At 42.3% G+C, this 144,179-nt stretch overlaps 1 protein-coding gene, 1 long non-coding RNA gene and 1 pseudogene across 3 annotated transcripts; 1 reads left to right on the plus strand and 2 right to left on the minus strand.

Moving 5' to 3' along the window:
• Positions 1-5,047: 5,047 nt before the first annotated feature.
• LOC141271477 (uncharacterized) lies at positions 5,048-7,395 on the minus strand (annotated as a pseudogene).
• A 13,967-nt stretch (positions 7,396-21,362) lies between these two features.
• On the minus strand, positions 21,363-31,002 carry ZNF217 (zinc finger protein 217). 2 transcript variants are annotated; one of them, XM_073682743.1, is made up of 6 exons: positions 30,863-31,002; positions 27,124-28,725; positions 26,346-26,474; positions 24,155-25,564; positions 23,405-23,483; positions 21,363-22,945 (listed from the first exon to the last, which is right to left on the minus strand). In XM_073682743.1, the coding sequence occupies exons 2-5, from the start codon at positions 28,487-28,489 to the stop codon at positions 23,419-23,421; spliced, it is 2,970 nt and encodes a 989-aa protein (XP_073538844.1). In that variant the 5' UTR covers positions 28,490-28,725; positions 30,863-31,002; the 3' UTR covers positions 21,363-22,945; positions 23,405-23,418. The 2 variants fall into 2 exon arrangements, with proteins under 2 accessions (XP_073538844.1, XP_073538845.1); XM_073682744.1 differs by lacking the exon at positions 30,863-31,002 and adding an exon at positions 30,328-30,675.
• An 8,804-nt stretch (positions 31,003-39,806) lies between these two features.
• Positions 39,807-107,088, plus strand: LOC141270910 (uncharacterized). Its single transcript, XR_012321758.1, has 4 exons — positions 39,807-39,877; positions 44,049-44,153; positions 45,836-45,906; positions 106,474-107,088. It is a non-coding gene; the product is annotated as an uncharacterized lncRNA (long non-coding RNA).
• The last annotated feature ends 37,091 nt before the right edge of the window (positions 107,089-144,179 follow it).

The following is a 144,179-nucleotide window of genomic DNA, read 5'->3' on the forward strand; positions in this document are numbered from 1 at the left end:
TGCATAGGCTCAGGAGAGTGTACCTGGGGAGAGACGGATTTCTGAAAAGTAGGAGCTAGACGTGGAAACCTCCTCTCACGGGTGACCTCTTTGGCACGCTCCTGGAACCGTAGGTCAATCCGGGTGGCAAGAGTTATTAGGTCATCGAGAGTGGTAGGAATGTCCCGACCGGCAAGTTCATCTTTAATACGGCCGGACAGACCCTCCCAGAAGACGGATACCAGAGCGTCGTTATCCCAGGCCAGCTCCGAGGCAAGGGTACGGAACCGTATGGCATATTGGCCCACGGTGAGACTTCCCTGACGGAGGCGTAGCAGAGATGATGCGGATGAGGTCTTCCGTCCGGGTTCGTCGAAGACTTTCCGGAAAGCCATGAGAAAGGCAGGCAAGTCGGACACCAGGGGGTCTCCTCTCTCCCATAGAGGATTTAGCCAGGCCAGGGCCTCCCCGGTGAGATGGGACATGATGAAGGCAATTTTGGCCCGGTCGGAGTTAAACTGGTGGGACAGGAGTTCAAAGTGCAGGGTGCACTGATTTATGAAGCCCCGAGCCTGGGCAGAGTCGCCTCCGAAGCGAGGAGGTGCAGAAAGCCGGGGTCCGGGGTAGGATACCATGGTATTGGTGGGCAGCGGAGCTGCCGGGTTGCGAGTCATGGCACTGGCGGTGGTTGCTGGTGGAGCAGCCAGAGTGTCCAGGCGAGAATTGACATTCCGCAGGTGACCCAGGATGGACTCCTGTTGGGACCTCTGACGGGACAGTTCATGACAGAGGTCCGAGAGCGAGGGAGCTTGGGTACCACCGGGTTCCATGGCCCGAGCAAACTGTAACGGGTCTGGGAGGCGGAACCTCTGAGCTACTATACAAGGGGGCGGTCCTTGTAAGGGAGCGGGTGGCGACCAGGGTAGACGGGCAGGCAGTCACAGCAGGTGACTGGGACAGTCTCTGAATGAACGGACAGGAGGTCACAGCAAGTGACCGGGGCAGTCTCTGGATGAACGGGCAGGAGGTCACGGCAAGTGACCGAGGCAGTCTCTGGATGAACGGGCAGGAGGTCACGGCAAGTGACCGGGGCAGTCTCTGGATGAACGGGCAGGAGGTCACGGCAAGTGACCGGGGCAGTCTCTGGATGAACGGGCAGGAGGTCACGGCAAGTGACCGGGGCAGTCTCTGGGTAAAGGATTGGTACGACCTGTGGCGGCAGATGATAGACGTGAGCTCCCAGGTGAGCAGGCGAGAGTCTCTGGATAATCGGGTGGTCACAGCATGTGACGGCGGAGCCTCCAGGAAGACCAACAGACAGGTAGCAGATGAGCGCTCCCAGGTGAGCGGGCAAGAGTCTCTGGAATAGCAGGTGGTCACAGCACGTGACGGCGGAGCCTCCAGGTAGGCAAGCAGGCAGGTAGCGGAGGAGCGCTCCCAGGTGAGCGGGCAGGAGTCTCTGGAATAGCAGGTGGTCACAGCACGTGACGGCGGAGTCTCCAGGAAGGCTAGCAGGCAGGTAGCAGATGTGCGCTCCCAGGTGAGCGGGCAGGAGTCTCTGGAATAGCAGGTGGTCACAGCACGTGACGGCAGAGCCTCCAGGAAGGCTAGCAGGTAGGTAGCAGATGTGCGCTCCCAGGTGAGCGGCCAAGCTGGTCCATAGACAGACTGACAGGAGTAGGAAGGCAGACCGTCGGACCTCAGGCTAGCAAGCAGGTAGCAGGAATATCAGTCAGGAAACAGACAGCAAACTGGCAGGACTCTGGCAGGAATCAGGCAGGTAACTGGCAACGGGACCTGAGGGCTGAAGCAGAGTAGTGAACAGTGCAACAACATTGCTCGGGCACCTCCATTTTGGAGGAGGTGCCTTATATATGGTGAAGTCCTCCGGCCATTGGCCGGGGACTCCTTAGGACGGCGCGCGCGGCCCCTTTAAGAGGGCGGGAGCGCGCGCGCGCGCGCCCTAAGCACAGTGGCCGGGAAGGAGCGCGCGCTGCCAGCAGAGCGGGAGGAGGACGCCGGGCTCGGAGCAGAGAGGTGAGGGGAACAGCGTCCCTGCCTAGCAGAGGGCAGGGACGCCGACGCTACAATGGTCTCCTCATCCCCCAATTCTGGTATGCATGGCACCCTTCACCCCCCCAATCCTGGTATGTATGGCCCCCCTCATACACCCAATCCTGGTATGTATGGCCCCCCTCATCCTCCAATCATGGTATGTATGGCCCCCTCACCCCCCCCAATCCTGGTATGTATGGCCCCCCTCATCCCCCCAATCCTGGTATGTATGGCCTCCTCATCCCCCAATCGTGGTATGTATGGCCTCCTCATCCCCCAATCCTGGTATGTATGGCCTCCTCATCCCCCAATCCTGGTATGTATGGCCTCCTCATCCCCCAATCCTGGTATGTATGGGCCCCCTCATCCCCCAATCCTGGTATGCATGGCCCCCTCATCCCCCAATCCTGGTATGCGTGGCCCCCTCATCCCCCAATCCTTCTGTGTGTGGCCCCCTCATCCCCCAATCGTGGTATGTATGGCCTCCTCATCCCCCAATCCTGATATGAATGGCCTCCTCATCCCCCAATCCAGGTACGTATGGCCTCCTCATCCCCCAATCCTTGTATGTGTGGGCCCCCTCATCCCCCAATCCTAGTATGTATGGCTCCCTCATCCCCCAATCTGGGTATTTATGGCCTCCTCATCCCCCAATCCTGGTATGTATGGCCTCCTCATCCCCCAATCCTGGTATGTATGGGCCCCCTCATCCCCCAATCCTGGTTTGCGTGGCCCCCTCATCCCCCAATCCTTCTGTGTGTGGCCCCCTCATCCCCCAATCCTGGTATGTATAGCCTCCTCATCCCCCAATCCTGGTATGTGTGGGCCCCCTCATCCCCCAATCCTGGTATGTGTGGGCCCCCTCATCCCCCAATCCTGGTATGCGTGGCCCCCTCATCCCCCAATCCTGGTATGTGTGGCCCCCTCATTCCCCAATCCTGGTATTTGTGACCCAATCACTTTACACATAAAAAAAAATAAAAACTTATACTCGCCTTCCTTCCTCACCTCTGCTCCAGCTCTGCTGTGTCCTGTCTGCCAGCAGCTCATGTCGGCATCTGAGCAGCACACGCTCTCAGAGGCTGAGGTGAGCTGCCAGCACATTCACTCTTCTCCACGCTGAGACTATGTGCGTGAAGAAGAGTGAATATACTTTCTCTTTAGTAGCGAGAAGAGAGAATATTCATGTCCGTTTAGCAGCGGACACATGTAGTAGCTGCAGCAGCAGTTACTGCCTGTGCCAGCTCCTCCAACGCCGCAACCTCCCTCCCCACCGATATTCACCTATCCTCCTCCTTCCCCCGCTGATATGGGGCCCCACTGGAAGCCACTGAACCGGATCGCTGCTCCGGATCTCCCCGGTTCAGGGAACCTGCTGATTTTCTAACAAGTGGTTCCATCGAACCGGGGAGAAACGGCCGAATCCCACCCCTGAATAGAAGGGACTGTACATAAGGATATCCTGCCCTACTCTCTCCTTCCCCATTATCCTGTAGATTGTAAGGCCACAAGGGCAGGGCCTTCTCCCCTCTGTACCAGTCTGTCATTGTTAGTTTGTTCGCCGTGTTTTATATTTGTATCCTGTATGTAACCTCTTCTCATTTACAGCACCATGGAATCAATGGTGCTCTAAAAATAAATGATTATAATATTATATATTTTTTTCATTTATTATTATTATGTAATTTTTTTTACTTAATTACATTTTTTTCAGGACTGCAATACCCATTTATTCCCAGAAGGGGGAGCTACTTGCAGGTTCTTCCACAAGACTGCTCCAAACCTAACATAGCTTCACCTATAGTCTGGTCTTTGCTTATAAATTATTGGAAAACCTAAATTGTCTTCTAATTTTCTGTTCAAACATTTCTCAATTTGGTCTCCCCAGCAAGTAACAGATGCTGGGAGACAACAATCACTATGTGCAGTGAATACAAGGCTAGAACCCAACCTAAAAAGCCTTGAATGAAATCTGAATTCTATCCTCTTTGCTTGTGTCAGTCTTCACTGCAGTTCTTGCATGCTATTCAAAACTGTGTTATGCGCCCACTTCCAGCCTTGAGGGCACAATTTATTTTCAGTGCAGGGTTTCTTTAAATCCAACCGTGATAATAATAATAATAATTAATAAAATAGAGTCACAAACTTCTAGCACTGCTGACAAAGCTCTTAAATGGACAGTCCACCTTAATTTTTGTGCATTTTCATTTTTCTGGGGTGAGATGGCACATGATTTCATGATAAATATGACTATAATTGATACGTATTAGGTTTAGCAAAATAAATCCTCTAGGGTTCTGTATATGGGAATCACTTACCTTCCATTGTCACAAACAAAGGGAAATAAAGAAAACCACCAATGAACAGATAATACTGGTAACATATCTGTCAGCCATAGTGCGAATTGCTGATAATGTAGTCCAAGGGCTCCCCTCAGTGGAAGGTTTTGTTAATGCAATTAATTCAAATGCTTTTTCAAATGCTTCTCCATTTTCATCCACTCGACTCATGTATTTGGTCTCTATTATAAACATTCAGAAGTACATAAAGGAGACTATTCATGATGGCAGCGGATCATTCAGGATACTCTCAAAGTGTGTTGACAACAGAACAAAGCTTTAATTAGCTATAAACAGGAACAGATATGATCGGCTTTGTGGAATCAGGAATATACATATCTTAAGTGTCTCTGTGCAGCATCAGCAGGCTGCTTCTCCTCTCATGCACAGACACAGGAAACTGAACACAGTCACATGGTCTTTTCTGTGTGTGAGCCTCTGGGAGTTTTTTTTTCTAACTTTATAGACAATACACAAACCTAGCAATAGAACATTTACATACACAGGAATGGAGTTGTTGCACTAAACATATTCCAACACCCCCACTCAATAACTACTTATCCTGTTAGTCCCATTGCGGTTCTGAAGTCCTCAAACTTGGCTCTTGGCAATGGTTTTGTCATACCATCAGCTAACATCTTGTCAATAAACAAACTCTAGTACACCACGTTCTACTAAGTCACGTAAGTGGTGATGTTTAACGTCGATGTGTTTAGTCCTTGCACTAATCTTCTCACTGCTGGCAAGTTTAATACATCCTTGGTTGTCCTCATAGATAACTGTTGGCTGAGCTAGTGGCTTGCCGAAATCTTCCAAAAGTTGTTTCAACCAAATAACTTCTTGACTTACATAAGCAGCTGACACATATTCTGCTTCTGTAGAAGACAATGCGACTGACACTTGTTTTCTGCTGGACCAAGAAATTGAATTTTCTCCTAACTTGAACAAGTAACCACTTGTTGATTTCCAATCACTTGTATCTCCAGCCCAATCTGCATCCACATAACCTCTGAGAGTGAGATCTCCTGATGCAGATATCTTAATATTTAGCCTTTGAGTTTCCTTAAGATATTGTAGAATTCTCTTAGTTGCGTTCCAGCCTCTTTGGCGTGGCTTGCTTACACGTCGGCAGAGAATTCCAACTGCGGCTGTAATATCTGGACGAGTTGTGGTTGCTATATACAGAAGCGCCCCCACTGCTTGTCTGTAACTCTCATTGGTGGGTAGCAGATCTTCTTCTCCTTCCAACTTTAAGTAGGATGGATCCATTGGTGTTGACGCACCTTTGGCTTCTGACAGTTCAAATTGGTTCAGGAAGTGTTCTGACCATATAAGAAAGGCGTCAAGCTGGGATATCTTTGTTTGATCTTTCTGATCTCTCAACTGGAGGTTGACTTGGTTCTTCTGTTTCTTTCTTGCTGGCTTCAGAGCTTATCCAGACTTCAGTGTTTTCTTTTTCAGTGTCTGGGTTTGGCAATTGAGATTCTTGTTCTTGTCTCTTGGCTTGAATAACTGGTGTAACTTCATGGAATTTGAGCGAAACTGAGTTTTCATCAATCACTACGTCTCTGCTGATTGTTACTGTGTTGGTCTCTGGGTGCAAGATTCTGTATCCCTTTTGAGTTTCGCTATGGCCCACCAGGACTCCTTGCTTTACATGATTCCCACTTGGAACATTTTTCTTTGGGAACATACACAAAAGTTTTGCTTCCAAATATCCTTAGGTGCTTCAAGTTAGGCGTCTCACAGTTCCATAGCTCATATGGAGTTTTATTTGTGGCTTTACCTGGCAGTCTGTTTTGAAGATAGCAAGCTGTCGTGATGGCTTCTCCCCAATACGTTGTAGGTAGATTCGCATCAAACAACATACTTCTTCCACTTTCACAGAGAGTGCGGTTCTTTCTCCCTGCAATGCCATTCTGTTCTGGGTTGTATAGGATGGTAGTCTGGAACACGATTCCATTCTTTTTCAAAATGGTTTGCACCTTACCACTTGTATATTCAGTCCCATTATCTGCACTCAGGGCTTTTGGCATTCTTCCAAATTTGTTAAATACTACAGCAAGATATTCTTCAAGTTTCTGTGAAACTTCATCCTTACTGTGAAGCAGGTAGGCGACTGTAAATCTGGAGTAGTCATCAATAAATGTGAGAAAATATCTCTTCTTGCTTGGAGCTTGAACACTCATTGGACCGCAAACATCTGTGTGTATCAAATCCAGTGCCTGTGCAGATCTAGTGGTGCTTACTTTAGGAAAGGATTTTCTGGACATTTTCCCTATAAGACAGCTAGTGCACTTCATCATTTGACTACATTGCTTGATTTCCACACCATTTGCAAGTTGACCTAGCTTCCTTATTGCTTCTGGGTCTCTGTGCCCAAGACGTCTGTGCCATATATGGATACAGTTCTTATGCAGATCTTAAACCCAAAAAGAGAGAAATGTAGCCAAAATATCAGCTATGCTTGTACTTAGCACAAGTCCCCAAAAGAGTAGCCAGAGAAAAAGCTCTTAATGAAAATATATATTTATTGAGCTATAAATAGAAAGGATAAAACATTATATTAAATAGGTGTTGGTTAATGTGAGAGATATGACCAATTTGGCATGTGGAAAACACCAGGGAGAAACAAGACCATATCACTCATGGCAAAAAATCCACAATACCCATAGGGAAAATAATAACTGCTGCACCAATATATATATATATAGATAGAAAAAGTTTGCAGAGGGAATAATTGGCAGGTTACGATTTAGATTAGACACTATGATATGAACAAATCATAGTATCACATGTAGAAGATATTCTGATGATGGTAGCAGAGCCTATAAATAAGGGGCATATATAATCTGCTGATACAGCTACTGCCAATAAGTCCCTGTGCATAAGATCAAAAGGTGCCCTATTCTAAACATGCATTCAATTAAATCCATGTGGGGTACATGCATGAACTGGGGCCTATAAGCCTGTTTTGTTAACATGTTCACATGTATGACAGTATTAAATTACCTTGTGACATGTTAGTTGCGGTATGTAGATGCTGTCAGGAGGGACAGATCTTGTCTAGCACTGTACACTCTTTCTTTGCATTTTAGCTGATAAAGTTCATTTTCGATTTTTCCTTCTGCAAGAGTGTGAGCGTTCTTTGATATAATGCAGCTGTTGTCTTTCAAAGTAACTACATTGCCTTTTTGAGTAAGCTTCTTTACTGACAGAAGATTTCTTTCAAGACTGGGAACATAGAGAACATCCTTTACTGGGATCTTTCTGCTTTGTGCTGAGGAAACTGAACAGTGAAGATAGCCGTCTCCTACTCCTTCTGAAGTCATACATTGACCATTAGCTAAGATGACCTTTTCTGACTTGCTTTCATCAAGGTCAGTGAAGAAATCATTGTTATTCGTCATATGGCTGCTAGCACCAGAGTCTATACACCACATATGCTTTGCAGATGAGCCTGTACTGGTATTAAATGCAGTTTCAACACATGCACACTTTTCCTCTACAGCTGTTTTCACATTTTGATCACTGTTCTGCTTTTTAAGCTGGCTCATTCTTGCTTTCCAAATTCTGCAGTCTGCTTTAAGGTGGCCGGGCTTTCTACAGACAAGACATTCACAAGTTTCCATTAGATTGCTCTTATTTTTAGGTCCTGTGTCTTTAATGCTGTTTCTGCTCTAGATTTATTACTGCTGCTTACATTGTGTGGTTTTCGCTTGAATTCATCTACATGCTTGCCTTTGACATATTCTAGTGTAAGCTCATCATCTGGCTGTGCATCTAGTGCAGTGGCAAGTGTGTCATAACTTTATTCTGGAAGACCACTTAATAGTAGTGCAGCAACATGAAAGTCTTTAATTTCTTCTCCAATGCCCCTGAGACACTCCACAATCTCTAGGGTGTTTCTTATATAGTCCTGCATATTCTGCCCATCACTTAGCTTAGACTGATACAGTTTTCTCAAGAGATAAAGCTTATTGCTGAGATTTGATCTTTCATGCACTTTCTGTAATTCATCCCACATCTCTTTTGCAGTTGCACATTTGCATATATGCACAATCTGATCATCATCTACACTGAGGGAGACAGTGCTTTGTGCTTCCTGATCCTTCTGTAGCCAATCATCTGGTAATGGATGAGGCACTTGTTCCTGCGTATATTTCCACTTACCTGCTCTTATGAGCAGCATTTTCACCTTAAATTTCCAAGATTGATAATTCTGATTGGTGAGACTTTGCACTGAGAACTTGCAGTGATCCCTGCTTGTGGACATCTTCTCTGTTTCTCTGTGCTGCTTTTGGTTTGGACTTCTGTTGCAGTATTACTCTTCTGTGTAACTCCTGGGGTTCTGTGTCACGCTGGAGTTCTGTGTCACGCTGGGCCCATAACCTGTTGGCAGCGGATCATTCAGGATACTCTCAAAGCGTATTGACAACAGAACAAAGCTTTAATTAGCTATAAACAGGTACAGATATGATAGGCTTTGTGGAATCAGGAATATACATATCTTAAGTGTCTCTGTGCAGCATCAGCAGGCTGCTTCTCCTCTCATGCACAGACACAGGAAACTGAACACAGTCACATGGTCTTTTCTATGTGTGAGCCTCTGGGAGGTTTTTTTATTTTTTTAACTTTATAGACAATACACAAACCTAGCAATAGAACATTTACATACACAGAAATGGAGTTGTTGCACTAAACATATTCCAACAATTCACCTTTAATCCTATGGGGAAAGGAAGCAACTTAATTCTGTCTTCTTACCCTGACAACTATACATCTGAGTATGGTTGCCCTCATTTATTTCTCCGCTTTTGTTATAAATTATTTTATATGATATACCGACACAAAGTAGCAATCATTTGTGAAGTGTAAATTAAATACTACTTGGTTTTCTAAATATATCAAAAACATAAATCTGAAAACTGACTAAGGCCAGTTTCACACGTCATCGTGTATATACCTCTATTTCCAGACTGGCCGCAGTTCTCCTGACCTGAGTTCAATGCCTAATATGTGTATGAGGCTTCTCAGGTCAGGCGACCATGAACCTCAAATGTATGAAGATAAAGTAATATCTTCCATTATCCAAACTCATATCCCCAAGATTTTTTTTGAGCTGCACCACTTCTCTGGAATGCTCTACCCTAGCAAAATTAGATTAAGTCTTAATGATCACAGTTTGAAAGAGAATTTGTCCCCAGGTTGTTGCCACCTAATATGAGAGCAGTGAAATGTAGAGACAGAGACCCTGATTCCAGCAATGTGTCACTTACTGGGTTGCTTGCTGTAGATTTTCTAAAATCACATTTTTATCAGGAGGAAATTATCACTAGAGGACTAGTAACCCTGCTGTCATGTGGTTATTAATATTCATGAGCTCTGTATAACCCCCCCCCCCCCCCCCAACCAATGATTGGCTGATTTCTGTGTACACTATGCACAGGCAGTAAGCTGACAATCAGTGGTGTGGGTGGGGTTATATAGAGTTCAGCATTCAGAGAACTGGTAGATCTGCAGCAGATGACCACATTAAAAATAAGTAAGGCAAAAAAGAAAGGGATCACCTAACAATAATAAATAAATAAATTTTTTATATAGTAACATAGTTTTTAAGGTTGAAGGAAGACTAAGTCCATCTAGTTCAACCCATAGCCTAACATGTTGATCCAGAGGAAGGCAAAAAAATACCCGTGTGGCAAACACTAAGCTCCACATTGGGGAAAAAAATTCCTTCCCGACTCCATAAGACAATCAGACTAGTTCCCTGGATCAACGCCCTATCAAGGAATCTAGTATATATAACCTGTAATATACTTTTCAAGAAAGGCATCCAGGCCCTTCTTAAATATTAGTAGTGAATCACTCATTACCACATCATGCGGTAGAGTTCCATAGTCTCACTGCTCTTACAGTAAAGAATCCCCGTCTGTGATTAGGATTAAACCTTCTTTCCTCCAGACGTAGAAGATGCCCCCTTGTCCCCGTCTCAGGCCTCAGAGTAAAAAGATCAGTAGAAAGGTCTTTGTACTGTCCCCTCATATACTTGTACATAGCAATAAGATCACCCCTAAGCCTTCTTTTTTCCACAGTAAATAACCCCAAGTGTAATAACCTGTCTTGGTATTGCAGACCCCCCAGTCCTCTAATAACCTTGGTCGCTCTTCTCTGCACCCTCTCTAGTTCAGCTATGTCTTTCTTATACACTGGAGACCAGAACTGAACACAGTATTCTAAGTGTGGTCGCACTAGTGACTTGTATAGAGGTAAAATTCTGTTCTCCTCATGAGCATATATGCCTCTTTTAATGCATCCCATTATTTTATTTGCCTTTGCAGCAGCTGCCTGACACTGGCCACTAAACGTGAGCTTGTCGTCCACCAATACACCCAGGTCTTTTTCAGTTACAGTTTTGCCCAGTGTTTTACAATTAAGCATATAATTATACATTTTATTTCCTCTGCCCAAGAGCATTACCTTACATTTATCCCCATTAAAGCTCATTTGCCATTTATCAGCTCAAGCTTCTAGTTTACATAGATCCTCCTGTAATATAAAATTGTCCTCCTCTGTATTGATTACCCTGCAGAGTTTAGTGTCATCTGCAAATATTGAAATATTACTCTGTATGCCCCCTACAAGGTCATTAATAAATATGTTAAAAAGAAGGGGGCCCAATACTGACCCCTGTGGTACCCCACTGTTAACTGAGACCCAGTCTGAGTGTTTTCCATTAATAACCACCCTTTGTTTCCTATCACTGAGCCAATTCTTAACCCACATACATATATTTTCCCCTATCCCCATTGTTCTCATTTTATGTATCAACCTTTTGTGTGGAACCGTATCAAAAGCTTTTGAAAAGTCCATATACACAACATCCACTGCATTTCCTTGGTCCAGTCCAGAACTTGCCTCCTCATAAAAACTGATCAGATTAGTTTGACAGGAACGGTCCCTCGTAAACCCATGTTGATACTGGGTCATGAGGTTATTCTTCTTCAGATACTCTAGTATAGCATCTCTTAGGAAACCCTCCAGGATTTTACCCACAGTAGAGGTTAAGCTTACTGACCTATAATTTCCAAGTTTAGTTTTTGTCCCCTTTTTGAATATTGGCACCACATTTGCTATACGCCAGTCCTGTGGTACAGACCCTGTTATTATGGAATCTTTAAAGATTAAAAATAATGGTCTATCTATGACGTTACTTAATTCCTGCAGTACTCGCGGGTGTATTCCATCCGGGCCCGGGGATTTGTCAACTTTAGTGATTTTTAGACCCCGCCGTACTTCCTGCTGGGTTAAGCAAGTGACATTTAATGGAGAATTTTTGTTATCACTAATCATGTTTTCTGTCATGCGATTTTCTTGTGTAAATACGGTTGAAAAAAAATCATTTAGCATATTGGCTTTTTCCTCATCCTCATCCACCATTTCACCCAGACTATTTTTAAAGGGGCCAACACTATCATTTTTTAGTTTTTTACTATTTATGTAGTTAAAGAATATTTTGGGGTTATTTTTACTTTCTCTGGCAATGATTCTCTCTGCCTCAATCTTTGCTGCCTTGATTTGGTTTTTACAGAATTTATTTAATTTTCTATATTTATTTAATGCCTCATCACTACCTACTTGCTTTTTACTTCTCTAAATGCTTTCTTTTTGTCACTTATTGTGCCCCTTATAGCTCTATTTAGCCATAGTGGTTTCCTCCTATTTCTAGCATGTTTATTCCCATAGGGTATATATTGTGCACAGGTTCTATTCAGGATGCTAATAAATGTCTCCCATTTGCTTTGTGTAGCTTTATGTCTCAGGATATAGTCCCAGTTTATTGCACTAAGATCATCTCTCAACCGTTGGAAATTTGCCTTCCTGAAGTTTAGTGTCCTTGTAACCCCTCTACTACACATATAAATAAATTTATCGGTATTATATTGCTCACCCATAGAGTATTACGTGCTCCTAGGTATATTTAGGTGGTAAATAATCCTCCAAAAACTTGTTACAAAATTTATCAGTATTATATTGCTCACCCATAGAACATTCTGTGGTCTGGAGTGCATTTCCTTGGTATATAACCCTAAAAAAACTTGTTCAAAATTTATGGGTATTATATTGCTCATCCATCTTCTTGGGTAGATTTCGTTGGATATATAAGCCTCAAAAAACTTGTTCACAATTTATCGTTATTAGCGTATTTTTTGGACTAGAAGATGCACTCCCCCCCCCCAAAATTTGGGAGGAAAATGGGGGGGTGCATCTTATAGTCCGAATGCAGGCTTACCGGGGGGTTGAGGCGGTGGTGGTCCCTTCCTCAGGAAGCCAGCGGTGTCAGAAGTGTGGCGATGCTGCAGACCCAGTATCGGTGGTGAGCAGAGCGGAGTGCATCAGTGCTTTCTCAGCGCCCACTTTCTTGAAGCCGTGGGCCGCACGTGCGCAAATTGGGACATGACAATTTGAACAGAATGTGTATGAGACCCTCCTTTATTTTATTTCTGCTGGAAAAAAGTTTTGCTTTTCCATTGGCTCCCATTATACTCGTTACTCATAACGAGCATTCGAGTATTAGGAATTGCTCGGTTCAAGCAACAAGCACCCGAGCATTTTAGTGCTCGCTCATCTCTGATGATTATGTCATCTAGATATATCAAAGTGGCTTCTAAGTTCAGATCCACCAAGCAACTTTTCATCAAACGCTGAAAGGTTCCTGGTGCATTTGTCAGTCCGAAAGGCATCCGGTTGAACTCAAACAGGCCCATAGGGCGGACAAAGGCTGTCTTCGGGCGGTCTTTCACAGCCACCGGGACTTGCCAGTAGGCTAAATCGAGGGAGGAGAAATACTTGGCTTTGCCCGATGCGGATAGGGACTCCTCGATTCTGGACAAGGGATAGGAGTTCTGTACAGTACACGCATTTAGCCTCTGGTAGTCCACACAGAACCTCAGGGTACCGTACTTTTTCCGAACTAACACGATGGAGGCCGCCCAGGTACTCTGGCTCTCGCGGATCAAGCCATTGCACAGCATGTGGGCCAGCAGTTCTTTCACCTCCTGGTACATTTGAGGTGGGATCTGCCGATACCTCTCTTGAATGGGAGCAGTGGTTCCTGTAGTGATCTCGTGCTGAATAGCCTGAGTGCACTCAAAGTCATCTTCATGTTGTGCAAACACCCCCTCGATATTGCTGTAATAACTGTTCAACCTGTCCAACTTGCCTCGTGGAAAATTTTGTAAGGTTGGCCTCCATCTGTTCTATGAGGTGACATCCAGCCAGTGGTTCACTTCTGTTCTCCTGACTATCGAGCGACACTGGTAAGATCCACGGGTCTCCTCCCTCAGGTGTCAGTCCAATAGCATCAGCTCTGGTGAGATCTTCCGGCATTATACAAACTCGGGCCATTTCTTGTTGGAGCATCAACTATAGACTTGCTCCATATGAGTTTATACAGAACACATGTACTCGTCCCTGTTGCAAGGTGGCCAGGGTGCGAGCAACCAGTTTTTCGGAGATCGTTCTTCTCCCTCTATTGGCTCAATCTGGACAACCACACCCTCTAAGGATACATGGGCCAATACCGGCATAGTGAGTACAGTCTGTCCCACCGGCACTGTGTGTCATTGTGGCTTCGAGCGGTATCAATACTTTGCCAAGATACTGTGAGGCAGCAGGTAACTTCTGAATTTGGCTGACTTGCACAAGTTGCTGAAACACCTTCTTACTGGCAACTAGTATGGCAGTACATAACCATCTGACGGGCCTCCCCGTCAAGAATCAGGAGCTTCTCTACCCAATCCCACAGTGGCACGCTGCTCCCCATGAACTTGGGAAGATTGATGAGCATAGCCCCCAAGGGTATATTTCCCCTGCCAAGCTTGGTCACGGACTGGTCCGACATCTCTGTGTCTGAATTTTGCATCCTGCCAACTACACCAAATGTAATGCAGGAGTCTCGATGCAAGGCACAGAGATCACGAGGCGGAAACAGTCAAAGATTGATATGATTCTATTTATATACAGCAGTAACTTTAAACAATTAGGGTTAGTAACAAAGTACTGCTCTTGCTAAAGTTTCACAACTAGAAATTAATATTGCTGGCGCCTCCCTCTCAGACACACCAGGTATTTATACACCCAGGCCAGGGAGCTAATTAGCCAGACGGAGGTAGCCGCTGGGTCCTAGAGACAGCCAGCCTCTAAGAAGATATCTGTAATGCCAAAAGTACAGATCTCCTGCAACCAACTGCAGGGTGACTGTCACCTCTGACACACCCGTGACACCCATCTTCTAATTTTTGGCAGCCCTAGCACTTAGTGCATAGGCATTACAAGTCTAGGAGTACTACTACATGACCATTTGAACAGAATGTGTATGAGGCCCTCCTTTATGTCTAATATAGGGTGTATCGGAGTCCCTCCTACTTCTAATTTTTGGCAGTACTTGCATTTTTTGCATAGGCTTTGTGAGACCCTCCTTCATAAATTAAACAGTATGTGTCTGACCATGTCACACACACCATATGCCAAGATAAGGTAGTAAAATGTTAAAATTACCGGTGACTACCGGTGGGTGTAGTTTTAGTTCCCCCCTCTACTATGTCATATACTAAAGTTATAGGCAAGAGATGGCCCGGCTATTAAGGGGTGGAGGAGGTGGGCTTTTTTTTTTTCTCTTTTTAATTTTGACTTATACACAAGTCATTATACAGGAAAGATGTTTCCTAACATTTTTTTCCTATAAAATTAATTTTAGCTTTGGTTTTGTATGTTTTATTGTCAGTCCGTAAAAGTGGAGTAATGCTCTGTCAATATTTATCCCAGCAGCGACCTGAGAGTCAGAGATGCATCCAGGCATCTTCCCCATACTGTTCCCATTCCATTTGAGGGCTGTTGTTTCCATCCATTTCAGCGATTTTCCTGCCTCTCCAGCCGTCTTGTTAGGGTCTTCCAGAAAAATGCTTGAGTTTCCCATTGACTTCCATTATACTCGAGTCGAGCCCGTTAAAAGCTACAGGAAGCGACTAGAGGCTGTTATTTTTGCAAAAGGAGGATCTACTAAATATTAATGTCACTTTTCTGGTGAGGTGCCCATACTTATGCACCTGTCAAATTTTGTTTGAATGCAGATTGCACATTTTCTGTTAGTACAATAAACCTCATTTCAAGGCAGAAACATTACTGTGTCCAACAGTTATTACATATATCAAACTGAAATAGCTGTTGCAAAAACACCAATTTTTATAAAACATTAAGCTTAAGATTAATAGGGGTGCCCAAACTTTTTCATATAACTGTAGGTTGAAAAAAAGACCTAGGTCCACCAAGTTCAACCTTTTTCTACCAATTATAAATTCTTTGACACTAAATTATCTATAACCCACAATACCATTTTTGCTGAGGAAACCATCCTGCCCTTTTTTAAAAGCTGTTATGATATCTGCCAGTACTACCTTTTTGGCAAGGCATTCCAGAGCCTTAGGGCTCTAACGGTAAGGAACCCTTTCCTATTTAGCAGAATCGCCTTTCTTCCACCTGTAGTGAGTGCCGCTTAGTCCTTTGTATGGTCTTTGGAAGGAATAAGTCATGTACCCGTCCTTTGTGTTGACCACACATGTATTTATACATATAAGTGAAATCTCCTCTGAGATGTCTTTTTTCTAAGCTAAGCAAGCCCAACTTTTCCAATCTCTCCTCATATAAGAAGCCTTCAATCCCTTGTAATAATCTAGTTGCTGCCTTTGAACAGACTCTAATTTTCGAATATCCTTTTTAAAATGTGGAGGCCAAAACTGGATCCCATATTCTAGATGTGGTTCTGTTAACCATAAAGAAATTTCTTCCAGGAGGTTCTGTTATGTCCATCTGAATACCACTTCGCCTCAGATGCCAGCAAGGTGGAGGTGGGTACTGCTATGGGCTGGGATTATTAAAGATGAGCTAGTTCGACCTTTTCGGTCTGAAGATGGACTCAAAGTCAACTCTCAAACCTACTGCCAGTTTTTAGAAGACATCTTCTTCAAGCAGTGGTAAATGAAAAAGTCTGCATCTTTCAAGAAAACCATGATTTTTATGCAGGACAATGCTCCATCGTAGCATTGAAGTCTCCACTGCTCGACTGCCAGTAAAGGCCTTAAAGATGAAAGAATAATGACATGGCCCTGTCCTCACCTGACCTAAACCCTACTGAGAACTTGTGGGGTCTTCTTAACTTTGAGATTTACGGTGAAGAAAAACAGTCCCCTCTCTGAACAGTGTCTGGGGCTGTGGTTGGTGCGGCCCAAAAAGTGGATCATCAACAGATGAAGAAACTCGCAGACTCCATGGATGGAGCTTAAGGCTGTTACTGAAAAAAAAAGGGGGGCTATATTGGTCACTGATATATTTTTTGAAATGTCAGAAATGTATTTTGTACAATGAGTTGTTCGGTTATTATTCTCACTGTAACATGAAAATTTAAGTTTTTCATTTAGTTGCATAATAATTCTGAGGGTTCAGTCGCCACAGAGGTACTGTACCTCACCCAGAGGTGTGGTGTCTCCCTTCTCTCAGGTAAGGAGGAAGTGCTGCACGGAACCCCAACACCTACATCCAACACTACACTGCTCCAGGCCGGCCGGAGGGGCAAGACGCAATGTATGTTTCTGCTGAGCCCTGACCCTGGCTGGAGTGGGGGGAACCCAAAGGTAGGGGGAACCAGTAGTGGGTGTGGGTGGAGGAAGTAGTTAGAGGGAGCACTTTGGTAGGAGTATAAGATAGGGAAGCCATCTTACGGTGGCAGTTCAGTTAGATAGTTCTGGAGAGCAGTTCAGAAGAACAGTTCGGGAGCAGAGGCTCATTAGGAGCTCTGTTCCACAAGTAGGGCCAGGTCAGGAGGCCCAGGAGGGGAGCAGGGAGGCACCCATACGGCACCCAGGACGGCACCCATACGCCCCGCATCTGTCAGAAGACAGAGGGATCGTAGCCGCATTCTAGTCCCCTGAGGGTCAAGCAAGTCTGTGTAATTCCGACGGGCAGGAGGGACTTCAGAGTACCCGAACAGGTTTCAGAGTGGGCAGAACAGAGCAGGAGGGAGAAGGACCCAGTGTGAAGACGGTCAAAATAGGAACATGAGAAAGTGGGGTTCTGCCAGGTATTCCCAAGCCGCCTGAGGAAGGATTGAACCCCTGCCCGGTGAACGCAGCGCGACGCGGGAGGCCTTCACCTGTACAGTGCACCTGTGGAGTGTCTTAAGAACTGTGAGCAAAATCTCGGATGACTGCACTGTACTGCCTCCGTCCATTCTTTCATCGGCGCCATTGTTTCCCCTGCACTACAACGCCCAGCGCAACCCACGCTCTCTCACTTCACTGCCCTGAGGCCTGGTCCACCTGTGGGGAGCCGTCCCATCACAAGCTGCCCTAACATCTGCCTCAGAGGACTGTTGCAGCGCTGGTGATCCTCACCAGGCACCACAGGTGGCGTCACGACCTTTCTAAAAATATCCCCCTTTTGCACTGACCGCCCTGGGTCACGGACCGGGCCAGCCACCGTGATATCCCCTGCAAGCAGCCATAGGCCCGGCTGCCGAGTACCCCACGGCCCTGGGGGCGCGTCATCTGCACACAGCAATATTCTAAGAAAGGCAAAACCTCACTTTTACAGTCTTAAATATTCAGGTTTCAGGTTTATTAACCTATTGGACTGACCGATAGAACTGGAGTTGTTCTACAGGGTGGGCCATTTATATGGATACACCTAAATTAAATGGGAATGGTTGGTGATATCAACTTCCTGTTTGTGGCACATTAGTATATGGGAGGGGGAAAACTTTTCCAGATGGGTGGTGACCATGGTGGCCATTTTGAAGTCGGCCATTTTAGATCCAACTTAATTTTTTTCAATGGGAAGAGGGTCATGTGACACATCAAACCTATTGAGAATTTCATGAGAAAAACAATGGTGTGCTTGGTTTTAACGTAACTTTATTCTTTCATGAGTTTTTTACAAGTTTATGACCACTTATAAAATGTGTTCAAAGTGCTGCCCATTGTGTTGGATTGTCAATGCAACCCTCTTCTCCCACTCTTGACACACTGATAGCAACACCGCAGAAGAAATGCTAGCACAGGCTTCCAGTGTCCATTGTTTCAGATGCTGCACATCTCGTATCTTGATGGTATGGTGTGGTATATGGGGTACAAAGATAGTGGGGCCATTCTTCATCAGTGGAAACCTCAATGCCACTGGATATCTGAAATTGCTACATGATGATGTGTTGCCCTCTTTATGCATTGAAGATGGCATGTTCCCTGAGTTTTTCCAACAAGATGGTGCACCACCATATTATAGGTGTCAGGTCTGAGCATTCCTACATGAACAGTTTCCTGGAAAGTGGATTGGTCGTCGTGGGCCAGTTGAATGGCCACCAGGGTCTCCCGATCTCACCCCCTTAGACTTTTATCTTTGGGGTCATCTGAAGGCAATTGTCTATGCTGTGAAGATACGAGATGTGCAGCATCTGAAACAAAGGATACTGGAAGCCTGTGCTAGCATTTCTTCTGCGGTGTTGCTATCACGCACTCTCGCAGTGAAATAGAGTTCTCGCAAAATCTCACTCTTTGTTATAATCGAGAACTGCCACTACTACTGAACAGTAATCGCTCTCATTATGTCAGCATTGGGTGACAGCTTAGTAATACACGCAGCAGCGCTCAGTGCAGAGAGCGGCATCTTGCTTTTTCACTTTGTGGGATCCCTCAACATGGAAGTTCAGATCCAACTTTTGCTAGTAAGTCATGCCCTTTTTGGGGACGATAGAGACTCTTCTGAGCAGTTTTGTTTTATGATATGTAGAAAAAAATATCCAATCTGAGGCTGCTCACTCTTTTATGAATGATTTTTGGCACAATCTCTTAAATTTTGGAGGTTTGCAGAGTTATGCACATGATGAAGCTGTACCCATGATACACTCTGTGGACAAAGGTATTGGAACACTTATTAATCATTGAATTCAGGTTTTTCATTCAGTCCCATCACCCCTGGTGTATAACACCCAGTCTCTGACCATGCAGTCTGCCTTTACTAACATTTATGACAGAATGGTTGTGGAGCGGTAGAAAGGTGTTCTGTAGATTTATAGATCACACATCTCTCTGGCATCTGATGGAAGAGTCTGGGTTTGGTGAATGCCAGGAGAACATTACCTGCCTGACTGCATTGTGCCCGCTGTAAAGTTTGGTGAAGGAAGGTGATGCTATGGGGTTTTCAAGGCTTCACCTAGGTACTTTATTTCCAGTGAAGGGAAATCTTAATGCTTCAAGACATATTGGATAATTATACGGTTATAACTTTGTGGGAACAGTTTGGGGAAGACCCATTTGTGTTTCGCATGACTGCACAGAGCACAAGTTCCATAAAGACATGGTTGGGGGAGTTTGGTGGGAAATAACATAACCAGCGGCTCAGACTTGAACCCAATCCAACAACTCTTTTCCAGCATCAGTCTGACCTCACAAATGCTTTACATGATGAATGGGAAAAAATCCCCAGTCACCCTCGAAAATCTTGTAGAAAGCCTTCTCAGAAGAGCTGTAGCTGTTATGGCCACGAAGGGGGGAGACAACTCTATATTAATGCCTATGTATTTAGGGTAGGTTTACACTGGCTGATTATTGTGATCAAGTGTTACCAGGAAGGCTCGCTTCCTGATAATCGGGCAGTGTAAATAGGCTGCCAATCAGCTGATGACCGTGCAAAAAGCTCGTTCATCAGGTGAAATGATTTTTTATGTTTGCATTAAAAAAAAAATCATTTTCTCAGCAGCACATCATCCTGTGTAGGCGATCAATTACCGTTTGTTCTGTGTGCTGCTGAAATGCAGTCAGACAATCAGCAGTCGTTTAACACCGCCAGTCGGCTGGAGTAAACCGGCCTTAGAATGGGATTTCATAAAAGAACTTTTAGGTGTTGTGTCGGTTTCCCAATACTTTTGACCATATAGTGTATAATCTAAATTATTCTAGGTGTACTCTTTGTTAGTGCAAATGTATATGCTGGAAAAATGTTCAGTATACACAGTACTCTATTATTCCCTCAAGCCTTCATTCACAAGATAGAGGCAAAAATGTGTGCCTCGCTATTCATATAGCAAGTATGTGACTCCTAGGAAAGTAGAGAAAACTACATTTTTTTTACAGTAAGATTATATATATATATATATATATATATATAATGTGCAATGATTTCCTGTGGTGAATGGAAGGCATATAGACAGTACTAGCTCCTTTGGAAGTGATAATGTATCCAGGGTTGGACTGGTGCACCGGAATACCAGAGGATTCTCCGGTGGGCCCAGGGACTTGCATCGGTAATTGTTGCTGGCAAGACGAGCTTTATCAGCTACCCGTTCCTCCTAGAGTTGGACAACCCAGGAGAGCAGTGTACGCCGATTAACCCCACCTTCTGCTGCAGGCATGTATCTATTGAGAAACCCTTTTGAAAAGGTTTATTTCCATTACAGAAAGTGAGAGCATAGTGCTCAAATATACTATTGCTTTCTGCTCAGTTGGGATCTGACTGCGAAACCTTAAGTGAACACAGTCAGAACAATATATGAGCTCTTTGCCATCCAATAGCTCATCATAATGCACAATTCCACCTCTTTTGGAGGTGGTAGTGACCCCCTTACCTCTTGGTCCCCTGTGTGGCTGCCCAGGTTGCACGAATGATATGTCTGCCCCTGCTTTGAGTTACATCCAAGTAGAGCTCCCAATAATTAGTTATGGAGGGAACAACGGCAGTGATTGTGGCCAAGCCGAAGCTCTATGCATGTCCCTGAAAGTGACACTGTGCAGGTAAATGCAGGGAGTACTGCGCAGCTCTGCAACCCCTTTCATATACATGGCAGTGGGTGTCCTAACAAAGCAAAAAGTGATGGAGAATAGTTCTGAAGTTTCCTCTGCCCTGCAAATTTCTGATAGATCAAGAACACCACAAACACAAAAATAATTGCAAAACACCGCAAACTATATTTACAAACCCCAAAAAAAACAAAAAACAATTCACATGGCAGAAAACCTAACTTAAAATAAAAAATAAATAGAACGATCTGGAGCAGAGTCATGAAATAAATACAATATGAATAACAGGCATGTGAGGAACACGGTGTGTGTGTGTGGGGGGAGCATCCCAATGATTAATACTGAGTGATCAGGATTGATAAATACGGAAGGGGCAGACGCCTTGTAAACCAGCCCCCCTCTCCTCAGTGAATCAGCACATGTCAATATAGGGATAGATGTAGATTCAACCTGTAGAAATGTACTTAAAATGTGAATGTACCCCATTTTAAGCAGCTAGTGGAGATAAATGGAGGGGTTACAGGGAGGAATTATTTTCTTTCTACCCCGATCTTGGTGCCAGCTCTGTTCTTAGCTCAAGTCGATGATATTAAACAGTCTGTCCGAAATTAAGAATGTGACATTGGGTATGTCCACACGTAACAGAAATGCTGCAATTTTCAATGAAGAGGGGGTTACATTTTCTGCAACTTACACGAGGATTCACAACAGGGTATGTACCGACCCTTAAAAGTCCTTTATATGTGGCAACTAGTTAAAGACAGCATGGATAGGGCATCCCTTGAATGAGCAAATGGCGTCCATACAGCATTTGGAGTAGTGCAAGAAAAATAAAGTCACACAACCTGACTAGTAGGGTAAATCTTTCACAGTGTGTTCATACATAATGGGGAGAGGGAGGTCATTCCAGATCTTCAAAGAACAGTTTGCATTGATGTATAAAAAGGACATCTCGGTGTACCCCAATATACACAAGCCATATATATAATGGCGCAAACATCCAGGAACAGTCATTTCCACAGTATACCTGAGGCTTCTACAGTTTGTGGGGGAACATCTTCCAGATCCACATCCAGTGCAGACACATTGCCATTGCTAAAGTCATTAGCAGGTGTATAAAATCCATATTTTTTTTATAATAGTTGAAATAAAATAAAAAATAATAATATATAGATATAAAAAAGTGACCATGTGAAACAAAACTGATGGGAATTCCATGGAAAGCAAGTCTGGAACGGAGTCAGATTAAGGCAAGAATGTGCATCCAGGAAGGGGCGATGCAGCCCTTAGAGGTGAACCCTATGTACACACGGGCTCCAGAGGGAAAAAAAATCCGTCTGAGGTCTTCGCCATCTATTATGTGGCAAAAAAAAACAGTACAGAGATGTGAAAAAAAAAATATTCCCAGCGATTCACACACATGGAAAAACAGCCCCAAAAAATAAAAATTAAAAACAAAAAATTCCAAGGGCTTCTCAAGTAAAGATCAGACTCTCGCTGTATTTGGTCGTTGAGGATAAATCAGTCAGTCAATGCCAAAAATATAACTCTGTATACAATGAACAGTCACAGAGTTTCAAATACAGTATATTAAAGGAAAAAAAATAAATAGGGAGTTCTAGAGTCACTCAAAAATACATTCACAGTTTCTGTAGAGTTCATGGACACTTTTCGGATGATATGTAGCAGCTTGTGAGCATTCGGTGGATACTTCAGGAACCTCCAGGTCTGCAACAAGAAACATTTCACATTTAGACACAAACTTAGGGTGGATGCTTTATCAGAATTAGGCAAGGGCTACCCTGTGACATGAAGATGGCAATTTCACATGCAAGGATTGACAATGAAGTTGTGTTGTGACCCATGGTGGTATAGTTAAAAAAAAATACATAAATGTCAACTAAACCTGTAGGATTTTTTTGGTCACAAGTCGCACACAACAATACAAGTAGTAAAAGACTGTGATCTGGCTGTTTCTTTACAGCCCAACGGTAGCTCTAAGACATTCATGTGACAAAATGTCACAGACAAGTCAGATTAATGTATTATGCAGTCACATGTTTACCCCATTATAAAATTGTCATTTTTAATAACAGACTTATTATTACACAAAGCCCCCTATTGACTTCTATATCTCCCATTAGAACTCAGGGGGCTTGTCCCTATAAAAAATAAGTTTGCACTTACCCCCTAAAACTCTGTTAAGGTCTTTTCTCATTTGGTCCAAAACCTCGCTTGGCCATTCGCCGATTTACATTCTGTTTTCCTGCAGGAAAGGACAGATATTACACAAAAATCAATTTGGTTTCAAGTATAAATCATTATCAATAATAGAAATTGTCTACAGGATAGGTGATAACTTTGATTGCTAAACCCTTTGAATCTTGACTGAACCTGAGAAGGTACCACAGAAATGTAATCGGCAATCTCTGGCAGCCCTACAAACAATGAATGGCGCTGTGGGGAGAATCCATAAGGCCATGTTCACATGTTCAGCATTTTACATCAGTATTTGTAAGCCAAAACCAGTGGGTGATAAATACAGAAGTGGTGCATGTGTCAATTATACTTTTCCTCTGATTGTTCCTCTCCTGATTTTGGCTTACAAATACTGAGGTAAAATACTGACCAAATACTAAACGTGTGAATGTGGCCTAAAAGACTCATTTCAGAACAACCCGCTCTTGGAATCAGTAGTAGGACCCCCAGTGATCAGCCAGTTATCACCTGTCCACAAAGATGGGAAAGCAACATTCATTTTAATAATATGCACTAATGAATTTCATTATTATGCCTTCATCAAGTGAAATAATGGAGATATACCACAGAGAATACCTACATATTACTATAACATACTAAGACACTACACGGCAGCATAAGAATCTACGGCTGTGCCCATTAGTCCAAATGTAAGATTAAAAATGGATATAAGATTACCTTCAGCAGACTCATCAGATCCCTGGTTGACTGGAGGATTGCTGACAGCGAGCGGTGATCCAGCTGGTGTTGGTGGCTGCTCGTAAGGCTTAAAGAGGTTCCAACGAGGATCCATCTCACATGGATACGGTACATTATTGGTCATTTCTGATGGACCTGACTTGATAGAAGGCCTCTCCAGATTGTGCATGTTGACTTGACTAGGGTGAAGTCTCCTGAGTATGTCAGCATTGGTGTAGGTGCTGCTAGAGGCAGGGATCGACATACCTTGTACGATCCTCTGTGCGAAGGGGCTGAGCTCCTCCTGAGATCTGGTAAATGGGTTCTCACCAAACAATGATGGCATCATCTGAGAGGGGTGCAGGGAGCCATTCATGTTTCCACTGCTGGTCTGGGGGTTTGGTGGCCAGGGAAAAAGCTTTTGTTCAGGTTGCGGCATCCTGTCTAACAAGTTGGAGATGCTCTGAAGATCGGCCTGCAGGTACCTATAGCTGCCGACCTGCTGGCCACTTTGAAATTTATTCTCTTGCCCGACGCTTTTACAGTCAGTTTCTGATTTAGTTACCTTGTTTGACTGTGCAGGTGCCCGTTTGGGTTTATCGTGGTTGGGGGTCTTTGTAATGGCCGGTGCAGATGTTTTTATCCTAGCACCGTCCAGCAGCATAGGAGACACATCCACCCCTTTTAAAGCCGAGGGACAACCAGTGCGCCTCATTTTTAGGACAAGTCCTGGGTTTTTACTCCTGCTACCATTTTTGTGAAGGAGATCATGGTTTTGTTTGTGGGCCAGTTTCTGGTGTAAGATCACCAGCTCAGGGTATAAGGTTCTGTAAGTACAGTATAGGCAGGTATGCACCGGGAATAAGGCACGGTTATATAAAGTGGCAGGTGTGTTCTGTGATTTCACAGACAAGTCCAATGGAACTGATTCAAGATCCTCTATTTTGTGAGGTGCAAAGACTGGAGTTTCCTCCGAGGTCTCCTCTTCATTTGAACACACTTCCATGTCTAAGGTTTCCTGACAAGCTAGTGACATCTCCTCCGTACTACTGGATGACCTTGGCTGCTCTTCCTCCAGCTCTTTCTTGAAAGTGTCCAAATTCTCCCATTTGAAGAGTTGGTTTGTATTCACCAATTTGTTGCGCAGGGCCGACATCCTCCTGGGAGGTTTGGCTGACAGAATGTCCTCTTTGGTATCAGTGATGGGTGTCTTGGGCATTTTGCTTACTTGGACGTTGGCCTGAGGAGGATCTGGGGACTTCTTAAATAACTGTAAACTCTTACTGATGCTTCTCACACGGGCATTAGATTCTCCAGGCTTAAATTTGTGATGTCTCTCCAAGTGATACCTCAGGGAAGTTTTCTGTGCAGCAGCATAATCACAAAAGTCACATTTGTACGGCTTTTCACCTGCCAAAGAATAAAATTGTTAGAAGGCAAATAACTGGCGAGTAGAAATCACAGACCTAAATCTTCAGCCAGCACAAAAAAAAAGACAAGCATTTATAAAGTGCCAGCATCTTACTTAGGGCAATCCTAAATTAATTCGTAATTTTGTGGCAGAAATAGGTTCCAAATTATCAGATTACCTACTGTAAACTATGCTACCATCAAACTGAGAAAAAAAACAACAAAAAAAAAAAAACACATTATGAAAACTATAGATTGTTTTTAATACAGGAAATATCTACTACTAAAAGTCAGCTACTGAAGCATTATGAGCAAGAGATCCCTTGTAGAAGTAATATGTGTCCGATTGGTAGGAGTCTGATGGCTGGGACACCACCGATCACAAAAAAAGGGGGTCCCCTAATTTAGTGAGCACATACTGCTCCCCCTCTGATGCAATTTATGCACCCCATTTCTTGTGATTAGTGGGCGTCTCAGTTATTGCACCCTAATAATCAGACACTAAGCACATGTCAACAGTAAACATAAGGGACTGATCACAAGATACCGTGTCAAAGAGGCAAAGAGGTGAGGTAGTGCTCATGGTTGTCCACCAATCTATTTACAATTCATGGGAGTGCGGAACAGCGCTGAATACAGCACACGGCTATCACTGGCAGAACAGTGATTAGAGTGGTGGTCACATATGTTCACTACCGCTCCCAGGTATCAAACATTTATCTTTCCTGTGGATAGACGATACGTTTTGAATATGGGGAAGCCACATTACAAAGCCATTTACCTGTATGGGTCCTGAGATGAATGTTGAGGTAATAGTTTGAGCGAAAGCTCTTTCCACAGAAACTGCATTCCCTGGAAGCTTGAATGCCTTTGGTTTTTGGTATTAGTTGTCCATCGTCAATTTTCTCTACTAACATAGGAAAAAAAAACAAAGACATGAGTGTATTAAAAGGGATTCCTTTATTACACGTCACAAAAAAAAGAATAAAACAAAATGTATTGCCAGCCAAGCCTAGACCAGAAGTACTGGATCCAACAGAAAGATGTACACATACTAATGCCAGAGGTGCAATGCTATAATTTGGGGACTCTGGTGTATATGAGGTCTATGGATGAATTATATATATACACACACACACACACACACACACACACTTTCTTTTTTTAGTGGGCTAGTCTGAAAAAAAAATCCTATGTGAAGAACCTCAAACTATAATGGGTAAGAGCTAGATCAGTGAAAATCAAGGATAGAAATTGTACAAGAATCAAATGCGTCTAAATGAGGTCTTTTTGTAAACTGCTTCAACAGGTATTACATTTACCCACATGCACCACTAGGCGGCAATCTAAGCATCTAAATGACTAACATGGAAAAGGTGACAAAGCAGAATGTGGATGCATCATTGTTACGAAAATATCTGGGATTTCCTTCTTCATTTTAGAAAACCTTAGTATGACGGACACAACTCACATCCATACTGCACTAAGTATTTTAGGTACTTTTGAGTGAGGAGTCATGTGAGAGACAGATTCCACAGTAGTACTGTATAGTTTCTTACCACTCGTTAGGTCATCTCCACCCACACCTTCTGATTCAGACACTTCCTCCATCTTGACAGTCTCCCGATCCTCCACACTGGCTGGAGTATCTGGAGAGCTGGTAGGCAGCAATCCTTCAATGTGACTCATGGATGAGGATTCAGAATCACTCCGGTCCTTTCTGTGGACACGGGAATGCACCACCATTTGTTGGTAGGTCCTAAACAACTTCCCACAGTCGATGCAGAACGGACTTTTATCCTGCTCGTTCTTGACCTTCACTTCCTCTTGTCTTTTTGGGGTTTCAAACTCCACCAGATCTTGTGAAGGAGCAACTTTAGTACAGTCCTCACCTTTGGCAGTGTCCATATCCTCGAGGGGAACAGACTGAGTCATCTTTCCTTTATTCCAGGTATCCATGATCTCATCCTTTTCAGAATCAGTTTCCATGTTGACTTCAGCGGATGGCTCCTTCACACGACCAAAGCTTAGAGCCACTTTGCCTTTTGTTGCCAGCTGCCAAGCTTGGTAGGTGATGAAGGGGTCCAGTTCTTTGATCGATGTATTGGATGGCTCGGGCTCTTTGGTTTTTGGTTTTAGATTTAGGAAACCCATCAATTCTTCCCTCTGGACATTTTCTTGTTCTTTCTTGGTGGCAGACTCTGTACCACTCTCCACGTTCAATCCTTTACAGTGCATTTTAATATGCTCCAATAGGGATTTTTTATCATGGAAGTGGAAGCCACACACCATACAGATCTTATAGGGTGAGGTGACATTTTTGACCACCTGTTCTTGGACAACCTCGTTTATAGTAGTGGGAGTCTCCGGAATCACTGGTTTATTTTTCCCTCCTGTTCGGGTGGAATGGGTCCGCTTATGGTTTTTTAGAAACCATGGCTCTTTGAATCTTCTACCACAAATATTGCAAGAGAATAAGAAGGATTCTTTGTGCTTCTTTATGTGGGCTTCCAAGTCAGCTAAGTCAGTAAATGTCTCATCACATACTTCGCAGTGAAACACTTCATCGTCATTCTTTTTATCCTGCTTTGCGGACCCCTTATCAATCTTTGTGCGCTTATCCTGGGGGCCAATATACTCCGCTTCAACACAAAGGACAGAGGGCTCAAGTAATGTTGCTTTATGCCGGGACAGAACATGTTTTCCAAGTTCCTCGTGAGTCGCATAGGTCTCATTGCAAAACATACAATCAAAAGTCCCTTCTCCTTCGACTGGTATCAGAAAGCTCTCCTGTAATGTCTTCTGGGAGATGGCAAACTGTCGCTTCTTAGCTCGGAATGAACGGGCGCTTTCCATTTTAGAGCAGACAGCACTAGCGAGGACTTCAGGGCTGTCCACAAATTCAGTCAGAGACTGATTGGGCATTGTTGGTGCCAGCTTTAAAATGTAATATGGCAATTTTGCCCCTTTTAGATCAGAACAAAAGATATGGGCAACACATGGATTGAGAGGAGCACAAGTGTCCTTGTTAAGGCACAAATCAGAGATAGGGCATTCCTAAGCCACAAATGGATAAAAGAGAATGGTCCATAGTCAATACAAACATTTCCATCGAAGGCCAGGTGGAAAGTCAATGAAGAAATAATCCATAACAGCTGAATCTGTAAAGATAAAAAGCAAAAAAGGTTAGTACAGTAACCTCAATCGGACTTTCCAACACAGAACAATATTAAGTAAAAAAAAATAAAAACCTAATTTTTATATATTATATATATATATATATATATATATATATATATATATATATATATATATATATATATATATATATATATATATATATAGATATATAGATATAGATATATATATATATATATATATATAGATAGATAGATACACACACACATAATTTCTGAAAGAGAAGTGTATATAATATAGTATATACATATACACTTTATTTTTGTCATTTACATTAAAAAATCTGTATACTTGTCCCCACAGTTATGCAAATATCAATAAAAGGTATCAGTTTTAAAGCACAAGGCAAGGGCTAGGTGCATAAGAAGTATCCACCATAAGAACAATGTCCTTTTGTTTGAAGACAGTGTAAAGAGAATTTTCTATTAAATAAGTCATGTTTGTTGCCACAAAGCTCCCAGAGACCCCCCTGCCATAATTAACATATGTTTGGAGAACATTCCACACCCCTCATAGGTTGTTGAATGAGACACAATCTTTCCATGAAACACCATTTCTATACATGCTTTAAGTAGTAGCAGGCTGAAAGTATGTACTAACATAAAAATAATTTATATATATATATATATATATATATATATATATATATATATATATATATATATATATATATATATATATATATATATATATATATATATATATATATATATATATATATATATATTATTTATGCAATACATTAGCATTATATTGGGTAAATCTATAATTTAGATACACATATATAAAGCTAAAAAATATATTTAGCAAATATCATAATGTCAATTTATTTAAGTATATCATATGTAAAATCCAGAAGTTTGTACTCATCCAATTACCTAATAAAGACCAGGGCTACTATGGCTAAGAAGATACAATTAGATAACACCAAGGAGAAACAAACCACTCCACACACAGCTCATAGGAAAATGGCTTCCTCAGACCAGACAAGCTCACTCCAAGCTGCCACTAGCCAGCCTCTATTGTGGCAACTCCAGCAAACTTTTCTTCCAGCTCAGGAAATAATGGAATCAGATGTAAATGAAGTTTGCTGCTTGCTTTAGAAGGTGTGAAGTGGTTTCCCTTTGTGAGTCACTAGATGGAAGTTAGAAGAACAGCAAAAAAGGGAAGAAACAGAAACTACTGCAAGACACCTAGTAATAGAGATAAAAGAAATTACCAAAATGTATCACCACCCTACCCCCTCCCCTTCCTCTACACTATACACAGACCAGGGCTGTAGAGAGGTGGGATTGCTGGGGGCAGTAGTAGCTCCAGTTTTATCAGGCCCCATGGCTGGCAGACATATTGCAGAATAGTATATAGCCCAGTCCCTTCTTCTTGTCTCTAGCACAATCAGTCATACTGTGGAGTTTACACTAGCACCAGTGGGGGCAGCAGTATTGTCAGATCACTATTCTGTATGTATGATTAGTCAGCAGGTCACCCAAAAAAAAAGACAGAAAAGAGCTGGAACAGCCAAATCCCCCCACCACCAATTACTAATCTCTAGAATAGTCACTCACTTATTAGTCTTGAGTTATTCTCCAACCTCCTGGGTCTACACTCATCATTAATAAAAAAAAAAAAAAGCCATCATAGAACTGCAACTCCCAGCAGCTCCTGCCCTAGTGACTGCTTCTACCGGAGCAGAACTCCCCAATACAAACCTGCCCAAATCAAGTGCTAATTACAGACGCCACTGAGGAGGAGGCTGCACCGCTCGGGCTTCCTGTTGATCTCTTTCTTCCAGAGGACACTAGAAGAAGCCTTCACTTCCCAATGCTACCACCTCCTCCTCCTCCATTGTGCTCTATACATACCCGCACCTCCACTGGGGAAGCAGCAAACAGCAAGAAAAACTTTATCTGTCGGTAACCTAATTACCTCCTCACCACCCCCACTGCCCCCTGATGGGGAGAAGAGCGGCAGAGTAGTACAGCAGTATATAGAGCAGAAGAGTATATAGTGTAGAGTCCTCTACAGGTGGGATATAGCAGTAGAAATGCGGTATATGGGGGACTTGCAGAAGTCGCAGCTTGTATGGATGCTGGTGATTACCTGATCGGTGCCGGCAGCTCTACCTGCAGCTGCGTCCTCCTCCTCCTGCTCCTCCTCCTGCAGCTTCTGTTCTTCTTCTCATATTTGGGAGGCTGTGCAGTGTCTTATACTTCCTGGCTGTGGGGCGCTCTAGCTCATCCTGTCTTTATACTGTGTCCTGCTCAAGTCTCCGCCTCCTCCTCATCCTCATTCTATTCTGTGCCCCTTGCCCTGCCAATCATACAGGACCAGGTGTGTTGTGTACTCTGCCCACCTCTTCTGTATGTGCACAGTGGGGGATTACCTGCAGAAACCAGTACCAAGTGCCATGTGATACCAGACATATAGTGGTAGGATGACATTTTTTAGGGTGGAGGGGTGCAGAAATTTATTTATATTATATATACACACACACACACACACAAATATATATATATATATATATATATATATATATATATATACACACACACACACACACACAGATACATTTAGATTTTATAGATACTATGTCCTTTTCTTCTATTGGTGGGTGAAGCATAAAGTACCCCAATATCTGTTGGGATTTTTGGATAAAAAAACAACATTTTTTATATAAAGATTTTTTTTACCCAATATATTACATAAAGTCCATAAAACATATAACACGTTGCAAACAATGCATTATTATAGAGGGTTTATTTTTATTCCTCAGTCATATTTTCTTACATTATTTTCACAATACAGTATGGTCTGAATGCAGCATTTTTTTTTTAAGTTTTCTTTTTTAAACACAGGGAAGATGTAATTAAAGCACAACCAAAAAAGGCTCGCAAGAATGCTAGGAAATATTCTTGAAATTCATGAGGTTTTTTTTTTAATGCAAAGGAAAAATTGCAGAAACAAGAAGATACAGGTCATGTTCACACATTGCGTAAATGGATGTCATTTCATGAACACTCGTGCCCACTAAGCTTTTAAAGATGTTGCAGAACTGCATTTTTGGGGGATTTTGTTCCCCACAGGCCACTGCCCCACTATCAGTATTTGGTCAGTATTCTGTCAGTATTTTTTCTCAGGAGTGGGAGCTAAAACCAGGAGTGGGTGATAAATGCAGAATTGGTGACTTGTTTCTATTATACCTTTTCTCTGATTTTTCCTCACCTGGTTTTGGGTCCATCTCCTGAGAAAAAATACTGACCGAATACTGACCAAATACTGATAGTGGGGCCGTGTCCATAGACTGATAATGGGAGCACTACAGGGGGTGGAAGGCTATTACTAAGGGGAGGAATGCTAGATATATGTTGCAACATTTTAATGTAATTATTATTATTATGCAGGTGACTGTTGGCTGGATGAGAAATCTTCATACTGACTGACTTGGTTACACAATATTTTATGTGAGCTACGTCCTATACCTCATTTTTTTATAAATTATTTGACATCTAAAATGCTAAGGTATACCCCATGTCCTCGCTGACCCACAACTATAATCTAATATACCCAGTTGTAGTGAAATTTCTTTCATTCAGCATTTGATAAACTGGCAATATAAATGGTATTTTGCAAGACCAGAAGTGAGAAAACTCAATAAAGAAGTCCCAATGAGGAAATTGTGTACTAGATTCAGTGATCTGAATTTCCAGCACTGATACCTGCTGAGGACATATCATGCTCTTTTTTAACAAATGTATCTACATGTGTGAACTGACCTAAAGAAGTTAAGACATAAATCAATAAATAATATCAACTCTTAGGAGGAGACATTGTCTAATGTCTTATATAATCAATTCTTTGTAGAGAAGGTGCCACTAGCTGCAGACCCCTCCAGTGTCCTTGTTGTGTGCAGACAGCCCCCATTGTCCTCCTTGTGAAGTTGATTATATTAGTCTAGTATCAGTCTGGATCATTGTTGTATATCACACATTGACCACTGTCTGCTTAATTTTATCATTACTACTGCCTGGGACAACTGGAGCAGTGGATCATCTAATCATGTGTATTAGGTGTTCAGCTGGGTCAGGGGGGCATAATTGACCGACTGAGGGTCTTCTGATTTGACTGCCTGGGGGTCTTCTGACCCAAACTTACAATTTATTTATGCCTACGAGGCAGGTAATTCATGTTAGCAGACCTGTAGCAAGTCCGGCATTGCAGTCCGTATACGGACCATGAAATACGGCTGCCTGAACCTGGCCTGTCTGTGGACATTCTTGCAGCAGGTGTCAGGGAGAAAATGGATGGGATATGTTGGACTTGTTCTATCCTTTATCCTCAAGGGAGATAAGCAAACCACAGATGTCAGGTGGCATCTTCATGCCCTCTTGTCATTCAGAATACATGCACCCTCGGACGAACTGAGCGTGCATGTGTATGGGGTGGTTGCGGGGTCTTATAATAATAAGAATTTAAGGCCCTATCACATATTATAATGATAGAACAACCTAGCATTTCAACTTGGCCCATCCTTTGTTCTCTTTGGACATGAGTGTAGCTACAGGGGGTGCAGAAGTAACAGTCACACCCAAGCCCTGGTGCCTGAGGGGGGTCTGGAATTCTCTCTGCTACATAGCAAAACACCAGTATTATAAGTGGCACATAGTAGGTAAAGGCCCTGTGCTAGATTTTACATTGGGGCCCAGAGATTTCAAGTTCTGCCCCTGAATATAAGCAGTGCCACTTGGCCCTCTCCTTGGTAATAAGCATGTTGGTCATAGGGATCATGTTCTATGAAATATGTAGCATATGTGATACATACCATGACATATACAGTACACGGTTTGTGTAGTGCTAGTATATATATGTACACACAACTATATATATACATATATTTATACATTTATATATATATATGCCTACTGCGTGCTGTGATTCTATGTAAAAACTAAATCTAGCATATTCTGGTGCAAGCTCCTAGATCTACTTGCTGTTGGGTCACACAGTATAAAAAAACATAAAGAGGCAGCACGTCCTTGTGATACAAACAAGAACAGAGGGTTTATTCCATGCCCAAAGTAAACGACCATTCGGCTCCAATAATGAGTCGAACAAGTCCAACAACTTTTCAGCTTGAAGAAGGCTCATTGGAGCCGAAACATCATTTACCTTTGGCATGGAATAAACCCTCTATTCCTGTTTGTATCACAAGGACGCACTGCCTGTTTGGTATGTGTGTATAATATATATATATATATATATATATATATACACATACACATTTAAATAAATAAAATCACAGACATAAAACATAGCATGCAGATATAAATACATAAACACGTGTGTGTGTGTGTGTATATATATGCACGCATATATATATATATATATATACACGTACACATATATTTATTTACGCACATATATATATATATATATATACATACACACAAATATACACCTACACACTTTTATGTATTTCTATCCACATGCTGTGTGTTATGTCTGTTTGTCTGTTATGTGTGTGTGTATTATATGTCTGTATTATGCACACGTGTGTTGTGCATGTTTAGCAATGTATGTCAGTGCGTCCCAGTGTTTATTAGTGTGTAATGTATAGGTTTATATATTTGCACTTTCTGTGTATAATGTGCTCATTTATATACATTATTAATGTGAGCTATGTATATTTTATGTGTCTATATGTCTTGGCATGTTATAATGCACTTGTGTATTATTTAGATGAACCTGGTACGTGTTGTATATAACATATTTTCTATGACTGTATATATATATATATATATATATATATATATATATACACATTACAGACCAAAAGTTTGGACACACCTCATTTAAAGATTTTTCTGTATTTTCATGACTATGAAAATTGTACATTCACACTGAAGGCATCAAAACTATGAATTAACACATGTGGAATTATATACTTAACAAAAAAGTGTGAAACAACTGAAAATATGTCTTATAGTCTAGGTTGTTCAAAGTAGCCACCTTTTTCTTTGATGACAAAAGCCCTGGGCTATGTTCACACAGATTTTTTTGATGAAAAAAAAACAACAAATAGTTTTTCAGGTTTATACCCTTCAGAAAACGATCTTACGTTGGAGGCGTTTTTCTTTTCCTGAAACAGATTTGAAGAGGTTTTTTTTCCCCCAAAGAAGCGTTTTTCGCAGCCTTTCAATTTGACAGTGTCTAGTTTGGAGCAGATTCAATCAGGATCCACTTCAAAGACTTGACATGCATTCTTTTTTTCCAACAAGTGCTTTCCAAGTCCTCTTCAGGAACAAAAATGCTTAAAAAGCTTCTCATATGAACAGCAAAGTAAAAAGAAGATTTTTCTAAATGTTGTTTAGCATTTTTTTACGGGGATTTTGGAGCAAATTTGCTAAAAAAAAACTTTGTGTAAGAATATCCTCAAGGCCTGCCCCCATACACATTAGTAATGTTGGCCAAACCCACCGTTATCAAGGGGGTTGTCTGACAGTTTAATGTGTATGGGGGCTTCCCGCCTCTTCCTCAACATCATCTGGACTCGGCATGTCCGATTCTGGATGACCGATTCTTTTGTGCTCGACTAGATAAGCAGTCACCAGAGGAGTCTGGCAGAGGTTCTCTCAAAAGAGAACATAGGTGTACTCGGGAAGGCGAGGGCTCCTATATATGGAGGAGTCAGGAGAGATTGCTGCTGGCCAAACCAATAGGTCAGTAGTAGGGATGAGCAGACCCATGGAAGTTCGGGTTCTGGTACCCGACCCGAACTTTAGACCAAAGTTGAGTTTGGTTACCAAAACTGTACCCAAACTCTCCCCAGAACTCCAAACATTGCAAAGGCGCAGGAGGAGTAAAGACCCTTTTACGAGCCGATAAGAACAATCGCTCCCAATCATGGGCCTGTTTAAAAACTGCACTGGAAGGAGCAAAATGCTGATATCTCGACTGATTGGATTGTTTATGCTGGCAAAAAAAATGTCATTGTAAGTAGCACAATGACGGAAATTCCTGTTATATGGGGGACAGAACGATCATCTTAATAATTTTGTGGCGGTGAACAACAATCAGCTTGTATATAGTTAATCGGTGTTGGTTAATGGGCCGAAATAGTAATCGGATATGGGGGTAATTTATCTTCACTGGGAACAAGAGGATCAGCAATAATGCAATCCAACAAGTCAGGCAAAAGTCAGGGGAGGGATGAGGACATCCCCGTGCACATTCGATTTAGGGTTCGGCCGACTTTCATCCAGTGTGTATGGCCACCTTTACATGCATGCCTTATTCTTCTTATATTTCCCTTTATGAACCCATTAGAGAATTATGTGATACGTCGTCAGTGTCTGAATTTTCTTTCCGCTACACGGCAATCATAGGGCATAATTACTACACTGCATGCTGCTATATGCGGCCATCGCTCCTCTCACATCTATAGTAAATTACATAACTGCTGATGCTTATCAGTAATAGGGCTGTGTATCTAATAGGAAAATCCCTTTAATCTGATCTAATAATCCAGCACTAGTTTCCGGAAAAAAAATAAGTGCATGATGGCGTCATAATCTGAGGCATTTTTTTTTTGTGTGTGCTTTGCTATCCTTACTATTTTTGTATATATTTGTATGGCAGTCCCTAATTTAGCACACAATGACGGACTAAAGGAAATTGATATATTTTGCTCTAAAACGATGTCTATCGCTATACTAATAGGTCACCGTGACAAGAACGGGCAACAATGGAATAAATAGGGCGTGACAATAGCATGTGTTGCGAAAAATGTGTTGAGATATTGTTCACTTTCTGTATATATTTAGCTATGACAGGCACAGAACTGTACACAGTCCAGTACCCAAAAGTGAACAAAATGGCTGCCACTCTCCATGGTCAAGCCAAAGATAACTAGCTAAAACCAGCCACAGAAGTGGACTAATTTTTTATTTTTTTTGTATTTCTAGGCATAAAATGAACCATAAAGCACAGAGAAACGCAGAAGAGCTTTTCTTCTTTCCACACACACTTTTAACTGTGATTATTTCCTCAGAGCTGACAGGATCTTATAGAGGCGCAGTTTATTTACTGCGCATGCGCACAGTTCAGCCGCGGGGACGCGCGTCTCTGTTACCTTAGAAGGACGCGCGCTTGTCGTGTCACGTGGCCGGGTAAGCGCGCTCCAGCATTGAGCAGTTGAGATCTCCGACCGTTGGACTATTGTGTTGCTTTTTTTTTTTTCCGAGGGCGGGAAACACAATGGTCATGTGACCTGGGCCAAGTGGCGCTGATAATGGTGGCAGCAGTGGCTGCTTGTGAATGATCTGGACATGATAGTGATCAGTTTAGAGGGAATTATAATCATTCTTTTATATCCTGGAGATGTAATGAACAGGTGATACTTTGGTTAGATAATGACCATATAGTATACTATGCCTGCTAAAAGTAAAAGCCAAAATGGACTTGCAAACAGAATAATGATAAGCTGACAGAAAACATGAAAAGAAATACATATAGCTGCACTTATTTGAGCACTAACCTCATTGTATCATAAGGTTTCATTCACACCTACTTTTGTGGCTTTTTAAAAATGTATTTGCTTGTAAACAGTGACAAATTTTCATAGGTATTTTTGCAAAGCATTTTTTTTATTGCTCATTTTTATATGCATTTTTTTAAATAAAATATACCCTGGGAAAAAAACACATGAAAGACCACCATATCCAGAGCATGCTTGCAAATGGAAGACACTAAAAATGAGCAGAAATGGCACAAAAAAAACACTATAAGGATATGTGCACATGTAGCAGATTTGGTTCATTTTTGTCTTGCTTTTTTTTTTTTTTTTTTTTTGCACGGATTTGTGATAAAACTTGATGCCAACAAGGTGAATGAGAAACCTGAAGTGTCATGCACACTTTGAGTATTTTTGACTTGCAGATTTGGTGCAGAAAATAATCTGCATCATGGTAATTCTCTGTGCGGTTTTGCCTGTGTTTTTCACCCACAAATGAGTCAAAAACGCAGGGAAAAAACACACCAAAACTTCGACAAAAACGCACGTTTTTGCAGCTGCGTTTTTCCTGCCAAGGGGTGCAGAAATTTTACTCAATATGTGCACATACCCTAACACGTAACCTTGACTTGAAAAATGCAGGAAAAACCTACAGAAATAAAAAAAAAAAACGCTTTGTGTAAAATGGTCCTAAAGTAGTCAAACATGGAGCAGATGAAAAGCCGAAATGAGAAATACAAGTGTTCGACGCCGTAGTTTGAGATGAAATTAATAAATCTTCCTCCATTTATTGTACAACAAAAGCCAACATTTTTTTGTGGTGTATGTGGGGGACATAAAATAGAAGATTGCACCCCAGAGATTGGCAGAAAGAAGGTTTGAGGTTGGTTTCACACATCCGTGTTTCACGGGCTGAGTACAGGCTGAAATTTTTGGACCGACTCCACCTTTCCTGACCCAAATTCATCTGCCTTAGGCAACGTTCAGTATTTAGTCCGTATTTTACCTCAGTATTTGTAAGTCAAAACCAGGAGTGGAACAATCAGAGGAAAAGTATAATAGAAACATGTCATCTCTTCTGTATTTATAAAACTCACCAAATACTCAACGTGTGCACGTTGCTAAAGATTTTCGGGTGCACTGACACACGTTCAGTATTTGTAAACCAAAACCAGGAGTGGAACAATCAGAGTAAAAGCATAATAGAAACACGTCACCACTTCTGTATTCATCACCCACTCCTGGTTTTGGCTTACAAATACTGAACGTGGCATTTATCAGACTATTGAGTTTAGGTCGGTAGATCAGGGTCCGGGCCATGAAACATGGATGTGTGAAACCTGCCTAATTTTGGAGATTTATGAATTTCTGTGCCTGTTTTTACATTAAATGAAAAGCAGAGGAGCAAATAACAAACCGTTCTAGGAAACCACAACAGTCATCGAAACATCCCAAAATTTCATATCAAACAATTGATTCCTACATTTTGCTAAAATAAAATATGTGAATTATTTGCCTTTTTTCATCTCTTAGTGATATATGAGTACATTCATGGGTGAATTTTATGCTTGAGTGAAACAGTTTCACTCATTTCTCATAACCATAACATCAATTTCTACGCTGGAAAAGTCAGCAAGTGCTTGAGATGTCTGCAATTTCATCCATCTGTCTTATTGTAAGGGCTTATTCACACGTCAGTATTGTTCATCAGTGTTTGTATGCCAAAACAAGGAGTGGAACATACAGGGAAATACTATATTTGAAAGATTGATACCTGTTCTGTGTTTTGGAAACACTCCTAGTTTTGGCATACAAATACTGATGAAATACTGATCAAAAATACTGATGTGTGAATAAAGCCTTATACGATGTGTATTTTATCTGCACTAAAACAAGGGAAAATTTTGCAGCAACTTCACCCCGTGTGGACTTGCACTCAGGCCATGTTCACACGTTCAGTATTTAGTCAGTATTTTACCTCAGTATTTGTAAGCCAAAATCAGGATTGGAACAATCAGAAGAAAAGTATTTTAGAAACACGTCACCACTTGTATTTTTCACTCACTCCTGGTTTTGGCTTACAATTACTTTCAGTATTTGGTCAGTATTTTACACCATTATTTGTAAGCCAAAACCAGGAGTGGGTGAAAAATACAAGAGTGGTGACGTGTTTCTATTATACTTTTCCTCTGATTGTTCCTCTCCTGATTTTGGCTTACAAATACTGAGGTAAAATACTCACCAAATACTGAACGTGGCCTAATTATGTTTATACAGAGAATTTGGAAGCGAATGAGTTTTAGTGAGTTTTTGATGTTGCAGATTTTCCGTAGCATTTCTGCACCAATTAGGTTACTTGCGGGTTTGTTTTTATATACATTTTTGTCTTGTTTTTTACTCTTTGGGATGTTGTGTATTATATAAGACTGCTTTTTTATTATACTTCCTAACATTTGGCTTTGACAAAATTTTATGTGCGGATTACATAAGTTTTTCGTGCATTTTTTAACCTGCAGGTTTTCCGTCTCTAATGAAAGACTATGGGGAAAACTCAGCGTACCTGCAAGAGATATTGAGATGTTGCAGATTTGAAACATGCACCGCAGGTCAGTTTATGCTCCATAAAGAAAGAAGCAAAGAGGGCATGAGATTTCTATAAAACCCATCCACTTTGCTGGATCTGTAAGAAGCGGCACTTTTGACACAGCGAAAATACGCAGCATCATAAATTCATCATGGGCACACAGTCTAAGGTTATGGCATATGGAGTTTGTTGAGTACTCTTTTATGCAGCGGATTCACTCCAAAAAAAAAGAAAAAAAAATTGCTAAAAAAGTTTGAAAGACTGTTTCCCTTTTCATTTCTGTTGTCAAGCAACTTGCAGGTCATATGTTCAGTCTCTTCTTCGGATACAGGTTTTGAAAAATGCCTCATGTGTTAAAAATAAAGTGCAGGTTACTTCTTGGAAGCAGTTCCTGATGATAAATGCTCCAAACTATGCACTTTCCATGCAAAAGACTGCAAAAAAAACACTTCAGAGAAAAAAAAAACTATTAAACAAAAAACTATTCCGGAAACAAAAAACTCTCCAAAGAAAGAGTGTTTCTTTAAATGGCTTCCAATAGAAAACTTGTGGTTTTTGACCACTTCAAAGAAAGTCCTTCTGGGTATGTGCACACAATGTTTTTAACGCTGGCGTACCCGCATCTCTTTTTTGGTGTTTTTTCTGAAGCATTTTATTTAATTTTTTAGATTGTGTGTGTTAATAGTGAGCATCTTCCAAGGGGAAGACGGTATAAGAATGTACTGCTGATTTCTTTTAACTGCTTCTCAAATTGGAGAACCTGGTTAAAAGAAGCTTTACAAAGACTGAACACAGCAAGCCATCTTTACATTGCAGTGCATTTGTTCATCCTTTTTGGAGGTCACGTGGACATACCCTTAGAGCGGTGTTCCCAAACTCTAGTCCTCAAGAGCCACCAATATATCATTTCTTCAGGATTGCCTTAGTATTTTACAAGTGATGGAATTATCACCTGTGCAATACAAAGGAAACCCTGAAAACATGACTTTTACAAGTGATGGAATTATCACCTGTGCAATACAAAGGAAACCCTGAAAACATGACTTGTTGTGTGGCTCTTGAGGACTGGGGTTGGGGAACACTGCCTTAAAGCATAACTTTAGGCCTCATTCAGATGTCTTTTTCACATATGTGATTTTCATGGATGGAGATGTACCTATTATAGTCTATGGTGCTGTTCACATATTTGCATTTTTTGCGGCCTGCTTGTCCGCAAAAAATCATGGAGACATGTCCGTTTTTTATCCGAGCCACGGATCAAAATTACTCATACAAGTCTATTGGTCCGTGAAAATCATAGACAGCATCTGTGTGCTATCCGTGATTAACATTGTAATGGATGGGAGGTTTGTAATTTATTTATTCATATGAGAAAATCACCGATGAAACCTTGGTATTAAAAACTGAAACACAGATGAAACTCTGATCTAAAATAGTGATAAACAACTTGTGTTTATGACTGTTGTATATGAACCTCTGAATTGTAAAGCGCTGCAGAATATGATGGCGTTAAATAAAGATTATTATTATTATGTTTTTATGAACAATCAAAATCACGACTGTCTGAATAAGGCACAACTGAAACAATGTATAATCCATAATATGGACAAGACTAGTGAATTTTGTGTGTATAGCCCTTTCAGCACTTGTTCTACACCCGGCACCCTCACAGATCAACTGTAAGCCAAAATCAGGAGTGGAACATTCAGAGGAAAAGTATAATAGAAACACGTCACCACTTCTGTATTTATCACCCACTCCTGGTTTTGGCTTACAAATACTGAGGTAAAATACTGACCAAATACTGAACATGTCAACATGGCCTAAAGGAAATGAAAGGATTTCTCCTTCTTGCCCTGTCCTCCATTGTGTGTTGCTTATAGTTTTGATTCTTAAAAAAAAGTATTGAAGGTACATTCTGCTATATTTGGGAAAAGTGTCACTTGTGCCTACAGAATGCGCTTTATATCATGCACCCTAGAAGAAAATACACATATATCGACTTTACTTGAATGCTATTTATAATGTTTCTTCTTGGTGGAAGACCACTCTTAATTCATTGTAGAATTCTTTTCAGTGTTTGTCTCGTTAGCAATCAACATCTTAGTAATTGAAAATATAGAATCAGTGGATCATGGTGCCTGCTTTACACCCTGGCTGCCTAGGATTAACAAACTCTACTAATTCAATTATCTACAAATCTTGTTTTCATAGATAAGATTAGCCTTATAATAAATGTGAGTAGTAGGAGTTGCCCTACCTTGTTTTCTGCACTGGCACTGGGCAGAAAATAGGACTCGCTAATAATATTGATGTCCAGTGTACTATATGGATTGATAATAACATTGATTCCCTCTGTATTCTGCGTATAGCTTAATTCTTATTTATATAGTAGATTTTTATTTCTACTCTGAACATACATAAGTCCTGCCACTCACTACAAGGGTCAAGCGGCAGTGTAAAGGTCACGTTTACACAGGCTGTGTTCTGTGTGTTTTTTTCTCTTGTGAAGAGACTTGTTACCTGTGAGTGCTTGGGAGAATGTAGTTCAATGGTCACACTAAGGCAGGGATGTCAAACTCAAACACACAGGGGGCCAAAATGAAAAACTTGGACAAAGTCGCGGGCCAACCAGTATACAGTATAATGGGCCCCACAAAGTCCTCCATACAGAATAATGGGCCCTACATAGTCCTCCAAACAGTATAATGGCCCCACACGGCTTTCCATACAGTATAATGGGCCCCACATAGTCCTCCAAACAGTATAATGGCCCCACACGGCTTTCCATACAGTATAATGGGCCCCACATAGTAAGCCATGCAGAATAATGGGCCCCACATAGTCCTCCAAACAGTATAATGGCCCCACACGGCTTTCCATACAGTATAATGGGCCCAACATAGTCCTCCATACAGTATAATGGGCCCCACATAGTCCTCCATACAGTATAATGGCCCCACATAGTCCTCCATACAGTATAATGGCCCCACATAGTCCTCCATACAGTATAATGGGCCCCACATAGTCCTCCATACAATATAATGGCCCCACATAGTCCTCCATACAGTATAATGGGCCCCACATAGTCCTCCATACAGTATAATGGCCCCACATAGTCCTCCATACGGTATAATGGCCCCACATAGTCCTCCATACAGTATAATGGCCCCACATAGTCTTCCATACGGTATAATGGCCCCACATAGTCCTCCATACGGTATAATGGCCCCACATAGTCCTCCATACGGTATAATGGCCCCACATAGTCCTCCATACGGTATAATGGCCCCACATAGTCCTCCATACGGTATAATGGCCCCACATAGTCCTCCATACAGTATAATGGGCCCCACATAGTCCTCCATACATTATAATAGGCCCCACATAGTTCTTCATACAGTATAATTGCCCCACATAGCTTTCCATACTGTATTATAGGCCCCCACATAGTCCTCCATACAGTATAATGGGTCACACAAAGTCCTCCATGCAGAATTGTGGCCCCACATAGGGGTGGTGTTATTTTTGTCGCGGGCCAAATATAATCACCCTGCAGGCTAGATTTTGCCCACGGGCCAGAGTTTGACAGGTATGCACTAAGGGCTCATTCAGACGTGCAAATCGGTCTGATATCGCACTGGAATGCACAGACTGGCCACTGGTCTTTTTACCCGAGCATCACAGCTTCATATACTTCATATACACGCCTAGGTAGGGAGACTCACTGCCAGTCTATGATTAAGCAGTCTGTGCTCGGGCGTCTACATGAGCCATTAGCACCATTTTTTATATTTCACACTGTGTTTTTCGTAGTTTCCATACACAATGAAAGAAACATATTAACAGCTGTTTTGTTAAATGGACCTAAGCCAATCACGAAAAAAAAACTTACGTTGTTTACTTAGTGCGGCTTTTCGGCACAGAAAATCTACAACATAATACAGTACTAGCTTGGTAGATAAGATTTAAAAAAATCTCATCTTGACATCGTAGATATTTTCCAAGCATGAGTTGACCTGCTGTGCAGAGTTTTAAATCAACATGTCAATGTGCACATATTCAGTGTGAATTTCATCCTTTGCAGTGGATACAAAGGGTGAAATCTGCCAAAATCACCATCCAAATCCACTTGTTACACACTTGTTGCTCTGAAGGTGTGTAATGTTCTTCTTTTTTTTTTTTTTTTTTAGTGGTCTGGGGACTTTTAGCCATGTTCAAGACTGAAATCATATATGCAATTTTTGATGCCGATTTTTTTTTCCTTTTCGTAAGTCGGAAGTGGATCCAGCAGGAAGGTAACTCCACTCCCTTTATATTTATGTCATTAGTGTATTTAGAATATAATATGTATATGAACTTTTCTGTATGCTCACCCTAATTATTCCCCTCCCTTCACATACCAATGATCTTCTGCTTCCACAGCTGCTTCTTGTTGAGAATGCTGGATGATTTGTTATCCATAGTGATTCGCTGCCATGTTTCTGTGGCATCGAATGACTATGGATAACACATCCTCGCACACTTTAGATAGATAGATAGATACTAGATGATCTCCAGAAGATCTGAGTCCCGGAGATGCTGAATACAGATATGTGCAGGTTTCCTCCTGACTCAGCGGACTTCTCAGCACAGTATTAGTAATTTGATCTTCCTGGATTAGTCAGCATCATTAGACGCAGTAGAGAACACATAGACACGTATATAACCTTGCGGTTTGGGATGGTTACTCTGATTCGGGCTCACTGTATCTCTATGAACCTTAAAAGATCCCTGCTATTATCATTGCATTTCCATGACATCTGTGTATATCCTTGTGTTCTCTTCCTCTTTCCCAAGGACGTTCCTTGTGCTTCTTCTGCAGAAATGAACTCCAGAAAACACATTGCTTATTATTTTCTTTATTTCTGCCTTCTATTTAATAATTTTATATTATTAAATAGGACAGAAATTTCTTCTAGATATTAGTTCTTCAGTCGTCCACGCTTGTCAAGTTGATTAAACTCATCAGCTATTTTTTTTAATGATATCTGCTTCTTGGAAAGCTGAGTCTGCCCCGTTATAAGATATCCATCCTTTTTCTCATACTTTTCGAATGCCAGGTTTTAGCCAGAGACGCTTATTTTTTTTAAGATGAGAGACATTTGTCACTCAGGTGAAAGCAAAGTGACAAATCGTGAGCTGTATTGAGCACATTGTGAGCTGTATTTGTGACCATGTTGATAATCAGTTAGATTTCACAATACTAGAAATAAATAAGAAAAACAAAAAAGTCTAAAAATTCAACAGATGAGGAAGTATTTTTTTATTGTTATAGTAAATGTTCTGTAAGAAAAAACCTTCATCCTCCGCCAGAATGCTTGTCAATATTTCAGGAGTATAGGGTTCGCTCTGGTATATATTTAACCTTTTGGTTGATAATGAATAGCTAGATAATAAATGCTTCTAATAAATAAGTATGCTCTGAAAAATGCAGAATGTCTATTTCCTGCAAAATAATAGGGCAAACATGGCATACCCGGAAAAGAATGGGATTCTTGCTCCTCCCTGTACTCAGGACGTTGAGACATAACAGAGGGAGTCAGAGGATTTTCGGATTGTGCGATAATAGACATGAGAAAGCTGTCTGCACAGACCCTATGCACTTCTTAGTTTGTCACACTTTGACGTACACTGTAGGTATTCAATAAGAAATCAGAGAACGCGGAGAGCCCATGTAGATTTGGCTCCTGATCATAATTACACAGAGGGACCCATAGATCTTAGACTTGCTTGATGAAAATTAAGGATTGTAAATGTGGTTACTTGCGTTATTTTTTTTCATTGCATTTTTGAGTGCTTCTTTTTCATATGTTTTGGCACTGCAGTTTTTATCTCTTGTTAATATGTCATGCTTTAAATTAAGCTGCATTGTTTTTGATACTTCCTGATATTTGGCTTTGACAAATATGCAGCGGCATATTCATTTTCTTACCTGCAGGTTGTTCATAGAAAATTCAGCGTACTTGCAAGAGAAGCTGACATGTTGAAGATTTCAAACACGCACCCCAGGTCAGTTTATGCAGCGTTAAAAAAAAAAAAGCACAGTTGGCATGAGACTTCTATAAATCACATCTATTTTGCTGGAACTATAAGATTCACTATACACGTTAGATGGCTGTCATCATTCGGCCGATTGTTTGGCCAGTAGCTGACACTCCCATACACAGGAGGGCTAGCTTGGTCGAGTGTTACTGTGTTCTCTATGAGAAAGCCACTGACTGACATGTCGGCCGGTGGATTATCTCAGGGAGAACAATGCGATTGGCAGTCGAAAATTGGACATGCACGATTAACATCTCTCCCTGACATAAATCAACCAGCGCCTCCATACACATGAAATCGTCGTCCGAACCTGCCGATATATGCAGGATTGGCCAACATTAGTCTAATGTGGTGGCCTTAAAACGCTGCGTTGTTTTGTGCAGTGAAAATATGTAGTGTCAAAAGCTCATCAAATACTCAGTGTGGGAACTTAGACTTAGAATGAATGAGCATTTTAGCAGAACGATCACAGACTGTCTTGACAGAATGTTACTATGAAGATCATTCATTCATTGCTCAGTGTCATCAAGCATGTATGGCCAGGGCGAACGAATGTAATTATCACTATGGACTAAAAAGTGTATAACCATGTCTGTGTGACAATGCTCATGTAACTGTAAAGCCAGTACTGGGTTGTAATATAAAAAATGTTTATTGCTAATGCAAGGAATTCTCTTTTCTGGGAAGTCCTGAATTGTACACAGAGAACTTCAGATAATTGTTATGCAAATGGGAAATGTCTTGAGAGCAACACAGAAAGTTGTACTCTGTACTCTACACTGCCTTGTAGAATGGGGAGGGGGAGGGGGAGGGTCAGTGGACTTGAGTGGCTGGAGGTGTATTCCGGTATGTGCACATGGTCGGTATTGGCAGCTCTTTGAACGCAGCATACTTTATGCTGCAGCATACTTTATGCTGCGTCCAAAGCGCTGCACGCAGGTGAATCCACATGTGTTCATTGAATCATGTGAATTCACTGCATCCTATACATTACAGTGATATAATTTCTCTTGTGGAGACTAGTGTCTCTGCAAGAGAAATTGACATGCTGCAGTCTGTAAAGATGCGCCGCATGTCTGTCTCTGCGGGTGAGCCGTAGGAGCATGGAGAGGCATAGTGGGCATGGGATTTCTTGAAATCCCATCCACTATGCTATAACATCTGGCCGCTACGGATTGCACGCAGCGCAAGTGTGCTGCATCCAATCCGCAGCGATTACTGATCGCGTGCACGTACCCTTAGAATTGGGTGGGTGGAGAGCTTGTGACCCTGTCTTCCTTCCCTTCACATAAACTCCATAGGCTCTGCTGTATACAATGAATTACCCTTGGACCATAAAATGCATTACTAAATTATCAACCACTATGACACAATAATCATAAAATAACACACACCAAAAATAGACAACTGTCAAAAAATGTTTTAAAACACTCCATTAGCGTGGTCATACTATCTGGTCTTATAGAAGTGTAATACAACATCTATCATAATATAACAATAAAATAAGTGGGTACAAATCATTTATACACAACGTGGTAATGCATCAACCAGTATAACCAGTTTAGCTAACCAGTCAAACAGCTTAAGTGTGAAACCAGGTTTAAAAAAAGGGGACCTTAGATATGATTCCAACCGACCCTGTGTAGATAGACCTCGTGACACAAACTTACCAGTACCCCGAGGCATGTTTGTGTCTCGAGGTCTGTCTACACAGGGGTTTGTGGGTATCATACCTAAGGTGATATCATGAACAAACTGGTGAACAAGTTTTAAATTCTTCTTTATTTCTATAAAGGACACGCGTCGGACACAGACAGAAAAGGGCTCCTGTGCAAGAACAATAATATGGGCCCTTTGTAGTTCAATAGCTCATCATAATGCACAATTCTACCTGCTTTGGAGGTGGAAATGGGCCCCCTTATCTGTTGAGCCCCTGTGCGGGCACACAGGCTTCACCAATGATATGTCCTCCCCTGTATCCATCTTAGGGCTCGTGTACATGGCAGTATTTTCGGTCCAAGTGTGATCTGACAAAACATCACCTCACACTAGGACCAATATTATTCTAAGGGGCTGTGCACATGTCCGATTTTTTTCCTCGGACTGAGCTGGTCCAAGGAAAAAATGCTACATGGCAGAGACTGATACAATATTCGGATCACATTAGGTCATGCAAGTCAATGAGTGCGAGGAAAACATCGGACTGCACCTGGATGACATCTGAGTGCAGTCCGATTTCTGCGCACTGACAGAATGGAGAAGATGGAGATATTTCTTTCTCCATCTTCTCCTCATCCAATTACACTGTGGTCACACTCTGTGTAATTTGCATAATCAGCCCAATTCTCTTGGATGATCTACGGTCGTCTGCACCTAGCCTTACAAGCAATAATAAAACATCTTATAATGTAGAAGTATCCCGAAACGTCGCTATAGCTGTGGATGCTTGTTACCAACTTCAGCGTCTCTGCTAGTGTTTGTGCTCAAAAGACAAGAGCTGAAATAATCGTCACTATAGGAAGCAGTATGGTGATTATAATTCTGTATTGTATTATAAGATGTCTTATAATTGCTTGTAAGATGGAGACTACTACATATGTAAAGAATAATGTGAAACTTCATGTGTGCACCAGTTTGTTCATGATATGAAACATTGGAGGCTCATGGAGAGAGCCTATTGGTAACACCTTTTCTAGAGAAAAAAATTAACTATCACACCTAAGCTCCCTTTTGTTTGGTCCTGGTTTCACATTTATATTGTCTGACTGGTTTGCTATAGTGGTTATAATGATTGATACACTTATATAACTATTAATCTTATTACCACTTTGTATGTAAATGAGTTGTACCCACCTATTTGATTGTCATACTTATTATGACAGATGTATCACTCTTCTGTAAGACCACTCTACCCTATTTGAGCTTTTAATGGTGTGTTTTAAAGATTTTTTTAAGTTATTTTTCACATTTTTGCATCAACTACTAAAGCCATCAAATCAGACAATATAAGGGTAAAACCAGGACCAAACAAACAAGGACCTTAGGTATGATACCAACCGACCCCCCCCCCCCCCCATGTAGATATGCCTCATGGCGCAAACTACCCAGCACCACGACTTGTGTTTGGGTGGTTATCTTACCTAAGATCCTTATAGATTGTAAGCTTCGAGCAGGGCCCTCACTCCTCCTTTAACTGTAGAAATATGTTACATTGTATTGTTTTTATTGTCTGTACATGTCCCCACTTAATTGTAAAGTGCTGCAGAATATGTTAGCGCTATATAAATAAAAAAATGATTAAGGCTATACCATGAACAAACTGGTGCATACGCAAAGTTTTAAATGTTTATTATATATCCAATTGTGTCCCTTATATATATCCCACAGTGTGCTATAGTCTGTTAATTTGTGATTATTGTCTGGGTCAAGGGTAATTCATGGGTTATTGTTATTTATTATTGTGCCCTGCACTATGTGATATAGCTGTAATTTGGTATGGGGCTTATGGTCTATTATTAGGATCTGTTATATGTCTGAATTATCTTTGTAAAAAGCCATACATGCTCTGAAGATTCAACTCCATTCCAATGCATGGAAGAGATTTTTTTTTATCAGATCTTCCACGTATAACCATACCTAATTGCTGAATAAGTTGCTTATTTACAGCCAAGGATGGATCAGATTGGGTACGGTTTGATTTGGCAAGCCTTTGGACACCTTTACTGATTGCATAGAATGGGATCCAGATAAATATACAGTTCTTGCATAAACATTTGCAGGTGGCCATACTCCTTAAATTGCTGAACCTGAGCGTTTGATCAACAGCTAGTCTTCTTCAACCCAAAATACACGTGTGCTCAGTTTTACCAAGTGTTTGTGTTTTCCACAGAGAGAAAGGAATAAAGCCGGCCATACACATTAGATGGCTGTTGGCTGAACGATGCTTCGGCCTATCATTCTGCCAATTGCCATCTCAGTTGATGCTTATGTGAGTGCTCTTTCGGCTGAGCTCTCCTGTGTTCTCAATGAAAAAGTCGCCAACTGACATTTCAGTCTTTGGCTTATCTCCTGGCAAACCATGCGATCGGCAGTCCGAGATTGGACAGGTGCGATCGGCATCTCTCCCTCCCATCATTTAGCTGGTGACCCCATACACATTAGACTATCAGCTGAACCTGTCACTATTGATTAATCTAATGCATACATGTCAAACTCTGGCCCGCAGGGTGGTTTTATTTGGCCCTAAACATCAGAACCACCACCCATATGTGGACCCATTATTCTGTATGGAGGATTGTGTGGGGCCATTATTCTGTATGGAGGATTGTGTGGGGCCATTATCCTGTATGGAGGACTATGTGGGGCCATTATTCTGTATGGAGGACTATGTGGAGCCATTATTCTGTATGGAGAACTATGTGGGGCCCATTATACTGTATGGAGGACTATGTGGGGCCCATTATTCTGTATGGAGGACTATGTGGGGCCCATTATTCTGTATGGAGGACTATGTGGGGCCCATTATTCTGTATGGAGGACTATGTGGGGCCCTTTATACTGTATGAAGGATTATGTGGGGCCATTATTCTGTATGGAGGATTGTGTGGGGCCATTATTCTGTATGGAGGATTGTGTGGGGCCATTATTCTGTATGGAGGATTGTGTGGGGCCATTATGCTGTATGGAGGACTATGTGGGGCCATTATTCTGTATGGAGGACTATGTGGAGCCATTATTCTGTATGGAGAACTATGTGGGGCCCATTATACTGTATGGAGGACTATGTGGGGCCCATTATTCTGTATGGAGGACTATGTGGGGCCCTTTATACTGTATGAAGGACTATGTGGGGCCATTATTCTGTATGGAGGACTATGTGGAGCCATTATTCTGTATGGAGAACTATGTGGGGCCCATTATACTGTATGGAGGACTATGTGGAGCCATTATTCTGTATGGAGAACTATGTGGGGCCCATTATACTGTATGGAGGACTATGTGGGGCCCATTATTCTGTATGGAGGACTATGTGGGGCCCTTTATACTGTATGAAGGATTATGCGGAGGCCCGTTATTCTGTATGGAGGACTATGTGGGGCCATTATTCTGGATGGAGGACTATGTGGGGCCCATTATTCTGGATGGAGGACTATGTGGGGCCCATTATACTGTATGGAGGACTATGTGGGGCCATTATTCTGGATGGAGGACTATGTGGGGCCCATTATTCTGTATGGAGGACTATGTGGGGCCCTTTATACTGTATGAAGGATTATGTGGGGCCAATTATTCTGTATGGAGCACTATGCGGAGGCCCATTATTCTGTATGGAGGACTATGTGGGGCCCATTATACGGTATACTGGTTTGCCCGAGAATTTGTCCAAGTTTTTCATTTTGGACCTCTGTGTGTTTGAGTTTGACATCCCTATTCTAATGTGTATGGGTGCCTTAAATAGTAACCGTCGTTTTAATTTTTATTTCAAAATCAATAGTACACATGAAAAGAAGAAACCTTGTAATATATCTTATCAGAGAAATCAGCTTCTTTGTCCTCCAGGACTGATCTTTCATTTTCAAAAGTCGCAATTCACAGGTAAAATCTGTATTCAGTGAATATCGATTTTTACATTACTGATATAAGAGATGGCAGTATAAGATTTTATAAAAAGGGTAGGGGATGAAGGTAGAAAACCTGCATCTCCTCCCTCCTCCTCCTCCCCTCGAGATAGCAGATCACAGTTGCTACTGATATGAGTGTATCTCAGTAATTTAAAAATATATCTTCAGTAATTTTACCTAGAAATTTAGAATTTTGAAAATAAATGATCAGTCCTGCTGGAGAAAAAAATCACATTTCTTTGTTAAAATATATTACAAAGTTTCTTATTTTCACAGCTACTATTAATTTATGCAATAAAAATTAAAACGATGGTTACTTTTTAAGCCTACAACTTCGGCTTATCTCCATTAGAATAAAAGGATTTTGGTGATGAAATTCAATGTGCCTGATTACTAAGAGCCCTTCTTCTTTTCCTGCCACCTTGAATGCAAATGTTTTCCTTCTGCTGCTTTCTTACAGATGTGTATATGACCTATTCTTCTGTAGTTATTATAATCAGTAGTTCTTGATTCTCATGTGAGGCCTTTTCTGTTTGCAGAAGTTTCACTGTCTCATGAATGTTTAGCCAACACAGAAAACAAAGCCAGGCAGAGGCAGAGCTCAGGGTGGAGCCCAGAACACTTGTGTGCCTCCTGCACTTTCTCTTTTATATGTAAATGTTGATTAGCAGAAGCAGATAGTGGGAGGATGGAGAGCTGCATGGTAATAACACTGCTTATACATTGATCCACCCTCTTCTTATTCATTCAAGGGATCAAGAAGGGAAAAATACTATCATCCTGTCTTACGAGATGTTTCATAATGAGTGCAATATCCTGTCCCAGCACAGGAAACCTTCCATTCAGTAAGACTCAAGAAGTCGTGTAACCCAGATCGGCATTGACAGAGTCAGGGGGGGCAATTAGTCATAGCAAAGGAGCCTTGTACATTGGTCAATTTTACTGGACAGGCTTCAGGTATAATATTGTTAGCGGCAGTAAAATTGTATTAACCCTTTAGTGTTGGAAGTATCGTGGTCCTTAGTTTAAAAAAAATAATTTTTTAGTTATTCTTTCCCTGAGGAACTGTTGATTGCTGGGGCCCCACCAATGGACTATATTTAACTCACCAACCTATTCTCTAATTTTTATAATTCTAAAAATTGCCTCAATCTAAGCATCCATTTCCATATTCAGACCGGTGGCACGATACGTAAACCTTTATCAATTGGCAGTCATTTAAAATCATGTCTACACAGGCAGATAAAAAGGAAACGATAAGGACTGAGCTCAGTGCGCATAGACTGCTATAGTTCTCGGCAGTGCGAGACCTGTCTACACAGGATGATACACCGCTGAGAACGATGATCTTTTGAGCTGCACAAAAGATCATTTCTCCTCATGAATGAGTGGGTGGTTGGCAGCCTGTTTACACGGTAAGAAAATCATAAAACAAGCATTTTTAACAACACTCGTTCATTATCTTGCAGTGTAAATGCAGGTTTTGGCCACGGCCCCACTATCAGTATTGGGTCAGTATTCGGTCAGTATTTTTTCTTTGGAGTGGGAGCCAAAACCAGGTGAGGAACAATCAGAGAAAAGGTATAATAGAAACAAGTGCACCAATTCTGCATTTATCACCCACTCCTGGTTTTAGCTCCCACTACTGAGAAAAAATACTGACTGAACACTGACCGAATACTGACCAAATACAGATAGTGGGGCCGTGGCCTAACAGTCCATGTCAGACTTGCTTTAAGAACTTAACTAGACATTCGAATTTCAACTACGTGTTCTATCCGTGGTTTTGTCAGATAGAACATGTACATATTATAGTTTTTGGGGCTGTTCACATGTCCGTGCTTTTTTGCGGATCGTGTGTCCATTTTTACCTATCCACACAAGTCTATGGGTCCGTGAAAATCACGGATAGCATACAGATGTGCTGTCTGTGATTAACATTTTGAAGCCACGGCCCACTATCAGTGTTTGGTCAGTATTCAGTCGGTATTTTTTCTCAGGAGTGGGCGCCAAAACCTGGTGAGGAACAATCAGAGAAAAAGGATAATGGAAACAAGTCACCAATTCTGAATTTATCACCCACTCCTGGTTTTGGCTCCCACTCCTAAGAAAAAATACTGACCGAATACTGACCGTTGCCTAATGGATAGGAAAAGATATGCAACTTATTTATTTTATTTTTCATAAATGAAAATCACTTAAACACTGATGAAAATTGGATTCAAAACACTGATGAAACTCAGACCATCCTTTGCACACTTGAAAAAGTCTGAATAACGCCTAAGCTGTATTAACATGACGGCTCTCACACGCATGTAGTGTAGCCTTCTTTACTATGAAAAATATTAATCTGTGCAACACCCATTTTTAGGAGCCAGTTGCAGTGGAAACCACCATCAATGGTTTAAAATAAGTCTTAGAATAATTTTTATATATCAGCAAGGAAGAGATATGTACTGTATTAGATCAATCCAAATCTAACCTTTAATGATATCAAATAAAATGGAGGTTTGGACTACAAAATCACACATATAACATAGTGATAAACCATAACACACGTAGAAATGGCCAAATAAACCTGTGAAAATAATAAAATGGTTTGGTCTCACCCTTAGGGTATGTGCACACACGTTATGTTTTTTCTGCACTAAAATCTGCATGAAATCTGCTGATAACTTTTCTCTGGCAGGAGATTGGCTGCGTCAAAAACTCAGGTTTAGCTGCGTTTTTGTTGCGTTTTTGCTGCTTATTGGCAGCGTTTTTTTCACTGTCCTTCTGTCTATATTTAGTAATGCACATAAAGTTCTGTTAAAAAAAAAAGACTCCCAATCTATTTTGCCATCAAAAACGCTGCAAATACGCAGCAAAATACGTTTTTTGGTGCGTTTTCGCTGCGTATTTGTAGCGTTTTTTCATCCCCCCATTACTTCCTATGGGTGAAAAAATGCTGAAAAAACGCTGAAAGAAGTGACATGTCACTAAAAGTGCTTCTCACTAAATTAGAATATCATCAAAAAGTTAATTTATTTCAGTTCTTCAAAAAGTGAAACTCATATTATATAGAGTCATTACAAACAGAGTGATCTATTTCAAGTGTTTATTTCTGTTAATGTTGAATGTTAACTGTTTGATATTCTAATTTTGTGAGAAGCACCTATATAGTCATATTGATTTGATCCTTTTACCTTTGAATTGGGGATATTGCATACTGTTATTAGAATAATTTTTAGAAGAAAATAACTTGTGTAAGGCAATTCCGCTGCAGAAACGCTTACAAAACGCTTGGTAGAAGGTCTGCCATGTTCCCCAATGATAATCCGCATGCTGTGCACATGCTGCGGAAATTTCCGCTGCGGATTATCATTGCGGAAAAATCTGGAGAACTACCAATTATTTTGTGCAATCGCTGCTTTTTAGCCGCCATTGACTTGCATTGGACTGCATGACATCCGTGTCACTACATGCACACATGCTGATATTATGCGGTTCAATGTGCGGATGGTACCCGGGTTTGGAGAAGAGGAGACTCTTATCCAGACTCGGGTACCATAGTACCTGTAGACTCGGGTACCATAGTACCTGTAAAAGAAAGAAGAAAATAGAAAATATACATTATACTTACCTTCTGATGGCCCCCGGTGTCCTTATCTGATTCGTCCTGGCTTGACCCGGCAGCTCCCTATGGTCTAAAAGGACCTGCCATGATGTCATTTAGTCATGTGACTGGTCACGCGACCGCTGACGTCGGCGGTCGCGTGACCTGTCACATGACTAAATGACGTCATGGCAGGTTCTTTTAGACCACCGGAAGCTGCCGGCAAGCCAGGACGGATCGGATAAGGACACCAGGGGCCATCAGAAGGTAAGTATAATATTTATTTTTTTATTTTTTACCATTCTTTTACGGTCACACTATATAAATCCATGCCGTTTGCATGGATTTATATAGTGTGACCAAGTTGTCAAGCACTTTCCAAGTGATGCTAAAATCGCTTGGAAAGCGCTTGACAACCCGTATGCGGAAATGCATGTGAAAAACGCTTCACTCCTGCTTGTCCCTAGCAGGAAACACGCCTGTAAAATTCGCATACGTTTTTTTCTGCCAGGGAGATGCAGAAACGCTCAGGAAAAATCCGGAGCATTTCTGCATCGTGGGCACATAGCCTAATTGTGTAAAATTCTTGTTCTGAATGTTGATCCAATCAATCGTCACAAAGATCAAACTTGCTCTTTGAGGGCAGCCTGCATCATGCATTATAGTTGCACTTATAACTCATTCCTTTATTCTTCTCATCCCTCAGGTGAACTTGATGGATGTGTGTCTTTTCTCAACCCTATTTATTATGCATACTTATATAGTGTTATCATATTCCACAGTGTTTTACAGATCATGTCAGCGCTGTCTCCATTGGAGCTCAAAATTTAAATTTCTAGTCCTAACCACAGAGCAACCCTACTATATAACTAGGTAACATAGGCACAAATGGATAATCCTGTTTGTCTATACCAAGTGTCATTGATGTTGGGAAATGCTGTAAGGGATAGTGAAAAAAGAAGTATCTAAAGCAGACTTTGGCTAATTGCAGCCTGCGGGCTTCATGCAGCCCATTGGCTATTCCAGTGTGGCCCGTGAACCAGGACAATCAAAGGGCTTTATGCAGCGGTGACCAGTACCATGCGGCCACCTTCCACTTAGTATCTCACTTTCACTGATATCTGCATCCTTAGGATAGTAGTGAATATAATGATGGAACAGGGAGCCGTCAGCGCCTTCTTCCATCATTGAGCCTGTGTGTCTGAGAGCTCATCAGACATGTTGACGTCACTACATTGCACCAGCTGTGCTTCAGTATACAGTGCAGAGTTGAGCAGTGAGGGAATGGCCTTAGGTCAGTAATTTTTAACACCATTTTGTGGAGGGGAAGGGGCTGTGTGGGGACATAATACTGTGTAATGGGGTTGTGTGGGGATGTAAACTGTGTAAGGAGGCTGTGTTAGGATATCATGACACTGGCATTGTCGATCATCCGGTGTAATGCTTGCCTCATCTGTCCCTCACTATCCCACAATCCAACCCCTTCCCCTACCAAAGTATTACCAGTAAAGACATGACACACAAGTTTTAGATAATTTAGCCATAGCAGCCTTTATTTAAACAAACAAATAATAAAACTTTAAACTTTCAATAAATAAGATTGGTAAGGTCCTTGAAGCTACCAAAATCTGGTGATTACCAAAACAAAACCATAATTACGCCCAGCTGTTACCCCACTGGCTCGGGAGCACCATAACTCAAAGTGTACCTTCCACTTCATAATTTCCAGGGACCCAACATTCCATTGCCGCAAGTCCCCCCAAAAATCACCAGACAGAGACAATCTTTTCCCAATTGAGGAATCCATATACTAATGAATCTCCCCAGACCAATTTAGAAACAATTTACGGCCTCTCCTTTCTGCATGAGTGGCAGTGGGGACATAATACTGTGTAGTGATGGTGTTTTGTGGTGACATCATACTGTATGGGGGACTATGTGGTGACATACTGTGTGACGGAACATCATATTGTTTGAGAGGCTACATGGGGACATCATACTGTGTGTGGGAACTATAGGGGCATCATATTATATTGGGAGCTGTTGATCAAGGTACAAGGGCTGAATAACATGAGCAGTATGATTTACTGCTTTGTATAAACTTTATAAAAAGCACTAAATGATATGGTTTTGATTTACAGCTACTGGTAAGAATATGACGCGCCCCTGGGCCTGTGTCGCGCTGCGTTGCGCACGCGGGAGCTTACCCGGAGCCGGATCTTTTGAGGGTTGTAGTCTCGTGGCGGTGATCTGGTCCGTGCCCAGGGAGTCAGACTAAGTGGCGCTGTATTAGCGGTAGATGTTGGACGACTACGCCACCCGTTGAATGCAGCTATGGAGCTGCCGCTGCAGGGCAGACCGCTGAGGCCGGTGGTAGGATTGTGCAGCGTGATAGTATAACCCCCAACGGGAGGGGTATGGCCTCAGGGCAGCCGACGTGGACGATGGGGGTAGCAGGAACCACTCGGAGACGGTACGGTGTAGTTCAGGGTCTTTACTGGTGACAAAGATAGACCCTCCCGGAGTACTGGCTAGCGATTGGGGCCTGGTCAGTCCTTGAGCAGATGGGATCTCCCCTGACCAGGCGGAGTTGTAGGCCTCCCAAACTAACTGTACTCTTCTGGCTACCTTGCTAGAAGCGAGTATAAGTAGCCCACGTCCCTGAGTGTACCGTGTGGTGCTCACCCGTATGGCCGGTGACTCGGGGCCTTCTAGTAGCTTCCGCTCCACGACGGCGGTGCTGGTCCCATGCGTGTGACCGTGCCTTCGGGTTTCTTGGCCAGAGGACCTGAAATCCCCTGCCTGACGGATTCTGCTGCTGGGTAGGAGTTAGTCCCCACAGCCTCGGACTCCGGGTCCGGTAAGAAATCTTCTCAGTCAGGGCGAGCTCTGCAGCTGCCAGCCCCTGACTCTTTGTAACACTGCTCCCACAGAGCTCCTGTTGTTTCTTCCTATGCTGCTTCTCTTCTCTACTTCTGGCATGGCCCAGGAGCTGGGCCCAGCCGGAGCCACAGCTCCCTGTCAGCCCTCCTGGCTGAACTCTCCCTCTCAACTCCCTAACCCTGCCTCAGCCCCAGGTTTATCTAGGGGAAGTTCTTCCCCTCCCAGGACTGGGCAGGAGGTGTGGCATGCATAGGATCCCTGACCAAGAGACCTCCCACCTGCTCTCAGACGTAATATCTCTATCACTGTGGCAACCAGACCCCTGGGGTGTCACATTCCCCCCTAGTGAAATTTAGTACTCCGGGACTAAACATATTTTTAGAAAAACATAACAAGGTATAAACAATAATAATACAATAAGAAAAACACATAAAGATGGTTACGGCGTGTCCGCAACCGGGTGCAGTTTTGAAGAAAACAAAGGTGTCCATTTCACCAAAACAGGGAGACGTAACCAGGTAGGGGTCTGTCCTGCCCCGAGTCCTTAACAGTCTTTAGTCCATTCCTGGGTTACGCTCCAACCATGTACAAAGGATTCCCGGTAAATCCACCAAAGACTCCCATAAATTACTAGAAACACATAATTATTTACAGGATATGGCCGCTCTCAGTCCTCGGCCAGTGGGGATAAGGAATGGCTGCTCACAGTCCTCAGCCTGGTTTAAAATAGGGGCACATGGGGAACAATTCACTAATCCCAACGGGGACCATATTTTAATTAGCAGCAGTCCTTGTACCCTTACGGGTAACTATTTACAGCTCTTTATTCACGCTACTTCCCTTCAGTAGCTATGTCCTCTTTGTGCTCCCTCCTGAGGGTAGTCCTCAGACCCGTCCGGGTCCTCTTGGCTTTCCTCGTATTGGTAGTACTGCAGCTCCTCCTCGGTTAGCTGGGTTAGTATCTCTGCGACAGTCCTCCCCCCAGGTGGCCAGGACTTTACCTCCCTTTGGGCTGCCCCGGTTAATTGGGCCACCAGGATGCTCACTTTTTGCTCTTCTGTGAGGGGATACACCTGGAAGAGGCTATCCAGCTTTTCTCTAAAGTCATGCAGGGTATGTGACTCCCCTGAGTACTGGGGTAGCCAGGCCGCTCCCGGGATATAGGGCATGGTGAAAGGCATGACTGCAGCAGCGGTGGCGCTGGCGGGGGTTGAGGCAGTGAAGCTCTCCTCCGTATCCGACATCTTCCTCCCCCCTAGTGGACCGTGGCCTACCTTGCGATGATCCTCTTCCGTAGGCCGCGGCTCCGCAGTGGATCGTCAGGGTTGAGGACCTTCCGTCGCGCTCCTGTGACGTCGGCGTCTGCTGGGCTCCTTCCAGGACCTTACGCAACGTCCGGACGTGAGGCGGGGCTTCAGTTCTCACGCGCTTTCGGAGTCCACGCCCCTCTTCTTCCCGCGCGGCGTCTTCAAGATGGCGTCCAACGGCGGGAAAACTCCACGGATGGCGGGAAGATGGCGCCGGATGGCGGGAAAACTTCGCGGATGGCGGGAAGAAGGTAGAAGATGGCGCCGGATGGCGGGAAACCTCCACGGATGGCGGGAATCTTCACCACTGGTAAGTTTGAACAGTCTTTTTCAGGCACGCAGTACCCGGTGGTTGCGGGCACGAAATCCTGCCGACTACGCCAAAAGTTGACGCGCCCCTGGGCCTGTGTCGCGCTGCGTTGCGCACGCGGGAGCTTACCCGTAGCCGGATCTTTTGAGGGTTGTAGTCTCGTGGCGGTGATCCGGTCCGTGCCCAGGGAGTCAGACTAAGTGGCGCTGTATTAGCGGTAGATGTTGGACGACTACGCCACCCGTTGAATGCAGCTATGGAGCTGCCGCTGCAGGGCAGACCGCTGAGGCCGGTGGTAGGATTGTGCAGCGTGATAGTATAACCCCCAACGGGAGGGGTATGGCCTCAGGGCAGCCGACGTGGACGATGGGGGTAGCAGGAACCACTCGGAGACGGTACGGTGTAGTTCAGGGTCTTTACTGGTGACAAAGATAGACCCTCCCGGAGTACTGGCTAGCGATTGGGGCCTGGTCAGTCCTTGAGCAGATGGGATCTCCCCTGGCCAGGCGGAGTTGTAGGCCTCCCAAACTAACTGTACTCTTCTGGCTACCTTGCTAGAAGCGAGTATAAGTAGCCCACGTCCCTGAGTGTACCGTGTGGTGCTCACCCGTATGGCCGGTGACTCGGGGCCTTCTAGTAGCTTCCGCTCCACGACGGCGGTGCTGGTCCCATGCGTGTGACCGTGCCTTCGGGTTTCTTGGCCAGAGGACCTGAAATCCCCTGCCTGACGGATTCTGCTGCTGGGTAGGAGTTAGTCCCCACAGCCTCGGACTCCGGGTCCGGTAAGAAATCTTCTCAGTCAGGGCGAGCTCTGCAGCTGCCAGCCCCTGACTCTTTGTAACACTGCTCCCACAGAGCTCCTGTTGTTTCTTCCTATGCTGCTTCTCTTCTCTACTTCTGGCATGGCCCAGGAGCTGGGCCCAGCCGGAGCCACAGCTCCCTGTCAGCCCTCCTGGCTGAACTCTCCCTCTCAACTCCCTAACCCTGCCTCAGCCCCAGGTTTATCTAGGGGAAGTTCTTCCCCTCCCAGGACTGGGCAGGAGGTGTGGCATGCATAGGATCCCTGACCAAGAGACCTCCCACCTGCTCTCAGACGTAATATCTCTATCACTGTGGCAACCAGACCCCTGGGGTGTCACAAATACACATTACAATAAGCCCTATCATAACAGGTATAAGCAGTAATAACAAGTCAACAGACTCAGTTCTGCTCAATATTAAGTGACAAAAATTAATATAAAACAATAATGAGCAGAGTTACATTCGGGGGGATGGTTTGGCCCACCATCACAGTTACAGTATCTCATTCGTCCCCTTGGGAAAATGTATTGCCCACCCCTGATCAAAAGGGTATTTTAATGTAATTTTTCCATTGTGGATTTTTCAGCTTATGTGAGAAATATCCTTAACAAATTCTGTGACAACATGTGCATGAGTTACATACAGATATACTGTGAAATTTTGTCATAGATTTAATTTTATGCATTTCAAGGAGTGAAATCCATAGTGCAAATCCACACCATAATTTGACATGTTGTGGATTTTTTTTTTAGTTGTAGATTTGACAAAACCATATCCACTTTGTTACTATTGTAATATACTGTGCATATAACGCCTGCAAGTTCCCATGGAAATTCTGCTATGTATCTGTCAGATGTGAACACGCCCTGGAAGTTTCCCAACTCTAAACAACATAGTGTAAATCAGGTTACTATGTGGAATATTTCTGCAACAGACTAAACATGCTGAAAACCCGCACATGTGAGCTGCAGACCTGTAAATAAGCAGCATTATTTTTTTATTCCTAAAGACCCATGTACACTGGCCAATAATCTGTTAGATTCTAACATTAACGACACATCGTTTACAATAAGTGTCCAAAAATGCTCGTTCGTGGTGCTTAAAATTATTTAGTTAAGCTAAAAATTTCTTGTTCAATTTTTGAAAAATTGTGTAATGCAAATGGAGATCGTTCGCTCGTTTAGTGATTTCACTAACAAAAAAGGAGGAGTGAAGATTCAAGTCCTAAATAGGTTTGACTGTGTTCTACAACAATAGTTCAGTATCAGTACAGATAGTGATGTAAAATAGTGACCAAATACTGAACGTGTGAATGAGGCCTAAGTCTGTGTTGACACAGTGCATGTTCCACTTTGATATATAACGATCATTATTCAACCATTTCATTCACGATTCTAATCCTGTGTAAACACTTGTCTGTCATCGTCAGGGTTGCCAACTTGATTTTTTCTTTTTGGACAGCTTATCAAAAATTAAAGGACAGACAATATTTTTTACGGACACATGGGAAAACCATAATAAATCATTATGATTATTAGTGATACTTACCCATAATTCTGGTATGAAGACATGTCATGATAATTACTGCCATAATAATCTGTATGAGTTTCTTCAGCTTCAAAAAAAAATCACGAACGCCTTACATTTATTTTACGAACAGGACAAAAAGGTGCCCCATTTTTAGGCTAAGTGCCCAGGATGCAGAAATGCTGCAGATTTTTTCCGCATCTCCCTGGCAGGAAAAACGCATGTGGATTTTACATGCGTTTTTCCTGCCAGGTAGAAGCTTTTGTCAAGCGTTTTTGCATGCATTTCTGCATGCGGGTTATCAAGCGCTTTTCCAAGTGATTTTAGCATCACTTGGAAAAGTGCTTGACAACTTGGTCACACTATATAAATCCATGCAACCGGCATGGATTTATATAGTGTGACCAAGTTAATAGTTAAAAAAAAGAATAAAATTTGGTAAAACAAAACATTATACTCACCTTCTGATGGCCCGCAGTCTGGTCTCTTGTACAGCTCGCGGCGGTGGAAAAGGACCTTTCATGACGTCAGCGGTCGCGTGACCTGTCACATAACTAAATGACGTCATGGAAGGTAATTTTAGACCATCGCAAGCCGCCAGGGAGCCAGGACGCATCGCTGAGGAGACCGGGGGACATCGGAAGGTGAGTATAATGTTTATTTTTTATTTTAAATTCTTTTTTTTTTACAGGTACTATGGTACCCGGGTCTGGAGGAGAGTCTCCTCTTCTCCAGACCCGGGTACCATCCGCACATTGAATCGCTTAATATCCGCATGTGCACATGTAGTCATGCGGATATTAAGCGATTCAGTGCAAGTCAATGGCGGCAATTACGCTGCGTGTCCACAAAATTAATGGACATGCTGCGTATTTTTCCGCAATGATAATCTGCAGCGGAAATTTCCGTAGCATGTGCACAACACATGCGGATTATCATTGGGGACCATGGGGCACGTATTACCAAGCGTTTTTTAAGCGTTTTCGCTGCGGAAATTCCGCGGCAAAAACACATAATGGGCACGCAGTCTTACAGACGGTCCTGGAATTTCTGGACGGTTGGCAACCCCGGACATTGTTTGCTAGTCCATTACTCGTTTAAACGATTATCTGCTTTTGTAAATTAACTCTTTCGGTCCGTTTATACAGACTGATCGGCGGCTCGATACGACTGCCGATCACTAAACTTTTGAGTGCATTTTTACACAGGCAGACCAAAGTGGATAATGTGCACTGAGCGATAAATATTAGATCTCTCAGTACACATAGGCTGCCATAGTTCTCAGCAATGTGAGTACTGTTTACACAGGATGATGCACCGCTGAGGAAAATGATCTTTTATTCTGCACAAAAGATCATTTCACCCGAAGAACGAGCGTTTTGCTCGTTCCTCTGGTCATCGGCAGCCTGTTTACACGGCAAGATAATCATGAAACAAACATTTTTAACCACACTTATTCATGATTATCTTGTGTAAATGCCCCTTTAGGGTGATTTTAATTGAAAAGCAAAGTTTGCGTCCTCCAGTATCTTCTTCTCCACTCCCACAGTCAGCTTTGTTGTACTTGCTTCTAGAGAGTTTCCAGCTAGGACACTGGCAGTTCATAAAGTCGTGAGTCAGCACACAAGTTCACTCAGTAAACAAGCAGAACTGACTGAATGTGTGCTCAGCCAACCACAGGCTTAAGTATAGAGACTGGACCCTATGCGGCGAACATCACAGCACAGACACGCTTATATTTCACCTGCTTATTTCCTGAAATAGAAGTTTTACAGCAACATTACCTGCAATGCCTGCTGATTTTCTATAACATCTACTGTATGTAATTGTGTGTATTGTGATAATAATGCCCTTTACTGCACATAAATAATTACAAATCTGTCTATCAATTGACGAGAGAGGCCAGTTTCTCCTGGTTACCAGCTGCTCACTGATTGTTTGCAGGGGAAAAGGAAAATTTAAACACGACCTACAGTACTGACTCACAAAACAAACAACAATGGCGCATATTTATCAATACTATCTGACTTTTAGGGTTCACACTCATCTGACTTTATAAAATTGGTCCGATGTTCCTGAAAAGTCGGACGAGTGTCATGTGAGTACAATGCAATTTTTTTTTTTTCTCACCTAGCATCCTAGTATGACATCCGATTGACATGCGTATGCAATCCGTGTACAATGCATTTTTAACATCAGCTTTTACATACAGTAATTCTCTAGGTCATTTAAAGCAAGTTTATATAGAGATAGCTAGAAATAAATGTCAGTGAGATATATCATCATTGCAGTACATATGTAGCTTACTGTCCATGTATTTAGCTAATGAGTCAAGAATTAAAAGAAAAAAATGGCATGGGGTCCCCCTTAATTATCTTAACCAGCTGAGGGAAAGCAGACTGCTGGGTACTGATGTTAGTAGTCTGGGAAGGGGGTAATAAGCATGGAGCTTCCTAGGCTATTAATATCAGCTCACAACTGTTTACTTAGCCTTTACTGGTTATTATCAAGGGGTGACCACGCAAAAAAATGGTGTGGGGTCCCCCTATTTTTAATAACCAACAAAGGCTAGGCAGACAGCTGCGGACTGATATAAATAGCCTAGGAAGAGGCCATGGATATTGGCCCCCTCCCAGACTAAGAACATCAGCCCTCAGCCTCCCCACAAATGGCGCATCCATCAGATGCGTCAATTCTGGTGCTTAGCCTCCGCTTTTCCCACTTGCCCTGGTGCGGTAGCAAGTGGGGTAATAGTTGTGGGGTTGATGTCAGCTGTTTTATGGCCGCTGACATCAAGGCCAGGGGTTAGTAATGGAGAGGTGTGTATAAGACACCCCCATTACTAATCTCATAGTCAAATGTAATAAAGACACCATCAGAGTAAAGTCCTTTAATTGAAATAAACAGACAGAGTCCTTTATTTGAAAGAAACACTCCCCACCCTCTTTTACCAGTTTATTACTGTAAAATAAAAAATAATAAAACACCATATTCCACACCTGTCCACAGATAATCCATATGTACTGCGACGAGCCGAACTCAGCTTGATCTGGATGCCTTGCTGAATGGTGGAATGATGCCACCATTCAGCCTGGCATCCAGGAGACACAGAACTGCGCGTGAGAGTGCAGCTTCAGTGCTGAGCGGTGACGTCAGTAAGGTGACTGGAGTTCATAGCCGATGAACGCTGGTCACCTCACTGACGTCACCTCTTTAGATTACGCCACCTGTTACATATTACCTGATGCCAAACATTTTCGCCAAAATTTTGACACATTATTTGGCACACGGTGTTCCATTTAAGCCCTTTTCATCAAAGCAATTCCACAAAGTCGGACATGGTACAAAAAATGTCTCAGACAGAAGACAGGTAATCGCTAAACAATTTCCCTTCATTGTGTGAAAATACAGAACTTTGCTAATTATATTGAAACTCAAGAAATAATATTTGACGACAGGTAGACTAGGGCGACTCAGCGACATCTGTCTCATTACATTTCAAAATCACATCTTATGTCATATTGCGATTTCAACCTTCCAAAACTGTGAAACAGACTTGCAAATGTCTCCAAATGCGTTACATTTTTGCACACGACTCACTTCTCATTGACTTTACTGCAAGTTGCATGTAACTTACCTGTGATGTGACTGTTTTATTTTTCGTCTATTATTTAAAGCAAACTGACAGCTCTAAAATAGTCGCAGACAAGGTGCACAAATGTTTTCTGTTGTGTGGCTTGTCTGAGTATTGCTGTTGTGTGTAGCCTCAGTCTTAGGGTACGTGCACACGGTCAGGAATGGCTGCGGATTGGACGCAGCGCACCTGCGCTGCGTGCAATCCGCAGCGGCCAGATGTTAGAGCATAGTGGTTGGGATTTCAAGAAATCCCATGCCCATGCGTCTTCACAGACCGCAGCACGTCAACTTCTCTTGCGGAGACCACCAAATTCTATCAGTGCAATTTATAGGATGCGGTGAATCCGCATGGTTCAATGAACACATGCGGATTCACCTGCGTGCAGCGCTTTGGACGCTGCATAGAGTATGTTGTGTTCAAAGCGCTGCCAGAAAGGATCATGTGCACATACCCTTATTCCCCAGGGACAATGAGGAAAAGAACCCAAAAAAGATGGGAGATTCAATGTTGCTGCCCTAAATAACTAGACATTAATATCTACAAGTGATGCTACATAAGAAATCACATTTTTTTATTGGTGTACATAGTGCTACAATTCAGTTATTCCCAAATGCATTGCATTATGTATCACTTATAATTGTGACATTTACTGGTCCAAAAAATATAGACTATGGATTCAATGAATACACAAAATTCCTGATGTAGACAGCACAGGACAATATGTGGTAATCCCTTTAGTGCCTAGACCTGGAGTTTTGATGCCTTCCTGCGAAGTACTAGGCTATGTTCACAAGTGACGTTTTTGCAATGTTTTTCTCTGCAGAAAAGGAACTGCGTTTTACAGTACAAGCAAAAGTTATTCAGTTTCAGAAATCTCATGTTCACACAGCTTTTTTTTTCCTGAGTGAAGGAGCACTTTTGAGATTTTTGAAAATCTGCAACATATCAATTTTACTTTTTATTTTGCAGCATTTTTTTACAAATAAAAATCAATGAGAAAATGCAAAAAATGCAGCATAATAATTCTGTAGGACGATTTTTTTTCTCACTTGAGATCCGTGTACAATACTTTTTTTTACAGCAGGTATCAATCATGGGCCATTTATAGTTTCCTATGTTACAGAATTGCAATGTATCCGTAAGCATCAGATGCTATTCAGTGGGTCCGATTTATATATATATATATTTTTTATACACCCATATACTTGAATGGGTGAGTCTCATCCTATTTACTGAAGAAACTAGCGCATGGTGAGATTTTTCTCACATGCAGATTCAGTCAGTGAAAAAAATCGTTCATCTGCACTGCCCAATGAATAACATTGGTCCTAGTGTGATCTATTTTTTTCATGGACAGCACTCGAAAATACGGTTGTGTGAACAAGCCCTAAATGAGGAATTGGGCACCTTTTTCAAACACTTAAAATGTCATGATAGACAATGGCTTGTCTAAACCAGGCATTACTAAAGTTTATTGTACAACTGAGTAATCCTGTTTTCCTATGTTATTGTTTATTTATTCATTACATTTACATAACAATATCTCATGGTGAGTTTTTCTTGTTTCCATACATTCCTAATCTGTGACATGAGAGTCTTTCTGTGACACGTGAGGCAAGCATTAAATAGAATTGTGCACGTTTATTAGTAATGTAGATGAGACACCCTACATACAAATGACATCAAGGTCACATGGCGTGGCAGGAATGCAGTCCTGGCAGCCTTGTTCTCTACTCCTGAGTTATTAATTCCCAACCAGGGACTATGGAACAAGTCTATAGGTTGTGTGACACTGTGAGAGGTGGTAATTATAGAGGATCACAGAGCTGCTGCCTCCGAAAAAAGAACTGCTCAGTGTTCCGGGAAAGAGAATCTCAATATATATATGTATGTATGTATGTATGTATGTATACGTACATATATAATGTACACATATACATACATACATACATTCTTAATAACAATTTTACAACATATCCGCAGCACTTTACACAATTTGGAGGAGACGTACAAACAATATGTACAATATATTATATAATATACATTATCCATGAATAAGGACTGCGTAAGAAGAGGAAAATATATATTTGGATATAGCTGAAGAGGTCTTACTTTTTTAATATGTTGGAATAAGGCTTACCATGTTATCTGGAATACGGTTGGAGAACTTCCTTCTTTGGACAAACAATATAAGACATTACAGAGTAATTATATATATATATATATATATATATATATATATATATATATATACAGTTATATGAAAAAGTTTGGCCACCCCTATTAATCTTAAACTGACTGTTTTATAAAAATTGGTGTTTTTGCAACAGCTATTTCAGTTTGATATATGTAATAACTGTTGGACACAGTAATGTTTCTGCCTTGAAATGAGGTTTATTGTACTAATACAAAATGTGCAATCTGCATTCAAACAAAATTTAACAGGTGCATAAGTATGGGCACCTCACCAGAAAAGTGACATTAATATTTAGTAGATCCTCCTTTTGCTAAAATAACAGCCTCTAGTCGCTTCCTGTAGCTTTTAATGAGTTCCTGGATCCTGGGTGAAGGTATTTTTGACCATTCCTCTTTACAAAACAATTCCAGTTCAGTTAAGTTTGATGGTCGCCGAGCATGGACACCCCTCTTCAAATGATCCCACAGATGTTCAATGATATTCAGGTCTGGGGACTAGGATGGCCATTCCAGAACATTGTAATTGTTCCTCTGCATGAATGCCTGAGTAGATTTGGAGCGGTGTTTTGGATCATTGTCTTGCTGAAAGATCCATCCCCTGCGTAACTTCAACTTTATCACTGATTCTTGAACATTATTGTCAAGAATCTGCTGATACTGAGTGGAATCCATGCGTCCCATGGAATGTGGAATGTGGAAATCTACCACGTTTGTTGCATAAAATTCTCAGATTTAGGCCACGGCCCCACTATCAGTATTTGGTCAGTATTTTTTCTCAGGAGTGGGAGCTAAAACCAGGAGTGGGTGATAAATGCAGAATTGGTGACTTGTTTCTATTCTACCTTTTCTCTGATTGTTCCTCACCTGGTTTTGGATCCCACTCCTGAGAAAAAATACTGACTGAATACTGACCAAATACCGACAGTGGGGCCATGGCTTTAGAGGGAGGTCTGGCATCCTACCTGCTCACAATCACAGAATATTTACTAAATTCATAAAAATACCTGATTTTCTTGGGTAAAATCTATAATAAATCCACCCCCTTTTGTATATTGTGTTTTATATATTTCACTTTAGACTGTACAGTTTCATTTCGCAGCCAAAAAACACCAAGGAAAATGCTGCAAAATGCTCAGTTTGTGATTATTGGACTACGGTCACACGATCAGTATTTGGTCAGTATTTTACATCCGTATTTGTAAGCCAAAATCAGGAGTCGGGCAAAAATGCAGAATTGGTGCATGTGTTTCTACTATACTTTTTCTCTGATTGTTCCTCACCTGGTTTTGGCTTACAAATATTACTAATAGTGTGACCGTAGCCTAAAGCTGTGTGTCCACTATGCATTTTTCAAGCGTTTTTGCTGCGGATTTTCCGCATCGTAAACGCTTGCAAAACACTTGGTAATCCGTGCCCCATTATCCCCAATGAAAATCTGCATGTTCTGTGCCCATGCTGTGGAATTTTCCACAGCGGATTTTCCTTGCGGAATTTCTCGCAGCGGATTTTCCTTGTGGAAAAATCTGCAGCATGTCCATTATTTGTGCGTTTCTGCATGCAGATTTTAGGTCCCAATGCATTTAAAAAACGCAAGTCAAATCCGCATGTAAAAGCGGTGCAAAAACGCATGTAAAATCCGCAAGCTTTTTTGACTGCCAAGAACGTGCAGAAACGCTGCAGAAATTTTTTGCTTCATTTCTGCATTGTGGGCACATAGCCTTAAAGGGAATCTGTTGCTAGGTTTTTGCTACTTCATCTAAGAGCAGTATAATGTAGTAAAAGAGTCCATGAATCCAACAAAATATCACTTAGTTTACTGGGTGCATGCAGCAGTTGTGATACAATCAGAGTTTTTAGACATAGCAAGTAGCAGAACTCAAAAACTGAGGCTCTCACATCAGGCTCTCTATGTACATTGTATATTGACAGTCATCTGCTAATTATTGCTATGGGCAGAGTTGGACCAGGGTGCATGTGAGCTGTAGTCTGGTAGTGATAATCTCCTGCTGATAATACACTCATTGTGTTGAAACACCAGCACACAGCCTAATAAGTGACACATATCTAAAATCAGTGGCTCAGCCCCTACCTCATGCTGCCCTCAGATTAAATAGTAAAAACCTGCTGAAATAGTCCCTTTAAGGGATTTGGGAGAAATGGTGGACAGTTCCTGTGACACGTAGGTTTCTCAGAACCCTGAGTTCCTGGTGTTCACTGTTTTTCCCAGTTGTCAACCATTTTTCAGTCACAATGTTTCCAGGAAATGAATGATAATCAGTGTTAACAGTGAGAACACTTTTTTGGCCAATAATTGACTTATATTTAAAGGGGATTTTTGTTTTTTTTTAGAACATAATATGAGTATGATTTCATAATAATGTTCAGTTTCACTCATTTCTGCTATCACAACATTGCGACTTTCTATCCACAACAGACTAATAATAAAATGTTAGTATGTGGAGGTTACAAATGTGATGAACGTAGATCATATTCCTGTGCCATTTTCAGCCCTGATGGATGAGCCTCTGTGTTTTCAGTGTGCAGGTGCTGCTCTTGTCTAACAGGAATACTGTGCAGCAGAGTTACTGTGTTGCTCTCAGCAATTCTGTCTCTTCTCCCTGGAGTTTTGTCTCCACCTCCCCTCCCCCATCCCGGTGTCTTCTCTCGCCTCAGATCCCTTGTTCTATCTTTCTGCATTCTTGCCCACACACACATTTATGTCAAAGTAGTAATGGTGCAGATACAAGGACAAGATGCCGCACCCTGCCAAACCTGACGCTGATGTCATCAACAATCACAAGTGACACATCAAAAATGAAACCCAGATACAATAACCAGGGGTTGATAGCTGGCCAAATTACATGAACCCCTGATACTTTGTTATTTCTGCTTTATGAAATGAAGAAAGGAATGGATATAGCTACAATATATATTGTATACACAGATTAGATTATTAGATTCTGCTCATTTTACTTTTAAATGAGGATTAAGAATATAAGAATGTCTGCTCTCAGCTCAGATTTCATTCTCCACCCTTATTGAAAGTGAAGAGTTTTATTATAGAAACCTTTTATATAGTAATTGTTACAAACTAACAGCCTGAACCTTTACATCAAAGGCACAGTGTCACTTTCTTGGTAGACGGGCTCATTTACCTCTAGGAGCTAGAAGTAATAACAGGGTTTGGCTGAAAATCTTTTCTCCCATCTCTGTGTTTAGTAAAAAGGAAAATGGATTCCAGCAAAAGTTGGGAATACCCTCCTGCGCTGAGACCCACTCCCATTTTAGATAATGATGGATAGGAAAACAGATCTTGAGATGCCAGCATTGACAATTCAAGTGCCAGAGTACAGAACTATATTAGAATGGCTGCTTTTTTCTAGAAACAGAGTCACATCTAGAGTCAGACTGGAGTGCAAAGGGCCCACCAGTAACCAACTCCAGAGTCCCACTTCTCAGCTGCATGCGAATGTGACATAATCCTCAATCACAAATTTATATAACAATGAACTAGGCAGATTGTTAAATAATATGTTGCTTTTGTCTGTACATAGTGATTCAAGTATATTGTGCAAAGTACTGTACATAAGAGGGTGATGGCCCACTCCTGCATGTGGGCCCACCAGATGATTCTCCTGCTCCTGCCTATTGAAGTGAATACGGTGAAACATCAGTACTACATAATTTGTGAGAAATCATGGGATCGATTCATCATTTGCATTTTTTAAGTCACTTTTCTTTTTTCACCATCTGATATTTGTTGATGTTTTTTTTGCACCAAATTCTTCAAAACTGCACAGGTGTTTAGTGAAATTTGTGCAAAATCAAAAACGCTCTTTTGGTGCTATTCATTATTGCATTTGCACCTTTTTTATATAGTTTGTGTCCGTTTTTCCTTTTGTGCTTAATTGTTCTTTTGCTTTGGACCTTTTTTAACCCCTTACTGACATGCGTTGTTCATATACATCTCAAGTTGGCAGTGGGTGTATAAAGCGGGATTAAATTCAGAGCCCGCACCATACTCTGAGATAAATGACTGAAGAGCACAGCCAGGATCTGCTTCTGACCACAGCTGTTAACCTGTTAAATGCCACTGTCAATTTGTGACAGCAGCATTTACAGTGCGCCAGCATGGGGGAAAGACTTTTCATTCCCCTAAATCCTTCCCCCAGTGGCGCGATTGTGGGGTGCCGATGCGTGTCCATGTTAGCCAGGGGTCTGCTGAAGACCACCAGGTCTGCCAATCACAGCGCTCCGTTGATGCCCAGGCTTCAAACGAGACGGTGATTTTTACTGTATACAGCAATACTGAAAGCCTCGGCAATCAGATGTTCATAGGTTTAAGTCCTCTGAGGAGACTAAAAAATACAGTAAAACAAAAAATATTTAAAAAAATCAAAAAGCATAAAAATTCAAGTAGCCCCTTTTTTCCCCTTTTCCCTCATTTAAAATAAAAGTATAAAAAAACACATATTTGGTATCACTGTGACCATAAAAGTTTGATCAAAATATAAAATTAATTCAACCCGATGGTAAACACCATGAAAAATTTAAAACACCCACATTTCTGTTTTTTTGTTGTTGTCACAACGCCCAAAAAATTAAGCAATCGAAACGTCATATTTATACGAAAACTGTAACAATAAAAATGTCTGATCGCTCCGCAAAAAAACAAGCCGTCTCACTGCACCATCAACCAAAAACTACTTTACAGACTTAAAAAAAAAAATTCACCACTAAAATAATAAAGTACAAATGTATCTTTATAATCCTACTGACTTGAAGAATCTTGATGTCAGGTCCTTTTTACTGCAAAATCAAACCCCAAAAAACAGTGTCGCAATTGCATTTTGTTTTTTTTTAGGCAATTTCCCCGCACTTGGATTTTTTTCCATGTTTTTTAGTCAATTTTTAGGGTAAAATGAATGGTGTCATTCGAAAGTTCAACTCATCCCACAAAAAATAAGCCCTTACATGTGTATGTGGATTATGTCTCTTGAAAGGAGAAACATAATGTGTTCGCTTTTGGGGTTGTTTTTTTTTTTTTGCGTGCCATTGTGGGCGTGTTTTAGGGTTTCCTTATGTTTTCGCCTGATTAATCATTTTCAGCTTTTCAAAAATTTGTTGCAGATGTACTCCAATTCTCCAATAAACTGATTTTATGTACATCTGTCATTTTTTACACAAATTTTGGGACATGTTATTGGGACATGGAACTTTTTTGTTAAGCAGTTGCTAAAAAGGTTAAAGGCACATTTTTTTTTTTATTTTGCGCAAAGTTTATGAACCGTGTGTGCCATTTTTAAGACAAAAACCGTGACCTAAAAAAACTGCAAATAATGATTCAGCAAAACCTACAAAAGACAAACAATATATCTCATACCCTACCATCATTATATATAAATGTAAAGCAAAGTTGCATATTAAATATAGGGTACTTAGTGAACTATTTTTGATCAAAAAAAGTATACAAGCCGTCCCACCAGCGACAAGGTGACCCTAAATTGGGACGGTACCTATACTGATATATTAAAAACCTTACTGTATATCAAAGTTGAAGTAATGCATATAAAAGGGTAGACAAATAGGACCGGGTCCCAACTTCAGACCACCTAGGCCTGTGGTAAGCTACATATATACTAATCAGCTCAACAAGGGGGATGCCACACCCTTAATTTGCACAGAATGCAAACAAGACAAAAAACCAAGCAATGTGAACTGAGGTCTAAGATGGTACACATGCAAGAAATAATGATTCAGACATACATAAAATCACTGTTTGGGGGTGGGGGACAGGATATCTGCATAAAAAATAATTGCAGATTTTCAAAAGGTCGCAATTTATAAATCTCCAACTTACAATGGCGAACAAAAAAAACCCGAAAACATAACAAAACAGACAAAGACAGGACATGTAAAATAAACTTATAAAAAGTCGCAAATCCAAAGGAGAATTTGGTACAAATCAGAAACAGGCCAAACATTAGACAAAAAAGGTGCAAATCTAATATGAATTGGGCCTCCAGTTTTCCTAATTCTAGACAACACTTTTAAATTTTATGGTGATCATGGAATCATTTGGCTTTATGTAAATAAATGTGTTATCATTATTACACACCATGCTTGAGATTCACAGCATATTACTCCAGAGGGCTTTTCATCATATGAAATGCCAGTCTTGATGAAAAGCCTTCTGGAGTAATATGTTTTTATATTCATAATTTGTCACATCTCTACACCGTTTGTGTTCTAGAAGCAGAAGTATTTTAAATCCAATAGCCAAATGCCCCAAAAACCCCATTTTAACCAATCCAAAATAAAACTTAACTTTTAATTGTTCAATTAAAAATATGAGTAACTAGTGCAAATCATATGTTATGGTGCACATTAAACCCTTTACCCTTAGGAAGTTATAAGGGTTAAAAGTTGACCAGCGATTTCTCATTTTTCCAGCAAAATTTCCAAAACCATTCTTTTAGGGACCACATCATATTTGAGGTGACTTTGAGGGGCCTTTATGACAGAAAATACCACCATTGACACCATTCTAAAAACTGTACCCATCAAGGTGCTCAAAACCACGTTCAAGAAGTTTATTAACCCTTCAGGTGCTTTCACAGGAATTTTTGGAATGTGGAAGAAAACAATGAACATTTAACTTTTTTTCACAAAAATTTTAGTTTAGACCCAAATTTTTTTATTTTCCCAAGAGTAACAGGAAAAATGGACCCCGAAAGTTGTTGTGCAATTTTTCCTGAGCAAGCCGATACCCCATATGTGGGGGGAAAACCACTGTTTGGGCGCACGGCATGGCTCGGAAGGGAAGGAGCGCCATTTGACTTTTTGATTGTAAAATTTGCTTGAATAATTAGCGGACGCCATGTCGTGTTTGGGGAGCCCCTGATGTGCTTAAACAGTGGAAATCCCCCACAAGTGACACCATTTTGGAAACTAGACCCCTCAAGGAACTTATCTAGATGTGTGGTGAGCACTTTGAATCCCCAAGTGTTTCGCAAAAGTTTATAACGTAGGGCCATGAAAATAAAAAAAATCACTTTTTTTTCGCAAAAATGATATTTTAGCCCCAATTTTTTTATTTTCACAGGGGTAACAGGAGAAATTGTATCCCAAAATTTGTTGCGCAGTTTTTCCTGAGCATGCAGATACCCCATATGTGGGGGAAACTATTGTTTGGGTGCACGGCAGGGCTCAGAAAGGAAGGAGTGACATTTTGGAACGCAGACTTTGATGGAATGTGTAATTTCGCGTTTGAAGAGCCCCTGATGTGCCTAAACAGTGGAAACCACCCATAAGTGACCCCATTTTGGAAACTAGACCCCTCAAGAAATTTATTTAGATGTGTGGTGAGCACCTTGAACCCACAGATGCTTCACAGAATTTTACAACGTGGATCTGTTAAAATGAAAAAAATATATTTTTCCCACAAAAATGTTGTTTCTGCCCCAAGTATTTTAATTTTCACAAGGATAGGAGAAAATGGACCCCAAAATTTGTTGTGCAATTTCTCCTGAGTACGCCGATACCCCATATGTGGTCAAAAACTAATTTTGAGGCACAGTGCAAAGCTCAGAAGGGAAGAAGCGCCATATTGGAGTTCATATATTGCTAGGCTGGTTTGACGGTGCCATGTCACATTGGCAGAGCCTCTAAGGTGCCAAAACAGCAGAACCCCCCCCATCATAAGAGACCCCATTTTGGAAACTACACCTCTCAATGAATTCATCTAGGGGTGCAGTGAGCATGTCGACACGACATGTGCCTCACAGAATTTTACATCATTGGGCGGTGAAGAAAGACGTAGTTACTTACCGGTAACGGGATTTCTCGGAGCCCATGACGGCACCACGGAGAGAGGGGATCCGCCCTTCAAGGACAGGAAACCTACAGATAAAAGGGCGGTGCCTCTCTCCCGCATCAGTTGTTTACAGAGCATGAGAGGACCACCAGGTTAGTAACACAAAATTTTTCAATCTTCGACCTCGTCAGACACACCACGTGGCTATAACAAGTAACTAACAAGTGTGCACACCCACACCTGAAGGGAGGAAATGTATGGGTGCCGTCATGGGCTCTGAGAAATCCCATTACCGGTAATTAACTACGTCTTTCTCCTTCCCCCATGACGGCACCACGGAGAGCATTACGGAGAAGTGACTCATTAGGGGGGGGGACCACAGCTTCCAGAACCCTTCTCCCGAAAGTAAGGTCCAAAGAAGGGGTTAAGTCTAGCCGGTAGTGATTAAAGAAGGTAGAGGGGGAAGACCATGTTGCCGCTCTACATATCTGCTCTATCGTAGCCCCGGCCTTCTCCGCCCAGGAGGCTTCCACCGCTCTAGTTGAGTGGGCCTTCAGTTTCTCCGGGGCCGCTTCCCCACTTGAGGAGTATGACAGTGTGATGGCCTCCCTTATCCATCTGGCCAGCGTGCCATTAGAAGCTTTCTTCCCCTTACGAGGTCCCTGAAAGCAAAGAGAGAACTATCCTGCCTACACTCTTGTGTCGCCTCTAGGTATTGGATTAGGCACCTTCTGACGTCTAGTGTATGCAAGACTTTCTCTTTCGTGTTCCTAGGGTTGGGGCAGAAAGAAGGGAGGGTGATTTCCTGGGACCTGTGAAATCTTGACGCCACTTTTGGTAGATAGGCCGGGTCGGTTTTCAGAGTAACCCTATCCTCCAAGATTTGTGTGAAGGGGGGGCCTGCTGATAGGGCCTGAATGTCACTAACCCTACGTGCTGATGTGAGAGCTACCAAGAGTGCTGTTTTTAGGGACAGGATTTTTAGGGATGCTTCCGACAGAGGTTCAAAAGTTGCCTCCGTTAAAGCTGAAAGGACTAAGTTCAAATCCCAGGGTGTAGTATTTCGGGATGGGATGGGTCGGGATCTAGCTGATGCTTTAATAAACCTAGATACCCATCTATCCCTACCTAGGTCAGAGTAATAGAGCGCTCCCAGGGCCGCAACTTGAACTTTTAAGGTGCTTGTGGCCAGGCCCTGCTCCAAGCCCCTCTGTAAAAATTCCAGGATAGCCGTCAATGGAACTTTGTGGTGTCGGGATCGTCCAAGGAATCCCCTGGGCTAGATTGTTTATGTTCCCCCACCACTCTAGGGAAAGTGTGGTTTCTGCAGATAGCGTTAACAGCCCTTCTAAACGCCCTTTAGGGCTTTTTCTGCCTCTAGGATTTCCCACTGAAGGGACCTGGTATGTATTTGCGCCCATTGGACGGCCGGAAAGCATGCTGTCAGGGAGCCTAGAAGGGACGTGGCTTTCCGAAGGGACATAGACGGGTGGGACTTTGCCCGTGAAATCTGGCCTATGATTTTGTGAATTTTCCCTAAGGGGAGACGACACTCCTGTCTTTTTGAATCTAGCACGATGCCTAGGTATTCCTGTATCTGTCATGGTTCTGTTTTGGACTTTTCCAGATTCAAAAGCCATCCTAAGCGAGTCAAGGAATCCATGACCTTTTCCAGATGGGATTTGCAGTCTAGGAAGGAGCTGCCTATTACCAGGAAGTCGTCTAGGTATGGGACGACCAGGGTGTTTTGTTCCCTTAGATGAGCCATCACTTCTGCAACAACTTTGGTGAAAACCCTTGGGGCTACGGCGATGCCGAATGGGGGGGCCGTATATTGATAGTGTTTGACCACTCCTCCCATAGGAACTGCTACTCTGAGGAACATCTGGTAGTCTTTGTGTATCGGGACATGATAATAAGCGTCTTTTAAATCCAGGACGGCCATGAAACAACCGGGAAACAGCATTTTTACTGAAGATTTTATTGTTTCCATTTTGAAGGCTTCCACCTTCAACAGTTTGTTCAGCTTTTTTAGATTCACAATTGTCCTGTACGTCCCATCTGGTTTTTTCCTCAGAAATAATGGGGAATAGAAGCCCATGCCTTTCTCCTCCCCCGGAACTTCCTGAAGGACTGTCTTCTCTACCAGTGCCCTTATTTCCTGCTCCAAGGCCAGTTTCTCCTCGTATGAAGACCTTTCGGGGGTTATAACAAAGTTTTGCTGAGGGATTTTAAGGAATTGGAGTTTCAGGCCCGATTGTATTAGGCTCAGAACCCATGAGCTGTTGGATATTAGCTCCCAGGCCAGGAGAAAGCTTGATAGCCTTCCCCCCACCTGGGGCAAATCTTCATTGGGGGGGCTTTCTGTTATCATTAGAGGGTTTGTTAAATAGGTACCCTTTGGTCTTCCTTCTCCTGTCTTCCCACCTATCCTGCTCTTTAGGGGGTTTCCTACGGATAAACCTTCTACTCCGAAAAGGTTTCCTGTAGGCAGTGTTAGATAGGATAGGGAACCGCTTCTTATTGTCCCCTGCCTTATCCAAGATGTCATCAAGGGCGGCCCCAAATAGAAACTCGCCCTCACAGGGGATGGAGCACAATCTAGATTTGGTCCGTAGATCCCCGGGCCAACATTTGAGCCAGAGGGCTCATCTAGCTGCGTTAGCAAGCCCTGCCGCTCTAGCACCTAACCTGACGGAGTCCGCCGAGGCGTCAGCAAGGAAGGCCGCTGCCCCTTTCATTACCGGGATAGCTTCAAGTATTGTGCCTCTAGATGTTTTCTGCCTCAGTTGAGATTCAAGCTGATCCAACCAGACCATTAAAGACCTGGCCGTACATGTGGCAGCTACCGCAGGTTTTAACCCCCCCCCAGCTGCTTCCCAGGAACCCTTTAGGAAGGTGTCTGCCTTTTTATCCATGGGGTCTTTTAAGACACCCATGTCCTCAAAGGGAAGGGAGTATTTCTTTGAGGCTTTGGCTATAGCAACATCCAGTTTTGGTGCTTTTTCCCAAAAGGAACATGCAGGGTCTTCAAACGGGTATTTTCGTTTAGGGGAAAGGAAGCCCTTCCTCTCCGGTCTTTTCCACTCTTTCTTAATCAGAGAGTGAACATGTTCGTTGAGTGGAAAAGATCTCCTCTTTTTTTGCTCTAGACCGCTGAACATTACGTCTTGGATGGATTTTTTGGGCCAGGGATCAGCTAATCACATAGTAGACCCGACTGCCTTGATGATGCTATGTGTTTCCTCAATAGGGAAACAGCGCCGTCCTCCTTTATCTGTAGACGAGGAAGAGGAGGAGGAAGAAATGGAAGTGTCCGAATCTCCATCATCCTCAGAACTGCTAGATTTGGACTCGGGGGATATGTTTTTAGTTTTCCTTAACCTTTTGCCCCCCCTGAAAAGATTTAAAGGTGTTTTCAACCTGTGATTTAATTAGGTCTCTAAGCTCAGAGGCAAATCTCGGGGTTCCCTCGTATATAGTCTGCTCAATGCAGGAGCTGCAGTGTCTCTTATCCCAAGTAGTGGGCAAGGCTTCAGTGCATAGTGCACAAGTCCTATTTTTTGTTTTCCCTGTACTCTTTTTTCCCCTATAGGAGACAAAAAGAGAGAGAGCAAGGGCCCAAAGTGGACTTTCGCGAAGCTCACTTACCAACCAGACGGAAGAGCGGGTACCGGTTCAGCAGGTGGAGCCATCTTTGTAGACGGAGTCCTCCTGGAAGATGCTGAAGTGGAATCCTTGCTGCGCTGCGACAACCTGCCGGAGCGCCCGCTTCCACTGTTACGGTCCTGCGTTTCTTCCGGCTTCTTTTTTCGTTGGGTTGGCGGTGGTAGTGGCAACTGCGGCTGCAGCTCTTGCTCCTCAGGCAGCTCTCGGTCACTCATTATTATTATTATTATTATTTTTTTTATATAAATGTATATAACTGAGTTGTTGCTTTTTTACAGTATGCCAGAGCTCTGATGAGCAGCTATTGGCGTCCTCTGCTGCCTTTTAAGGCACTGGGAGTCCCTCCCATAGTGCCTGTACTGACCCGACGCCTCCTCCTCCCCTGCATCTGCGGGAGGACGCCCGCGCCTGCGCAGACTGGCTACCCAGTCATGCCTTGCGGCGCCGTGCCATCCGGGGGCGCCCGGCGCGCTTGCGCATGCGCGGCAGACCCGGAAGTAGAAAAAAACACCGCTGGGCCGCGCCGCGCTCTCACCTCCGCAACCAGGGGGGTCCAGCACCGATCCTCGGGGGCCCCGCCAGGCCCTGTTTTATTCGTCTGGACCCCCCTCCGCACACCCTAAAGGCCCACTGACCCTAGCGGTGGCGAATCAGGACACCGCACCAGCCAAGGCAGGGGGACTCCCGCTACCTGGATCGGACTGGCCGGGCCTGGCATCCCACGACGTCCATCTTCTGGCACCCTGCAGGTATGCCTCCTCCGGACTGTAGGATCCTGTCAAGGACAGGAAACCAACTGATGCGGGAGAGAGGCACCGCCCTTTTATCTGTAGGTTTCCTGTCCTTGAAGGGCGGATCCCCTCTCTCCGTGGTGCCGTCATGGGGGAAGGAGAAAGAATAATTACCATATTTTTCGGACTATAAGACGCACCTAAGTTTTAGAGGAGGAAAATTAAAAAAAAAATGTAAGCAAAAAATGTGGTCATGATGCATTTTTAAGGGGGAGGCGGTCTTCTGCTGACACTGGTATAAGGGTAATGTCTCCCAATTCTGACAATATCCCCCATCCTGGTATATATGCCAGGATGCCTTTTATACGTGGTCCCCATCCCCATCCTGGTATGCCTGGCATCCCTCCATCCTAGTATGCATGGAACCCCTCCATCCTGGTATGCATGGCACCCCTCATCCTTATCCTAGTGTGCATGGCACCCCTCATTACTGTCCTGGTATGCATGGCACCCCTCATCCCTATCCTAGTATGCATGACCCCCTCATCCTTATCCTAGTATGCATGGTCCCCCTAACCCCCATCATGCTGCACATAAAAAAAAAAAAAAGAAAAAACACTCCTCACCTTTCTTCTCTCCTCCAGCGCTGCGTCCTGTCTGCCTGCACTGATCTGCCATGCGTGGCTCACAAGGAGAGATCAGCTGCCGGAAGTCACTGCTCCCCACGCCGGGACTGTGTGCGCGGGGAGCAGTGACTTCACTCTCCTTCATAGCCGGCACACAGCGGAGCCGCGCTGCGGCTCCTGCTGCTGCCGGCTATCTCATGTGTCCGCTTATTAAAGGGCATGAATATTCACCCCCTCCCCCACGCCCATGGGCGTGGAGAGAGGTTGAATATTCATGCCCTTTAACTTCGGGCACAGGCGGCTACACTGTGTGCCGCTATTAAGGAGCATGAATAGGAGCAGTCAATATTCCTTTTCTTCAGCAGCGGGGACTGTAGGCTGCAGCGGGTGGCTGCTGCCTCCTGTGCCCCGCTCCTCCACCACTACCGCTCGCCCCACACCCCACATATATATACACCCCCCCAACATTCGAACTATAAGACGCACCTCCCATTTTCCTCCAAAATTTTGGAGGAAAAAAGTGCGTCTTATAGTCCGAAAAATACGGTACATTTTTACCACCAAAGTTTTGTTTTAGCCCCAGATTTTAAATTTTCACACTGGGAAATGGGTAAAAATGGCACCAAAATTTGTCACACAATTTTTGCTGAATGTAGAAATACTCCATATGTGGCTGTGCAGTACTGCTTAGCGACACAGAGAGATTCGGGAGGGACGGAGCGCTATTTGCCTCCTGGAGCACAGATTTTCCTAGAATAGTATGCAGACTCCATACACACAGCTCCTAAGTGCTAAAAGAGCAGAATTCCCCCTCAAGTGACCCCATTTTGGAAATTATACCCTTTTGGGAATTTATCTACAGGTGTGGTGAGATTTTTAACTACATGAGTGTTTTCCAGAAACAAGCAGCAGTGGATTCTGCTGAGTGAAAATTGCAAATTGCCATTGTAGTGACCGGTATGTTATGCCCAGCTCATGCTTCTGAAGACATTCACCCAGAAATTAGGTGGGATCTCATCGCTACAGAAATGCCAAACATGTGGACGCTAACTGCGGTTTAGGCACACTGTGGGGCTGAAAAGGGAGGTGGGCATTTATATTTTGGAGCACAGAATTTGCTGAATTTCTTTTGGGGGACAAGGGCCATTTCACTTTTCCAGAGCCTTTGTGCTACTAGTAACGTGGAAGCCCCCTATATTTCTGTTAACAGATGACGGACCTGAGTGGGGACTTGCTTTTATTGTGGATTGAGTCAAAGCTTTTATTGTGATCCAAAATTTTATGTAAAATGTTTCCATTTATCCTGTGCTCTACGCTGAGCACTGATGTTGGGGTTTCCATTTAAATCTCCGAGTAACGTGATTCACATGAAACCCCCGCGGGATCCATTCACTATAATGAGGCAGAAGAGTTACTCTCGACTCCATCTGGTCTCTGTTCAGCGGTGTTCTTTTTTTCAGAGATTCACAAAACTGTGGCCGACGGCACTTTTATGCACACCTAATAAAAAAGGCGGACACTGTGGGATTACATGCCAGACGGCGTCCACGGTGCCTCCATCTGCCTCATTATAGGGAATCTTCGGCTGGGGGTTTTGTCTGAATCACGTATTTCAGAGATTTACATGGAAACCCTGGTGTAAGCGATCAGCACAGAGCGCAGGATAAATGTGAGCCGAGCCTTACTGCAATCTTTGGGAGGCCGAATGAACAAATCAGCAGCAGGTGAAGAATTGGTTTTATTTATTTTTTACAACGTTCCTCGTGTGGTATAAGTGATTAGACGACTTTATTCTTTGGGCCGGTGCGATGACAGCGATACCAGACTTATATCGGGTTTTTATGATTGGCAGCTGTCACATATTAAAAAACGCTTTTTTTTTGCAAAAACTAGTTTTTGCATCGCAATATTTTGAGAGCTATAATTTTTCCAAATTTCGGCCGACAGAGTCATGTAACGGCTCTTTGCGGGACAAGTTGATGGGCATGTGACATTTTTTGATCGCTTTCTATTCCGATTTTGGGGAGGCAGAATTAACAAAAACCAACAATTCAGGATTTATTTTTTTTTTTAATGCTGTTCCACGTGTGGTAAAATTAATAAGGCAGCGTTATTCTTCAGGTCAGTACGTTTACAGCGATATTACATTTATATTGTTTTTTTATGTTTTGGCGCTTTTACACAATAAAAACTATTTAATAGAAAAAATATTTTTTTTTGCTTTATTCTGAGAGCTATAACTTTTATTTTTCGGCTGATGGAGCTGTACGGGACAAGATAACGTTTTCAGCGGTACCATTTTTACTTATATTCGTCCTTTTTATCGCGTTTTATTCCACTCTTTGTTCAGCGGTATGATGACAAAGCACAGTTTTTTGCTTCGTTTTTTTAATTTTTTTACCGTGTTCACTAAAGGGGGTTAACTAATTGGACAGTTTTATAGGTCAGGTCGTTCCAGGAACGGCAATACCAAATATGTGCACTTTTATTGTTTGTTGTTCTTTTTGTGGGTACTATATATATATATATATATATATATATATATATATATATATATATATATATATATATATATATATATATATATATATATATATATATATATATATATATAATTTATATTATTGTTATTTTGTGGTTTTTTTTCTTTTAAATATTTTTACAACTTTTTTTTTTTTTTACTTTTTTTTCACTTTTTTACTTAGTCCCACTATCGGACTTTCACTTTCTGCAGTCTGATCACGGTTATACTATATATCAGTGCAGGATGACTGCTATACCTCATAACTGTTAGTGCTGCAGACACAAGATAGTTTGATCATGCACTGCGCATGATTAAACTACCTTGCTAGTGTCTGGTGACCCGGATGTCGTCATGATGACATCGGGTCACCATGGCAACGATTGAGACCTTGTGATGACGTCACGGGGTCTCCGATCCAAGAGCAGAGGGGCTTTTGTCCCTCTGCTCGCTTGCTAAATGCTGCGATTGCAGAGATCACAGCATTTATAGGGGGTTAAAGTTCCGGGAGCGGTGCGGGCACTGCTCATGGCACTGAGTGCTTGATGTCAGCTGTCAGAATCAGCTGACACCCGGCGGTGGCCTCAGTGAAGGCACGATTGCCTAGGCGTAATAATACGTACCTGGTCATTAAGGCCCAGGCCACAGGGACATATTATTACGCCTCACGTCAGAAAGGAGTTAAAATTCCACTCTGTTCCTTTTTGGTCCTACCTATGTTTAAATGTATCCCAAGTGGTCACGTTGCTGAGCTAGTTGTGTCATTTAATTGTAATCTACATATGGATAGATGATAGATCTACCTATCTGTAGCTGCATAGGTGTGCAGCTCCAATAGCTTCAAACAGTACAACTAGCGTAAAGCGGAAGGGCTGCCGTCAATTATCTAACCAGCAGGGATTGTATCCTATTTTGTAATGTGTAATGACCAGAGGCACAAGGTGTTATTAAAATAGAGAAAGACCCTCCCTATCATGTTTCACCCTTATGAGCTTCATAAAGGCAATGAGGCAAATAGAAACTAAAATGGCCTAACAAACTAATTATAACCTCCCCAACTGACATCAAACCTACCTCATCATTATGATTCCCAATATGCAGCCAATCTGAGCTTCCATGATGCCGGGCCAATGTGCATCTATCAGAGTAGGGTCAAAGATATACATCCATGTCACATGTATGTTTTCTAACCTATCAGCATGGTGTATTGTATGTAGCCAATACAGAGCAGGTCGCCATTTGATTACATCATCAGGGCAAAGGAAACATAAAATCATAATGGTCTCCAAGAAAATGGTGTCTACTCCCATACTATGGGCTTAAAAAAAGATGTCCTCGATGCTCGCCCAGTGGAGGAAATGTCACTCAATCAAAATCTTCAAGAAAATGGGGCTGATCTTATAATTTTAGACTCCTTCAAAATAGCCACGATGCTTATGCAATGTGAAGAGATGCCAAAATGGTTATACACCCATCAAATGTTATACTAAGAGGGCACTATCTCTTTAAATGATTCTTCAGGCCATCATCCAATACAGGTCTATTCTACTATATGATACTCTACTGTGCAGGCACTGCAGCTATTTTGAAGCTGAAAGTTTAAGCCCAGCGCCATCTTTTTGAAGACTTTTGACAATAGACCATGCTGATAGTTAGTAAACATTGGAGTTTTACAGATGCAGTGATACTAAATATTCTTATTTTTTATTTGTTTATCTTTTTTAGCTGAGAAAATGGGGAGATTTAAACCTTTTTATTTTTACTTTATTTTTTATTTACCCTACCTAGGACACTTGAATCTTTGATCATGTGTTCTATATGCTGGAAAATCACTGTATTGTGATATATAGTAAATGAACACTCTCCTCTGAAGTCCAGCCGCAGACCCTTGCGTTGCAGGGAACCAATGGGAACCAGGGCACAAGTGCATCAGCAACCAAGCCATCTTAACACTGCTATCAGTGACTAACAGCAGCAGATATCAGACCTTTCTCAGCTCCTGAGCACACTGCATACAGTGACTTGCGAAAGTATTCACCACCTTTGCATTTTTTCATGTTTTGTTTCCTCACAACCTGGAATTTCACTATTTTTTTGAGGGTTTGCATGAGTTTATGTAAAGAACATGCCTACAACTGTGAACATTTGGTTTTCTTTTTATTGTGAAGCAAACAATAAATACGACAAAATAACTCAAAACTTCAGTGTGCATAACTATTCTTCCCCCTAAAGTTGTTACTTTTTAGAGCCTACTTTTGCTGCAATTACAGCTGCTCCAGCTCCTTCAAGTTAGATGGTTTTCTCTGGTGAACAGCAATCTTCAAGTCTGACCACAGATTCTCAATTGGATTAAGGTCTGTGCTTTGACTAGGCCACTCCAAAACATTTACACGTTTCCCCTTAAACCACTCGAGTGTTGCTTTAGCAGTATGCTTTGGGTAATTGTCTTGTTGGAAGGTGAACCTCCGTCCCAGTCTCAAATCACTGTCTGACTGAAACAAGTTTTGCTCAAGAATATCCCTGTATTTTGCATCCTCCATCTTCTCCTTGACTCGGACCATTTTCCCTGTCCCTGCTGCCAAAAAACATCCCCACAGTATGATGCTGCCATCTCCATGTTTCACTGTGGGGATGGTGTTCTTGGGGCGATGAGCTCTGTTGGTTTGGCGCCAAAGAGAGCGTTTAACTTGGTGGCCAAAAAGTTCAATTTTGGTTTCATCTGACCACAGCACCTTCTTCCATACATTCCACTTCTGAAACGTAGGAAACTGTAAATGGTCCTATAAATGATTAATAGCTGCTGCTGTAAAAAATGGATTGTATACGAATGACAAGTGAGAAAAAATCGTCCCACTTTGTTGGATGAAACGCTGAACAATTTTTTTTATACGCTCATGTGAACTTACCCATTGAATGATTGAAAACACTAAGAGCCCATTTGATCAAGGTGTTTCCACAAGAATATTGGGATAAAACACCTTCAAATGTCGCAACATTTTTTACACAACACAAAGTGGCTTACCAATAGATTCATCAAACGTTGTGGTACACTACAGTGATAAGATGCAGCATGCATCTCTTATTGAATTAGGCACATCTACTGCATGCCCCTTCATTAAGACTGGAATATATAATGCCAGTCTTAATGTATCCCTCTTTGTTGACAGGCAAAGTTGAAAGCATGATAAATGTCCATTGTGAAAAAAAACATTTTAAGCTTTAATTTCTAAGAAAAAATACAGAAAACCTTTGGTAAATGTTTTGGTTTTGTTTTTTTTTGCAAGTATTTTGCAGTTAAAAAAAATTACGAAAAGGTCTCCCTAGTACTGAATAGCGACATAAAGGGCTTTATTCACTGCTTACCTCCAGAGGTGAAAACAACTAACTGGTGTTAGACCCCCACCTGACCAGTATTAGGGATAGGCCATTAGCGTCAGGAACCTGTAAAACCTCTAAGGCCATGTGCATACGTAGAATAAATGCTGCATTTTTTATGCTGCTTTTTATCTGTATATTTTCTGCACTATAATACACAATAACAATCTTCTGGAGTTTTTTTTATGGATTTTCCCCCTTTATATGATGCGTTTTTGAAGCAATGTTTTTTAATCATTTTTTTTTGTAAAACCTGTGATTCTGCATCAAAAAACTCAACTGTGTTTTTACATTCTTTTTTCACAGCCTTCCCATAGAAGCCTTTAGGCCACGGCCCCACTATCAGTATTTGGTCAGTATTATTTCTCAGGAGTGGGAGCCAAAACCAGGTGAGGAACAATCAGAGAAAAGGTATAATAGAATCAAGGGCACCAATTCTGCATTTATCACCCACTCCTGGTTTTGGCTCCCACTCCTGAGAAAAAATACTGACCGAATACTAACCAAATACTGATAGTGGGGCCGTGGCCTTAGAGAAAAAAATGCAACAAGAAGTACACACTTAAACAGTGTCTTTAATCATTCAGTGTGCATGAGTTTTCATGAAATCACATCCACTCTGCTTGGATAGTTAAACGCAGCAGATGTTCTGCAAAAAAACAATACAGTGGAGAAATCGCAGTATGTACGCTACGTGGGAACACGGCTTATAGTTTAGCATATTACCCTGGGGCGGACATACCATTGGTGCAACCTATGCAACCACACAGGTGACCAAGAGGTAAGAGGGCCACTACCACCTTTAAAGCAGGTGAAATTGTGCATTATGATGAGCTTTTGGAATGCAAAGGGCCCATATATTATTCTTGCCCAGGGGCTCTTTTCTCCTGACGTGACTCCTGTGAACACTCATTGGCTATAGCTGGTTGTGCCGTTGGCATTTTATAAAAAGACCAAGAGCGCTGCAGGACGGTCTGAGCTTGATTGCTTAGGGAGAAATTAGGGGAGTGAATGATACTTTTAAAGTTTTAGGACAAAGACAGCTGTTTTTGAGAAAAAATAATGATGCATTACATTTGATATTGTCTTTAACTCATATAAGTCTGTTCTTTAGCATTGGTAGAAAGTGGACACAATGACCCACATGAGGTCCAGGGCACTGTGCTGTAGATATGAAAATTTTACATTTGTCTAAAAGCTGAAGCCCCCATATAGAACTGCAAAGAGCAAGTATATGCCACATAAGGTCTATTGAATGGGAAGAGCTGTGATCGGAGAAATGTCGTATTTCAGTCTCATTTTCCCAAAAGAAAAAAGTTTAAATTTTTAGGGAGGTGGTAAAGTTTTATTGCTGTCCATAATGGAAACAACCCAATGGCATTAATAACAGAAACTTTTCAGGATGCTTCAATTTTTTTCATTAAGCATTGTATTCCTATATGATATGTGTACATAGAGGAGAAGAACCTGGGCTGGACGTCTGTCACCCAGCACTTATACACGTGGTCAAAATTGAATCTGACGAAATAATAATAAATTAAAAATCTATGAAAATGAACAAATGAAAGTCAGTCATTACTTTTCAGCCCTGCTTCCACAGAATTTCTCTCTAGAATCCCTTGATAGTTTTGAGATGTGATTGTACCCTGCACAGATTCAAGACACCCTGTGCCAGATGCAGCAAAGCTGCCCCAGAACATAACAGAGCCTCCTCCATGTTTCACAGTAGGGACAGTGTTCTTTTCTTGATATGCTTCATTTTTCCGTCTGTGAACATAGAGCTGATGTCCCATTTTTGTCTCATCTGTCCATAGGATATTCTCCCAGAAGCTTTGTGGCTTGTCAACATGTAGTTTGGCAAATTCCAGTCTGGCTTTTTTATGATTTTTTTTCAACAATGGTGTTCTCCTTGGTCATCTCCCATGAAGTCCACTTTGGATCAAACAACGACGGATGGTGCGATCTGACACTGATGTTTCTTGAGCTTGAAGTTCACCTTTAATCTCTTTAGAAGTTATCCTGGGCTCTTTTGTTACCATTCGTATTATCCGTCTCTTTGATTTGTCATTAATTTTCCTCCTGCAGCCACGTCCAGGGAGGTTGGCTACAGTCCCATGGATCTTAAATTTCTGAATAATATGTGCAACCTTTAACATGCTTGTCTATAATTTTCTTTCTAATCTCCTGAGACAACTCTTTCCTTTGCTTCCTCTGGTCCATGTTGAGTGTGGTACACACCATGTCACCAAACAGCACAGTGAGTATCTGTAGCCCTATATACAGGCCCATTGACTGATTACAAGATTGTAGACACCTGTGATGCTAATTAGTGGACACAACTTGATTTAACATGTCCCTTTTGTCACATTATTTTCAGGGGTACCATCATTTCTGTCCAGCCCTTTTTCATGAGTTTAATTTTAATTTTTTTTAAAAATCTGTGGAAGCAGGGTTGAAAACCAATGTCTGACTTTCATGTGTTCATTTTCATAGATTTTTAATTTATTATTACTTTTGTCAGATTCACGTTATTTCTGTGACTATTGTGGGTTTTTCTTTCATTAAACAAGGAGTACCAACAATTTTGGCCACGTGTGTATGTACCTTTAGGCAGGACATGAAGTAAGCCAGAAAATATGGGTATAGGTAGGCATTCCTTACAGCAGCACTCATGTCCTTAGCAACTATATGTGACCTGAAATGATCCCTACAAAACTTGATATGCATATGTATGTTTATATTTTAATCGTGTAGTCAAGATCTCTGCATTTCCTATGCTCTCTGTTATCAGCCATTGTGTGGATAAATGCTGACTACAGTGGATGAGATTATTAACAGGAAATCATCTTGACTTCCTCTGCTGTGAGATATCTTCAGCTCCGATACATCTACATGTTTATGATTCTACATTAATAGGAAACGTACAGATACAAACGGCGCTTCTATATTTTATCTTGGTCGGTTTTATGATTATACAATATATTGTATATATGCCACTTATAAGTTACATCTGGTAATTTAACTCTTTGTAACTATCATTTTACTTTTTTTTTACAATGTGTAAAATAATATTTATCTATTTTACTCACTTATATAGCGCCATTAATTCCACGCTCTGTACAGACATTATCATCACTGTCCCCATTGGGGCTCACAATCTACATTCCCTATTATTATGTTTTTGGAGTATGAGAGGAAACTGGAGAACTTGGAGGAAACCCAAACAAACACAGGGAGAACAACTTGCAGGCAGATGTTGCCCTTGGTGGGATTTGAACCCAGGACTCCAGAACAACAATGCTAACCACTGAGCCTCCGTGCTGTCACATTTGGTGTCAGGCTATGTGATTTTTTTCTGCCAGAGAGAAGCGTTTTTTCAGCGTTTTTACATGCGTTTTTTCAAGCAGTTTTCCAAGCGATTTTGAGCATCACTTGGAAAAGTTCTTGACAAGGTGGTCACACAATATAAATCCATGCAAACGGCATGGATTTATAATGTGTGAACAACTGATGCTTTAAATGGAGCATCAATAGTAAAAAAGAGAGAATTAAAACGTTAAAAATAAAAAAAAGCTGTATACTCACCTCTCCGGTCTCCTCCAGTCTGCTCCCGGCCGCGTCCTCTCTCTTCGGCGTCCCGCAGTGTACTGTCAGGACCTGCGGTGACGTCATTTAGTCAGCTGATGGTCACGCGACCATCACCTGACCGTCGACATCAGCGGTCGTGTGACCATCAGGTGACTAAATGACGTCACCGCAGGTCCTGACAGTACACCGCGGGACGCCAAAGAGAGAGGACGTGGCCGGGAGCAGACCGGGGGCCGCCGGAGAGGTGAATATACAGGTTTTGTTTATTTTTAAGCTTTTTATTTCTTTTTTTCACCGCGTGGTAGCCGGGATGAAGAGGAGTTGTAGTCTCCTCTTCATCCCGGGTACCACACGCACCGCGATTACGCTGCAAATTCACGGCCATTGAATTTAATTGAAACGCAGCAAATCCACATATACCTGCGGGTTTGCTGCGTTTCAGTGTTCCTCAATGGCTGCGAATTTGCAGCGTAATCGCGGTAGAAATGGTCATGCTGCGTTTTGCAACGCAATGCGAATTCGGCACGCAAATTAACGCATCATGTGCACAGCACATCCGAATTCACATTGCTTTGCATGGCAGACTGTTTTACAAGCGTTTTCGCAGCCGTAAAAACGCCGCAAAAACGCTACAAAAACGCTACGTGGGCACTTAACCTCACACTCTTTCCACCATAATTAGTTTTAGAAAAATCTAACTGATGCATAATTGAAGATGGGGAATACCATGGAGTAACTACTGTTTTCTGGCTTCTGACAGTACATCAGAACAATCTCAATTTCTAAGCTAACTGATTGGTAGGGGGGGGGTTTCCTACGAACAAAAGTTCATTTTAATCAATAGATCTTGGAATAATAAGTTCGACAATTGGATGTGTTTAAATAAAATGTTCCTGTGCTGAGATAATCTTATAAATGTGCCCCTGCTATGTACCGTGTAATGGCCGTGTCTGACAGTGCAGGGACATGGTCTGATCATACCACATCTCCTGGGCAGGGGAGGAAGGAAAAGAATATACAGACATTACAGCAGGGGATCGCAGCTGATTCTTTTTGTTAGGCAAAACATTTCACTGCCTGTTTTTTTAAAACCTGTTTTATTTCAAAGAAAGAATCATTTGCGATCCCGTGCTGTAATTTCTGGGGCACATTTATAAGATTATCTCAGCACAGGAACATTTTATTTAAACAAATCCAATTGTGGAACTTATTATTATTCCAATATCTATTGATTAAAATGAAATTTTGTTTGTGGAAAACCCCTTTAAATAAGGCATTGCCACTGTTGTCAACACTGTCTTTCATCCTCTTGGTCCCTCTTGTGTGTCCCAGATGTGTCTGCATCATGACTTGATATAATGACAGAGGAAGGTCCATGGTGCTCAGGGAGGGAGAACAGTCATCTCCCTATCAAAGCACAGAAACACTATAGTGAAGGGCTCAGTGGTTAGCACTGTTGCTTTGCCGTTCTGGGGTCCTGGGTTCAAATCCCACCAAGAAAAATATCTGCAAGGAGTTTGTATGTTCTTTCCGTGTTTGTGTGGGCTTCCTCTGAGTTCTCTGGTTTTCCCTCATACTCCAAAGACATACTGATAGGGAATTTAGATTTTGATCCCAAATGGGGATAATGATCATATCTGTAAAGAGCTGTGTAATATGATGGTGCTATATAAGCAAAGTATAATAATAACAACAGGTTCTAAGAGGATATGGCAATATAAGAATTTTTTCACCATTGTGTCATCAGACATCCATACAAAAACACCAGTCAGAATAGCTCAGCATCTGATAAAATGCCGCCACCTATCGCAGAAAGCTGACGGTCCCCATTATAGTCACTGTGAACCATTTGGCACTCCTTTTGTCTAGCATGTTAGGAATCTGTAATTCCAGATAATTTAGTTGTTCTGTCCTATAACAGAAAAAAACGCTGATGTGAACAAAGTCTAAGTGTGGATAGTGCACTTAGACTGTGCGCAGAGAGGACTTCCATCCAAAGTAGAGAAGAGAGACTTTAATTCTTGGAACTATTAGCAAAGCATTCCTGTTAGGCGTCGGTCTTTTGCTGGATTCGAAATGGGTCCAGAGCCTTCTGGGGTCTCCCATTTTGGTCCAGCCAAGGATGATGCTGCTCAGCATCAGTCATCAGCCCCGACGCCTAGCTGGTCCACGAGAAGTACAGATTGTCTCCTGGGTATTTGTGCCTAGCAATGTTAAGCATAGGTTGCGGAGGGAGACAGGGCTTTTGGAGTCTAAGTCCAGGATTCGCCACACTGAGCATGCCCGTGACCTGGAGGATCGTGATTGGTGGTTTGGCACCTACCTGACCCGGTGACCTGGCACCGCCTGATTGGTCCATGGGTGGCGTCACCAATGGCGCATCGGTGGGCAGGGCTTAGTCTTTAAAAGGCCCGCCCACAAACATGGCGGCGCGCTCTGATCATTGAGCAGTGATGCTGATGAGTGGATGACTGTGTTCCACGTAGCTTCCATAGGCAGGTGTAGTGGAAATAGGCAGGTAGCTCCGTCTTGCAGTCTGGCTCTGCCATAGGGGTCGTGGCACTGTAATAAAAAAAATCCTCCTTCTCCCAAGTGGTGAGAAGCAAGTTTTATGAAAGAGTCATCCAGGAGAACCAAATAAAATTTCTGCATTTACTGGATAAAGATATGACACCCGGGTTGTCTTAGGCTTTATTCACACCTTGCGTTTTTGCAGGTTTTTTTTTCTGCTTTTTTAAGCAAATTAAAAGCTGCTTACAGTACCAGCAAAAACTGTGAGATTTCAGAAAGCTTCATACACACACTTGGATATTTTTCCTGAGTGAACTGGAAAACTTCATTTTCCCTCCGTTACTCTCCCCTCTTTTGAGGTGCACTGTGTCCGCATCTACTCCCCCTCCAACCTCCAACTGGCTGTCATTTACTGTCCCCCTGGGTCAGCCACCACCTTCTTTGACCACTTCACTACCTGGCTACTTCATTTTCTTTCCACTGACATCCCCACTATCCTAATGGGCGACTTCAACATCCCCATTGACACTTCCCTCTCAGCTGCCTCTAAGCTTCTATCCCTCACTTCGGCCTTACTCAGTGGTCTTCCGCAACCACCCACAAAGATGGCCACACACTAGACCTCATCTTCACCCGCTTCTGCTCCCTGTCTAACCTCTCTAACTCACCCCTCCCTCTTTCTGACCACAACCTACTTACATTCTCTACCCTCTCCTCTCCAGGTCCTCAATCCCCACTCCACCAACTTGCACACCCTCGCAGAAATCTTGAACACCTTGACCTACACTCACTCTCTGAATCCCTTCTCCATTTTACAGACATTAGTTCCTTACATGATGCAGACGTTACTGCCACTTTATACAACACCACAACAGCTGCAGCTTTCAATTCGGTCGCCTCCCTCACACATACCAAAGCTCACACAATCAACAGGCAACCCTGGCACACCAGCCTAACTAAAGAACTGTGACGGGCCTCCAGGGTTTCTGAGCGTAGATGGAAAAGGTCCCACACCATTGAGCACTTCACCGCATTCAAACAGTCCCTCACTACCTTCAACTCCACACTCACTGCAGCAAAACAAACATACTTCTCATCTCTCATATCATCCCTGTCTCACAACCCTGTATTCAACACCTTTATTTCTCTCCTGCGTCCCCCAGTGCCTCCTCTTATTTCAGCGGAAGACTTTGCCTCATTCTTCAAGCAGAAGATTGACACCACCAGACAAAGAGTTTGCCTAAAGTCCCCACAGCCCCTCCTCATATCCACTCAACCCTCCTCCAAAACCACCTTCTCCACCATTATGGAAGATCAACTTTCCTCTTTACTCTCCAAATCACACTTCACCACCTGTAAACTTGACCCAATCCCATCCCACCTCATCCCAAACGTTACCACTATCTTCATCCCAACCCTAATTCACCTTTTCAACCTGTCACTAACAACTGGTGTCTTCCCCTCATGATTCAAACATGCCTCAATCACACCCATCCTCAAAAAGCCCTTCTTTGACCCTTCCTCTCTGACTAGCTATCGCCCCATATCACTTCTCCCCTATGCCTCAAAACTACTGGAACCACACGACCATTCTGAACTGTCCTCCCACCTCTCCTCCTGCTCACTCTTCGACCGCCTACAATCTGGTTTCCGACCGCACCATTCTACTGAAACTGCACTGACTAAAGTCACCAACGACCTACTAACTGCCAAATCCAAGCGACACTACTCTGTCCTCCTCCTCCTGGACCTGTCATCTGCCTTCGACACAGTGGACCATTCCCTCTTACTACAGACTCTCTCATCTCTCGGCATCACAGACTTGACCCTATCCTGGATCTCCTCATACCTAACAGACCGGACATTCAGTGTCTTCCACTCAGACACCATCTTCTCATCTCGCCCCCTATCTGTCGGTATTCCCCAATTTTCAGTTCTTTGACCCCTGATTTTCTCCATCTACAACTTAGGCCTGGACAGCTCAGAGAGTCTCATGGCTTTCAGTATCACCTCTATGCCGATGACACACAGATCTACTTCTCTAGACCCGATATCGCCTCCCTACTAACCAAAATCCCACTATGTCTGTCCGCTATTTCATCCTTCTTCTCTGCTAGATTTCTAAAACTTAACATGGATAAAACAGAATTCATCATCTTAATGCCATCTCACTCAACCCCCCCACCCGACCTATCCATCAACGTCAATGGCTGTCCACTCTCCCAAGTCCCGCAATACCCAACCAAATAATTGTAGAGACACTGGTTGTGGATAATTTATATCAGTGCTATCTTATTGAAATCAGGATCTTGTGGGCCAACACTGCTTAGAATTCATTATAGCAGCGGCCCAATATACATTTTTTTTATGTATGATAATCAATTTAACAAAAATTTTAAACAAATCTTTTAATTGTATTAATAAAAGTTAAATTTTATTCACACACCTTTTTTTCTCTTGATACCCCTCCCAGTTTCTAATAGTTATATTAATCGGTGGTGACCACTAGTGTGAATACTGTCCATTGTTTGAATCAGAAAACTTATTTAATTAGTATACAACAACCAGCCAATCGCCGGTAAGGTTCATCACTTTAAAATTACCATATTGAAATCAAATCAGTTTTTTTTTTAAATTCTTACCGTATGTGCGTTAGAAGAGGGGTAGTCTTATACGGCGAGTATATCCCAAACTCTATATTTTAACTGGAAAAGTTGTGGGTCGTCTTATACACCCAGTCATCTTATACTCCGGAAAATACAGTAATTGTTTTCGCTATGTATACCCCTTTCTCACATGTAAAGCGCCATTGAATAAATGGCGCTATAATAATAAATAATAATAATAATTTTTGAGAACTATAGTATGTCAATTTTTTTAGTGTTTTTGCAACATTTTTGCAGCATTTTTTCACCCTAGACAGCAATGAAAAAGTGCAAAAACGCTGCTGAAAACGCAACAATGATACATATAATTCGCACCAAAAAAACACAGTAAAAATGCACCAAAAAAAGCAGCATAAACGCAGCAAAACCTACTTTTTAAAAGCAGGTTCTTTACTGGCAAAAGAGCAGGTCTTGCTTGCAGAAAAAAATGCAACAAAAAGACAACGTGTAAACATAGCCTTTTACTTTTAGGGGGTGCCAGACAGAGACAGTGACCATGAACCAGGAGCTCAGACTAAAACTGCATTTGTCAGTGTTTTGCCTGCAACTGTGCTCCGTTTTGTTGTCTAGATAGCGACCACCGAGGGTGGTTGAGATACTGCAACATCATCATCATCATCTTTCTTGGACCCTGCTTACAAGCCGAGTTGTCAGGACATGACCTGTGCTCTTATTTGATGTTGTCAGGCAGCCTGTTACATAGAAAGTAGTCTTCAACTTTAGGGCATCTACATTATTCAAAGTACTTGTTTATCTGGTTATTGGATGACAGCATTAAAATAAGCGTTTTAGGCAGCACATCATCCTGTGTAAACATTTAATGTTCTGCCGATAAAATAATATTTGATGATCATTTTGAAAATTTTTCTGTGCACATATAATTCTGGTCGGTCTATCGAGACAGGCCATTAAATGACCGAAAACTGGCATGTGTATAGCCGATAGACGGTCATTTAACGCCGTGTTTGGCTGGTGTAAATGTACCTTTACCGTGTCCCAGTGAAGTTTGCGGAAGTTGACAACTTAGATACAGAACCATAGAAGAGTAACAACCAATAGCAGTGTTATTTCTGTTGGGTCAACAACACCTGGAAATCCCACAACTCTGTACAGAAAGAGGCTGTGGTCACAAGGCACATGTACAGGTGTTTTCTTCTCCCTGCGTATTTCAGACGTAATATCAAAACCACCAGCCGGTTATCAGAACCCAAAGGAACATTGAAACCTATCGGACTGTAACCCTATTTCTAGTGACCTGCGGGAAGTTCATGTGTTGTGTCCCGCAGTCCTAATATTCATGGTCACCATTCACCATTGTTTGCTTATTATTGACCATTATCAGTGACTATAATAAAACTAAACAGGTATTATTTTTATTATTTTTTTAATAATGACTATATATTTTCAGAAATTTGTATATTGTGGATATAAAACCCGAAGCTGAGATGAAGACAGGAAGTGAGAGGTCACATCCTGCTAAACCTGCAAGATGCAGTAAATTCAGGAACTGACATATAAGGTATCAGACCTTGTCCTGTACAGGCTCCCATCTATGCATACAGTATATACGATTATTCACAGCTCCCACCTCGTCTACATACAAAGTGCTGCAAAGAGCAGATGTGGCTGGAGGGTGTAATACAATCCGGAGAGTGATATAAAGAAGCTCAGAGGGTGGACACATCATTAGACGTTTGTCTACATGAAGTTGTCAGCCTCAAACCGTCAATGACTTAAGAAATCATAGAGATAATCATTATTGCACAAAAAATTGTAACCAAAAATAATCTGATCAATATTATTACCAAGACTGCCCTGTGCACATTGTGATCAGGTTATAAAAACCAGCATAGAGATCAGTAGTGATCCATATATATGCAGCCAGTAACTGGCTTCACTTTTTTTTTTACCAATTTGATGGTTGCATTGAGTCAAAGACCAGAATTTACTGTGATGGTTCTAATTGAGAAGTTTCAGATCTTGTTCTCACACAGTTGGGCTTGGTCATAAACTACAGAGAATTCCTTGTTAAATGCTGGGTTTGCATGCGTCAATCATTGCTGTTAAATGTCCGGTGATCGGCTACTTGTTTACTAATTGGCGGTTGTTAAATTGTCTGTTTATACAGGACAACCACAATTTTATGCACACGGATGATCAGTAATACAATTGTTCTATGCGCATGGAGTATCATTTCAGAAACACAGAATAATGTGCTACTGTAAACGCTGATTTATATGCAGGTTTAAAAACCACAATTGACAAAAGTGTGTTTTGCTCACTCATCAGGTGTTTGCCGGTCTATTTAGACTGGCAGATTGGGGAAGGAGTTTTCCTAGGAAATCTCATTCCCAACTGTCAGGTAGTCTAAGTGCAGCCTTTGTGCTCATGCACACAACATCACAAGATCAGTGTTGTTTGGACGCCTTGTCCACAGACTGCTATGAGCCAATACAAACAGCTGCTTACTAAACTTTCTCTTCTCCAATCCACCCTGAATTCAGCATCAAGTATTGCAGTTCTGTCCAACTGCTACACTGATGCCTCCACCTTGTGCCAGTCATTGCACTGGTTACCTATCCGCCACAGAGTACAATATAAACTTCTCACCCACAAAGCGCTCCATAGTTCTGCACCACCCTACATTTTCTCCCTCATCTCTGTCTGTCACCCTACCCGTCCTCTCCATTCTGCAACTGATCTAAGACTGACATCCTCCATAATCCGAACCTCCCTGTTCCGTCTCCCAGACTTCTCTCGTGCTGCGCCAATTTTCTGGAATGCACTACCTCAGATGATCCAACTAATACTTAGCCCCCACATTTTTAAGCGTGTTTTAAAAACACATCTCTTTAGACAGCCTATCACCTCACTTCACTAATCTAACTTTTCCCTTTCTAAATTTTCCTCTGAATCTGGTCCCTCCTATTCATTTGTCTCCATATCCTCCACACAGTAACTGTACTTAGATACTGGCTGATGACCAAATCATGCAGCTTTATTTTAAATGCCTATTTATAATGATGACTGGACCGTACATGACAAACACTTTCTACCTATTGTGTCCCCCCTATTTCCTTATAGATTGTAGCTTGTGTTACTTTGTAATGTATTATTATCTGTACATGTATCCCTCCATTGTAAAGTGCTGCAGAATATACTAGCACTACAGAAATAAAATTATTAATATTTTTATTATTTTTATCATTATTATCTGGATCCTGATATTGTATAATATTTTGAATGCATTTTATCTGATTTTAATTGAATTGTATGTGGGGGAAAATTACATGTGATTCTTAATTGTAAAAAAATCCTGTACATTTGATTCCATGGGGATACATTACTGTCATGGTTCCTAGTTGCCTCATGTGTATCCTGTCCATAGTGTAGCCTATAACTCAATAATTAACCCCATCTTGACCTGTGTATTTGTGCTGTTAATGGCCATTTGGCATTGTTAGTCCATTTATCTAAACAGCAGGAAGTTTTTAGATCATCTCATTGAATTGTGGTATTTCTGTACTTTTTCTGCTTTATTTTCGGATAATTTTATACAATTATGGATTCTTTTCCTTTTTGTTAGGACTTTAATAATGGTCAGATGATAATTAAGCGGTAAAGGACTTTTTAAACAAGCCGATTATTGTTTAAAACATGGTGAGAATTAGTCATTTTCCAGTGTAAAAATGTTCACAGATTGCCTGATCAGCGACAAATTGCTAACTTGTTGCTGATTGAATCTTTTATGTTGGGCTAAAGATTATTATCTGTCAACTTTATATCCCCTTATGTACACTTGCATGCCCTTGTCAATAGCGGAGACAAGAGGAAAGACAAGCAATGTCAAAAGTAATAAAAATTATGTAATAACACAAGTGTATTTTTCCATATAAATAAGAGTCTTTCGAACCTTAACATTTTTTTGTGATTGGACAATGTCTATAAATGTTTTTTCCTCAATGGACCTGTGTCACTTATAGATGATAAATGTCTTTTCACGAGGTCCCCACTATCACTAAAAGGAGAGATCCCAAACTCTGTGCGCCTCCTTACAGTGTGAGTGCGCAGTGAGGAGGGGTCTGATTGCCTTGGTGGTCCAGTCCTAAAGAGAAGGAATAACTTTCAGTTCTGGGAATATTCTGTTAAGAGTCCCTTCAAGCTGTAAAGGAGTCCAAAAGTTGAATTCCCACAATTACATATCCAAAGGATAGGATACCAATTTTAAAAAGACTAGATTACACCCTTAAGTAATTAATGTTTTGTGGATTTCTTCTTGGCTGGGCATTGTGGCAGATGTGGCTGACAGTTCTGTGTTTTGGGGGAAGTCTTCTTGAGTTCCCAGCACTTTGTTCAATGATGAAGCGGAGTTCTGTCAGTGTTTCCAGCCTCCTCCTCCTCCCCCTGATGATGATGGTGACCTGCAGCACAAAGAGCCTGCAAAGAACAATCTCAATACACAACACTCATATCCAGAACTGCAGGAAACGTCTCCAATGACACAAAATCTGTTCGGCTGCAACATTATGAAATGCACAAGTTGTTACATAAGAAATCTTGTCCAAAAACACATCTATGAGTTAACTTAATAAATCTGCAGCATATATACTATGGCACATGTCTACTGAACATCTACTGAGAATACCATTGTGCCTCCGGAATTAAATAATAATATAATAATAGTACAGTAAGCATGCACATATTTGTAAAGGTGTCACTAAAATAGAAGGGACCCTGTAGAAAACCAAGCAATGTCCTCTCCTCAATCACCCACTTTATTGACTGTAAATAATGCTAACAAGGATAAATAGCTGTAGCAGTTCTACACCAAGGAGAATCTGCATAGTAGTGCTAGGTAAATGAAAGCCACCACTGAAAGGAATAGCATCCTTGCACCTGATTGGTCCCATAGGCTTCTAAAGACTTAGGAGTTGATGTGTCTTTAGTTACACCCATTGATCAGGACATATACATGCAAAGTTATACCATGCAAACCTTCATATAATAATAATACAACCAGGTATATTTTTACATGATGATTATTAACCCCTTAAAGGGAATCTATCAGCAGGTTCCCCCCTCAAACTATGAATATCCCCATATAGCTATTTCAAAGACAAGTCCACAAATACCTTTACATTGCAAGTCCAGTCCTCTCCTCCATTACTGAGCTTCTGAATGGATAAGCAAATGAAACTGAAGTGCTTTTGGTGCATGGAAGCTCTTCTCACCTAGGGCAACCTCCTCCTGCCTTACTCACTGCTCCTTTGCTTGAAGTAACACACACCACAGGCCTTGATACAGTTGGATCCTGGTTGTACCTTTTTGGGGGAAGCCCACCCCACACCCTGCTGTATCACTTTGACCTATATGCAGTGAGCATAGCCTATATGTCTGAAGAAGGGTTTTTCATCTGAAATGTTATGTAATACTGTAATTACCGCTATGTAACAAATGGATATTATATACTATCAATAAATCCTATTTGAAGCATCTCCACCTGCCTTTAGTTCCTTCACTCTGTCTACTATTGGTCTACAGGAATTCAGTGGTTGGCTTCAGAGAAACTAGCACTTGTCACAAGCTAACTGTAATTCGCTGGATTTGCTAACTACCTGTTTGATTATAGCAAAGTAGTTTTCAGACAAGCAGGAGAAGGAGAAATTGAATTTATATTTTCCCTGCAGCCACTTGCTTCCAGTAATTCAGGGAGCAGTTACAGTCACTTCTCACTACACAGTTAGCGCACTGTAACCACTCCTGCACATTGATTGACAGCCTGTTTTGTGTGTTTGTGTATTCTCGCGCACACAATGCAGGCGGTCAATCAATGTGTAGGGGAGCAGTAATAGCCAATCTCACAATATGGTGACTGTACCCACTCCTTGCACAACCCTGATGACTGGAGGCGATCGACTGCAGGGAGAATATGACTTAACTTACTCCCTGTAGTTGCACTTCCAGTAAGCCACTAGGCATGATTTACACGCTACTTAGGCTGCATTCTTACATCCATGTGAAATGTCCAATTATTTTTTTATTGGGTGGCACACACTTATAGAGGTTTACGGATTTATTCACAAATCCATAAAAGTCAATGATCCAGGTGTGAGATCCATGACACCCCGATTTTGAAGATCAAAATAGGATATACTCAATGGGTATGTGTGCTATCTGATAAAAAGCAGACCTTACTCCAACACACCAACTAAAATCCTATATACAGTATAACCCAGTGACTTGTGCAGGATGACAAAATCCACTCTGCTACAATATTTTATAATTTACATAAGCTGTTTTCTAACACAGGGATCTTGCCTTCAAATCCTACCAAGGACAAAATCAGCACAGAGTTTGTATGTTTTACCACAAATTTCCTCCCAGGCTCTTAATGCCCTGATGATTTAAACAGCTTTCTCCAGAATTCTGACGTAAACCTGTTTGAAATGTCGCAACATTTTTGTGCAACTCACCAAATCTGTCGACTTTATCAAAACTGTGCAGAGCTGTGGGCAGCACAGTGGCACAGTGGGTAGCACTGTTGCTGTGCAGCATTGGGGTCCTGGGTTCAAATTCCACCAAGGACAATATCTGCAAGGAGTTTGTATGTTCTCCGCGTGTTTGCGTGGGTTTCCTCCCAAGTTTTCTTGTTTTCTCCCACACTCCAAAGACATACTGATAGGGAATGTAGATTGTGAGCCCCAATGGGAACAGCTATGTTAGTGTATGTAAAGCGTTGTGGAATTCGTGTCATTATATAAGCAAAGCATAATAATATTAAGCTTTGCCAGGAGAGGGCATGGTCATGAAATCCAACAAATCTACAATTGTTCTTCACTACCTGACCGGAGTACACTTCTTACGGTATAGCAGCTGGAAGATGCACCAAATTCATTAATTAGCGTATACTCCTCATCGCACATTTCGGCAAGACTGGTGTGCAGAACGCCAATCTTGATGAATTCGGGCCTAAAGAATTATGGAAAGGGATTTTAGATTGTAAGCTCCATTGAAGACAGTGAATAATGATGTCTGTAAAGTGCTGCAGAATATATTCGTGCCATATAAGCAACAGTAATTAAAGAGGTTGTCCACTACTTTAGCATTGATGACCTATCCTCAGGATCCTCTGCTCTTCATCTGGTCAAACAATCCTACTTTTCCACCCTCATGACTTCACTATCCAACAATCGAAAAATGACTTTTTGAAACCTTAAACTCCCTCCTGAGCCCTAAAGCACAGGCCCCCATTACCAACCTCAGCAGTGAGGATGTGGTCACTTATTTCCTAGAAAAAAATCAACCACATCCATCAGGACAGCTCTGCCCAATCTCCCCAGTGCCTGGATCCCCTTCCCTGCCGCACTTCAAGCTCACTTGCCATCTTTGAGCCTGTTACAGAAGAAGTTACCCAGCTCCTCACTTCTTGGCCTACAACCTGCAAATGTGACCCCATTCCTTCACGCCTCCTGCAGTCTCTCTCTTCGGTGGTCACTCACCTGACTAAAATATTTTACCTCTCTTTCTTCAGGTATCTTTCCTTCCTCATTTAAACATGCCATCATAACCCCTTTACTTAAAAAGCCATGCCTGGACCAGGATGGCACTGCTAACTACAGACCTGTCTCTAATCTTCCTTTCATCTCTAAACTCCTGGAACGCTTGGTCCAATCCCGTTTAATCCACTATCTCTCAGATAACTCTCTTCTTGACCCTCTACAATCTGGTTTCCGCTTTTTACACTCCACTGAAACTGCTCTCACTAAAGTCTCTAATGATCTACTAACAGCTAAATTCAAAGGTCCCTGCTCCCTGCTGATTCTCCTGGATCTCTCTGCCACATTTGACACTGTGGCTCACCAGCTCCTCCTCCCTATGCTCTGCTCTATAGGCCTCAAGGAAACCTCCCTCTCCTGGTTCTCCTCCTACCTCTCTGACCGCTCCTTCAGTATCTTTTGCCGGCTCATCTTCCTCTCCTCGTCCCCTTACTGTCGGGGTTCCGCAGGGCTCAGTCTTAGGCCCCCTCCTCTTCTCTCTATACACTGCCCCTATTGGACAAACAATCAGCAGATTTGGGTTCCAGTATCATCTCTATGCTGATGACACTCAATTATACACTTCTTCTCCTGACATCACCCCTACTCTAATACAAAATACCAAGGATTGTTTGTCTGCTGTCCCTAACATCATGTCCTTCCTCTATCTTAAACTGAATCTCTCCAAAACTGAACTTCTTGTGTCTCTCCCCTCTACTAACCTAACTCTACCTAACATTGAAATTATCTTTGAGGGTTCAACCATAATTCCCAAGCAGCACGCCCGTTGCCTTGGGGTCATATTTGACACTAAACTTTCCTTTATTCCCTATATCCGATCACTCACTCATTCTTGTCACCTGCATCTTAAAAACATCTCCAGAATTCGACCTTTTCTCACCTTTGAAACTGCTAAAACTCTTACTGTCACTCTTATTCACTCTCGTTTGGACTACTGCAACTCTTCTGAATGGTCTCCCCCTTACCAAACTTTCTCCTCTCCTATCCGTCCTGAATGCAGCAGCCAGGGTCGTATTTCTGTCCAGCAGCTTCACTGATGCCTCCATCTTGTGCCAGTCATTACACTGGTTACCATTTTCTACAGGGTCCAATATAAACTCAACGCTCTCACCCACAAAGCTCTTCTATCATCTCTGTTTATCGCCCTACACGTGCCCTCCGTTCTACAAATGACCTAAGACTAACATTCCCCATAATCCGAACTTCACACCTTCATGTCCTAGACTTCTCTCGTGCTGGGCCAGTTCTCTGGAATGCACTTCCCCAGACAATCCGACTGATAGCCTGAAGACGTGAGGGCTAGGTATGTGCCCACAATGCAGAAATGAAGCAGAAAATTTCTGCAGCATTTCTGCATCTCCCTGGCAGAAAAAACGCATGCAGATTGTGCATGCGTTTTTCCTGCAGAATACATGCGGATCCACATACGGATTCACATGCGTTTCCGCATGCAGATTGACAAGCACTTTCCAGGCGATAGCATCACTTGGAAAGTGCTTGACAACTAGGTCACACTGTATAAATCCATGCAAACAGCATGGATTTATACAGTGTGAACCGTAAAAATTAAAACAAATAAAGCTATACTCACCCCCAATGCCCGGCGTGGCTGCAGCGCTCGTTCCTGTCTGGTTCCTGGATGCCGGCATATCGCGAGACAGAGCGGTGAAGGGCCTGCGGTCACATGACTGTGACGTCACCGCAGGTCCTTCAGCGATGCCGGCATTCAGAGAAAAGCCTTTGGAAAGGTGAGTATAAACTTTATTTGTTATTTTATTCTTTTTTTACAGGTACAATGGTACCCAGGTCTGGATGAGAGTCTTCTCTCCTCCAGAACTGGGTACCATCCGCACATAGAGACGCATAGAAGCCGCTTGTACAAATGTACAGTCGCGGTTTCTATGTGTCTCAATGCAAGTCAATGGCGGGAGTTCCGCTGCGCTTCCACAAAATTAAATGACATGCTGCGGATTTTTGTACGCAGCATAAACGCTGCGGAAAAATCCGCAGCATGTGCATAGAACATGCGGAATCCCCTTGGGGACCATGGGGTGCGGATTACCTAGCGTTTCACAAGCGTTTATACTGCGGAAATTCCGCAGCATAAACGCTTGAAAAACGCTACGTGGGCACCCAGCCTTAAGCACGCTTTAAAAACCCATCTCTTTAAACAAGCCTACCGCTTCAACTCCGTAAGGTCCTAACTAACTTTCCCCTGTCCCCTCCTTCTAAATATTATTCAGAATCTGTTCCCTACTATTTATCTGTCTCCACACCCTCCATGCACACGATAACTGCACTCAATACTTGATTATTGCACTTAAGCATACTGGCTGATGATCGGATCATGCAGCTTTATATGAAAATCCCTATTTATTATAATTGCCAGACCTGAAATAAAAAGCACTTTTCACCTATTGTGTCCCCCCTATTCCCTTGTAGATTGTAAGCTTGCGAGCAGGGACCTCACTCCTAATATAACTGTTTAAACTGTCTTACCTTGTATTGAATTTATTGTCTGTACATGTCCCTGCTGTAAGGCAGTGACCGGGATCGTATACGAGGGATGTTATATATCCCCCAGAGTGTGTACAGAGACCTTTTAAATCCATTGGAGTGCATTGCAGTCACAAACTCACCTGCGGCTGCAGTGCAGGAATGAAGGTGAGCATTGACCTGGTGAGGCTATCTGGCTAAGACAGATTAGTAAAACCCGGCAGGGCCTTCATTTCTTGGAGGAGGCTACGGGAAGGCACTGGGGTGGCCTCCTCCCTCCAACCCAGGTTTTCCAGTGGCTCTTGCCACAGGTCCTTTAAAAACCCTGCACTAAGGATTAGTGTTGTTCAGTGTTGGGACCTGCTAGTAACATAGCAGGAAAGCTTGGTGGGCCTGTGAGCAGCTGAACTCACGCCTGGGAAGGCTCTGCACCCGTCAGGCTCTGAGCGGCCCGACGCGGCCATTGCCAATGGATGTTTAATGTCTCATGTTAACCCGGCTGCGAACCGGAGGACTTTTCTGTTTACCCGTGAGTTGCTGAATAAAGCTGGTTTATGTTGGACTTGCTTGGGTCACTGCCTCAGTTACTGCACGGTGTGAATACCGCCGCCTTACACCGCTTAATTGTAAAGTGCTGTGGAATATGTTGGCACTATATAAATAAAAATTATTATTATCAATATCTGATCGGTCAGGGTCTGACACCCGGCACTCCTGCCAATCAGGTGTTATCTGTGTCTATGGCCGCGGCCGTAAGTACTCACTTTCGTAGCCGCCCCGTCCACTGATAGTGACGCCACTGGATATTAAACATCCTCCTCCTATTGATTTGAATAGGAGGCAGATGTGTAGTACCAAGCGTTGTCCCCTATCAGCTCTGCAAGTGAGTACTTCCGGCCGGCGGCCGCCGACATAGATAACAGCTGATCGGCAGGGTGCCGGGTGTGGGACCCTGACCGATCAGACATTGATGACTTATCCTTAGGATGGGTCATCAGTGTAAAAGTAGTGGACAACCTCTTTAATATTCATAATGTTTTGAATATGATCATACAAAGCCCAGACATATGCAACGTTACCGTTATCTTTTTTTTTTCTACAGGAAGTGAAATCTCATGGCCCTCACATGCACCGACCCCTGAACGTCCATACACACAGCAGAACTACCCTGATTTTCACACTAAAGCAATAATCATGTTAACCACCGGCAGCGACCTCATAGCAGAAGATCATTTCTTAAATAGTCAAGTGGGACAATGGCTTCCTTTGTAGAGAAATAACCCAAGGAAGATCTTGTGCTTTAGGTTCTCTTTGATCAGTAAATACACGAGAGCTTACATTTCCCATCCCCCAACTAGCAAGAATTTGCTTCACTCCTTGCTATCTAACCAGCACACATCCAACCGATTTTCTGCCGTCTACTACACAAACAAGTTTTCTTGGTTTGTTCTATACACAGAAGGAATCATATGATGAGGGTCAGACAAACATAGGCTTTAGATTGTTAATGATAATTTTAAGGATAAAGCAGTATCCTGGTTTATACACCAAATGTATCCAAATAGCTAACATGCACCCAAAAGCTTCTGCTACCTCAGGCTGGAAAACGTCTGTACACCCTTTTTTGCTGCATGTAAGAAAGGAGTCTATACTCCACACTGTAAGAAAGGCATACTGCGTGTGCAACAGATGTCTTTGTATTCCTATACGATGCTATGTCAGAGATGCAGCAACAAATCCTCCCGTCCTATACCTTAGACACAGTGTGGAAGCAGCCAGAGATGAATGCACGCATTTCTATAGCATCGCACGCAATAACAAATGCACAAAAAAAAAGGCAACATGCAGTCCTCAAATGTACAGTGATAATATACGCTGCTGTGTAAGAATTAATCCCATATTGGTACAATTACTGATAAGCTGAAAAAAGGATATGGACAGCACCTCCAAAAAAATCATATTTTGATATAATGCCATTTAGCAAAAATATATATAACTGAACATGAGGCTCTTATTTTAACCTAATGAACAGGCTGTATGAAGCCCACTGCCACGTCACGGCGAACCTCTCAGTAGGTCCTAACTTTTTACGGCCTTAAGAGAGCAGCGGTAATGCACCAGCAGGGCGGGCGCCCTGGTGCCTTACATCACCCATGCCATGTTGCAAGACTGAGTCCCCATGACTCCAGGCCGCACCGCACCACAAGCACAAAACCACAGCAAGGCTATGTTCACACATTGTGTTTTTGCTGCATTTTTTTCCCCAGGCAAAACCTGCTCTCTTAGCAGTAAAGAAGCTGTTTTTTTTGCTGCACGTTTGCTGCATTTTTTTTAAAGGGATTTTTATTGTCTCTTGTGCATGTTGATAAAGTTTAATACCCCCCCAAAAAATACATGATGCAACTTCCTTAGGTTTTTGCACCAAAAATGCAGCAAAACCTGATACCTGTGTTTTTGCACTTACTCGTTGCTTTCTGTGAGTGAAAAACGCTGAAGGAAGTGACATGCTTAGGTTTCCAAAAACGCAGCAGATTTACAAATCAGTCAGGAAGAAAAAACACAATGTATGTGCATGAGATCTCTGAAATGTCATAGCTTTTGCTGGTATTTTAAAATGCAGCTTAAAATTTGCATAAAAAAAACGCAACGTGTGAACATAGCCCAACAATGACTGCCACACAGCACCGACACCAAGTGAAAGGAGTCATGAAACTCACCTTCCACAAGCTCTCAGACTGTGAATTGAGAGCAAAAATAGGCAGAACCCCTCTTGCAGTCTCCTGCTAATTAAAAACGCCTGAGCCAAATGGGAGGAGTGCTGATCCAAGTAAAGGGATAGAGCATGCAATATGCTGAGAAAAGGACATGGACCGCACATGCAAAAAATCATACATTAATCTAATGCCGCTTGGCAAAAATATACATAACTGAACATGAAGTTCTTAATTTAACATTCTGATCAGACTTTATGAAGCCCACTGCAACTTTACGGCCACGTTACTGATATTACTAGTACATGTGACGCTGAGCCACTTCACACGGCCAGGCCGTGAGATGGGATAGTCAAGGAGTCCGAAGTCAAAGCCAGGAGGGTACGTCATAAACAGAGGGAAGAGGCAAAGGTGTAGTCAGGTAACTTTCTGTAGATCAGAATACCAGGAGGAATGCAGATCAGAGCAGAAGGGGTTAAACAGAGGGATGGTCAGAACAAGGTCCAAGGTCAGGCAACAGAAGATCAATAAACAGAACCCAAGGCACAGAGAACAAACCACACACTAGCTGAATGTACCTCTGGCAGAGATCTGGGGGAAACTGCTCAGTTAAGTAGCCAGGCATTCAACTGGAATAATGAACACCTGAAGATAGCCAATGCCTCCCAGTCTCAGGTTGGACAGCCGAGCTGTCAATCACCACACTGACAGCTATTGCACGCCCCTGTACCAGATTGGATGGTTGAGCTGTCAGTAACTGCATCCCAGACACAGTGAGGGGTGGAACTGTGACAGTACAGCTGTAAAAAAAAAAAAAAAAAATAGAATAACTTTTTCATGATTTTGGGAGTTCAAGGGTCAATTGCAAACTATTGTTCACGCTGAGGAGCGACTGACTGTACTGCTCCTCAATGTTATGCCAGGAAATGCAAAAAAATTTACAGACCCTCATGATAAATAATACTTCATGTCACATAGCTAAGAACCTCCAGAGACATTTACATCCATATGTGTGACTGGATGCGCCATTTCTGGGGCGGCTGACGGCTGGTGTTTCTAGCCTGGGAGGGGGCCAATATTCATGGCACCCTTCCTGGGCTATTAATATCAGCCCCCAGCTGTCTGCCTAGCCTTTGCTAGCTATTAAAATAGGGGGGACTTGTCATTTTTTTTGGAGGTTCCCCATTTTAATAGCTAGTAAAGGCAAGGTATTCAGCTGGGGGCTGATATTTGTAGCCTGGGAAGCTCCGTGGGTATTACCCCCTTCCCGTGCTTCAAACATCTGCCCCAGCCATCTGCTTAACCTCCGCTAGAGACTAAAATTACGGGGAACCCCACGCCAACTTTTTTTTTAAATAAATCCTTTATTTTAACACTAAATGACAAGTACAGTAATCAACACTGTCACTGTACTTCTTATATATGTGACTGACATGTTTCTATGTGTCTAATCTATGTGTGATGCTCTATTCTTTCTATTCTAAATTGTCGGGTACCGCTGCTGAATTGCCGGCCGGCTTTTTTAAAGAGACGGTGCATGAAAACACTATTATTTTTTTTAATAAATCCTTTAACACTAAATGACAAGTACAGTAAGCAACACTGTCACTGTACTTCTTATATATGTGACTGACATGTTTCTATCTATCTAATCTATGTGTGATGTTCTATTCTTTCTGTTGTAAATTGTCGGGTACCGGTGTATGCCGCTGCTGAATGGCCGGCCGGCTTTTTTAAAAAGACGGTGCATGAAAACACTATTATTTTTTTTAATAAATCCTTTAACACTAAATGACAAGTACAGTAAGCTGAGCGCTGCCATCCAGCTTGTCATCCTTCAGAGACACTGCAGAGCGCAGGCATTATGGGAACTTCCGATTCCGGTATTCGATATTCTAAAAGTATCGGAACTCAGTATCGGAACTCCAATACCGCGAATATCGGTCGATACCCGATATTTCAGTATCGGATTGCTCAACACTAGCCGGGAAGCAATATTCAGATACGTGGGCAGCGCCAGCATTGACTGAATGTGGCGCCGCCCCTGACTGAAAACGAGCAGGTAGGACAAAGTATATAAAATGTTATAAAATCATTATAATACCACCAATTTTAATGAAAAAAGCTTGTTCGTGATGCACATTGCATCACTAACAAAGCAATGGGGGCAGTGTAGATAGTAGATGGGACATGACGGTTCCCTTTAAACTCCTGGTTTGCTTTTGCAGTATGTTTAGTTAGTGCATAGGCTTTATGAGTCTAGGAGTCCCACTACCTAACAATTTTAACCGCTTCCCGACTGCCCACTGTACATAAACGTCGGCGCTTGCTGGGCTCTGTGCAGCGCCGATGTTTATAAACGGTCGGTGGTCCCGCAACCCTCAGGACCCCCAATGATGTTAACCCTTTGCTATCTTCTATATGCCGCGATCTATAGTGATCGCGGCATTTAGAAGATAGTGAGAGGAGAGGGGGTCGTCCAGTTACCTCTCCGATGGCCCCCTGATGTCTGAGAGAACCTGCCGTTGTCATGGCAGCCGGAGGTCACATGACCGCCTCCGGGTCTGCCATGTACGGTGTCCTGCAAGACTCAGCCTGCAGCTGATTCTAGCAGGAGATGATGACAGTGTAAAACTGTCAGCTGAGCTCTCATGCAATGCAATACATGTCTATTGCATTGCATGAGAACAGGGATTAGAAAAATAAAAATTAATGTCCCATACAGGGACTAAGTAAAAATGTAAAAAAAAAGTCTAAAAAATGTTTTCAAACTGTTAAAAAAAAATAAATCACAAAATAAATAAAAATAAATAAATAAAATATTAAACCAATAAATCCGTATATTTATGCAAAAACAAAAAAAGTACACATATTTGGTATCGCCGCGTCCGAAACAACACGATCTATAAAACTGTCACACTAATTAACTCCTTCTGTGCACACCGTAAAAAAATAAAATAAAAAACGGAGCAAAAAAAAAAACTATGCTTTTTCATCATATCACTAAACAAAAAGTGGAATAAAATGCGATCAAAAATCAAAATGGAAATAAAAATGGTACCACTGAAAGCGTCATCTTGTTCCGCAAAAAAAAAGCCGCCATATAGCTCCATCAGCCGAAAAATAAAAAAGTTATAGCTCTCAGAATAAAGCAATGTAAAAAAAAATATTATTTCTATAAAATTGTTTGGTGTAAAAACATAAAAAAAAAATATACAGTAAGTGTAGTATCGCTGTAAACGTACTGACCCGAAGAATAACGCCGCCTTATCACTTTTACCACACGCAGAACGGCATAAAAAAAAACTCAAAAAACAATTCCAGAATTGTTGTTTTTTGTTCATTTTACCTCCCAAAAAACGGAATAGAAAGCGATCAAAAAATGTCACGTAGGCAAAAATGGTACCGATAAAAATGTCAACTCGTCCCGCAAAAAACAAGCCCTCGCATGACTCTGTCGGCCGAAATATGGAAAAATTATAGCTCTCAAAATATGGCGATGCAAAAACTAGATTTTGCAAAAAAAAGCGTCTTTTAGTGTGTCCATCATAAAAACCCGATATAAATCTGGTATCGCTGTAATCGCACCGATCCGAAGAATAAAGTAATCTTATCAGTTATACCACACGAGGAACAGCGTAAAAAATAAATAAAATAAAAACAATTTTTTACCTGCTACTGATTTGTTTATTATGTCTCCCAAAGATCGCAGTATGGCTCTGCGCTGAGCACTTACACCAGAGTTTCCGTGTAAATCTCTGAAATACGTGATTCAGACGGAACCCATGACGGAACATTCCCTGTAATGAGAAATTGCACAACAAATTTCATGGTGCAATTTCTCCTGTTACCCTTATGATAATGCGAAATTAGGGGATGAAAAACATTTTTTGTGGGAAAAATGTGAAAATTGTATTTTTACGCCTCAATAATACAAACTTCTGTGAAGCACGTGAGGGTGCAAAGTGTTCACCACACATCTAGATAAGTTCCCTACAGGGTCTAGTTTCCAAAATGGTGTCACTTGTGGGGGGTTTCCACCGTTTAGGCACATCAGGGGCTCTCCAAACTCAACATGGCGTCCACTAATTATTCAAGCAAATTTTACATTCAAACAGTCAAATGACGCTCCTTCCCTTCCGAACCCTGCCGTGCGCCCAAACAGTGGTTTTCCTCCACATATGGGGTATCAGCTTACTCCGGAAAAACTGCACAACAAATTTCATGGTGCAATTTCTCCTGTTACCCTTATGATAATGCAAAATTAAGGGATGAAAAATGTTTTTGTGGGAAAAATATGAAATTTTTTTTTTTTTACAGCTCAATATTATAAACTTCTGTGAAGCACCTAGGGGTTCAAGGTGCTCACCACACATCTAGATAAGTTTCCTAAGGGGTCTAGTTTCCAAAATGGTGTCACTTGTCGGGGGTTTACACTTTAGGCTCATCAGGAGCTCTCCAAACGCAACATGGCGTCTGCTAATTATTCAAACAAATTTTACATTCAAAAAGTCTAATGGCGCTCCTTCCCTTCCGAACCCTGCAGTGCGCCCAAACAGTGGTTTTCCCTCACATATGGGGTATCAGCGTGCTCAGGAGAAATTGCACTACAAGTTGTGTAGTCCATTTTTTCCTGTTACCCTTGTGAAAATTAAAAAATTGTGTCTAAAGTAACATTTTTTTGAAAAAAAGTTAAATGTTCATTGTTTTCTTCCACATTCCAAAAATTCCCGTGAAGCACCTGAAGGGTTAATAAACTTCTTGAATGTGGTTTTGAGCACCTTGAGGGGTGCAGTTTTTAGAATGGTGTCAATTTTGCGTATTTTCTGTCATAAAGGCCCCACAAAGTCACTTCAAATAAGATGTGGTCCCTAAAAAAAATGTTTTTTGCAAATTTTGTTGGAAAAATGAGAAATCGCTGGTCAACTTTTAACCCTTAGAACTTCCTAACAAAAACAAGTTGGTTACAAAATTGTGCTGATGTAAAGTAGACATGTGGGAAATGTTATTTATTAACTATTTTGTGTGACATATCTCTCTGATTTAAGGGCATGAAAATTGCAAAATTTTCGCCAAATTTCAGATTTTTTCACAAATAAACGCAAGTGATATCGAAGAAATTTTACCACTATCATGAAGTACAATATGTCACGAAAAAACAATCTCAGAATCAAGGGAATCAGTGGAAGCGTTCCAGAGTAATTACTTCATAAAGTGACAGTGGTCAGAATTGAAAAAATTGGCCCGGTCACGAAGGCGAAAACAGGCTCTGGCGCAAAGTGGTTAACAGAATGAGTATGAAGCCCTCCTTTATGTCTAATACAGGGTGTATCGGAATCCCTCCTGCTTCTAATTTTTGGCAGTTCTTTTATTTCTCTCATAGGCTTTGTGAGTTTCAGAGTCCCTCCTTCATAAATTAAACAGAATGTGTCAGACTATGTCACACACACCACATGCCCAGATAAGCTAACATTTACCTGTGACTACCGGTGGGTGTAGTTTTATTTCACCCTCTACTATGTCATCTACTGTAGTCATAGGCGACGGGAAAATACGGTGAGAGACGGCTCGGCTATTAAGGGGTGGAGGAGGATTTTTTTTTCTTCTCTTTTTAATTTTGCCTTATATTATTATTATTATAGCGCCATTTATTCCATGGCGCTTTACATGTGGAAAAGAGGTATACATACAAGAACAATTGCAATAATATTGAACAAAACATGACGGCAACTGGTACAGGAGGACCGAGGATCCTGCACACAAGGGCTCACAGTCTACAAGGAATGGGTGAGGATACAGTAGAGGGCAGAGCTGGTCGTGTAGCGGTATGGTGGAGCGAGGGTTACTGCAGGTTGTACTCTTGTCGGAAGAGGTGGGTCTTCAGGTTCTTTTTGAAGGTTTCCACTGTAGGCCAGAGCCTGATATGTTGGGGTAGAGAGTTCCAGAGAAGGGGGGATGCATGGGAGAAATCTGGTACACGATTGTGGAAAGAAGAGATAAGTGGGGAGTAGAGCAGGAGATCTTGTGAGGATCGGAGGTTGCGTGCAGGTAAGTACCGGGAGACTAGGTCACAGATGTATGGAGGAGACAGGTTGTGGATGGCTTTGTATGCCATAGTTAGGGTTTTGAACTGGAGTCTCTGGGCAATGGGGAGCTAGTGAAGGGATTGACAGAGAGGAGAGTTCGGGAATAGCTGGGGGACAGGTGGATTAGTCGAGCAGCAGAGTTTAGGATAGATTGGAGGGGTGCGAGAGTGTTAGAGGGGAGGCCACAGAGCAGGAGGTTGCAGTAGTCAAGGCGGGAGATGATGAGGGCGTGCACTAGTGTTTTTGCAGATTCATGGTGGAGGAATGTGCAGATCCGGGAGATATTTTTGAGTTGGAGTCGGCAGGACATGGAAAGGGCTTGGATATGTGGTTTGAAGGAAAAATCAGAATCAAGGGTAACCCTGAGGCAGCGACCTTGCGGGACTGGGAAGAGTGAACAGCCATTGACGTTAATAGATAAGTTGGGTGGGGGGGGATGAATCAGATGGTGGAAAGATGATGAATTCTGTTTTGTCCATGTTAAGTTTTAGAAATCTAGCAGAGAAGGATGAAACAGCGGACAGACATTGCAGGATTTTCGTTAGTAAGGAGGAGATGTCGGGTCCGGAGAGGTAAATCTGGGTGTCATCAGCACAGAGGTGATACTGAAAGCCGTGAGACTCAATGAGCTGTACCAGGCCAAAGGTGTAGATGGAGAAGAGGAGGGGTCCTAGGACTGAACCTTGGGGGACACCGACAGATAGAGGGAGATATGAGGAGATTGTGTGTGAGTGGGAGACACTGAATGTCCGGTCTGTTAGGTATGAGTAGATCCAAGATAGGGCCTAGTTTGTGATGCCAATTTATGTACAAATCATTATACAGGAAAGAATGTTTCCTAACATTTCTTCCTGTAAAATCCATTTTAACTTCGGTTTTGTATGTTTTATTGTCAGTCCGTTAAGTGGAGTAATGCTCTGACAACATTGTTCCCAGGAGCGACCTGAGAGTCAGAGATGCTTCCAGGGGTCTTCCCCATGCTGTTCCCATTCCTTCTGAGCATTGTTTCCATCCATTTTAGTTCTCGGTCATCACTAACTTGCGCAAAAAGAATTAATGCTGTCATGAATTCAAAGGATACTTCAACAAAGTGTCAGTTTTAGGGCTCGCTCACACTTATGTATAACACAGCCGAGTGCTATGCAATGCAACCCAATATTATACTATATTTTAATTGTCAATGTTATGCTTGTGTTAGTAAATATAATTTTATATATAAATCAAAATAAATGTTATTATTTTCTGTCCACCTACTTTTGGACCAACCTGTATAGCACTCAACCCAATATTATACTATGGAGAAGTGCAGATCTGCGATTATTTTCTCATGACGATTTGAAATGAGAAAACAATCACAGCATGCTGCGAGTGGCAGCGAGACTCAGCTCACACGCACCCATACAAGTCTATGGGTGCGTGTGAAACATTGGACTGCACTTGGATGTCATCTGAGTTCAGTGCGATTACCGCGAACACAGGCAATGGAGAAGATTACTTTGTCTGTCTTCCCGCACCTGTGCTCCAAATCTTTCATGCGAGAGAATCAGAACGCAGTAAACTAACCCTCGGCAAACTCTGACAGAGTTTGATAATAATATAATAATTTTTATTTATATAGCGCCAACAAATTCCGCAGCACTTTACAATTAAGCGGGGTTTGATCCGAGACTATATGCATAATCGGCCCCAATTCTATCGCATGAGAGAATCGACGGTCTCATGACCCCGGCCTAAGGTGTGAATATTTATGCAACCAAATTATTTTAGTTGTTTAGTATTTCTTTTTCTACCCGAAAATATTTCAGTTTAGTTTTCAATAGAATTGTACAGATTATGGGAGACATTAAAGTGGAAAAAGTTCTGAAACTATTCTTCTTTGCATGAATTTTTACGTGACAAAAACCTGGCATTTTAACAGGGGTGTGCAGACTTTTATATTCATTGTAACTCTAAACTCTGCTCATTATGTTATGTAATGCCAAACCCTGCTCTATAACTATACATAGCACCAGACTCTGCGCCATAACTGGATATATCTCCAGACTTTGATATACAGAAGAACTAATTCTTGACATACAGTGGGGAAAATAAGTATTTGATACACTGCCGATTTTGCAAGTTTTCCCACCTACAAAGAAAGGAGAGGTCTGTAATTCTTATTGTAGGTACACTTCAACTGTGAGAGACAAAATCTAAAAAAAATCCAGAAAATAACATTGTATGACTTTTACATAATTCATTTGCATTTTATTGCATGAAATAAGTATTTAATCACCTACCAACCAGCAAGAATTCTGGCTTTCACAGACCTGTTAGTTTTTCTTTAAGAAGCTCTCCTATTCTGCACTCATTACCTCTTTTAGTTGTACCTGTTTGAACTTGTTACCTGTATAAAAGACACCTGTCCACACACTCAATCACACTCCAACCTCTCCACCATGGCCAAGACCAAAGAGCTGTCTAAGGACATCAGGTACAAAATTGTAGACCTGCACAAGGATGGGATGGGCTACAGGGTAATAGCCAAGCAGCTTGGTGAGAAGGCAACAACTGTTGACACAATTATTAGGAAATGGAAGAAACACAAGATGACTGACAATCTTCCTCGGTCGTGGTCTACATGCAAAATCTCGCCTCATGGGGTAAGGAGGATTCTGAGATGGGTGAGGAATCAGCCCAGAACTACACAGGAGGACCTGGTCAACAGCCTAAAGAGAGCTGACACCACAGTCTCAAACGTTACCATTAATAACACATTATGCCTAACACTACGCCGTCATGGATTAAAATCCTGCAGGGCATGCAAGGTCCACATGTCCAGGCCCGTTTGAAGTTCACCAATGACCATCTGGATGATCCCAAAGAGGCATGGGAGAAGGTCATGTGGTCAGATGAGACCAAAATATAACTTTTTGGTATCAACTCCACACGCCATGTTTGGAGAAAGAAGAAGGATGAGTACAACCCCAAGAACACAGTCCTAACCTTGAAGCATGGTGGGGGAAGCATTATACTTTGGGGGTGCTTTTCTGTAAAAAGGACAGGACGACTGCACCGTATTGAAGGAAGGGTGGATGGAGTCAGGTATCCCGAGATTTTGGTCAACAACCTCCTGCCCTCAGTAAGATCATTGAAGATGAGTCATGGCTGGGTCTTCCAGCATGACAATGACCCGAAACACACAGCCAGGGCAACTAATGAGTGGCCCCGTAAGAAGCATTTCAAGGTCCTAGAGTGGCCTAGCCAGTCTCCAGACCTGAACCCAATAAAAAATCTTTGGAGGGAGCTGAAACTCAATGTTGCCCAGCGACATCCCCGAAACCTGAAAGATCTGGAGAAGATCTGTATGGAGGAGTGAAAATCCCTGCTGCACTGTGTGCAAACTTGGTCAAGAACTACAGGAAACGTCTGACCTCTGTAATTGCAAATATTATTTTTTTTCTATTTTATCAAATACTTATTTCATGCAATAAAATGCAAATTATTTATGTAAAAATAATACAATGTGATTTTATAGTTTTTATTTTTACATTCTGTCCCACATGTGAAGTGTACCTACAATAACAATTACAGACTTCTCCATTCTTTGTAGGTGGGAAAACTTGCAAAATCGGCAGTGTATCAAATACCTTTTTTCCCCACTGTATACAGTCTGTCTCTTATGCAGAACTGCGTGTACGTCCACAATGGCTGATGATGGTTGCAACTTCCTTTCTCAAGGTGAAGTAGAAAGACAAGCTAGAGAAGATGCAGCTGCTGTAATAAATGAAACACTGTGCAAAGATAAGAGGAACATTCATGAGCTGGTGTCAGAAGAGTGCTGCTTTAGGTTAAGTGCCCACGTAGCGTTTTTGCGGCGTTTTTACAGCTGCGAAAATGCTTGTAAAACAGTCTGCCATGCAAAGCAATGTGAATTCGGGTGTGCTGTGCACATGATGCGCTAATTAGCGCACCGAATTTGCATTGCGTTGCAAAACGCAGCATGACTATTTCTACCGCGATTACGCTGAAAATTCGCGACCATTGAGGAACATTGAAACGCAGCAAACCCGCAGGTATATGTGGATTTGCTGCATTTCAATTAAATTCAATGACCGCGAATTTGCAGCGTAATCGCGGTGCATGTGCTACCCGGGATGAAGAGGCGACTACAACTCCTCTTCATCCCGGCTACCACGCGGTGAAAAAAAGAAATAAAAAAGTTAAAAATAAACAAGACCTGTATATTCACCTCTCCGGCGGCCCCCGATCTGCTCCCGGCCACGTCCTCTCTCCTTGGCGTCCCGCGGTGTACTGTCAGGACCTGCGGTGACGCCATTTAGTCACCTGATGGTCACGCGACCGCTGACGTCGGCAGTCAGGTGATGGTCCCGTGACCATCAGCTGACTAAATGACGTCACCGCAGGTCCTGACAGTACACTGCGGGACGCCGAAGAGAGAGGACGCGGCCGGGAGCAGACTGGAGGAGACCGGAGAGGTGAATATACAGGGTTTTTTGGTTTTTTTTTTAACGTTTTAATTTTCTTTTTTTTTTACTATTGATGCTGCATTTAAAGCATCAGTTGTTCACACATTATAAATCCATGCCGGTTGCATGGATTTATATTGTGTGACCAACTTGTCAAGCACTTTTCCAAGTGATGTTCAAAATCGCTTGGAAAACTGCTTGCGAAAACGCATGTAAAAACGCTTCTCTCTGGCAGAAAAAACGCATGTAAATCTGCATGCGTTTTTTTCTGCCAGAGTGAGGCAAAAACGCTCTGCATCAAATCTGCTACGTGGGCACATAGCCTTAGTATATACGTATGTGCAGTAAATATGGATGCCAGTCTCACAATCCTGCTTTTGTTCTTTACTAAAGGAACAAAACTTTGCATTGGGAGAGCTGATCTACAGACCCCTGCTGCTCCTCATTGTCTCACAGCACATCTGTTCTGTAATGTCTGAATGTTGTGGCAGAACAGGTTATCTGGGATTCTGCCTCCATCCAGATTACATTCTTATCTGCTCCATGCAAATACCCGCACTCAGCTCAGTACTGCAGCGTAAATACCACAATGTAGACGCATAACTGGAAAAATATATACATGACACTCTATCTAAAAATAAAGAAAGCAAGGGGCACTCAAAAATGGGAAACTATCAAAAGTCCAGTGAAACAGCTCTGTGGAGTCTAAACGTTGCGTGTTGCACAAATGGATTATTAAAAGTTTCTCTGGACTTTTGATAGCTTCCCATTTTTCAGTGCCACCTGCTTTCTTTATTTTTATATTATCTGTTTTTTAGGGCTACAACCAGTGGGCTGGTACCTATCCTTTACTTTGAAGCTGGTGCTGTGTCAATCTTTCTTATCTATCTATCTCATATTTATCTATCCATCGATCTCATAGATGGATAGATAACTATGAGATAGATGGATAGATAACTATCCCATAGTTATCTATCTCATAGTTATCAATCTTCTATCTCATATATATCTATGTATGTATCTATGTATCTCATATTTATCTATCTCATAGCTATCAATCTTCTATCTATCTATGTTATCTATCTATATCTATCTCATATCTAGCTCACAAAATTAGAATATCATCAAAACGTTAATTTATTTCAGTTCTTCAATACAAAAAGTGAAACTCATATTATATAGAGTCATTAGAAACAGAGTGATCTATGTGAAGTGTTTATTTCTGTTAATGTTGATGATTATGGCTTACAGCCAATGAAAACACAAAAGTCATTATCTCAGTAAATTAAAATAATTAACAAAAAACACCTGCAAAGGCTTCCTAAGCGTTTAAAAAGGTCCCTTAGTCTGTTTCAGTAGGCTCCACAATCATGGGGAAGACTGCTGACTTGACAGATGTACAGAAGGCAGTCATTGACACACTCCACAATGTCCCAGAGTTCCAATTTTCATTTGGAAATCAAGGTCCCAGAGTCTGGCGGAAGAGTGTAGAGGCACACAATCCAAGCTGCTTGAAGTCTAGTGTGAAGTTTCCACAATCAGTGATGGTTTGGGGAGCCATGCAGGGCCAGCTCCAGGTTTTCGTGGGCCCCGGGCGAAAGGGTCTCAGTGGGCCCCTTTAGCACATACCACAATTCATGATGGACAGATACAGCGGAGAAATATAGGTCTACAGCACAGGGCCCAGGATGTCCCCTCATCCTTCACATATGCAGGCATGCACACACACACACACACACACAGTATGCAGACACGCACACGCGTGCACACACACATACACCCAGTATGCAGACATGCTCACACATACACACATGCACATGGTACAGATACACACATGCACATGGTACACAAATATACACACAAACAATACGCAGACACGCACATACACAAACATATACATACATATTTGAACACATTCTTAAAAACACATATAAAACAGACAAATTATATATACAGTGTATATATAGTCATACACACTGACATACACAGACATTCACATCATACATGCACACACACATACACACACACACACATTAGAAATATTTTTAATATGGCGATTGGGGAAGCTCGCTCACCTGCCCCCTGGCCTGTGTCCTGTCCAGCTCCTCAGTCATGTGGCAGTGCAGGGCCTCCGGCGTGTCACATGGCTCTGGACCATCAGGGGGGCCAACTCGCCGTCGGGCCCGGGCTGCTTCCCCGCCATCTGTGTAGGGCCGCCGGTGCTGTCCGAGCCCTGCTCTGCTTAATGCAGCATCGCTCCGTGTGCTGCTGCTCCACCAATCAGGCCCAGTGCTGTCACTTTCCAGACATGGCCACGCGTTCTGCGGCTGTGTCTGGTAGTAATGACACGCAGGGGCGACACTGTGCCTTTAATTGCGCTTGTGTGTCGCACCTGCCGCATCATTACTACCAGACACAGCCACACAGCGCGCGGCTATGTCTGGAAAGTGACAGCACTGGGCCTAATTGGTGGAGCAGCAGCACACTGACCGCTGCTGCATGAAGCAGGTCAGGGCTCGGAAAGCACTGGCGGCCCTGCACAGATGCTGGGGAAGCGGCCAGGGCTCCGTCGGCGAATGGGCCCCCCTGATGGTCCAGGACCCCGGCACTTGCCCGGGTGCTGACGCTGGCCCTGGAGCCATGTCATCTGCTGCTGTAGGTCCACTGTGTTTTATCAAGGCCAAAGTCAGTGCAGCCGTCTACCAGGAAGTTTTAGAGCACTTCATGCTTCCCTCTGCCGACAAGCTTTTAGGAGATGGAAATTTCATTCTCCAGCAAGACTGGACACCTGTACACACTGCCAAAAGTACCAATACCTGGTTTAAAAACAATAGTATCACTGTGCTTGATTGGCCAGCAAACTCGCCTGACCTTAAACCCATAGAGAATCTATGGGGTATTGTCAAGAGGAAGATGAGAGACATCAGACCCAACAATGCAGACGAGTTGAAGGCTGCTATTGTAACGGGTCTGGGAGGCGGAACCTCTGAGCTACTATACAAGGGGGCGGTCCTTGTAAGGGAGCGGGTGGCGACCAGGGAAGACGGGCAGGCAGTCACAGCAGGTGACCGGGACAGTCTCTGAGTGAATGGGCTGGAGGTCACGGCAAGTGACCGGGGCAGTCTCTGGATGAACGGGCAGGAGGTCACGGCAAGTGACCGGGGCAGTCTCTGGATGAACGGGCAGGAGATCACGGCAAGTGACCGGGGCAGTCTCTGGATGAACGGGCAGGAGGTCACGGCAAGTGACCGGGGCAGTCTCTGGGTAACGGGTAGGTACGACCTGTGATGGCAGAGCCTCCAGGTAGGCTAGCAGGCAGATGGTAGATGTGAGCTCCCAGGTGAGCAAGCGAGAGTCTCTGGAATGGCAGGTGGTCACAGCACGTGACGGCGGAGCCTCCAGGTAGGCTAGCAGGCAGGTAACAGGTGTGCGCTCCCAGGTGAGCGGGCAGGAGTCTCTGGAATGGCAGGTGGTCACAGCACGTGACGGCGGAGCCTCCAGGTAGGCTAGCAGGCAGGTAGCAGGTGTGCGCTCCCAGGTGAGCGGGCAGGAGTCTCTGGAATGGCAGGTGGTCACAGCACGTGACGACGGAGCCTCCAGGAAGGCTAGCAGGCAGGTAGCAGATGTGCGCTCCCAGGTGAGCGGGCAAGCTGGTCCATAGACAGACTGACAGGAGTTGGAGGGCAGACCGTCGGACCTCAGGCTAGCAGGCAGGTAGCAGAGGAGCGCTCCCAGGTGAGCGGGCAAGCTGGTCCTTAGACAGACTGACAGGAATCGGTAGGCAGACCGTCGGACCTCAGGCTAGCAGGCAGGTAAGCAGAATATCAGGCAGGAATCAGACAGCAAACTGGCAGGAATCTGGCAGGTAACTGGCAACGGGACCTGAGGGCTGAAGCAAAGTAGTGAACAGTGCAACAACATTGCTCGGGCACCTCCATTTTGGAGGAGGTGCCTTATATATGGTGAAGTCCTCCGGCCATTGGACGCGGCCCCTTTAAGAGGGAGGGAGCGCGCGCGCGCCCTAAGCACAGTGGCCGGGAAGGAGCGCACGCTGCCAGCAGAGCGGGAGGAGGACGCCGGGCTCGGAGCAGAGGGGTGAGGGGAACAGCGTCCCTGCCTAGCAGAGGGCAGGGACGCCGGCGCTACAGCTATCAAAGCAACCTGGGCTTCCATAACAGCTCAGCAGTGCCACAGGCTGATCGCCTCCATGCCATGCCGCATTGATGCAGTAATTGATGCAAAAGGAGCCCCGACCACGTACTGAGTGCATTTACTGAACATACATTTCAGTAGGCCAACATTTCGGATTTTTGAAGCTGTTGTTATAAAGTATTCTAATTTACTGAGATAATGACTTATGTGTTTTCATTGGCTGTAAGCCATAATCATCAACATAAATAAACACTTGAAATAGATCACTCTGTTTGTAATGACCCTATATAATATATGAGTTTCACTTTTTGTATTGAAGAACTGAAATAAATTAACTTTTTGATGATATTCTAATTTTGTGAGATGCACCTGTATCTATTTATTTATTTATCTCATATCTATCTGTCTATCTATCTATCTACAAGAAGATTGGAGGCAGCACACAGACAGATGATGAAAAAAATGTCTTTTAATAGCCCATGTGGCTGTAGCATATGTAGACATATATACTGTATATATATACAGTACAGACCAAAAGTTTGGACACACCTTCTCATTTAAAGATTTTTCTGTATTTTCATAACTTTGAAATTTGTACATTCACACTGAAGGCATCAAAACTATGAATCAACACATGTGGAATTATATACTTAACCAAAAAGTGTGAAACAACTGAAAATATGTCTTATATTCTAGGTTATTCAAAGTAGCCACCTTTTGCTTTGATGACTGCTCTGTACACTCTTGCCATTCTCTTGATGAGCTTCAAGAGGTAGTCACCGGAAATGGTTTTCACTTCACAGGTGTGCCCTGTCAGTTTTAATAAGCGGGATTTCTTGCCTTATAAATGGGGTTGGGACCATCAGTTGTGTTGTGCAGAAATCAGGTGGATACAAAGCTGATAGTCCTACTGAACAGACTGTTAGAATTTGTATTATGGCAAGAAAAAAGCAGCTAAGTAAAGAAAAATGAGTGGCCATCATTACTTTAAGAAATGAAGGTCAGTTAGTCCGAAAAATTGGGCAAACCTTGAAAGAGTCTCCAAGTGCAGTTGCAAAAACCATCAAGCGCTACAAAGAAACTGGCTCACATGAGGACCGCCCCAGGAAAGGAAGACCAAGAGTCACCTCTGCTTCTGAGGATAAGTTTATCCGAGTCACCAGCCTCGGAAATCGCAGGTTAACAGCAACTCAGATTAGAGAACAGGTCAATGCCACACAGAGTTCTAGCAGCAGACACATCTCTACAACAACTGTTAAGAGGAGACTTTGTGCAGCAGGCCTTCATGGTAAAATAGCTGCTAGGAAACCACTGCTAAGGACAGGCAACAAGCAGAAGAGACTTGTTTGGGATAAAGAACACAAGGAATGGATATTAGACCAGTGGAAATCTGTGCTTTGGTCTGATGAGTCCAAATTTGAGATCTTTGGTTCCAACCACCGTGTCTTTGTGCGACGCAGAAAAGGTGAACGGATGGACTCTACATGCCTGGTTCCCACCGTGAAGCATGGAGGAGGAGGTGTGATGGTGTGGGGGTGATTTGCTGGTGACACTGTTGGGGATTTATTCAAAATTGAAGGTTTACTGAACCAGCATGGCTACCACAGCATCTTGCAGCGGCATGCTATTCCATCCGGTTTGTGTTTAGTTGGACCATCATTTATTTTTCAACAGAACAATGACCTCAAACACATCTCCAGGCTGTGTAAGGGCTATTTGACCAAGATGGAGAGTGATGGGGTGCTACGCCAGATGACCTGGCCTTCACAGTCACCAGACCTGAACCCAATTGAGATGGTTAGGGGTGAGCTGGACCGCAGAGTGAAGGCAAAAGGGCCAACAAGTGCTAAGCATCTCTGGGAACTCCTTCAAGATTGTTGGAAGACCATTTCCGGTGATTACCTCTTGAAGCTCATCAAGAGAATGCCAAGAGTGTGCAAAGCAGTCATCAAAGCAAAAGGTGTCTACTTTGAAGAATCTAGAATATAAGACATATTTTCAGTTGTTTGACACTTTTTTGTTAAGTATATGATTCCACATGTGTTAATTCATAGTTTTGATGCCTTCAGTGAGAATGTACAATTTTCATAGTCATGAAAATACAGAAAAATCTTTAAATGAGGTGAGTCCAAACTTTTGGTCTGTACTGTATATATATATATATATATATATATATATATATATATATATATATATATATATTTTTCATCATCTGTCTGTGTGCTGCCTCCAATCTTTTTGTGGATATACATAGGACTGGTGTGGTCCTGGGGGGCTTTGCACCTTTTCCCATTTTTTGTGCTGCTTTTGATTCATCCCTTTTTATCTATCTATCTATCTCATATCTATCTACAGTATAATCTATTATCTATCATCTATCTATTTATCTCATATCTATCTATTCCTGTAAGTGAATATCACATAAGAATGTTTTCACTCTACAATGAATAATATTTTTTTACATTATGCTATTAAAATAAAACCTTTTTTGATCTCTCAAATTTCCCTCTCCAACCAAGTTTCATCTGTTGTAAGAAGTTTAGTAAATTGCTGTAGCTTGTCAATTAAAATTAGCCACAGATCAGCACTGAAAAAAAAGAAAAATTAATTACAAAATATTGTAATATTTTATATTTAATGCAGGGGCGTAAATTGCAGATTCATGATGGCAAATTACATAAATGTTATGTTGAAGGGGTTGTCCACTACTTTATACCCCCCCCTTATGTATTCCCCCAGGACCTCTAAGACTTTTTTGTAATTACCTTACGTTGCAGATAATGCCTGTGACCGCTATCACTGGCCGCTCACAGGCATCACGTGACCCCCGGCTGCAGCCGGCTCTGACATCCGCTGACGTCACGACAAGTGCTGGCAGCAGCCGGGGGTGTCTGTCTTCTGCGTTTCACGGTGGATGCCAGGCTGTGGGCAGGGTTACCCCCTCCCCGCGTCACACCTGTCATCCACCGGGCGCTCTGCCTCTCCCCATTCATTGGGAAAGTGTGCGTGGATGCTGGGTGTGACTCGCGGGGTAAGCCCACCCATAACCCAGCAGCCACCGCGGGTACCCCAGCGCTGAGTCACACCTCACTTGTCATGACATCAGCGCGGGGTCACGTGATGCCTGTGAGCGGCCAAGGATAGCGCCGCTCACAGGCATTATCTGCAACACAAGGTATTTACAATAAGTCTTAGGAGCCCTGGGGGGATACATTGGGGGTGGGGGGGAAATAAAGTAGTGGACAACTTCTTTAATGTGTTTCATTCTCATTATTTATTCTTTAACTGTTTTCTTTTTACAAACTAAGGAGGATGCAGCATTAGTTCACTTCTCTTGTTTTCATTGATAATGTAGAAATATACCTGATGGCATCTTTTCTTTATTTCCTGCTTCCTTTTTGTAACTGAGAAGAATAAGAGAAAATGTAAAAAGACAATAGCTGCTGTTTAGTAAAACCAGTGACTTTCCATGTGAAAAGCTCTTGTAATGTGTGGCCATTGTGCAGGGACTGGACACAGTAGGTGTGATACAATAGTCATTGCTCACAGATTTCTGAGTTCTTGCTCCTGTTCTCTGCTGTGGGGTCTCCCAGGCCACAGTTCTGCTTAACATGTTACTTTATTTTACAAGTTCAGGAAATACAGTTAGGTCCATATATATTTGGACAGAGAAAACATTTTTCTAATTTTGGTTCTAGACATTACCACAATGAATTTTAAACAAAACAATTCCAATTCAGTTGAAGTTCAGACTTTCAGCTTTCATTTGAGGGTATCCACATTAAAATTGGATGAAGGGTTTAGGAGTTTCAGCTCCTTAACATGTGCCACCCTGTTTTTAAAGGGACCAAAAGTAATTGGACAGATTAAATAATTGTAAACAAAATGTTCATTTCTAGTACTTGGTTGAAAACCCTTTGTTGGCAATGACTGCCTGAAGTCTTGAACTCATGGACATCACCAGACGCTGTGTTTCCTCCTTTTTGATGCTCTGCCAGGCCTGTGGTGGTTTTCAGTTGCTGTTTTGTTTGTGGGCCTTTCTGTCTGAAGTTTAGTCTTTAACAAGTGAAATGCATGCTCAATTGGGTTGAGATCAGGTGACTGACTTGGCCATTCAAGAATATTCCACTTCTTTGCTTTAATAAACTCCTGGGTTGCTTTGGCTTTATGTCTAGAACCAAAATTAGAAAAATGTTGTCTCTGTCCAAATATATATGGACCTAACTGTATTTAATTTAATCATTCCTCGATCACACTCTGATATCCACTGACATCCCATCTGCTGTAACCATAGAAATATCAGCTGCTTTTAATTACTGCAAGTGCTTCTTGTGTTCCATACATGAATATGCATATCTCTGTATCAGGGACAAAGAAAGAAGAAAGAATTATCCTGTAAAGGATAATTTGCAAAATAGTTCCTTTAATAGTCTGAGCCTTGACAGACAATGTATAAATATAGTATACATTAATAGATTTTACTATAGATATAGATATCTATCTATCTATAGATAAATCCATATATCTATAGTAAAATCTATCTATATACTGAATTTTAACATGTACAAATATATATATATATATATATATATTTATATATTTTGAGAGCCGAATACTATTTTACAATACTGCCGATATGTACAAGAATATAATTACTATAATACTGCCCTCTATATAAAAGAATATAACTATTATAATACTGCCTCCTATGTACAAGAATATAATTACTATAATACTGCCCCCTATGTACAAGAATATAACTACTATAATACTGCCGATATGTACAAGAATATAACTACGGTACTAGAATACTGCTATTATGTAGAAGAACATAACTACTGTAATACTACACCTATGTACGAGAATATACAGTAGCGACCAACAGTTTTGCATATTTTTTATCAGTGTGATTACTTCTGTCTGATTGTTGTGATGCCATTTCCCTTGTGATGAATTGAAAATGCATAGTTGCATCATACAAGTTGTCATCATACAAGACCTTAATTTTAATCAAAATGCTTTTGAATATAGGTAAGGTCATTTACCGTAATTAAAGAAAACTGACTGCAAAAAGTTTTGCATATACTATTTATTGATCACAACATGGAGAGTAATTCATTGTTTACAATGCCATACACCGATGGGGCATTAAAGCCACTAGGGTATTCAAGACATCTTGAGGGATCTTGCTCTATTCCATTTGCAAATCTGCAAACATTTCATCTTTATTGCTATGGGTACAGGCCCCAACTCATGGCCCTAACTCATCACTAGAGATAGGGTTTAAATAGGGTAATTGGCTTGGCCATTACAACAGGCGAACATTTTTCTTTGCTAACCAATTTTTGACTAAATTGGATGTGTGCTTAGGATCATTGTCTTGTTGGAATTTCCTCCTCTACCCACTTTGGTTTTACTTGTGGCAGCATTACATTCTTCAGTATATCCTTGTACATGAACACCTACAAAGAACCACTAAGAGTCATAGGAGGTCAACAACACATATTTAGACAAAATACGATTTTATTAGTAGACAAACACAACATTTTAAAATACATCATATAGAACCCTGCCCAGTGGCATGGGCTCAGAACAAGGGAAAAATTTCCACACAGTAATAAAGAGGTATCAGTAAGGCTCGCAGAAAGGCTAATTGGAAGACTCACAGGTAATGCATTAATGTAACATGGTAGCAAAAATGGAGGAAGGAGGACAAGTATAAAAAGCCCATAGTAACCTCAAAGGTCAGGGTCTTCCCTGTCACATATACATCAATGTAAATACAAAAGTAAAAAACTAAGTTGTGCAGGGTAATTTGACCAGACCTATGGTTCTCAAAGTTGCATTTGATCACATGAGGAAACCATGCTGCCCATAAGAGTCCTCTCCTCCAGTTCAATAACAGAATCTAAGTATGTAAAAATCAAAGTTAAATCAGTCCATTATGAATGTAATATAGTATATACCTAGCTTCCACGCCAGAGATCTGGTCCTGTCCCAACGCACGTTTCAGTGCCAGCAGGCACCTTTCTCAAGGTAAGTGAAGAAGCCTAATGTGTGCATACTGGTGTTGCTCCTTTTAAACACACTCCACAGCTGCCACCTGTGATTAGCATGCTGAGTAACCCCGCGCGTGCATGTCAGCCCCCACAGCACAGGAAGCCCGGCGTCCGGGTCACCGCGGCCACGCACCACACAGGTCAAGGAGTGCACATCACATGACCTGATGTGTGCGCGCACCGCGCGGACCCCAAACACCGCGCACCAGCGCCAGGAAATCGGGACGCACGTGCGCATCCAGCGTCTGCGTATTGTGAACCAACATGCAGCGCAGCTCACATCCCCATTAGCCGTCCACTCGCGGTAAACCTACCACAAGCGTGACTGTAGACAAAGTGCCCAAAAAAAAAATTTTATTTTTTTTTCTCTTCTTCCCTTCTTCTTTAATAATGATGAAATGAAAAATAATACAAAGGGAAGGAGTATAGGTTGGAATAAAGGGAAGAGGGGAATGGGGAAGAAATGGGAAGAAGAGAGGGGAAACATAGAAAGGGGAGGAGAAAGAGGAGACATATATCCTATTGGTCTGCCATAAAGAATCAACATGTCCCAATTGTATCACCACAGACCTACATCAAATGCACCTATTCCCTAACTACATAGAAGGTACAAAAATAAAAAGTTATATTTAAATACATCTTCACTTCACTTCACAGACCATCCCTCAATAAATTACCCCCCAGTGAGTTCCCACTCCCCACACAACTCGCCCCCCCCAACCCCCACCCCGCCCCCCATACACCACTCAATTGATAGGCACGGAACCAATGCATGAGTGCAGTGTACAGTACAGTGCCAAAGGGAATTCCAACACAAATACACTCCATGTCCCAAAATGTTGTTCTGATAGTACACTCATCTTCTTATTGGATTACATCCATTATTATAATGTTTTGAGTCTTGAAGGCGTTCACACGGGGATTGAAAGGAGTTCCACACGGAGATATATCTCAACAAGCGACAACATGTTCATCTAAGGAGCATGGATGACTAAAATGAATAAACAAAAAAGGACAATTAAAATCAAGATAAAAAGGTACCAGAGCAAAAAACAGGGGAGAACAACCCTAAATAAAGGGAGAAAAGCTTAACTTCTCATTCAATCCATTCGGTGTCATGGAATCTAACGTCACAATCCAGCGGCATTCCATTTGGGCCAAAAGACGTTTTAAGTCACCACCCCTAATGCCGCAACGGAGCTGATCTATGCCCCGTACTTTAAATGAGGTAGGATCACATTTGTGAAAGGATCTAAAATGTCTTGGTAATGTTTTCAAGCCAGTGGGGTCCAGGGCTTCTCTCGCAGCTAGAATGGTCACGCACATGTTCCCTTGTTCGGACCCGTAACTCACGGGAGGTAAGTCCCACATAAATTAGGCCGCATGCACACGAAGCATAATAAATTACGTGTGTAGAGCTACAAGAGATGTGGTGAGTAATCTGGAACTGTTTCTTCCCATCAGATGAGTGGAATTCACGTGCCCTCACCATGTTTTTACATGCTAAGCAGTCGCCACACGGGAAGAAGCCCCACCTAGGGCCACTGGATCCGAACAAGGGAATAGTATCGGCCACATAGTGACTTCTAACTAATCTGTCCCTAATGTTCTTATTCCTCCTTGCTGTTAATTTAGGTCTATCAGGTAAGGTCACGGCTAACGTAGAGTCCGTCCTCAACACATCCCAGTGTCTCCCCAGAATTTGACGGATAGTGTTCCACTAAGAGTTGTATGTGGAAATAAATGTTATGGAATTATCCTCCTTTTCTCTGGTGGTGTTGTTAAGCAGGTGCGATCTGGGAGTGTGTTTAGCTCTCACATAACCCCTATTTATACATCGCTTGCTGTAACCTCTTGCTAGAAACCTTTCCTTAAGATCCTCCGCCTGTTGTTCAAATGTGGCGTCTGAGGAACAGATCCTCCTCATTCGCAAGAACTGACCTATAGGGATAGCATTAATTTTGGTAGGGTTATGAGCTAACGATGCATGCAGCAAGGAATTCACTGATGACTCCTTCCTGAATACATCCGTGTGTATGAAGCCATCCTCTGCCACAATCAGTTTGATATCCAGAAAGTCAGTTTGTTGTCTATGATACCTATGTATGAGTCTGATATTGGAGCCGTTGTGGTTCAAAAGTGCCATAAATTCCCCTATTTTACTCTCGACTCCCTGCCAAATAATTAGTCGGAGGGGTCAGTTATGTATTGGCCTGTCAGGAAAATTCTCTCTCTTGTTGTTATCCTTGTACATGGTAGCATTCATATTTCCATCAATTTCATGCAGAGGACTAATGGCAGATGCAGAAAAGCAGTCCCAAACCATGACATTGCTACCGCCATGTTTCACTGTAGGTGTTTGGCACCTAACATCATTGCGTTTTCCAATTGGGCGATATATACTGTATCGTGCTTGTTATCACTACCAAACAGATTGAACTTAGATTCATCCAACCACAACACCTTAGACCATACATGTCAAACTCTGGCCCATGGTCCAAATCTGGCCCGCAGGGTGCTTTTATTTAGACACCAGAACCACCACCCCTATGTGGGGCCATTATTGTGTATGTAAGACTATATGGGACCCATTATTCTCTATGGAGGACTTTGTGGGGCCCATTATACTGTATACTGGTTGGCCCGCAACTTTGTCCAAGTTTTTAATTTTAGCCCTCTGTGTGTTTGAGTTTGACATTTCTGCCTTAGACCAATCTGTCTCTTTCCATTGGCTGTGATCTTTGGCAAACTCAAGTCGGACCTTCTGGTTCTTTGCAGAGAGGAAAGACTTCTTGACTGGAACTCGTGCATTCAACCCTACTGCTCTTAGCCATCGCACCACAGTTTGGCGACTCACTTTGACCCCATATTCTTCGTTCATTTTGTGCAAAATCTGTACAGCACTTTTAGGCCATGTGCCCACGTAGCGTTTCTGCGGTGTTTTTACGGCCGCAAAAACGCTTGTAAAACCGTCTGCCATGCAAAGCAATGTGAATTTGGATGTGCTGTGCACATGATGCGCTATTTAGCGCGCCGAATTCGCATTGCGTTGCAAAACGCAGCATGACCATTTCTACCTCGATTACGCTGCAAATTCGCGGCCATTGAGTAACATTGAAACGCAGCTAACCCGCAGGTATATGTGGATTTGCTGCGTTTCAATTAAATTCAATGGCCTCGAATTTGTAGCGTAATCGCCGTGCGTGTGGTACCCGGGATGAAGAGGAGACTACAACTCCTCTTCATCCCGTCTACCACGATGTGAAAAAAAGAAATAAAGTTAAATAAAAAAAAACCTGTATATTCACCTCTCCGGCGGCCCCCAGTCTGCTCCCGGCGGCGTCCTCTCTCCTCGGCGTCCCGCGGTGTACTTGCAGGACCTGCGGTGACGTCATTTAGTCAGCTGATGGTCATGCGACCGCTGACGTCAGTGGTCAGGTGATGGTCGCGTGACGATCAGCTGACTAAATGACGTCACCGCAGGTCCTGCCAGTCCACCGCGGGACGCCGAAGAGAGAGGATGCCGCCAGGAGCAGACTGGGGGCCGCGGGAGAGGTGAATATACAGGTTTGTTTTTTTGTTTTTTTACTATAGATGCAGCATTTAAAGCATCCAAGTTGGTAACACAATATAAATGTTGCATGGATTTATATTGTGTGACCAACTTGTCAAGCACTTTTCCAAGTGATGCTCAAAATCACTTGGAAAAGTGCTTGAAAACACGCATGTAAAAACGCTGAAAAAACGCATGTAAATCTGCATGCGTTTTTTTTCTGCCAGAGAGAGGCAAAAATGCACTGCATCAAATTTGCTACGTGGGCACATAGCCTTATGGACACCAGATACTGACTTTTTCTTAATAATGTGATCAACTTTGGAGGAAGTTTTCCGTGGTCGTCCACTTTCTTTAATATACGTGACACTTGAGACACTTCTCTGAGAACAGTTGAATTCCATAGCTACCTCTTTTTGGCTTTCAGAATAATAAGCTTCCTGACATCTGGTGATAAATTTGGCGTAGTCTTTGCCATGTTTTAACCTAAAAGCACACAGACAAAAAAATAATCATTTTAGGCAAAATTTTACTACCCATGAGAAAATATGCAAAAATTTGGCCCAGCAAATGTTGAAAACTAACCCGTAAAGGGATAAAACAATGTCAAACACAATTTTCTTTCTCATAGGTGACAACCATTTGCTTCCAGTTTACTAAAATCACCAGGAAAATGGCATAACAACAACCAGACAGAAGTAATCACACTTTTGAAAAGAATGCAAAACTTTTGGTCATCTATGTACATCCTTTCTGTACCAGTCTGTAATTGTTAGTTTTTTCACCGTATTTTATGTTGCATGTAAACCCTTCTCATGTTAAAGCACCATGGAATCAATGGTGTTCTAAAAATAAATAATAATAATAATAATACTGCTTCCTATGTAAAAGAATATAACTAGTATAATACTGCCCCTATGTACAAGAATATAACAACTATAATACTGCCCCCTATGTACAAGAATATAACTACTATAATACTGTCCCCTATGTACAAGAACATAACTACTATAATACTGCCCCCTATGTACAAGAATATAACTACTATAATACTGCCCCCTATGTACAAGAATATAACTACCTATAATACTGCCCCCTATACACAAGAATATAACTACTATAATACTGCCCCCTATGTACAAGAACATAACTACTATAATACTGCCCCCTATGTACAAGAATATAACTACCTATAATACTGCCCCCTATACACAAGAATATAACTAGTATAATACTACCCCCTATGTACAAGAACATAACTACTATAATACTGATTCCTATGTACAAGAATATAACTACTATAATACTGATTCCTATGTACAAGAATATAACTACTATAATCCTGCCCCCTATACATAAGAATATAACTACTATAATACTGCCCCCTATGTACAAGAATATAACTACTATAATACTGATTCCTATGTACAAGAATATAACTACTATAACACTGCTGCTATGTACAAGAATATAATTACTATAATACTGCCCCCTATGTACAAGAACATAACTACTATAATACTGATTCCTATGTACAAGAATATAACTACTATAATCCTGCCCCCTATGTACAAGAATATAACTACTATAATGATCTTTTTATTTAAAAATTGACAACCAAATATTACAGAATAATTACATTAAAATCACAAAATAATAAATATTAAAGAAAATAAATATCGTGTTGTTACATCACTTACACAATATCATTAGAAAACATTGATAAATGCCCCTACATGGATATTCCTCCAGTTCTTATTACCTGTGTTAATCTTCATATCCTTCTTATATACAGCTTTAAGGCTTTCTAGGATCTTATACTCTTAGGCTATGTGCCCACGATGCAGAAATGAAGCAGAAAATTTCTGCAGCATTTCTGCATCTCCCTGGCAGAAAAAAACGCATGCAGATTGTGCATGCGTTTTTCCTGCAGAATACATGCGGATCCACATGCGGGTTCACATGCGTTTCCGCATGCAGATTGACAAGCACTTTCCAGGCGATAGCATCACTTGGAAAGTGCTTGACAACTAGGTCACACTGTATAAATCCATGCAAACAGCATGGATTTATACAGTGTGAACCGTAAAAATTAAAACAAATAAAGCTATACTCACCCCCGAGGCCCCGGTGTGTGCTGCAGCGCTCGTTCCTGTCTGGTTCCCGGCTGCCGGCATATCGCGAGACACAGCGGTGAAGGGCCTGCGGTCACATGACTGTGACGTCACCGCAGGTCCTTCAGCGCTGCTGGCATTCAGAGAGAAGCCTCCGGACAGGTGAGTATAAACTTTATTTGTTATTTTATTCTTTTTTTACAGGTACAATGGTACCCAGGTCTGGATGAGAGTCTCCTCTCCTCCAGAACTGGGTACCATCCGCACATAGAGACGCATAGAAGCCGCTTGTAAAAATGTACAGTCGCGGTTTCTGTGCGTCTCAATGCAAGTCAATGGCGGGAGTTCCGCTGCACTTCCGCAAAATTAAATGACATGCTGCGGATTTTTGTACGCAGCATAAACGCTGCGGAAAAATCCGCAGCATGTGCATAGAACATGCGGAATCCCCTTGGGGACCATGGGGTGCCGATTACCTAGCGTTTTACAAGCGTTTTCGCTGCGGAAATTCCGCAGCATAAACGCTTGAAAAACGCTACGTGGGCACACAGCCTTATACCTGACAGTATCTCAGGACAGGACCTCCTTATTGATGAGCATGCAGCACCGTGCACACCACAGATGATAGATGGTCACCACATTTATTACATACAGGGAGCTGTATGTAATTTTCTGCATCATTTCTTCATCTCCCTGGCAGAAAAACGCATGCGGATTGTACATGCGTTTTTCCTGTGGAATACATGCGGATTCACATGCGTTTCCACATGCGTTTCCGCATGCAGATTGACAAGCGCTTTCCAGGCGATTTTAGCATCACCTGGAAAGTGCTTGACAACTAGGTCACACTATATAAATCCATGCAAACAGCATGGATTTATATAGTGTGACCCGAGAGAATAGTAAAAATAAAAAATAAATGTATACTTACCCTCCGATGGCCCCCGGTGTCCTGCTCACTCTGTTCTCCCTTGCCAGCAACATTGAATTGAAAGACCTGACGACGTCAGCGTCACGTGACCTGTCACATGACTCTGACGTCAGCGCAGGTCCTTCAACTCACTGCAAAGTGCCGGGAACCAAGCAGGAGCGCTGCGCGGGCCGACAGAAGGTAAGTATACATTTATTTTTTATTTTATTCTTTTTTTTACAGATTTTTTAATGGTACCTGGGTGTGGATGAGACTCTCCTCTCCTCCACACCCGGGTACCATCCGCACATTAGAACGCGCCAATAACGCAAGTACAAATGCAGTCTTGCGGAATTGGCGCGTTCTAATGCAAGTCAATGGCGGCGAAAATGCCGCGTTTACACAAAATTAATGGACATGCTGCGGATTTTTGAGCGCAGCATAAACGCTGCGGAAAAATCCGCAGCATGGGCACAGCACATGCGGATTTCCATTGGGGAACATTGCTGCCCTTCTACCATGCGTTTTTAATGCGTTTCCGCAGCTTTTCCGCAGCTGCGGAAACGCATAAAAAACGCATCGTGTGCACACAGCCTGATATGCCCTGAGCTCAGGCTGTAAGTCTCCGTACAGCAGCTGACCATACGACTGTCACACCAGGTGCGGTAACTTTAAGGACAAGGACATGGACTCCCATACCTGCATACTAAAAGGACACACTAGCAGCAGATGTTCCATGGTCTCCTGTATATGGGGAAACTCTTCTCTAGGACATGATCTGTCTGATACATCTTACCATGGAGCCCCAGCCACGCCATGTCTCTCATATGAGGGGGAACTCTGGGATCTAGCACATTTTTTGCAGACTGTTTTACATTTATACTTGGGGCGCCCCTCAGTTGTACATGGACACTAAAGTGAGATGACAAACGTTCTTATACAGCTCCTTCCTACTGAGCTGCTTGACATCCTCATACAGGATCCTCCATCTAACAACTTTACTTATAATATGGACACCATACCAAGAAATATTATTCTTTAGTCGTCCTGAGATTCTCTTGATGGGGTCACCTACTGACCACACAGACACAAACTGCTGGATCAGGCTCCTAAACAAACAAGACCATGGCGTTGTCTCTGAATTCTTAAAAAATGAAAAATTCTTCATAAGAAACATGAGATTAAAGAAGAGCTCAGGACAGGGCATGGAGAGACCACCCTCCTTATTGGGGAGATAGACAATGTTTCTCCTGGCCACATTCACTCTGTTACCCCACAAGAAGTGAAAGAAGACATTGGTAAGTCTGGGGAGTAACACATCGGGCACCGGGAACACCACACTGATATAGAGGAAGAGCGGGAGCAGGAAGGTCTTCAACAGGCAGACCGTCTCCAGATACGTCAGATTCCAGTGTTTCCAGCTCTGTACCTTCTGCTCACACACCACCAGCTTCTCCTCCCAGTTCACCTTCCCATCATCTACAGCACCAAACACTACTCCCAAAATCTTTATCTGATCCTGAACTGCTCTGAAGGGCACAGAGAAGACATCACTGTCACCCCCCCAACCACAACGCCTCGCTCTTCTCCATGTTCACAGAGGAGTTCGACACATTGGAGAAGGCTGTGATCTCCTGCTGTAGAGCCGAACAGTCATCTCTAGAGGAAACCACCACCAACACGTCATCCGCATAGGCGCAGAACTTTACATCCTCCACTGTACTCTGCAGGTGACACCTCAGCCCTGTAAAATCTCTATGATCCTGCATTTTCCTGAGGAAAGGATCCAGACTAAAGACATACAACAATGGGCTGAGAGGACAGCCCTGCCTCACCCCTGACATGATCCTGAAGGGCTCGGCCAAGTGACCATTAATTAGCGGGAGGCTTACAGCCTCCCTATACAGAAACTGCAGCCACTGCACAAACCGCACCGGGAGGCCATAGTGTAATAACACCTGGTGCAGGTAGTCATGATGGACTCTATCAAAAGCTTTACACTGGTCTAAGCCCACAATATACGCCCCTAAATTGTGCAGCTTAATGTACGTCACAGCTTCTCTCACCAGTAGCAATGAGTTCTCTAACTACTAATATATATATATATATATATATATATATATACACACACACACACACACACACACACACACACACGCACACACATATATATTATCATATATCTCTACTATAATACTGCTCCTTTGTACAAGATAGAACTAATATAATACTGCCCCTATAAACAAGACTATAGCTACTATAATACTGCCTCCTATGTACAAGAATATAACTACTATAATACTGCCACCTATACACAGAATATGGCTACTATAATACTGCCCCCTATGTACAAGAATATAACTACTATAATACTGATTCCTATGTACAAGAATATAACTACTATAACACTGCTCCTATGTACAAGAATATAACTACTATAATACTGCCCCCTATGTACAAGAATATAACTACTATAATACTGCCCCCTATGTACAGGAATATAACTACTATAATACTGCCCCCTATGTACAAGAATATAACTACTATAATACTGCCCCCTATGTACAAGAATATAACTACTATAATACTGTCCCTATGTACAAAAATATAACTACTATAATGCTGCCCACTATGTAGAAGAATATAACTACTATAATGCTACTGTCTATAAGATATGGAGAACAAACTAGATAAGACTAGTAGTAATTTGATTTAGGAAAATACAGTAGCGATCCATGTTCGTTTCATAGTTGATTAAATAACAACATGATTTTGTGCAGCCTCATCGTAATAAATAATCAGCGTTTTTGACTGGTCTATAAATGTATATAACTCCAGATTGGAAATGTAAAGTTGATTTCTTGTAAACTTACAATTTTCTTAAAATGGAGAAAAAATTAAAAAAATAATAACAAAAAGCCTCTCCAGGCAAGGTGGTTTCACCGGCATTTACTGTACTCTCTATATGTACTGTATTGTATAAATCTTCACTGAAATGTTCTTTTTCTAATATAATCACTTTATCAGTAGTTCATTTAACTCAATAGCTATTTTGATGCTAATCAGGTTTGCATTCATTTGACCACAGAGGTGTAAATGCCTCAGTCTTTTGTCTTTCATAAGACCCTGTTTGGTTTAGGTGGGAGAAGTCCTATGATCTACAAGCCATTTGCTTCTCAATGTAAAGAATGCATGAGAACCAATCAACTCAAATAAGTACAGATGCTGGGCAACAACCACTAATGGCTGCCATTACATAACTTGTAGGGGTTTGTAAACTAAAGGAGATGTCCAAGATTTTTTTTTTAAATGACTGGAAAGCAGACGATGCCTTAATATAACGCTATCATTTTTAAGCCTTTAATTCTCCGCACTGCTCCCGTGCTGCCTCTCATAGTCCGGCCCATTTTTGTAGTGAAGAATCCTCTCATTTGATGCCTTCAGTCACTGGCCTCAACATTTACAAGATGACCATGCAAGCCAGCACAGATGAGGACTGTGACTGGCAATAGCTGAGCCGGTAGAGTTATATATTATGTACCAATGCCAGTAGAGCATCAGTGGTTAAATTACTCATCCAGTGCTTTTATAGACTGATGCACTTGTTTTTTTTTCCTTCTGCATCTTTCACTATATTATTTCAAAGGTAACATTTTATTTTTCCATTTATTTTATTCTGCAGTATGAGAATCAGAATTTTATTCAAGTCATACCTAGGATAATGCGGAAGGTAATCACGAAGAGAAGAATCTTGCACTTTGTACCTGTTGCGTTACTACTTCTGCTTGGATAATACAGTTTACACAGCGTCTTGGGCAGGTTACTGTGACAAAGATCTGCCTCCACGTTATCAGAGTGATTAATCCCCACATTACATTACGTGTATGAACTTTAGGCCCCCTATACACTTTAGATAGGGTTCAGCCAACAGTTACCTCACCCGACTCCCCATATACAGGAACGCTTCACACTGATGAGCGCTCCTGTATTCTAAATGAGAGACTTTTCTGGTAGCATTTTATCACTTAGAGAACAAAAGGATTGGCAATCTGAAATATGACATACCGGTTCCTTATCTTCCTCATTAGAACATCGACTGAACCTGTCGATGTTGGAGGATTTGGCCAATATTAGTCTAACATTTCTGGGGGCCATTATAGAGGATGTGTCCATAAATATGAAATATCCTTAGTAACTAAAAGTCTTTCAGTTGTCCTCTAATGTTGTGGTATTAAAGGGAAACTGTCACATCCCCTAATGCTATTAACCTGCAGATATGGGGAGAATCTGCAGCTAAATTGCATTCTAAAGCTGTTCGGCTGCTTCACTGAAAGCCAGGCTTTTGGGAGGAAATTAACTTTATTCCTCCCAGCAGCCTCTAGCTTTCAGTCATATCAGTCATAGAAGTGTGGTCGGCATTGCTTCAACATCTAGTATACAGTGAGTGGCAACTGACAACACTGAGACACTGCAGAGCTGGCTGTCAGTCAGTCCCGGGGGTACTTACAGCCGCCGCTCACTGTATACTAAGCTGTGACTGAAGCCGCGCCCGTCGCGCCTCTATGACTGGAAGCTGGAGGCTGCCGCGAGCTATAAAGTTAATTTCCTCCCAGTAGTTGGGCTTTTAGTGTGGCAGTTGGGCAGCTTTAGAACACAATTACCCTGCAGATTCACCCGATATCTGCAAGTTATTAGCATTTGGGGACATGACCGGTTCCTTTTAAATATTATATTTCGCTGTCTGAAAGTTTTATCATGTTCCAGGAAATCATCATCATCATATCAGTTAAGGGATTACAAATCAACTATCCAGAGCTCCTGAATAGTAGCTGCCTAGATTTACTTGGCGTGATGAACAATTAAAGGGTTATTCCCTAAATGGCTGTATAAAATCTAATTTTTATTATTCGAGCGCAATGCACGGACTGGCCGGCGGTTCTCCCGACCCAAGTGTGACAGCTTCATATATTTTTATGCAACTGTCACGCTCAATTCAGGAGAGCCGCGGCCAGTCCGAGCATTGCGGTCTGATAGCAGTCTAGTTTTAGATGACCGCCTGACTGCTCCCACTGGGAACCCCAGTGATCCCGAAATGCTCATGCTCGGTCTACTCTCCATTTATTCTCTAAGGGGCTTTCGGAGAAACCTTTAGTACAGCACTCGGCCATTTCCAAAAGTCCAGTAGACAATAAATGGAGCATGTAAAACTTTGCTCCATTCAAGACAGTTCTGCAGAGCCCGGTTCTCGGGATTTCAGAGCTACGTTCTTGGGACTGTCGAACAACCAGGGATTAGCAAGTTAGATCCTATCTTAATAGATAATGTTATTTTGGGAAGAACCCTTTAATTCTACTCACTGAAATTATTGCCAAATTGGCTGAGTGACAGCTCATTTGCTTTTGCTAATAAAGAAGAGGTGACGGGGGTTGGGGGGGGGGGATGTCTGGAAATGAATATAAATGAAAAAAGAAATTGCCAATTGCTTTTAGTTTTGGGGATGGAGTAATGCGATTTGACATGTATGACACATGTGCATAATGTCAGACTAGTTGTAGCTATTAACCAGCGCCTCACTTCTGCCTCTATGGGCCCATTGTTAGGTGTCTGAGTCATGTTGACAGTAGGGTGTATAGCAGTGGACTGCAATCTGTCACCCGCTGAGAGTTGTAGCTTCACAGCAGCTGGAGAACAACAGGTTGTAGAGAAGCTGCAGCTCCAGTTCGCAGTCCTCCGGCCTGGTAATATGATGCAGCTATTGTGTCAGCAGCGGTGGTTAATATGGCGGAAGTTACAGCCTAGTCCTCACATCTACAGAGCCTCTCATGTGCCTGATAAAGGACAATCCATCACATGAGATGCAGTAATTGGGGAGAAAGAGACGATTGCATAACCCTGCTTGGGAGAACTGTCAATGGTAGTAACTACTAAGGTTTATCTAGAAGATGCCAGGCATCTTGTGCAAGTTGTATATGATGCAATTTGTCACCAATGGATTCTGAAACGCTTTGCTGCCTGTGTCCTGCTCCCTCCATGTGGTCACTGACTGCAGGATCCATGTAGCTGAGTGCAACCCATACTACACTCACAAAGCACGGAGATCACTGATCCAGAGCCACCAATGGAAACTATGAAATGCAGGATCACCGCACACATTCTGCTGTCGTCCCAGTACTCCATATTCAGAATGAGGAAAGGTGAGAGCGGCCATACACATTTGGCTGCTGCTTATTTTCCCTGCGAAAAAAAAGGAACAGTGTTAAAATGCACTTTTTGATTACTTTTTTTTCGGGCATTTTTCTGTTTTAGAGTATTAGCAAAGTGAACTAAATTTCTGAAATCTCATGCACATGTTGCTTATTTTTTCCTTGCAGATTCAAATCTACAACATGACAATTCTTGCAGCGTTTTTGCAGTATTTTTCACCCTTTCAAATAAAGAGCGAAAAAACGCATCAAAAAACGGTGCGAAAACTTGCATATTTTGCAGTGTTTTTCCTGCCAACACAGATTTTTCTGCTGCAAATACTGAACGTGTGCACATACCCTTATGCTGCTGTAGTAGCGCTGAATAATGCAGTAGTTTGTTTATTTTACTCACTTATATAGGGCCATTATTTCCGCAGCGCTTTACATATATTTTCAGCACTGTCCCCATTGGGGCTCACAATCTACATTCCCTATCAGTAAGTCTTTGTAATGTGGAAGAAAACCGGAGAACCTGGAGGAAAACCACGCAAACACAGTTAGAACATACAAACTCCTTGCAGATGTTGTCCTTGGTGGGATTTGAACCCAGGACCCCAGTGCTGCAAGGCTGCAGTGCTAACCACTGAGCCACCATAATATGTACTGCTTTCAAAAAGAACCTGCTATATTGTCAAACACTGTAGCAAATGTTTCTATACAGTGTTCACATACATACAGTGACAGTAAGTTACGTTTCTGCACTCTTATCTGTCCTGGTTTGGGAGTCGCTGGTCTCCTCTGTCTGACAGGCAGCACCTGCTCATTGCTAATGACAGGTGTATTATCAACCTACATCAGTGGAAGTTACAGGCAAGGGAAAGAACCAGTCACTCCTCTGTACCTAACATTGGCTTTTTTTAAATCCATACCCAAGGATCCCCCTTCTCCCAAAAGTGCACATTAATTACCTCCATGGAGTCAGATAACTGCATTTTAAGCTGCTTGTAGTCCAGGATACCATCATTAATAATTTATAAAGAACCATTAAGATACACACTGCAGAATGCTATGTAGACTAGATACATAAGAATTAGTCCTGCCCACAAGAGCTTACAATCTAATGGATAAGATGTAAGATCACCAACATCCAACATGGGGGACTCCGGGATTGATGGATGGTGTTACAGAACCCATATACCATTGGTTGGTTTCATTTTTCTTACTTGATCATACAATACAATCCTGGTAACAAATTAGCGAAATATGTGTATAATATCTGCTGAAGCAGGAACCGCTGTACAAAAGTGTGATCCTTTCATTCAGCAGCATTCACTTTTTTTTACTTACCAGCGTCCTGAAAAATGTAAAAATACTACTTGGATCCCGTGTTTGTGACGAGCTGTTTTGGAGCCATTAGAAAATGCCCATTGAGAAAAATAGAATAATAATAATAATTGAGTAAAACTATCGACAAAAGTGCAAAACCCATCCCACCACGACAAGGTGTACCCAGTCGGGACGGTACCTAACTCTTGTAGTTCACATCAGCAGATATCAAAAGGTAGAATACAGATAATATTTTTTTGTTTTAGTTTTTGTACTTTGTACTTTTTTAGACTACTCACTTTGTTTCTATAGCTTTCCATGGGCAGATATCTGAACCAGGGTTGTGGAGTCGGTAAGCCAAACCTCCGACTCCTCCTCCTCAATTTCCATGACGCCGACTCCACGACTCCGACTCCTTCATACATGGCTCATGTTTAAGTGATAAATTTACTGTAGCACAGATTCATCTCAGCTAAAAGTCTAGACCCTTAGATCAGAATAGGACAGACATTTATAGGACATTTCATAACTTTCTTATGAAAAAATATTCCCCATAAACTGCATTGAACTACTGTACCCAATTTATTATATATTTTAATAGTCAGAGTCGGTCCATTTTATACAAACTCCGACTCTACCAAAATGGGCTCCGACTCTGACTCCGCAGCCCTGAATTCTGAACAGTCAGGACCTGGTTCTGCACTGCCCTTATCTATTTTGACGTCTGCAAGAACTAGGGACTGTCCCAATTGGGTACACCTTGTCACGGTGGGATGGCTTTTACGCTTTTTTGGACAAAACAGTGTTAACTAAGTATCATATGTTATTTACATGTACTTGTTATTATTTATTCATTTACGTATAACAGGGTATTTGCTCATTTTGTTTTTATCTTAGGTTCTGTTTGTTAAATGGCCATAGTGTGAATGCGTGCCTATGCATTGCACTTGTACTAACATGTGCTCAATTTGTTTGGTTTTGTGTTGATCAACAATCCCAAAAGAAAAAAAAAATAGAAGAGCAGAAAATAGGTTTAAATGTAAATGTATAGAGGGAAGCAGGAAGTCCTTTTTATAATACAACCAGGAGAGGGGAATTACCTGATATATCTATATACTGTCTGCATATGTAAGCAGATAATACAGTAGACGTGCAGTGTCACTACCAAATGCTGAGACTTCAGAGATAATAAGTAGAGAGAATTCTCTGCAAGAGGAAATAATGTTTATTACCAAGCCAGGTC

The sequence above is a fragment of the Phyllobates terribilis genome, unplaced genomic scaffold (assembly GCF_046119375.1).
Source record: "Phyllobates terribilis strain yellow unplaced genomic scaffold, ASM4611937v1 Scaffold_5__5_contigs__length_657084704, whole genome shotgun sequence".
Lineage (NCBI taxonomy): Eukaryota > Metazoa > Chordata > Amphibia > Anura > Dendrobatidae > Phyllobates > Phyllobates terribilis.

Bases quoted from the DNA above. Each gene is read 5' to 3' on its own strand.
- ZNF217 (XM_073682743.1), bottom strand. From the start codon at position 28,489: ATGCCCAATCAGTCTCTGACTGAATTTGTGGACAGCCCTGAAGTCCTC. The intron at 25,565-26,345 runs GTAAATGGCTTT...ATTCTTTGGCAG, and splicing joins TCATCTCAGGACCCATACAG to GTGAAAAGCCGTACAAATGT. The intron at 23,484-24,154 runs GTAATCTTATAT...CCTTTCCTGCAG, and splicing joins ATCTGATGAGTCTGCTGAAG to GAAAACAGAATGTAAATCGG.